Genomic DNA, 137,712 nt, shown 5'->3' with positions numbered 1-137,712 from the left:
CCGCCTCCACCACCCTCTCAGGCAGCGCATTCCAGACCGTCACTACCCTCTGGGTAAAAGAGTTTTTCCTCATATCCCCCCTAAACCTCCTGTCCCTCACCTTGAACTTTTGTCCCCTTGTGACTGACCCTTCAACTAAGGAGAACAGCTGCTCCCTATCCACCCTGTCCATGCCCCTCATAATCTTGTAAACCTCGATCAGGTCGCCCCTCAGTCTTCTCTGCTCCAACGAAAACAACCCAAATCTACCCAACCTCTCTTCATAACTTAAATGTTTCATCCCAGGTAACATCCTGGTGAATCTCCTCTGTACCCCATCCAGTGCAATCACATCCTTCCTATAATGCGGTGACCAGAACTGCACACAGTACTCCAGCTGTGGCCTCACCAAGGTTCTATACAACTCCAACATGACCTCCCTACTTTTGTAATCTATGCCTCGATTGATAAAGGCAAGTGTCCCATATGCCTTTTTCACCACCCCACTAACATGCCCCTCCGCCTTCAGAGATCTATGGACGCCAAGGTCCCTTTGTTCCTCAGAACTTCCTAGTATCATGCCGTTCATTGAATACTTCCTTGTCAAATTACTCCTTCCAAAGTGTATCACCTCATACTTTTCAGGGTTAAATTCCATCTGCCACTTATCAATGCCATTTGACCATCCCATCTATATCTTCCTGTAGCCCAAGACACTCAACCTCACTGTTAACCACCCGGCCAATCTTTGTGTCATCCGCAATGTCTGGCAACTGGAGCACAGGGTTGGACTTGGCTGTGATGCCTCCTACAGTTCAGTAACCTGTTGCTTCTCACTGTGGGTTAGCATCTGAAGAATGGTCACCTGGTTGAGGTACTAGTAGATGGAGGGACACTGAAGAACTGTACCTTAGTAAGGAGAGAAATGAGAGAGTAAGACTTCTTAAACTGAGCTTTTTTTTTGCTGAGTGGCAGGAGGAACTTTACATTTCATCGCTGGCTTCAATGCAGATCAATAGTGCATGATAGCATTGTACTCACTCGGCCTATACTTTAAGAAAAGTAACACAATTCAGAGCTTTTAGCGATGCAGCACAATCATTGTTTTCTACAGCTTTCCAGATTAGCTGGTTTTAAGTTAATTACAGCTGGGGGTCATATGTTCAGCCATGAAGGGTTTAAATAAAATCTGACACAAGACCTGCTGTGAAATTGAAAACAAAATATTCAACTTCTTGCATTTAAGAAAAAGGCAGGTTTTCAGATAACAAAAATCCGCAGGATATTGAAGCAACAAAGAAAGAAAGACTTGCATCCATTCAGTGCCTTTCAGGATATCAGAATGCCCTAAAGCATTTCACACTCAATGATGTACTTTTGAAATGTAGTCATTCTTGTAATGTAGGGGACGCGGCAGTCAAATTGTGCACAGTAGTGTCCCACAAACAACAGGGTGATAAATAACCAGACAGCCCGTTCATGATGGTATTAGTGTTGGCCAGGATACGAGGAGAACTCCCTTGCTCTTCTTCAAATGCTGTTATGGGATTGCTTACATCCACCTGAGTCGGCGGAGTTTAAGCTCCCATCTGAGTTGGCAGCTCTGTTGATGCAAAACTTCCTCATAAATGTGCAAGGGCCAAGAGGATCCTTGCAGTCTTTCCAATCAAAAATTCAAAACAATACCACTCTATTTCCTTAGTTCTGTTGAAGAGCCATTCGGACTCGAAACGTTAACTGTCTTCCTCTCCGCAGATGCTGTCAGATCTGCTGAGTTTTTCCAGGTATCTTTGTTTTTGTTTCACAATTCTATACATTATCTCTTCCTCCTCTCGAGCACTACCACGATCAAAAAACTATGCAGCTCCCTCTTAAATTTGGTGACACTCGCCACCTCCACTCTCTCTGTGCACAGTTAAGATCAATTATATGTTATCATTTTTTAAAAACCAATTTGAAAAAGCTAAAGACTTAATGTCTGATGATTACCATTCCAAATCATTCATCTTAAGACTACATACAGGGTATTACACGCACCCCTATACCTAGAAACTCAAATTGAAATAACTTCCCGGAAACATGACCATCACTCAGCCAGATCCATTCACAGGACAGAATATCCTAGATTTGCACTAAGTGCGGTAACGCGGGAAAATAGACGTTTTACCTGCCAGCTGCAATGGCGGCTTTTCACGCCGTATCATCCCAATCCCGCTTCATTAATCATACATTCCTGGGAAACATGCTGTTTTGATGGCAGGTGGGCTCTTATTTGCCCACCATGCCAGCACCTCACCACTCCCTCACACCAGGTGCCATATTTAAAGTGCAGCCGCACGCACACCTCTCAGTGCATCCAGCCCAGGACTGCTGTACAGAAGGCATGGCCCCAAAAGGCAAGAAGACTGCAACCCCTTTGATGTAGTGACAAGTCCCTGGGATGCCTTTTGGACACCATGGGGGTCCGCTGTGATGTCCTCTACCCACTCTGGCCGCAGGGGTCTAGCAATCGCACCACTCCGGCTTGGTAGGCGATGACAGTGGTGATCAGTGCCAAAACTGCACAGAAGAGGTTGGCCATCCAATGCAGATAGAGGATGAATAATCTCATCCATGCTGCCAGGGTAAGGCAACCATCTCATCACTCTAAACCCACAGACTCACAAGCCCATCACACATTCACTGGCATCTCACTCACTGCCAGCTCAAGGGACATCACCACTCACTCTCTCACACACACCCTCACATCTCCATCTGGCCTCATCTCCTCTGGAGGCTGCCTCCTCAGCTCTCACCATCTTGAGGTCACTTGCACAGATCAACTTGTGCTGCCACACACACCCTGGGATACCCTCCTTCCCCAGTACAGCCCTCACCCTGCAGCCTCTTCCCTGGCATGAAGCCACTTCTCCCCCTTCCCCAAGCAAGCCCTAGCCCTGCAGCCATTGAAAAGCCACCCCCGCCTTATGGCTGATCTGGTAGGTAGAGACCTGACCGTGAACCCCCCTAAAAGTGATGTGGTGCCGTCAGCGAAGCCTGGCGCTGAAGACTGCGAGTGCTGCCCGAAGCACGGTTGGAAAACAAACCTTGAAGTCCTGAGTGAAGTGCAGCTCGCTAGGTGCACATCACTTATGTACGGTTGTACGTCAATGTCGACATGTCGGGTGATCCAGCATGGGTGGGATGATTCCGGCGAGCTGGGCTTATAACGATATGCAGATATATCACAATGAGGTTCCCAGCGTCTGCCAGCGGGAAATGTGGCTTGCCGCTGAGAGGCAGAGCAGACAATTGCAAACTTGTTTCACGACATTGTGAAACCGATTTTTTGCCTTCTCGCCATATTGTCCGCTCACGGTGCCACCAACGGGCATGGAAAATCCTGCCCATTGTGCCTTGTCTTAAAAGTAGCTAAAGCTTCTACTGAATTTTGCTTTGCATCTTCAAGTCATTTTAAAAAAAAGCATTCATTGTCTAAATCTTGCTGAGGTTTTTATTGCTTTTAGGTTATAGAAGATATGCTTAGGTCATAGAGCACATAGGCATACAATGATAGAGACCTCATGTCCTGATTGATATCTTACTTCATTTTTGAAGCTTTCATTCTTCAAGAACCTTTGCTTCCTGCGTTTGCTGTTCCTGAAGTATAGTTTTAATCCTGGGATGTCATTATGTTAAATAACCACCCAGAATTTGCTGTCAGAATAATGCTGAAGCTAATGATGCTCACTGTTATTGTGCACCATGCTAGAGCAGCTTTAGGTGAGGGCAGATGGAAACATGGGAACATGGAAATCCAAAAGCTACTGTCTGATACGTCACTCCGCCTTCTATTAGCTTCATGCAAATAACATCTCATGGTCTGCTTCACCAGTCAATGGCATTGAGCAGCATGAAGTTGCTGCATTTGAAAGACAGCTATAAACTAAACTCACCACAGAAACTTAGAGCTGCTCTGAAGTGATGCAAGAAACCTGCTTTGGAGCCATTTAAGGCCTTTGGATACTTAATTAAACCCGTGTTAGCCGACAGAGATTCTTTTAACCAAGTACCAAATGTTATTTACTTCTAATTACTCTCCAGCACTAAAAACTTGTTCAATCTCATTCCTTCAAGTTTCCATTGTTGCAAATTTTCAAATGTCAAATTTAAAAGTGTTTTTTTCCTGTTCCTTTCTGTCTCTTCAGGAGCCGGCTATCCTGGCAAACCCATGTGCTCGGTCATCCTCATGGAAAGAGGATGAAGTCCCCTTTCTCCCTGCAGAACCCCTCAGTCACCTTCCAGACAATTCCGTGGATGGCAAACTGTGACACGTTGCTAATGTCGCCAGCTCCTACTTGGAAGGAATGAGTTGCAAAGAAGGAAATGGCGAGTGTGGTCTTCACAGCCAACGAGAGGCCAATCTGGTTTAAGGCTCCAGGTCTTCATGAAGCAGGTGACAATATTCCATCACCAGCTCTTTAATGAAGTGAAGCCACCTGAGGCACTGTTCCTGGTTAATCCCAACGTGGGAGTGCTTCTCCTGAAACACCTTGCTGGGGCTCGGGCCTTTCCTCCCTCCTCGTGGCTGTTCCCTTCCCTGCCTCCTCCTCTGCCTGTACTGCTTGTGATGCTGGGCAAGTGTTACTGCAGCAACTGCCCCTATACCTATGCGAAACATTGCAGTTCTCCCAGACTTTCTGTGGTCAACAGAAACTGTAAGAAGCCAATGAAACTTGAGATAAACCCACAATAATAGACTATTGTACAGGCAGCACCTTCCTTATTCACTCCTCAAACCACACGCACTAGCAAGTAATCTGTTCAGGGTGCTCTGGCCATGCTGTTAATGGTTTTCTGTACATTGAAATTAGGGCAGCTCCATTCCTTCAAATGATGCTTGACTTTCTTGACCAGATACAATCTCAGTTGCTGCAGCTTCTCAGTTACAGTACCTTCTCGGTGCTGGCCTTTGACCCATACCCTCTTTCCCCTTCTAAGAGCTGGTAGGTTGTGAGTCCTGTGTCTCCAGTTAAATGTACCAGCTTGGTAGGTTTCTCCCCTTTTTATATAGTTCGATCATAGTCTTCCACCATGACATTTGGTAGCAACATATAGGGAGGGAAAGGAAGTTGTGTTCTTAGCTTGTGGCCCATCAGAAGTTCACATGAGATAAACCCATTACACAATGGTGTGGAGCGATAACTAAGCAGAGCGAGCTCAAAGTTATCATTCTTCTTTAGTAGGGCCCTTAAAGTGCATACTCCTCGCTCAGCTTCTCTGTTAGACTCAGGTACTTTGGCAAAATTGTAGTATGCACAAATCCATAGAATGTTGCGAAGGATTAGAAACACTTGTTGGTGATTGTGACCCATTATCAGACATGACAATGTCCGGAATCCTGAGCGTGGAGAACATTTTTTTCAAGAAGATCATAATGGCTTCCGAGGTGAGGCCATGTAGCCTTTGAATCTCTATCCAGCAGGAATAATAGTCTACTACTATAGAAAATATTCTCCCTTTATAGTCAAACAAATCCAGGCCAAGGTGTTGCCAAGGCCTTGATGGGAAGGAGGAGGGCAGAAATGACTCGTTATGCTCCTATCTGGGCATGGCTTCAAGCTCCTGAGTGACTGGTTTCTCTTCCTGTTTGTTGACTTTGCCAACTTTTATAAACAGATTAAGAGCTATACGGGCTTTTCTACGCAACAAAGAGCATTCTTGATTCTTGATGGCATATAAGGTTTCAGAAACTTCTCTGTCTTTGTATTTTAGTGTTGTTTCAAGCTGACTTTTAACATTTAGCTTGATTCAACCTGGATCTTGGAGTTGAATAGAGGATGGTTGTAGAGTTACTTTTTTCAGCCATGAAACTCTATCAGATAATCCTGAGACACCAGCTCCTCTGTCCAGCTTGAATTCAGTAGGATGCCCATTTACATCAATGTCAGCACTCCAATACTGGCTTTTATTTTCCTTTATTTCTCCTAGGAAGGTGATTTCCTGGTTGTTAAGGTCTTGAATTTCTTGAATGGAGGTTCCTTTAACAGATTTCTCCTTCTGTTTTGTAAGCACAGATTTCTAATATCCAAGGATATACATCCTATCGAAAAGATAGGCAGGTTGGCAGAGGGGGTGGGGTTGCTTTGTTAGTAAGAAATGAAATTAAATCGATAGCAAGAAATGATGTAGAATCTGTGTGGATAGAGTTGAGGAACCGCAAAGGTGAAAAAACCATAATGGGAGTTATGTACAGGCCTCCAAACAGTAGTCAGGATGTGGGGCACAAGATACACCAGGAGATAGAAAAGACAAGTAAGAAAGGCAAGGTTACAGTGATCATGGGGGATTTCAATATGCAGGTAGACTGGGAAAATCAGGTTGGTAGTGGGTCCCAGGAAAAGGAATTTGTAGAATGTCTACGAGATGGCTTTTTGGAGCAGCTTGTGGTGGAGCCCACTAGGGAACAGGCAATTCTAGATTTAGTGATGTGTAATGAGGCAGATTTGATAAGGGAGCTTAAGGTGAAGGAACCCTTAGGAGGAAGTGACCATAACATGATAGAATTTACCCTGCAACTTGAGAGGAAAAAGCTGGAATCAGATGTAACGGTATTACAGTTGAATAAAGGCAACTACAGAGGCATGAGGGAGGAGCTGGCCAGAATTGACTGGGAGATGAGCCTAGCAGGAAAGACAATGGAACAGCAATGGCAGGAGTTTCTGGGAGTAATTTGGAAGACACAGCAAAAATTCATCCCTAGGAAGAAGAAGCATACTAAAGGGAGGACGAGGCAACCATGGCTGACAAGGGAAGTCAGGGACAGCATAAAAGCTAAAGAGAAAGCATACAATGCGGCAAAGAGCAGTGGAAAACCGGGGGATTGGGAAGCCTACAAAGACCAACAGAGGACAACTAAAAAAGAAATAAGGAGGGAGAAGATTAAATATGAGGGTAAACTAGCCAGTAATGTAAAAGAAGATTGCAAGAGTTTTTTTTAGATATATAAAGGGTAAGAGAGAGGCAAAAGTGGACATTGGGCCGCTGGTAAATGACGCAGGAGAAGTAGTAGTGGGGAACAAAGAAATGGCGGAGGAACTGAATAGGTACTTTGCATCAGTCTTCACGGTAGAAGACACAAGTAACATCCCCAAAGTTCAAGAGAGTCGGGGGGCAGAGGTGAGTATGGTGACCATTACCAAGGAGAAGGTGCTAGGAAAACTGAAAGGTCTGAAGGTGGATAAATCAGCTGGGCCAGATGGATTACACCCCAGAGTTCTGAAGGAGATAGCTGAAGAGATAGTGGAGGCGTTAGTGGTGATCTTTCAGGGATCACTGGAGTCAGGAAGGGTCCCAGAGGACTGGAAAATCACTAATGTAACCCCCCTGTTCAAGAAGGGAGTGAGGCAAAAGACAGGAAATTACAGGCCGATTAGTCTGACCTCAGTCGTTGGTAAGATTTTCGAGTCCATTATTAAGGATGAGATTTCAGAATACTTGGAAGTGCATGGTAAAATCGAGCAAAGTCAGCATGGTTTCATCAAGGGGAGGTCATGCCTGACAAATCTGTTAGAATTCTTTGAGGAGGTAATGAGTAGGTTAGACAAAGGAGAGCCAATGGATGTTATCTACGTGGACTTCCAGAAGGCCTTTGACAAGGTGCCGCACAGGAGGCTGCTCAGTAAGATAAGAGCCCATGGTGTTAGAGGCAGGGTACTAGCATGGATAGAAGATTGGCTGTCTGGCAGGAGGCAGAGAGTGGGGATAAGGGGGTCCTTCTCAGGATGGCGGCCGGTGACTAGTGGAGTTCCGCAGGCGTCAGTGTTGGGACCACAACTTTTCACTTCATACATTAATGATCTAGATGAAGGAACTGAGGGCATCCTGGCTTAGTTTGCAGATGATACAAAGATAGGTGGTGGGACAGGTAGTATTGAGGAGGCGGGGAGGCTGCAGAAAGATTTGGACAGGTTAGGAGAATGGGCAAAGAAGTGGCAGATGGAATACAACGTGGGGAAGTGTGAGGTCATGTACTTTGGTAGGAAGAATAGAGGCATAGACTATTTTCTAAATGGGGAGAGAATTCAGAAATCTGGAGTGCAAAGGGACTTGGGAGTCCTAGTCCAGGATTCTCTTAAGGTTAACTTGCAGGTTGAGTCAGTAGTTAGGAAGGCAAATGCAATGTTGGCATTTATTTCGAGAGGACTAGAATATAAAAGCAGGGATGTGCTGCTGAGGCTTTATAAGGCTCTGGTCAGACCACATTTAGAATATTGTGAGCAATTTTGGGCCCCGTATCTCAGGAAGGATGTGCTGGCCCTGGAGAGGGTCCAGAGGAGATTCACGAGAACGATCCCAGGAATGAAAGGCTTAACATATGAGGAACATTTGAGGACTCTGGGTCTATACTCGATGGAGTTTAGAAGGATGAGGGGGGATCTGATCGAAACTTACAGAATACTGAAAGGCCTGGATAGAGTGGACGTGGGGAAGATGTTTCCATTAGTAGGAGAGACTAGGACCTGAGGGCACAGCCTCAGAGTAAGGGGAAGACCTTTTAGAACAGAGATGAGGAGAAACTTCTTTAGCCAGAGAGTGGTGAATCTATGGAATTCATTGCCACAGAAGGCTGTGGAGCCCAGGTCATTGAGTGTATTTAAGACCGAGATAGATAGGTTCTTGACTGGTAAGGAGATCAAAGGTTACGGGGAGAAGGCGGGAGAATGGGGTTGAGAAACTTATCAGCCATGATTGAATGGCGGAGCAGACTCGATGGTGCCGAATGGCCTAATTTCTGCTCCTATGTCTTATGGTCTTATGGTCTAAATTTCCTGGAATGGGAGGCTACTTTAAAATGGCCTAACTTGCCATAGCCATGGCATTGGGCATTTCGGGTGGGTATTCTTCCCACCCGTGGACCTTCTTCCTACCACAAGAAAATGGCAGTTGGCACCTTTTTAGGGTGTTTGCCTAGTGGCTGCATTGCTATACTTTCAGTTTTACAACCCACAAATTGAACAACTTCATTGGGCTCTTCTTTGGGGCTTTCCCTCGCATCTCTGACAAAAACCTTATTCTGCCTCCGCTCTTTGGCCTGACTGGCCAGTTAGCCAAATCTTCCCAAGATTGTGAAAAACCAGAGTGATTTTCATTTAAAATGCTAATAACTGTTCTATCTCTGATCTTTTAGTGTTCCATACTCACAATTTTCAGCTAGGCGGTAAATTCGTTGATGAATGTACCAATTCATTCACCCTGTTTTTGACTGATTAAATTTCGCCCTCTCTATCACAATATTTTTACAAAACTGAATATGAGTCAAAGGCTCCAATGGCATCTTCATAGGAGGCTGTGTCTTCTTTTATCCCCTGACTGGACAGCACATCATCTGCTATGCTCCAAACAGCATATAACAAAGTGCTAACTTGAACTTTGTTCTCTTTAGTTGTGAGGCTGGAGGCATTGCAGTATTGGGTAAAATGTCTTCACCTACTTTGCTATTGCTCAGCCTGCCTGGGGCCCTTTATATTTTGAAATGATCCTGGAAAGAGCAAAGTAGTGGCTATTTCTCACTGCGTTTCGGGGTTGTCTCTTCCTGCACTGCTTGTCTTTGCATTCACTGGGCTGCCCTTATTATTCCATCATCTCCAGTGTGGTTGCTGGGTTGGTCTCAAAGTCCTTCATCCACTGAGCTGCACTGTTGTTTCACTTGAGGTTTTTCCTGCCATTTTTCTACTGTTTCCCTTTGGGTGTAGTCATTGCTGCTGCCATCTGTTATTGTGGGTTTGTCATGGGATTTTTTTGCTTCCTCTCTAGAAAAGATCTTGCTGGAGGCAAGGGTCTTCTGTTCAAAAACCTTTATTTACATCCTAACGATCTACAAAGGTTATATGGTATCAAGACATAGCTAGGGTTACTCTCTGAGGTGCTTCTCACTCATCTTCTCTCAGTGAGTGACATCACTGTGACATAGCTCCTTATGCACATGCTCAGTAGCTATCACTAGAGTCAATCCTTTACAAATTGTTGGCCAATTTTACTAGTTATGCATTGTGTTAGCCCTTTGATCTCATACTTAGGACCTCTTTGGCCACATGCAAGGGATGCACCTGTATCTGCCTGATGCTACATGGTCCACAGGGAAACGACCAGTGGCACCTCCCCCACTACCAAGATGGCGATATGTCTGCGCAATGCCAATAGAAATGGTGTTACACAATTGTACTTGCCGCTTGTGTACAAGGGCACTGCCTACTGCACCACCACACCATGCAGATCAGAATATTTCATGTAGATTCTTTCTCTGTGCTGAATTAGCTCATCTCAGAGAGGGCAGTTGTTGGGGTGCTACAGTTTGCCTTGGTATCCCTGGGCTAGAAAAGAGAAAGAAAATTAGCCAGGGTTTTTGCTCCTGATTCCTATCCAACCCTGCTGCATGTGCATCAGTGAGAAGAGCATTTGGATCAGTTGCTGTGGTGGAATTCACCTTTGATGCTCATTGCCTAGAGATACGCGTGAGGAATGATCAATTTTGGTATGGCATTGGAGAGCAATTAGTGTCCAGGGAATCAAATGAAGAGTCAGAACTGAAAGACAGAAAGAAGGACATGCACTCACCTAGCATCTTTATGATTCTCCGATCCTTCTAAAGTGCTTTACAATCAATAAAGTTCTTTTGAAGTACAGTCACTGTCACAATGTAGGAAATGAGGCTTGGCAATTTGAGCACAGCAATCCTCCACATACAACAATAAGATTCATGGCCAGACAATCTGTTTTACTGATGGCTGAAGGATAGATATTGGCCAGAATACCAGGGAAAACTCACCAGCTATTCAAGGTTATTTAATCTCCACCCAGGACTGCCTCAGTGAGTGGTTGAGGTTAATCATTGATTTACTTTACCAAACAAGCTTATCCATTTGGAAAATTGAAACAAGAAATAAACTATCATAAAATTAATATGTTTGATTTGTGTTCTATTTGTGAAGCAATGTTTTTTTATGAATTCTACCATGAATGAATATTGCTGCTGAATTGAATGCATTCTCTTGTATGGAAGAGTGATTGTGTTGCATACAAATTAGGCTGAGGGCTGAAACAGCCAACAGAGTCAGCAAACTAAGGGAAGGCTGATAGAAAAGAGCCCAGTTAATATTTCAAATGTCCCCAGGTCATTGTGTCCCATCTATTTCAAAATTGCTTTTTCTAAACGAGTAATATTGTTTGTCAGTAATTTTATCAGTAATCCCTCCCTGATCATAGGTGTATTAACAGGAAACTAGATGAGGGTGTATGGAGGAATAAATAGAAGGATATGCTGATAGGATTAGATGAAAAGGGATGGGAGGAGGCTCACGTTGAGCATAAATACATTGGGCAGAATTTTACGACAGCGGGATTTTACGTTCCCGCTGAAGTCAATGGGGATTATAATGTCTCGCCGCATTTTACGGCCCCATCCCTGCCGAAATGGGGCCATAAAATTCTGCCCACAATTTTCAGTTCAACAACTCTAGTATAATACCAGTTTTAATGGTTATCTTCATTTCAAAGCTGAAAGCAGTTGTTGAAATACAATTTTCCAATGAACGTCAATTTCCTCTTTTTCTCTTGATCTTCTGCTGCCAATTCATAACTAACTATCTGACCCATAAAAAGTACAAATAGTGGTTGCTTGCCAACACTTTCAATTTCCCTCCAGTTTGTAGTCACCGAGCCAGTCAATCAGTAAATATGCTCAAAACTTCCCCATACCTCTTTGACCAAGCCTTTTCATGGATGGTGTCAAATATTATTCGATAATGCTCCCTTGAAGCACCTTGGATGTTACGTTGGAGATGCCTGGGTGAGTGCAGCTCCAACAACCCTCAGGAAGCTCGACTTCATTCAGGACAAAGCAAACTGCTCGCTCTTGGCATCCCATCTACCACCTTAAACATTCACTCCCTCTGCCACCTCAGACTGCAATTCTGGCTGCAACAGGTGACAGATTTCAGTGAGCACCTCCTTGGTGAAACAGAGAAATCTGACACACTGGTCCTTGCTGAGGCTGAGGAAGGAGAGTTGCTCCTTGAAGACCCTAGCTGGATATGGCCTTCTGCAGTGAGCGCTGCTTGTCTCTTCCTCTCTCTTTGAGCAGTCTGCCCTCCTCTGTGCTGCCTCTGTTCACTCTCCCTGCCGTGCTTCAGGACAAGGGGGGATACAAACTAGCGCATCTATGTCTGGGAGCAAGAGATCAAAACAGGATCCTTGATGCCAGGACCAAGTCTTTCAACACCAGCCAAGACCGCTCCCTGTTCGGCACCTGTCACACCATACCGTGTAGACTTCAGCACCTTTAAATAATAATACAAACTAACCACTTGTACAAACTCAGCAATGGCCAGCAGCAATCAATCAGCACCTCACGTGAAAGTAGTTGATGATCCTTTTAAATAGCACTGGTGAGGGGTGTCCAATCTGTTGAACGCATGTTCAGCTGTCCAAGGTTAATAGGGCATTAGCTGGAACTTTGAACTCTGAAATCACAACACTGGCATGAAAAACAGAAAGACATCACTGGCGTCAAGATCTGCCTTCTCCACATCCATCTGGTGCATGTTTCCTGTGCCTGCATTAGCACACTACTTAAGACTGTGGCTGGTGCAGCTCGCACTAGACGTGTGTGCACGGCAGACGTCATTTTGGAACCAAAGCCACACCTGCGGTGAGAAAATATAGGTGCTGCCCATATGAATTTCATGGTCCAGGGGGAGGCTGATCTCACCAGATTTCAGTCTGTAGTCTTCTCAAAATGGGCTCGAGCCTTAGTTGAATCTGAAAATGAATAATAATAATATTGAAATGACTGCAGGCCCAATGTTCTCGTGGGAAATACACTTTGTGTTTCAAACACAGCTTTGAAAATAGCAATTGAGATCAGGTACTTTCTGAAATGAGCAAGCCTCTGCTTTCCTACAAAGTGACTACACTTCACAGTACTTCATTGGCTATATAGGACTTTGGAGCATCCTGTTGAAAGGTGCTGTATCAATGTCAGTCTTTCTTTCTTTGAAGGGAAAGCAGCTTGCATGAACCATATATGAAAAGGGTTCAAAGATTGGATTTGTGATAGCTGAATTCTTTACTGTTAGTAGCTTTTTTGGAGTTATCTTTATTTTGGAAGATTCTCAGCACCCCACCCCACCAATATTTTTGTCAGCAAAACTTCCCACTGTTGCAATCACAATTATGGAGATGGGAATTCTAATGGTCTTCCTTTCTTCTTGTGTTATTTGGAAGAGGGGAAACAAGAGGGTCAAAGGAAAGATGCAAGGTAGATCCAGTTGTACCAGGGGTGACCTATCTGCCTGCCCTGAACCCACAACCTTGCCTCCAGATCCAGACACACCTATGATGAAGTAAGCAATCACGACTGTTTTCCCAGAAGGCAGTGGCAGATTTATGTCATCTACTCGAATCTGACCTATCAGGAGCAGTCAAATTGACCCGCAACCTACAACGTTAGGAGACAGCCATGGCTCAGTGGTAGCACTCTTCCTCCCACAAACCCGCCCCAAGTCAGAAGGTTGCAAGTCCAACTCTAGAGACTTGAGCACAAAATCTAGGCCAACATTGTACGGAAGGAGTGCTGCACTGAAGGAGATATTGTCTTTCAGATGAGCAGTTAAACCAAGGCTCCATCAGCCCACTCAAGTGGATGTGAAAGGTCCATGACGCTATTTGAAAAATGGCAGAGGAGTTGTTCCCAGATGTCCTGCCCAATATTTATGCCTCAGCCAACATCTGAAAAACACAGATTATGTAATGATTATCACTTTGTTTGTAAAAGTTTGGTGTCTGCAAATTGGCTGCTGCATTCCCTACATTTCAACAGTGGTGTAAATTGTTTTGCTCCGCCTTGAAGTTGTCAATGGCATGATATAAATGCAAGTTTTTATTTTAATACCTCAAGTTTTTTTTTCAGCTACTGCAGTGTATAGATATATCAAGCAGCTCATTGAAGCACAGTTTGTAGGGCAAACAACATCATTGTTTCTTTGTGAAAATCCAAAAGAGTAATGGGGCTGGGTCATTTATTTGCACCTTGTAGCAGCTTCCAAATTCCAAGGTGTGATTGATGGCACCCATGTAGACATGTGCCAACAACCCAAAATGGGGTAAACAACAATGTTACAAATTAACAATTAAAATGAAGTGGAACAATATTAATTTCCTAGAAGTGGTTATTACACCAGAGTTTCAGCTGGAGTTGCTCTTCAAAGTGATATTTGGTTGATGTGTTCTAAATATCAATCTTCTGTTCCTTCCAGGGGATTCCTAGCAGCAGAAGTTAGGGAAATATTGACAAGTTAACTGGGCCAGCAGAACCCCATTTACCCAAGTCAAAACAGAGTGATTAACTAAGCCAAGTCCATACACAACAGGGCTATGGTGCAATAGTGAATGAAGTGTTGTTTGCCGGAACCATCTATTCTAAGTCCCCTCACATAGATGCGTATTAATTAGCAGTATTTTGTTTGGCTAGCAGTATCAATGCTAACTTGATTGATACCATAAAAAGGTTAAAGTATTGACCATAACAGCAAAAGTAATCTAATACTCTGCTTCCATGTCAGCAGAGTCAAAAAGCAGAAGGACATTTTAAGTGTATCACAATTTCACAACTTTGGTTAGATTTTCCTTACAACAGTGTAAGTTGAGGTCAATTCAGTACTAACTTAGCAAGGTTAAGATTGCAGTCTGTATTGAAAGTCTCAGTGCTAAGATCCTAGTATTAAAAGTGTCATTTGGTATTGGAACATTAAATTATACAACCTTCATTTCAACAGGCTGGTTGCTATGGTGTTGGGGGTTCTGTCTTCCTCTGGGATATGTGGACCTCATCTCTTGCAACACCTGCAGTGAATAGCCATCATTAATTATTGTCCTTTGGCAACTTTAGCTAACTTTGCACATGCTTTAACATTCTTCTGACTTTTATACTGCACTCCCTTACCAGATTTAAGCTACGAAATTAACTATTGCATTACAGTTTGTACTGTATTTGATACAAGCACCTTCAACTTTTCTCCCTCAGACCTACTCTCAACTTTCAAAGATCTTCCAAAAGCCTTCTCCAAACATTCTGCAACCCCTTCTGATTTTCATGGAGGAAGAACCAATATTGAATCACAACATTGTTTTCAGATTGCAATTGGGCCTGTAGGTGGTGCTGTGAGGTCACGTTATGCAATTAGCTAATTAAGCAAACAATAACTCACTCCAATACGAAAGGACCGAACTTTTATTCTCCAAAAGTGGGTGTCACTGGCAAGGTTGGCTGCCCATCTCTAGTTGTCCTGAGAAGGGAGCGATTCTCCTGCAGAGAATTCCAGGGTTTTGACCAAGCATTGGAACAATGCATGTCCCAGTCATCATGATGTGTGTCTTGAAGAAGAACCCAGATGGTGCTTCCATTATATTACTGCTGGCCTTTTGAGTCATAAAGGTTGCAGGATTGGGAGGTGCTATTAAAGTAAATTTGCTAAGTTGTGGCAGTATATATTTCAGTCACAGTGTGCCAGTGGAAGAGAGGAGGGATATAGAATCCAGTATCATGCACGCCAATCTGAATGCTGTTGATCTTTTTGAATATTTTTCTAGTGACTGATGAGTATTCCATCATAGTTCGACTTGAGCCTTGTAGAAAATGGTGAAGAGGTATTGAGGAGCCAGGAGGTCATCCAGTCATTGCTGAGTACCCAGCTTCTGCCCTCCTCTTACAGTACAGTATTGTTCTGGTAGGTCCAGTAAGTGGATATAGCTATTCAAGATCCTAAGGGGTATGGTCAGGGTAAAGAGTGAGAAGCTATTCCCACTCAAGAGAGCATTAAGAACTAGAGGGCACAGATTCAAAATAATTGGCAAAAGGAGTACATGTGATGTGAAGAAAAAGTTTTTCATCCAGAGAATAGGTGGAGTCTGGAATGAACTTCCTGAAAGGGTGGTGGAGGCAGGTTCGATCGAGGCGTTCAAAAGGGAATTGGATTGCTACCTGAAAAGAGAGAATGTGCAAGGTTACAGGGATAAGGCAGGGGAGTGGGACAACTTTCAAAGAGCCAGTACAGACTAAATGGGCTGAATGCCCTCCTTCTGCACTGTAAACATTCTGTGATTCTGTAATTTATAATTAATAAAGCCTACACTTCCCAATAGGTTTTGGCACTGCCAGTAAACCATCAGATGATGGGAAGTTCATTGTAATAAATCTACATATTATTATAAGCTCAGCTCGCCAGAATCATCCCCCCCCATGTCAAATTTACTCCCCACTTTGGCGGGAAAACACATCAGTGCACAACACATCTTGACAAGTGTGACATGCAAAAGTCAGGACTTACTGTCAGGGCCTTGTTTACATCATGGACATCCAAGGAGTAGAAGATGTTGGAGCCCGATAGCAAAATGGCCCTGGAGGTACGTCCATTGCATGCTGGGTGGATTCTGCTGGACACGGCTCCGCCACAAAGCAGCTCACGGAAGGTGGACAATCATGGTTGAGAGTCTGCTTTGGGTCTTCAGTGTCTTCGCCATGGTCAGTCATCATCCTGACTTGGAAATATATCCCTATTCCTTCACCATCGCTGGGTCAAAATCCTGGAACCCCCCTCTCTAACATCACTGTAGGGGCAGAATTTTCTGGATGGTGGGAGGGGCGGAACGGGAGTGGGTGCGGGCGGGCGCAGACCCGATCGCCACTCGCAATCGGGTCCGCGCTGCCATTTTACGCGGGTGACCCAATTAAGGCCCACCTGCCCAGCGTATTTCATGACTCCCGCGCATAGCGCGAGTAGGCGGGCAGCGGCAGGCGGGCAGGCTCAGCCTGCTGGGTCCAATGGCATCCCGGCAGCCTGTATAAAGGAAGGCCAGGAAAAGGAAGGCCTTGGAAAAGCTGCTTGCAATGGATGGGCGAAGGGCTGTACAGAGGGGCAATAGAGGTTATTCAAGTCCTGGATTTGGAGAGGCGCCATGTGCCCCGGTCCACCGGTGTCGGTGAGGCTGGGGTGCCACGGCCAGGTATGTTTGCCCAGCAGTGAGGTCAACATTGTTCACCCAACAGCCATAGCTGCTGAATGTTCAGTGATTTAATTTTGAAACATGGCTTGACCATTGCTTATGGAAGGATGAGCGCATAATGATCTGGGGGACAGGGATACACATTGTCATTGTCTCCACATTAACTGATCCAATGTCCTTGTTCTTCCTTTCAGCATCAGTGGAGCAGGGCTGGGAGGAGGAGCAGCAGAGGCCCCCTCTCACACCTGAGGGGTCTGAAGTCTCACCAGCGTCACACCAGCTCTGCCAGGCAGGCACCAGCACAGATACTAGCACCTCGGTGGGAATTAGAACATTGGCTAGTGTCCCAGGGCACAGCAGTGAGGGTACTTCACAGTCGCTGGAGGAGCTGGCAGAGACAGAGAGAGCCCATGGTGCCAGCAGTTGGAGGACTGCAGGGGACCAGACACATGCTCAGTTGGTGCCTAATGATGTCCCTCTGGAGTCGTCCGCGATGCAGCAAACACAGGAAATGCGGCCGGGTGTGCGGGAGTATCTGGGGGAGATACATGAGGCTATGCTTGGCTTGGTCTCCGTGGTGGGGGCGTCTACGCGGACGATTGCCGAAGCAATGAGCCACATGTCCGAGCACCATGCGTCCTCTATGGAGAGAGTGGCGACTCTCGGAGAGTCTCCTGCAGGAGACCGGTCAGGGCTTCCTGGGGATGCGCTCTGACCAGCAAGCCCTCACATCGGCATTGACCTCAGCTGGTCAGTACCAGTGTGGGAGATGGCCTGGGCACCAAGTTTCCCAGCTCGATGCCCATCCATCCACAGTGAGCAGGGAGGTCTGAAGTGACCTCACGTTGGCGCAACAGCTGCCTGTCGTCTCTGCGGGCACCTCTCAGGGCGCTCCGGATGAGGGCGGCAGCTCCTCTGCCCCTCTCCCAGTGACCATAGCATCCGGTGAGGCTGCGGCGACTGGGGAGGTGCCAGCTGTGGAACTGGCAGCTCCCTCCCAGGCGGGGTCAGCACAGGCTCCACGGGCCAGAGGACGCCCGCCAAGGTCATCGAGGCCAACAGGACAGCAAAGTCAGCAGGCTGGCTCCAATGCCACTCCCAGCGATGGGGCAGCACCAAGGCGTAGCACCCGCAAATATAAACATAAGGCACCTTAGGCACACCACGGGTTTATCACTGGTGCTTTTGTGTTGGCCCGAGATGAGGTCTTTATGATTTGCTTTGAATTGGAACACCCTTGTCATTTTGCTTCATGAAGTTTCTTTGCCTGTGATATTAAATTCAGACATGTCACCATGGCTGAGAGTGCCTCTTTTCTTCTGCATATGTATGGTTTCCAAAAATGTTAGGAGTGCTTTGTTGGACATTCAGCTTTATTAACAAGGCCCTTAGTTACAGTTCCTAACCTGGAAGATTTTGCACTTAGGTGTGGAGTATGGAGCCTACAGCCCAGGCTTGTCCTGAAGGTCCAGCTGTGGTGTGCTAGCTGAAGGTTCATTGGATTAAAGCCTCCCGGGTGTCCCTGCCTCCCTGGAGTATGCCCGGGTCAGCGTCTACCCCCTCAGCATTTCCCTGTGTGTGCTCATCCTCGGACTCACTGCTGGACTCATCGTGTGCAGCCGCAGCCACTGCATCAACGTCTTCATCGTACACTGCGTCCCCCCTTTCCAGCGCAAGATTGTGGAGAGTGCAGCAACCACTATCACCGAGACACGATCTGGGGGGCACTGGAGTGCGCCCCCCGAGCGATCCAGGCATCGGAAGCGCATATTGAGAAGTCCAATGGCTCTCTCCACCACAGCCCTTGTGGAGGCATGGCTCCTATTGTACCGCTGCTCAGCTTCTGTTCTTGGATGGCGGAGAGGCATCATGAGCCACCTTCTGAGGGGATAGGCCTTGTCACCCAGCAGCCAACCATCCAGCCGGGCTGGAGCACTGAAGAGCCTCGGCACCTGGGAGTGTCTGAGGATGTAGGCGTCGTGGGAGCTGCCTGGGTACCTTGCACAGACTTGTAGAATCAGCATCCTGTGATCACACACTATCTGCACGTTCATGGAGTGGAAGCCCTTCCTGTTGATGAAGGCACCGGGTTCACCTGCTGGTGCCTTGATGGCCACATGTGTACAGTCTATAGCACCCTGGACACGGGGGAAGCCAGCAATGGCCGTGAAGCCTCTGGTTCGCTGTGTCTGACTTGCCTGGTCCCAATGGTAGTGGATGAACATCAATGCCTGTCTGAACAGAGCGTCTGTAACCTGCTTGACACAAGTGTGGACAGCTGATTGGGAGACACCGCAAAGATCACCCACTGAGCCCTGGAAGGAGCCAGAGGCAGAGAAGTTGAGGGCAGCTGTGAACTTTACAGCCACTGGCATGGGGTGTCCACCCACACAGTTAGGGGAGATCTCAGGGCCAATCATCTGACAGATATAGTGGACTGTCTCCCTTGAGAGGCGGAGCCTCCTTCGGCACTGCACCTCAGTCATATTGAGGTAGCTGCTTCACTGCCTGTAAACCCTGGCAGCAGGATAGTGGCGTCTTCTGCGGCCCCTTCCACCTTGGACTACCTCTTGGCCCTGCGCCCCTTGTGCCTGCAACTGTCCTCCCAAAGGTGGCTCACCTGGAGGCTGAATGTACACTCCTGGCCTCCTCCCTATTCTAGTCCAGCCTTCCTCCTCAGAGGAGCTGCCTCTAGTGGAGAGTTCAGCTCCCATTCCCAGGCTATGGGTAGACTTCCTGAAACCTGCAGGCCCAGTAAAAGATTCCTGACTGCAGAGTGCTGACCTGAAGGTTGTGAGTCCAGTCCAAGCAGCTGGAATGCATTTTGAAGTACTGCAGATCACACAGGCAAATATCAGTGACTTTGAAACATCAATATTTGACAGAGCACACTCGCGACCCCACTGAACCCTCTTATCCCACCCGTGGATGAGGCTTATTCAAATGTGTCCTACCCGCCTGCCCGTTGCGCCCATGCGCTGACCCGAAGATTGCATGGGCGCCGAAAAATTGGCGTCGATGAAAATTAATATCTTTAATTCTATTATTAGCTGTGCCCTTGCAAGGATGAAGAACCTTGTCCGTCTTTTTTTTTGTAACTCAGATTTTGACAGATTTAGGATCAGATTTGTGCCATTCTTTTGTGCCATTTCCAAGGTTTGAATGTGAAAATTTCCTTTGTTCTGATTTCATTGCTTTCTGACTTTTTATGAATGAGCTTTAGGTTTAAATGATCTGTTCTGGATTGATGTACATAGCCAGGCAGTAAAATGTATTTGGAGAAAACCACTGGTCTCTGACCACGTGTAGCACTCTTTAAATCTCAAACAAAATAGTTATTTTAACTATCAACAGATGCACTTTCCTGAAATATTTGTAAATTGTGTAAGTAAATTTGATCTCCAAACTTTGTAATTAAGGAGAACAGATCACTTGGCTTCACTGACAGGTTCCTTCACATTGATGTTAGCCTCGAACCAATCAGCGTTTTTTCACTCTTGCTTTCCATATTCTGAGAGTGCAATATTGTACATGTTGATCACAGCTGCCTTGCATGTCAGTCTTTCAGTGCTGAACACATGGCCCTGACCTTCCGCTTGCCAATCAAAGAGTTGACAATATCTTGTTTTTTTTAATTTGTTCATGGGATGTGGGCGCCACTGGCTAGGCCAGCATTTATTACCCATGCCTAATTGCCCTAGTTCAGAGGGCCTTTAAGAGTCAACCACATTGCTATGGATCTGGTAACGCATTCTGCTCTTAACTTTATGCCACTATCAGCACCTTCTTTAGCCTTTACCATTACTGTTAACACTCCCTTTGACTTGCATCCATGGCATCTTTTTCAGTCTCTCCTTAGTTCCCAACTATCCCTGACCTCTTATCTTGCTCCACATCCTCTTAAACAATATAAAATCCATCACATTTCTGCTTCTCTTTAGCTCTGAAAAAGAGTCATACAGACTCAAACGTTAACTCCGTTTCTCTCTCCACAGATAGTGCCAGACCTGCTGAGCTTTTCCAGCATATTTTTATTTTAATTTCAAATTTCCAGCATCTGCAGTGATTTGCTTTCATCTTAGTGAGGTGAGAATGACTGCCCTTGACATCAAGGCAGCATTTGACCGAGTGTGGCATCAAGGAGCCCCAGCAAAACCGGAGTCAATGGGAATCATGGGGAAAAATCTCTGCTTGTTGGAATCATATCTAGTACAAAGTGAGATGTTTGTGGTTGTTGGAGGTCAATCATCTCAGTTTGAGGACATCACTGCAGGGTAGTGTCCTAAGCCCAACCATCTTCAGCTGTTTCATCAATGACCTTCTTTCCATCAGGAAAAAAGAGTGCGAGGGGAGCGGCGGAGACACAGGATAAAAGAGCACGAGGAGAGCGGCGGAGACACAGGATAAAAGAGCGCGAGGAGAGCGGCGGAGGCACAGGATAAAAGAGCGCGAGGAGAGCAGAGACACAGGATTAAAGAGTGCGAGGAGAGCGGCGGAGACACAGGGTAAAAGAGTGCGAGGAGAGCGGAGACACAGGATAAAAGAGTGCGAGGAGAGCGGCGGAGACACAGGATAAAAGAGCGAGAGGAGAGCGGCAGAGACACAGGATAAAAGAGCGCGAGGAGAGCGGAGACACAGGATAAAAGAGTGCGAGGAGAGCGGCGGAGACACAGGATAAAAGAGTGCGAGGAGAGCGGCGGAGACACAGGGTAAAAGAGTGCGAGGTGAGCGGCTGAGACACAGGATAAAAGAGCGCGAGGAGAGCAGAAACACAGGGTAAAAGAGCGCGATGAGAGCGGCAGAGACACAGGATAAAAGAGCACGAGGAGAGCGGAGACACAGGATAAAAGAGCCCCAACCGAGATTTCACACTGGCTGGAGAATTAAGAGCCAGCCAGCATGAATCGTGCACTGAAATGCTCAGTGCTGCCTGGGTGCGGGGAGAGGGCAAGCGCAGAAGTCAGTGCAAGCACACAGGGGCGCTCAGTGAAAGCCCCCTGAAGACACAGAGCTGCCTCAGGGAGCTGAAGATGTTTAACATGAAAAATAAAGAATGGAAATATAAGGAAAACATGACCCCTCTGTCACAAGAGCAGGGACATGTTAAAAGTGAGTTTTAAAAATTTGCATTTTTTTAATCACTGGTTGAAACCTCGTGGACGAGGATTCACAAAAATTGCAAAGGCCGCTTGAAAAATTCCATTTAATTAATTGATTAAGGGCCTTGATAGGCCTCTTAAATGTCAGTGGGCGTGCTGCTGTCTCTTGTGCACACCTGCCGAGCAAAATATTGCAATTGCACAACTACGTCAGGACACTCGCCCGATGTCATCGCGCACTGTTTTACTGTTCGAGTCAGGTGCGCGCCCACCCGACAAGGGAAAAAGTGCTGCCCGTAGATTCCGTTTTTGAGGCAGCAATTAGAATATCTCTGTATACATTTTATATCAAAAAATACAGGGTGAGGCCTTAGTCTCCTCACAAAGGTGTGATCCGGTCAAGGTGTTTAGAATGATAATAGGAGTTGATAGGTAGATACTTAGAAATTATTTGCTCTGGTGAGGGATTCTGCAAGAAAGGGGCATTATCTTAATAACTTGCATTTATATAGCACCTGTAACATGATCAAATATCACTATGTGCTTCACAGGAGTGTTAACGGAAATAATTTGACACCAAGCCACATAAAGAGATACTAGGCTAGATTTCAAACATCACCTTAAAGGATGAAACAGGGAGGTGGAAAGGTTTAGGCAGTGTATTTCACAGCTTAAGGCCAAACCCAAAGTATGGTCACCAATAGTGGGACGAAGGAAATTGAGATGTACAATACATCAGAATTGGAGGAGTGCAAAGACATTGGAGGTTTGTGGGACTTTAGCAGGTTACAAAGATAGTGGAGGGTGAGGCCATGGAGGGATTTGAAAACAAGGATGAGAATTTTAAAATTAGGACTAGGCCATTCCGGAGTGAAATCATGAAGCATTTCTTCACCTAGCTGAGCCATGGATATCCAGATCCCACCCTACCAAAAGGCTGTGGGTGTTAGGATAAATGGAGCTTTCAAGACTGAGAATTTTGTTGGTAAGGGCATCAAGGGGTTATGGAGAAAAGATGGACTTAATGGGTTTGAAGTACAGATCAGCCGTGATCTAATAAATGGCTTAATGGCTTAATTAACAGGCTCAAGGGGCTGAATGACCTACTGTTGTTACCTTCCTAAAATGCAAGGAGAAATGAAGGTGTTGAACTTTCAGCTGGAAGGGAATTACTGCTGTAGGATTCTCATAAGTGAATAATATTAAGAATTAATTTGGCATTCTTGCTGCAATGATCCATGTGCCACCTGTGGCTGGAGATTAATGCCCCAAATGTGCCAGCTCGGACTCATTTCTCATCCCAGTAATCAATGTCTCTGTGCTGTTGGTGTTGATGTTTAGTGCGTGTTGGCACTGTGTAATCAAATGTGTCAGCCCTTTGAGTCGCTAAGGAAAGCTGAAATCATTTACAGAAGTGTAGTGACTGTACAACACTCAAAATCACCTTCATCTGTTATCTCTTTTTCTCTCCCTCTTCACAGATAGTGCCAGACCTGCTGAGTATTTCCAGAAATTTCTATTTTTAACTCAAAATCACTTGTTCAGTTGTGTAGTGTTCAATTGTTCTGTGTTCGGTTTTGCGAGCCTACTTACAATTGACGCTCATTGTGCTTGATTATTTAAGCCTGGGTGTGGAGTCAATGCAAAGCAAACTAACTGTAGAAATAGCTGAAAGCCAGAGCTGAAGTATGGAGTAGACATTTTAAAGCACTGTGAATAAAACCTGTAACACACGTAGAAACTCGTGTCATCCCTGCATTGCTCTGAGATATACAAAATATACTAAATTCTACCAAGTGGGTGGGGTTTAAATAAAGTCCATAATCTCTGAGTATGAAATTGGCTGTTAACTCGATCTGGATCACAACAAAATTGACACTTTAAACTGTATACTGAGTGGAAGATCCCAGGTTTGATTCTGGGTTTGGGCTGAGTGAGTTTGTCACAGAAGTGGAAGTGGGGCACTATAACTGGTCAGGGCTGCCGAGCCGAGAAGAGGAAAATCAGCCATGGTTTTAACTCCTCCTTCTCGCCCAGTGACTCCCGCTGGAGGATGTGGATGCCAGATGAAGAGAAACTTAGTTGCTACGTCCTCCAAGGGTCAAATAAGCTGCTGATGCTTTTGGCCATGAGTCCTGAACATTGGCTGTTTGGAGTTAAGTCAAATCACTGCCAGTGATGGTCAGTCTGTGGCCTAACAATCATCAGTGTCCTCAGAAGAGGAGGGATGACACTGTTTGGAGAACAGTTGCAAACCTGAGAGAATGAGTCTTTGTGTGGGAAGTTCCATCAGACTCCTACCTCAACTCCGGTGGGACCCCGTGGGCAATACCAGGGACTAAGTTGTGATGTCTTCCCACCATTTTGAGTATTTTCTAAGAAGCCTTGTAATGGGCAGTATTTCTGATTCCAGTAGATGGATCCAGGGCAGAAGTGGTGAAGGGGACTCCTATATGATTAAGCTCCACTATTCCCTGGCTCAGTTGAGACCCATCAGCTACACCAATAGGGGCAATATGTCCTGCATTTAAATGGATGCAAATGACCCCCAATGGAGAGGGGGGTGCGAGGGCAGGGAAGGAGAAAGGCTTTGTTTCAGATCCAGATGACAGCCTGAACGCCTTATTACTGCAATGTTTTTAAAATAGAACCTGGACAGGCCCCCTAACTGATTCCCTGTACATAGGGACCCAAAGGGACATTAAATGGGATCAGGGACTGGGAGCTGTACAACTCCAACACGGACAATGTCAGGAGTTCTAGCTTTGTGAGACAGGTGGGCATCCTCCATTGTATGTACACTGCCACCAGCTCCCTGGAAATTAGTTTTCCTCCAACAACCCTGCAAACACCGATGGGCACAATCCCAGCATAACCATGGAAATCCCAGCCCACGGTTTTTTTGGGATCACGGACATTGTCGAGTTGACTAAATGGCTTAGTGTAGCTGGCTGAAATAAAGTGAATGTTAAAAAAGGAAGGACCACTGATCTATTCAAATGGGAAAACAAGCTTTTCACCATGACAAATAGGTGATGTTTGCAGATGGAAATTAAGTCAGCATGACATTTGTTAATAAAATGGTGGAAAAAACTGCCTAACACTTCAACTGTCTAAGTGCCCCTTTTAAAGGAAATTGATCGCAGTAGGACTGGTTTTAAAGTGCACCTTTGTTTGAACCTCGTCCATTTATGTTTTCCTTCCTACCTAGCACCTGTTGCTCTAATGGAGCTTCTTTCACTTAGGGGTCTAGTCTGTGGCCATTACCAATACTGCTCCATGGATTTGTGAGCCATGGCTAATGCACAAATCACTCATCAGTTACATTTATTTTTTGGAAGAAAACACAAGAAGAAACATTATGCAAACAATGTCCTTTGAATGAGCATCTTGACCAAGAAACAAGTCAAACCAACTTAGTCAAACTAAACTGGAATTGCTGTGTTTAAGGGTTTAGGCAGTCTGAGGATTTAAAAAGAAACTCCATTTACTGACTCTTAAGCTGTATCCTTCTACCAATATGTTGCAGATTTAACCCACCTTGCTAATTCTTCCTTCTTACTTTTCATTTTGTACAATTCATTTCCCTTTTATTAGTTCTCTAATCAATGGATTAACCTGTCTTATTTCAGCTTTTCCTGAAGGACTATTTCTGGAATTTTGAACTTTTATCTCTGACACTTCACCTTGTAACTCAGCATTGAAGCTTCACAATGCTATTTGGTATTTATTTTCTGTAAAAGGTCGGTGTGTGTGTTAAAATAAAATGAAGGAAAACGAAAGTCATTTTTTGGACCATCACTCTGTACTGCATCATTCTGTCAGGTCCTACACCTTTAAGATGTGACAGTAGGGTTGCCGAGCCTCCAGGATTGGCCTGGAGTCTCCAGGAATTGAAGATCAATCTCCTGGAGAAATATCATCGGGACATTAAAAAGCTTTTCTTATCATTTTCTTTGAACATTTCCCTTTACCACTGTTATGACGTGACAGATGATGTGAGCCAGGCAGATCAAATCCACCAGAGAAGCTTGATCGCGCTATCACAATGGTTTTGCAATTTGTATTTATTTTGAGATGCGTGCCCTGAATTCGGAAGTAATAAGTCCAGCAAGATGTCAGAGATTTTTTAGAAAACTAAATTAAACTTTTATCAACAGAAGAAAAGATTTCAAGCACATACATAGGTCTACAAATTACTACTATAATAACTCCTAAAACCCCTAATTAATCTGGCTTCCAGTTACACCCCCGTTAAGGCAACAGTAAAAAAATAGATTTGAAACAGATCCAGGCAAATCAACACAATACCCTGGACAGTAGAATTCCAAGTGGCTCTTCCCAGCTTTGATTTCTGTAGACAGCAGGCTTAATGCAAAAACACTGGAGGCTTCCCACATTTCTGTTAGATCTCACAATGCCTTCCCTGACACATAGCCTCATTCTCCTTTATACATGTTTCTCCCTTTTAATGTAAATTCCATTGTTCCCATATGTCTTTGGAACTTTACTTTTCTCATAATATAAACCTTTTCATGGTGCTAATAGTGTCAGTAACCTTTGGGAAAAATAAGCACACTGCTTGGCCTAGCTTCTCTGGCTAGGTGTAAACATCCTACCATCTCTTTGAAATTCAAACTGCCCTGATTTATCTAAAAATGCAAATTCTCATCACCCAGCTTCTTTTGATGAATCAAAGCCTCCAGACCAGCTGTCCCCAATTACACACGCAATTGGGTAATGAGTCTTTTTGCTTTCCAGTTGGCGTAGGAAGGCAGGACGTCACAAGGATGGATGTGTTGGCCAACTAATAGTTGAAGCGAGGGGGCCAGTCATGTGATGAAACCTCCAGGAATACAGTTAATCACAGTTGGCAACCCTATGTGTCAGATGCAATTGCCCTTTAATCTCAATGCCTTCTTTCTGTTGTTGACTTGCATCCGCCATTGAGCTGGATTAATGTTTCCCAAGCTCATTTAGCTCTGGACTGTTAGATGCATGGAATGATAGGAACTGAAAGCACAGAAAGAGGCCATCTGGTCCATCATGCCTCTTTGAAAGAGTAACTGTGCTGAGCTGCACACCGCCACTTTTTGTCCTTAACCTATTAGTTTTACATCCAGTTGTTTAAGAACTAAAATTGTACTTCAAATTAAAATTCAAGCAAAATTTAAGCAGCATTTCATTCAAGTAAAGCACTTTGAAATGCTAGCTTCAAAGTCTGTGCCACCAACATGTAAAGTTTTTGTTAGAAGCCTCACTTCTAAAGGCTGAAGGATTGTTGTCATTTACAAACGAAATGTTAATTGCGCATTCACATTTCCATTTAAAAGAACTCAATTTTCATTTAAGTGAGGGCACAAAATGAGGTTACAATTTGATGCATGAGAATTTTCTGGTGACTAGAGCCAGTGCAATGGTGTCATTGTATTTTCGGACCCAGTGCAAAAGATTGAAGAAATTAAGGCATAGATCATTATTTAAACCAGCAATAATTCTATGGGGCTTTTGTGCTGCTGCACCTTTTCTCTTGCTGCACCTATGAACACTTAATTATAATGGCCCAGATCTTGCATTCTTGACACGTGCCATTGGGTAGACTTTTGCTGCACCCTTCAGCTCGAATATTTCTTTCCCTATCAATTGTTGGAAGTGCAAACTTATAACAGCAGCAAAGGGCAACAGGGCATCTGGGACAATAGTGAATAACAAGACCAACAGTATAACTCCCGCTGGGGCTCCCGGCCTGCCCACCAACCTTAAGGTTGGACAGGCAGGTCCACTAATTACTTTAATTGCTCTGTCAATGGCTTCAGTTGGCCATTGATGGGTTGGCGGGCACACAGCTGATTTTGCTGTGCCCATGCCTTCCTGAAAATTTAGATGGGGCACGGTGACGTTGGGAGTTCTGCCCGACGTCACCGGGCATCATTTTACGTGTTGGTGAGCAGGCCCCGCCCCCGCTCGCCAACGGCAAAATCCAGCCCCATGGATTTCAATTTTCTTTTGAGACTCGAACTGCTGACAAATTCCATGGGGCTTCAGTCCTCACCATTAACACACAGCACCATCCAAAGAAAAACTGTGCAATCATTGCAGGGAATGATTTCTTTTTATTATTAGTGTACAGCAAACATACTAGAAAGTCAACAAATATAGGAAAAAGATAGAATGCAGAATTATCAAGGCTTGGTGCTCACAGCACATGGTATAGTTTGGTTGATTGAAATTCCTTGAACTCGCCAGTCTCTATAGGGCCCTAGAGGCCTCCAAAAACTCATGGGCCCTTGTTACTAACCTGTATAATGCCCACGTGTCACCACTTACACATTGCAGTATTTTCAATGCAACACAGATGCAACAAAGGTTTACAAACACTGAACTTTCAAATAATTTACTAAAATATTCAGCTAATCCTGCAAAGTGTTGTCAAATTACTTTATTGAAAATTACACTTGGTTCTTTTTACATTATTCACAAAGACAGATACAAAGATTGAAAGGTATTTTGAGACCAGTCATTACAATGTTTGCATACTGCAGTGATATGCAGGCGTGGGAAATACTGAACTTGAATCTCTGTCTACCCTTTGTGCCACAGTGCTTTTCAAACTTTGCTGTGTTTTGGATGCACCGCAAATATTGATTTGTTCTTGCGGACCCCATGGACATAAAAATAGAAATGTCTGTCTTTATTTAATTCAGTTTTATATGCGACCTCCAGCTAGCTGTGTTTTGAGAGATGTCTGCGTGATATTTCCTTTGCTTTCTGATACTGCTTGCACACAGGTGGGCTGTACCTGTGGTTGCCTGCATTGCAATTACTCTGTCAAATATTTCAATGAGAAAGGCTATCCTAAATGGATATGATTATTGTTTGCATCAACAACAAAATTGACTGTTTAAATGAGTTTGCTCTCATTGGCAAGTTTGTAAATTCATCTCAGTGATAGCAGTCGAAATGAAAAAGTAATTTAATCTGTTGTCAAATGTCAGAAATTGAAATCTGAACGGAGTGCTAGGCCATGGATTTATTGTTTCCAGTGATGTGAGACTGTTTCATTACAGGCAATGTTTAAAAGAGGCTACCTCTGCATCAAAGGAAAATAATTCCTTATAATTAAAGAACCCTCCTGTGAACTTCAATCTTCTAGTCAGTCAGCCTCAATATGTATATAGATCCAATAAGATAAATATTGTATGTTCACCATTAGACAATGCTTCAAAGAACCAGTTGAGAGCAACAGTTACCTTCGCTGGCTTGGTTTTAACCTTTTAAGTTTAATTATTGTACTGTTAAGATGTTGTTATTTTTCTGCATTTGTATTGGTTTATCTGTAAATAAACATCAGGCAGTGGCTGTGCATTGTACACGATTGTTTAGCAATGTGCCATTTTTACACCTTCTGAAAGTGACAGGAAAATGTGTTGGGCATCCCTCACCTTCGATAGCAAATGATTTAGGTAATTCAGCATGTTTGTTAGATCTGATAATCAATACCTGGCAGAGCAGGTTCCAGCTCACAAGAGATTTTGTCTTTTTACAGAAACTGCAGTCCAGCTGAAAATATAAGAAAGCCAATGAGGGAGAAGCATAAACTACTACATGGCTGAAGACTCTGAAAGAACAGCAGCAGAGAGCCTGTCATTCCTTGCTAGCACTAACAGAAACACTGTGACAATATGGGAACTGCAGGTTTTCAGATACAAATTCAGAATTCAGATTATGACCTAGTGGGCAGCTGGGGAGCCCATTATGACCACCCCCATCCCCCGCAAAAGGTTTCTGGATCCCAGCTTGTAAACAAAGCATAACTCCCCTAATATCTATATCGCAACAGAAAATGATGTGCTTCAGTCCATATCTTGCTTTAGTTCCTGCAAAGCTAAGTTCCAATGAAACATCATATAAAATATTTAGAATCTATGAAAATAGCAGATGATGCAACTCTCTCACAAATATTATAGATCATACAGAAACATGACAATTACAATAACATGTATTAAAATAACTTTTCCAATAATGCTGGCAATTCTTAATTAAGGTAGGCTACTTAATTTTCCACAGCCTGTTCATGGTAAATCAGAAGATTAGAAGCTAATCATGCATACACTACTAAGTTGGAACTATATTGAGGCTGGCTTGTGTCTGAGAGGACAGAAAGTTGATAGCTGTACATTAATGCCACTCAGTTTACACAGATGAATTGATTTACCAAGACACAGTGCAGCTCCTGCTCCTATTTTTTATGTTTCTAAATTGGAGTGTTCTTGCCAGTTTCAGGTTGCTGCTAAGAAACTTGCTGCTGGAAATCTGAAACAAAAACAAAAATAGCTGGAAAAACTCAGCAGGTCTGACAGCATCTGCGGAGAGGAGTACAGTTAACATTTCAAGTCCGTATGACTCTTCATCAGAACTAAAGAAAAATAGAAATGAGGTGAAATATAAGCTGATTGAGAGGGGTGGGACAGGTAGAGCTGGATTGAGGGCCAGTGATAGGTGGAGGCAAAGAAGAGTTTGCCAAAGATGTCATAGACAAAAGGACAAAGGGGTGTTGAAGGTGGTGATATTAGCTAAGGAATGTGCTAATGGTGTCATTAAGGGTAGAAAACAGGACCAGCAAGTGACAGATAGCCCTCGTGGGGTGGGGTAGGGGGAAGGGATCGAAATAGGCTAAAAGGTGGATAAAACAATGGATGGAAATACATTTAAAAATAATAGAAATAGGTGGGAAAAGAAAAATATATTAAAAATTATAAATTATTGGAAAAAGGGGGATCGGAAAGGGGGCGGGGATGGAGGAGAGAGTTCATGATCTGAAGTTGAGCTCAATATTCAGTCCAGAAGGCTGCAAAATGCCTAATCGGAAGATGAGGTGCTGTTCCTCCAGTTTGTGTTGAGCTTCACTGGAACATTGCAGCAGGCCAAGGACGGACATGTGGGCATGAGATCAGGGTGGTGTGTTGAAATGGCAAGCAACAGGGAGGTCGGGGTTATACTTGCGGACAGACCGAAGGTGTTCTGCAAAGCGGTCACCCATCTGCAATTGGTCTCTCCAATGTAGAGGAAACCACATTGGGAGCAGCGAATGCAGTAGACTAAATTGAGGGAAGTGCAAGTGAAGCGCTGCTTCACTTGAAAGGAGTGTTTGGACCTTTGGACGGTGAGGAGGGGGGAAGTAAAGGGGCAGATGTTGCACCTTCTGCAGTTGCATGGTAAGGTGCTGTGGGAGGGGATTGAGGTGTAGGGGGTGATGGAGGAGTGGACCAGGGTGTCCCGGAGGGTAGTTTTAGTTAATTAGCAAAGTATCATATTCCTAGTGTAATATTTGCATATGTTTGCATACAATTTTTTATACTTCAAATGCAGATAATGGGCCAGAGTTTATGGGCGTCCTTCCCACTTAAACTCCATGAGACTTTACACTGGAAGCTGCTGTGGGTGTGCATCAAAAGCTAGAGCAGCCCCTACAGGGCACCAGGGATCTGGGTGTACCATGCACCTGGATATATCCGTAACCAATCAGATTAAAGCCTTCTGAATTGAACAGTTCAGAGTCTGAACCAAGAAGTACAAGTTCGAAGAATGAATTTGTCAAACCAGGGGTGCAGAAAGCAAAATAAAAAGAGGGAAAGAAAGATGGAATTAAGAGAAAGAGGAAATAAAAGAGACAGAAAGAAAAAGTTAATTTAAAAAAATCTTCAACAATTAAAAGCTGAACAAATGCAACCCAACACTTGTAAAAGTTAATTTCCAGTGTTAGAGATGTTGTTTGGCTTAACTAAGGTCATCATGCTATTACAAAGGTGTTTATACTGAAATTGACAAACCCTAACTTTGTGTTAAGTTTAGTTAATATCTACAATGAATGTACCGTCTTCACATTCTTCAATGCATTGAATAGTGAGTCAGACAGTGAGGTACTTTTCCCGAAGCTAACAGCAGAGCAGTACTTCTCCGACAGCAACTTCTGGATCCAGATATACACATTAACCACCCATCTGCCCTCTCCTGAATTTGCTGTGTGATTTTGCATAAATAATTGAGAATGCCATTAACCTCACTGCTATTTTGGCAGTAAATTTTGGCCCTTTTTATATATAACTGTGAATATCAGAATTTTGGGAGCACAACTGTGAGATTGAAGCAGAGGCACAATGTTGGGAAAGCTTAGAGCAAGCTAACTTACTGTTCTATATCTAACCTGTGAATGCTTGAGAAAAGTGCTTCACTCTGTGACTCTGTCACTCTTCACCTTAATAAGGGTAAAACAAGTAAAGTTAACATTTTTGGATTATTGTAAGTATTGGTCAAATTATGTGTCAGCTCACACATGAGGATTGAGTAGCAGTTTTACTAAGTATAACTTCTTTGTCAGCACTTTCAATCCAAAATTAATACAGGTAAATTAAAATGGTCACACTCGGATGCAAATCTCAAATCCTCACTCAATGTCTAAATTGTCGCAATAGTGCCAAATGACAAACCCAGGAGTCATGACATTTCCTTGGCACTACTCTCATTGAGTATTCCTATCCACAAAACTGGACAACCTTGCCAATATTATGCGTTCCTTAATGTTGCACGTATTGAACCATGACCTCAAAATGTAGGTATCAACGGGACAAGAAAACATTTGTCATAGCAAGTACCTCTCTACTGAAGGCAAACTTGAGGATGTGTCTGTTGGAATCATATTGGTGTAATGTAACCTAGGAGGTATCTAATCTCATCTGCAAATTATTCATGCTTACATTGGAATAAAATCAAGTTGAATTCTATTATATGTAATCAATGGGTTATGTTGGAAAGAGTGTAGAACAAACCTGCCATAAAACATGATGAATGTACCAGTATTAAATGCAAATTTTTGCTGCTGAAATTCAAGATCAAATTTGGACCTTATCAATTTAAATTAAAGAAATGCTGGAAATCAAAAACAGTTTCCCCGAGCCAGATTTTAACCCACCCAAATCTGGTTCACTTGGACAAGAGTTAAAATCAGGCCCCGATCAGTTTCTGAAAGAGAAAATACATTTTAGGTGGGAATAAAACAGGATTGTCTTAACCTTTTGATTTTTAAAAAAATTCTGCTTCCTTCAGTGACTATGATCTGAGTTGCTGGCTTATCAAACTGCTGTAAAGGCATCTGCAGCATCCCTGTCAGCCAGGTTGACGCTGGTTGTGACAGCTGAATCTTTTCGAACTGGGCAGCGTGCTTGGTGTTTAGTGCAACACGGGATTTGTCCACAGAAATACATGTATATCCAGGGATTTGTACAACTGTTTAAATTCCCCAAGAGCATGAGGATTGTGAAAACGGCACCTGTGAGACAAAGAAGAGAAATGAAATGAGGGTAACTGTCACAAAAGATCATCTCAGGGCGAAGTTCTGTTGCCGCTTTGGTGTCATTAGCTAGTAGTTTTAAATGTGCACGGATAGGAATATGCCAGTGTGAGCCAGAATCATGTCTGAATCTTCAGCACACCAGCGTTGAGAAGTGTGCAAAACTTTGCTAGGGGTTGCTTTGAGTCTGTGCTGAATGTAGTTTTGCTCCAATCAAGGGCAAAGACACATTTTGGAAATGTGCTTTTCCAATGCCTTTGACATTTAGGAACAGAAGTGGGCATTGCTGTCTCTCATTACCAAGGAACACTCCGGGCTTGGAGTTCCCCACATCTCTATTAAGCTTTATTGGAGTTGACTTGGGAGTGGGTGGCAGCATTTGATAATTAGCAGCCGAACACTGATCATCTAGCTTCAAGAAATCCCAATTTCAGACCACTGAAGAAGCTGCAGCTAAAATCTTTCTGTCATATAATGTGAATCCAGACAAATAATGCTATTGTAGTGAGCTTATCTTAGCTCAATGTTTTCCATTAACTGGCAGTGCAGAAATGCTATGTTCGTGCTAAACTAATTCACCATCACTGGCCATGAGAATAAGGGATTGCTCTTTTGGATACAATTCACCAACCAGCCACCCAGGAAAGAAGCATCAATTTTTCTTGGGTCCCATTTCAATCTAGTTGCTCTCGTGTGAAGGAGTGCCACAGCGCATTGGCTTTCAGACAGCTGTTGCACCTTAACACAAGATTCTCGATTAAGACTAAATGCATCTCGAATTAAAGCAAAATACTGCAGATGATGGAAATTTGAAATAAAAACAGAAAATGTAGGAAAAACTCAGCAGGTCTGACAGCATCTGTGGAGAGAGAATCAGGGTTAACGTTTCAAGTCCTTATGACTCTTCTTCAGAGCTCTGAAGAGTCATAAGACATGAAACGTTAACTCTGTTTCTCTCCCCACAGCTGTTGCCAGACCTGCCGAGTTTTTACAGCATTTTCTGTTTTTATTGCATCTTGAATTAGCCTTGCTGGGAGAAAGAATTCCAGGGATCCCTAAGTGTTTACATCAGGGGAAGGTTTCCTATCTGCCACGTTCAATGAAATTATAAAAGGGTTTTAGGAATTGTATCCCTTTAGGTCAAGCAGCAACCTGACTTGGACATATATCACCATCTCCTGCATTGTCCCTGGTCAAAATCCTGGAACGTCATTGCCTTCACCACATGGACTGCAGCAGTTCAAGAAGAAGTTTAACCATCACCTTCTTCAGGGCAACCGGGATAGGGCAATAAACGATGGCCTTACCAGCAATGCCCAAATCTCAATAATGATTACATTAAAAACTAATGCCTGGTATGTTCGTATGATTCTCCTGGAAGTAGTTAATGAATGTAGGGAATGCATTTGCTGCCTTTCTCACATTAATACGCAAACAGTGCAATTGTCTGCAATTTTTCTTTGCCCATCCAACCTTACGGTTGGCGGACGGGCGAATCGGCCCAGCAGCCTTTACATTTTTCATCAAACCTCATCCAGAGGCGGGATGAAGTTTCTGCGATGAAATAAAATATAAATAAATTTCTGTCTGCAGCATTTTCAGTAGCTAAATTTTCAGTTGATTGATTATGATGCATGGACACTTTCTTTCACATTCTGAAACCTTTATTTTTGATTTTTTTCAGGTCTTCAGCTCACTGGGACAGCTCTCTGCCCTCAGGGAGCTTTCTCTCAGCGCTGGCCTGCACCCTCGTTGACGTCAGTGCCCGCCCTCCTCCCGCCCCCAATCTTGGCAGCACTGAGCTTCTCAGTGCACGCTTCACACTGGCTGTAATTTAATTGGCCAGCAAGCGTGAAATCGCAGTCGGGGTGGATCGCAGTTGGCGGTCTGTTTCCTGGCCTATCCCAGGCCCGTCAATCGCACCCGCTCACCAACCTAAAAATTCAGACCACAGTGATCAGAAGCATCGGTGCTGGTTCTTTCCCACAAATCAATGGAGGAGATATTTATGCATTGCTCTGCACTCAACCCCCTCTATCTACATTGTAAATTCGAAGCTTTTACTATTAATTACTCCATAGATTTTGGTTCATAATTAATTCACCTGAAGTTAATTTTAAATAGCTACCTCAGATTAAAGTGCACAGAAATGGCAGCTGACCTGTCCAAATTTTCCACGAATTAGAGATGAAAAGAACATCCCCAAGTATTAGTGCATCTGCCCAATTGACTTCATAAGTGCTGAATGCATTTCCTCTATCAGCCCCAAACACCTTTTGTGTGGCTTCATTTTTATCTTTCTGTAAATAAATATCCACATTCCTACACGATTTAAAATTAACACAGAATTTGTTATGAAACTGCAGTGTTGTTTTCCCAAACAAAACTAGAGCTTGACACTCTAGCGCAATACTGAGGGAATGCTGCACTATCGGAGGTGCTGTCTTTTGGGTAAGATGTTAAGCAGAGGCCCTATAATGTGAATATAAATGATCCTCTGACACTATTGGAACACCATCTGCCCCTGTCCTGGCCAATATTTATCCTTCAGCCAACTATACTAAAATAGATTATATGGCTATTATCACACTATTGCTTGTGAGATCTTGCTATGCACAAACTGCCCTGCTACAGCACTCCCAAAGTAATGCATACGACATAAAGTGCTTCTGGACGTCCTGAAGTCGTGAAAGGCGCTATATAAATACAATTCTTTTGCTATTTAATCATAAAGCTGTGAACCGTTTCTCACAGTTCCTACAAATTCCACAAAAGCACAGCTTGTAGCAACAATAAACTGACAACGATTGTTGGCCGTATATAATCCAGTGAACGCTCTCTCTCTCTTTCTCTCCCTCTCTCCCTCCCTCTCTCTCTCTCTCTCTCGCTATTTTGACTGAAGGGTTATGAGAAATGCTTCCCTTTTACAGTCATACAGAAGAAACTACCACTAACGCTGTACTGAGCACACTAAAGTGATAACGTTATTTTTGAGTTTGTATTGATTTATTTATCACTGGAGGGGGGACACTTTGGGAATCATTTGAAGGGGAGCACTTGGAAAATAAAACTAAGAATGATGTGTGTTGGGTGAAGTTTTTTTTTTAAAAGGGAGGTAGCTAATTGAGAAAATTATGGCACGACTTACTCTCATTGATGTCACTGGGATACCAGGCAGTGCACAGCTGGACTGTAAAATAAGGCGCCCAGCACAACACATAGACGAGCACAATGACCACTGTCATTTTCACCGTTTTGTTCATTGCCTTTGAGATGCAGTTAACATTACTGGCTCTCGAATGCACTGCCTGTGCCTCGGTCAGCTCGGAGCCCTGGTGAGTCTTGGTGTAAATGTTCAGTCGAATTATCCTGCAGATTTTGACCTGGCACATGGTCAGGACAACGGTGGGGATGAAAAAAATGACCAGGAAGATCCAGGTCACGTAAGCCTTGAGCCCCCATGGCTGGATGAACTCTGCCCAGCACTGGACCACTCCCGGGGCCACCTCTGTCTTGGAGAAGATAAAGACCTGAGGAAGGCTCAGGATCAGAGACAAGACCCAGCTGGTGCAGATGGCTGTATTCCAATATGCCTTTCTCTTCTGAAAAGTCACCATGGGGTAGCAGATTGCTTGGAACCTGTCCACCGTCATCACCACCATCATGTAGGTCGAAGCGAACATCCCCACCAGCTGCAGGTAGGCCACCGCCCTGCACAGCACATCTGGTCCCAGGAAGATCTCCGTGGTGTCCCAGATGAGCTGGGGTAGGACCTGGAAGACGGCGACCACCAGGTCGGCAATGCTGAGGTGCATCAGAAAGACATACATGCGGCTCATTCGCCTCCTCCTCTTCCACAGGACCCTGATCAGCAGGCTATTGCCCACCATGGCCACCACAAAGATAATGCCCAGCACTCCAATCTCGGCTTGTGCCAGCTGCTCGTCCCTGCCGAGGGTTTCCGAGGTACCCGTGCCATTTGGCAGGACGAGCCACCGGCTATACCCATTGAAGATAGCGCTCACATTCAAGGAGACTGACAGGTTCTTCATAGCTTCTTGGGACAACCTGTTGCCCCGGCGCATGAGGTCTAGATGTGGGTGCAGAATGCTAACCCTCGCCGCCTCCCTTCGGCTGCCCCTGTCGAAATGACCATCTGCGATATTACACCTTATTCTGCCGACCGAGCAGCTCGGGTGTTCTCGCTTGGATCTTTCTCTGCACTCGAACAAGGCGCAGGTTGCGAGCTCTGTGAGGTCCAGCCGGGATCGATGCCTGCTCTTAGTCTCTTCTTCCAGCATCTGCCTGCGACTTGCAATGATTTTTATAGCCTTCGACCGGGCTACTTAGCATCCTTTATCATAGCCAGATGTACCAATCGGCGCGCAGAATGGAACCGGTCATTTTAAACCCCAGGAACCTCACACCTCAGAGAGAGAGAGGGAGAGGGAGAGGAAAATAAAGTCATTTATTTGGCCTTAATTACTGTTTGGTTTTAATCTAACTCAGATTGTTGACTAATTTCACCAGGGGGGTGATATCCTGACAGACATTGTCCCTTGTGCCTGGCACCCACCTTTTTAAACCGCTTCTTGTGGGGTCTCTGAGGAAGCCAGAACTTTAAATACAGCAGCGGTAAACATTGACAAATATAGCTCTTTAGCTCTGGAGAAGAATCGTACGGACGCGAAACGTTAACTCTGTCTTTCTCTCCACAGATGCTGTTAGACCTGTTGAGTTTTTTTCCCCCAGCATTTTCTGTTTTTGTTCCAGATTTCCAGCATCCGCAGTATTTTGCTTTTAACATTGGCAAACATATCCACTTCGAGCCATTCATATGCAGAATGTAATTTTCACTCCATATGAGGAGAGGAGTTCTCTTCCACAAGCCCTGTTGCTAATGTCCAGCTGTTTTCTATGAAAGCTGTGCAGATAAATCAAACTCAGATAATCTCAATCAGTCTGGCTGTTTTCTTGAAAAAAAAAACCCCACTGCTTGCTTCTGAAAGCGTCGAGGAGCAGGTGAAATAATAACACAGGAGACTGTGCAGGCCAATAGGTGGATGAGTTATTCTCTGGCTCTCCAAAGCCACGATTCCTTTTATTTTTGATCGTGACTGAGCAATTCCGGACGGAAAGGACAGGAATGTGTTGAAGCGACGGCGGTCACAGTGAATTTGGACAGGGTGAGTGAGAGTGAAGGGCAAGGTGAGAGGTGGATTCAAAGGTGATCGAGGGCGAATTTGCAAAGCAAAAGCCGAGCCAAGTAGAAAAGGCGGAGAGATGAGGTGCGTGTGGATAAATGTGAGCCAAAAATGTACAGTGGATTTGATTGCAGGACAGGTTGGTGTCACTCAATGTGCTCTTCTGGGAGCATTGTTTTTAACGCTACCTCATAAAAACGTGATCTCGTTGCTTAGACATTTAAAAAAAAATTCTGACCTTGTCTGCAGCAACCAAGAAAAAACACAAAGTGAACCTTCTAGATCGACGAGACTCCACAGATTTGTACGAAAGTATTCTTGTTTTTTTTTTCCCGGTGGGTGAAACTGAGAAATTCGACACCAAGAAACTGAGAAATCCCTCAGAAGTAGATTATCGATGGAGCCACCCTTAGGGAACGGTGGTGAAGGGATGCATAGCTTGTCTAAAGTCAAGGCTGTTCCCAAGGGAATCAATTCTGGGTGCATTTTATTAAGAGGGTTCAGATCAACCGGACTAGGTCGTTTCAACCTGCCTGCAGCTTTATAAGGAAGTTTAAAAAGTACCCAGACCATCCACCTGAGCGCTCTGTCGACTTGATAGAAGCAAAATACTGCAGATGTTGGAAACCTGAAATAAAAACAAAAAAATGCTGGAAAAACTCAGCAGGTCTGAACTCAAGAGATCTGAAGAAGAGCCATACGGACTCAAACCGTTACCTGTTTCCCTCTCCACAGATGCTGCCAAACCTATTGAGCTCCGTCAACTTTTTTTATTCTTTTACAGGATGTGGAAGTGGCTAGGGAGGCCAGAATTTATTGCCCATTCCTAATTGCCCTTGAGAAGGTGGTGGTGAGCTGCCTTCTTGAACCGCTGCAGTCCACGTGGTGTAGGTACACCCACAGTGCTGTTAGGGAGGGAATTCCAGGATTTTGACCTAGCGACAGTGAAGGAATATTTCTAAGTCAGGATGGTGAGTGACTTGGAGGGGAACTTCCAGGTGGTGGTGTTCCCATGCAGCTGCTGCCCTTGTCCTTCTAGATGGTAGTGGTTGTGGGTTTGGAAGGTCCATTTGAAGGAGCCTTGGTGAATTCCTGCAGTGCATCTTGAAGATGGTACACAATGCTGCTACCCTGCGTTGGTGCTGGAGGGAGTGAATGTTGAAGGTGGTGGTGAATGGGGTGCCAATCAAGCAGGCTGCTTTGTCCTGGATGGTGTTGACCTTCTTGAATGTTGTGGGAGCTGCACTTGTCCAGGTAAGTGGAGGGTATTCCATCACACTCCTGACTTGTGCCTTGTAGATGGTGGACAGGCTTTGGGGAGTCAGGAGGTGAGTTACTCGTTGCATGATTCCTAGCCTTTGACCTGCTCTTGTACCCACAGTATTTATATAGCTAGTCCAGTTCAGTCTCTGGTCAATGGTAACCCCCAGTATGTTGATAGTGGGGATTTAGTGACGGTGATACCATTGAATGCTAAGGGGAAATCGTTGGATTCTCTCTGCTGGAGCTGGTCATTGTTTGGCACTTGTATGGCTCAAATGTTACTTGCCACTTATCAACCCAAGCCTGAATGTTGTCTAGGTCTTGCTGCATATGGACACAGACTGCTTCAGTTGTTTGACTATTGTTCTACATCCATCTTCACATGAAGCATTACTGAGGGCCTATCAATTCAAAAATGGGCAGATGCCAATTGATGTATTGTATATGCATTGATGCTTGGGGTTGTAAAACCCTCTCCAGTAGATCAAAATATCTATGCTTCCCCTTACCCCATCCACCCACCATATCTCTGAGTGTTAAAACTAAGCATTCTGTAACTCTGAGTTCTGTGCATGCATTCAATAGCAGGTGTCCAGGGCTCATTGGTTACAAAGTGGGCAATCTACATTCTCCTGTTAATTTGAAGTTGTTTTTTACTGAAAAAAATAAAATTATCCAATAGTTTGAATTAAGCAATTTCAGTAAAAGGGCACAGAGGGCTCTCTGTATGAGAAAAATTAAATTAAATGTTAATTCAAACTAATTAACTTTAAATTACTAGGAGCAAATTGCATCACTGGCTTGAAACCAATAGATATATTTAACCAAGATTTGGACATAAGTCAGCAGAGTACATGCATGCAACACAGAAGTTTGCAGCCTCTTTTTCCATGGTCAGAAAGTTATGTGGAAACTAGCACTGTAGTTTGGATATACTGGCCCAATCTTGCTTAATGTCAATGCAGATCAGGGACCAGGAGAATAATAACATTCTCAGTGCTGAAATGAAGTCAGGCCATAGTATAACATGGTGATTTGTGGTGGTGACAAACCAAATATAGGTCTTGTTTCTTTTTCATTCAATTTTAGTCTTTTCTAGCACAACTCTCATACATAGCCTGTTCCTGTTACTATATCTTCTGGTAGCTTTTCCTCACTATTTATTTCAGTGAGGCCTTCATGATCTTTTCCAGTATCTTTAACAACTCTATTCTCACTTTCTAATTTCAAACATCCACTTTCCCCAACCCTGTCATATTATTTTAAATCCTTCCCGGCTTCTCCATTTGCCCTTTCTTTGATGTTGTCTTTTTGGTATAGTCTTACCTTATTCCAGAAACCATTTCAATGCATCAAGAATGTGAACCTTTCCCTCCTGTTGTAGCCTTACATGCACAAATTAATTATTTACAGTTTCCTCTCCTTGGCCTAGTGGCACAGGAAGAAGTCTGGAGGTTACCAACTTTGAACATTTGTCTTTCAATCTGGATTGTCTAACTGCTTAAAAAACCTCTACAAGATCTCAAGTATTCTTCTATTATGGCCCTGAATTCCAAGGGCTGCGACATTTGGCTGCTTTGGCTCTCATTTCACAAAGTTTCTTTATCCAGAAAGTTGCATGATGCTCTTCACTCCAGTATCAGGGAGGCAACACATCATTTGGGACTCTCAGTCATACTTGTAAATAAGATTGTCCACACCTGACTCTAGAACTCCCTCCCCCCTCACCCTATTCTACCATTATTGTAGCCTGTCCAAAGCGCTTACTCCATGATGCCCCAATGTTTCTCAAGACCACTCTCCTCTGATTCACCATCAATTGACACTTGTCCAGCACTATGTGTCTATCAGTCATTGTCAATAACAAGGGTTCCCTGCACCTGGAACTCCTGTCCCACTCCTCTGCTCCTTTGGAGGGTAGTCTGCTCCTCTCTTTCTCTTGCTTTATCTTCTATCAGTTTTTCCCATTTTACTTGGGGTTGCCACAATGCTGGTTGACCACACTTCTCCATCTCCTCTTGTCAGACACCCATTTGTCTTCCAATTCCATTCCATTTAAGCCATTTCACCATCACATCTTTTCATCTGATCTTAGGCCTTCCTCTTCTCCTTGTTCCTAACAGTCCCACCTCCGAACATAAGAACATAAGAAATAGGAGCAGGAGTAGACCACCTGGCCTATTGAGCCTGCTTTGCCATTCAATATGATCATAGCTGAGCTTGGGCTCCTACTCTATTTCCCCCCTACCACACAACACCCCCCCCCACCCCCGCCCCCTCCACTCTCCATATCCCTGGGGCTGTCTATCCCAGTCTTAAGTGTATTCAGTGATGGGACATCCATAACCCTCTAGGATAGAGAATTCCAAAGATTCACAACCCTTTGAGTGAAGTAATTTCTCAGTCCTAAATAATTGCCCCTTATACACGGTGTGCCTCCGTGTTTTAGATTCCCCAATCAGTGGAAACAATTCCTCAGTGCCTGCCCTATCAAGCCTCTTCAAAATTTTGTAGATTTCAGTGAGATCACCTCTTATTCTTCTAAGCTCCAGAGAATGTAAGTCCAATTTACTCAGCCTCTCATCATAGGACAACCCTCCTTATCCCAGGTACCAGTTTAGTGAACCTTTGTTGTACCACCTCCAATGCATGTATATCCTTTCTTAAATGCGGAGACCAAAAATGCACACAGTTCTCACCAAAACTCTGTACAACTGTAGCAAGACTTCTTTATTCTTGTACTCCAATCCCTTGCAATAAAGACCAACATGCCATTTGCCTTCCCAATTGCTTGTTGCATCTTTCTGCATTCCTTGTACAAGCACACCCAAGTCTCTTTGAATATCAACACTTACAAGTTTCCCACCTTTTAAAAAATATTCTGTTTTTTCATTCGTACAATCAAAATGAATAACTTCACAATTCCCTACATCATACTCCATCTGCCATCTTATTGCCCATTCACCTAATCTGTCTATATCTCTTTGCAACCTCTATATGTCCTCCCCCTGCAGCTTACCTTTCCACCTAGCTTGGTATCATCACCAAACCTAGATACATTACTCCCTGTCTCTTCATCTAAGTCACTAATATAGATTGTAAATAGCTGAGGCCCCAGCACTGACCCTTATGGCACTCCACTATTCACTGCCTACCAATGTGAAAAAGCCTGTTTATGCACGCTCTCTGTTTTCTATCCATAAACCAATCCTCTATCCATGCTAATATATTACTCCCAACTCCATGAGCCCTTATCTTACCTATTAACCTTTTGTGTGGGACCTTATCAAATGCCTTTTGGATACTCAGGCATATTACATCTACTGGTTCCCCTCTTTCTACCCTACAAGTTACATCCTCCAAAAACTCTAATAAGTTTGTCAAACAGGATTTCCTTTTAGTAAAACGATGTTGATTAATTCTAATAATTCAATGCTTTTCTAAGTGCATTGTTAAGACTTCCTTAATAATAGATTCCAGCATTTTTCCAACAACTGATGTTGGACTAATTGGCCTGTAGTTCCCTGTTTTCTCTCTCCCTCCTTTCCTGAAAAGCAATGTAACATTTATCAACTTCCAGTCTAGTGGGACCATTCCCAAATCTAAGAAATTTTGGAAAATCATAGCCAGTACATTCACTAACTCTGCAGCTATCTCTTTTAGAACCCTAGGGCATAAACCATCAAGCCCCTTAAGTTTCCTCAATACTTTATGTCCGCTGATATTAATTTCCACAATTTCCTCATTCTTTTTAGCCTCTAGGTTACTGTCTATTTCTGATATGGAACTTGTGTCCTCTACTGTGAAGACAGATACAAAATATTTGTTCAATACCTCTGCCATTTTCTCATTCCTCATGATAATTTCTCCGACTTCTGCTTCTAAGCTCTTACAATCTGTCTTTATATTCCTGGCTAGCTTACTTTCATTCTATTTTTCCCTTTTTTATTAACTTTTTGGTGGCCTTTTGCTGGTTTCTAAAACACTCCCAATCATGAGACTTGCTACTGTCTTTTGTAGCATTGTAAGCCTCTTCCTTTAATCTAATACTATCCTTAACTTCCTGGGTGAGCCACACATGAACCCCTCTTGTTGAGTTTTTATTCTTCAGTGAAATGTATTTATGTTGAACATTTTGAATTGTTTCTTTAAATGTTTCCCGCTGTTCATTTACCTTCGTACCTGTTAGTCTATTTACCCAATTAAACCTAGCCAGTTCTGCCCTTTTATCAATGTAATTGACTTTGTTTAAGTTTAAGATTTTTTGCTTTCACTTTCAAACTTAACATGGAATTGAATGGTATTATGATCACTATTTCCCTCCAGCGGATCTTTTGCAATGACATTACTAATTAAGCCGGCTTCATTACACAATACTAAATCTAAGAAAGCTTTATCCTTGGTTCGTTCCAGTACATACTGCTCCGAGAAACTATCACAAAACTAGTTCTCTCTTTCTGGATTTTAAAAGATAATATTTTCAGGATGTGAGCGATGCTGGTAAGGCCACATTCTTGCCCACTCTATAGTTGTCCTGAGAGGTGATGGGACTTATTGTTGAACTGATGCAGTCTTTGCGGAGACAGAATCGGGCTATATAGGGAATTCCAAGGCATTGACCAAGCAACAATGAAGCAAGGATAATGTATGTCTGAGTTAGGATGTTAGGGTGCCAATGGCCCAAGCTCGAGGAACAGCACCTTATATTCTGATTGGGCACTTTACAGCCTTTTGGACACAACATTAAGTTCAACATATTCAGACCATGAACTCTGTCCTGAATTTTGATTTGTTTTTTTTCATGTGCCAGTTTGAATCTTGTTTTTCATGGGCAGGATTTTCCTTTCAGGCCAATTAAGGCCCGCCAGTGTGAAATGCAGCTCCGCGCAGGCCAGGAAGGGCTGAGTGGGGGCGGGGGCCTGTCGGCCGCCGGGTCCAATGGCAACCCAGCCGCTGGTTTAAAAGCGGCCCAGGCAGTTCTTGAAAGACTGCAATGGAGGACGCTCCCTGAGCCGACACTATGGACCCGAGTGCAGCTGGGCACGGTAGGCGGGGGGGGCAGGTCAGGCGGGCACTCGGTCCTCTGCTTCTCTGATGAGTGCCTTGCCATCCTCCTGGAGGAGTTGGCTGCCAGGGGGGACACCCTTGTTCCCAGGGATGGGAGGAGGAGCCACTGCACCTCACCAAGAGGGCATGGGAGGAGGTGGCAGTGCTGGTCAGCAGCTGTAACGTGGTGCGGCACTCCTGGGTGCAGTGCCGGAAAGCGCTTCAGTGACCTGCTGTGCTCAGGAAGGGTGAATACTATGTTGGCATGGGTTAGTGTGCAGATGTGTTAAGGTCTGGCTGTCTCCCCGTCCACCTCAGGGGTGCTAGAGTCTGACTGCCAACTGTCAATCACACTGGAGCTGGCCAAGGGGGTGAGCCCTGGCTGCTTGAACTGAGTACCTTGCAGCTCAAGGGCCATGACTCGGATGTGCCCTGCCAGGTGTTCCTCAGCTGGGGTTGGCCAGGCTGCAATGGTGCTGAATGTAAGAGTAGACTAATCAATGCTCCTCTGTTGTTCCAGGAGAAAATGGCCCATAACAACATAGAAAGGTCACGGACCAGCGGAGGCCCCTCTAGCCTCCTAATCCACTGGAGGTATGAACAAGATGCCCTAGAGTCCGAGAGCTGGCACGCCCCACATGCAACTGGGCATGGAGAGGTGGGGGTGCCAGATGATGATAAGACCGCAGTGCACTGAGGTGAGAATTTTGGCTTGTGCAACCATTCTAGCGTCATCTCTTCATTGATGGGAGCCTTGAACCTGGAGTCCCCATTGATCATTGGAAGACGAGGGCACCATGATGCCCATCTCCGTTGTCTTACCAGGGTGCCTGGCATGCACAGTAACAGTGTGATGACTTTAACTAATGACATGTCCTTCTTCTCCCTTTTAGGTTCGCCAGCAAGGGTTCACTCTCTGGACCCCAAAAGGACACCCTTGACACCGGAGGACCATCGGATGTCATTTGCACCTGCGTTACACCTGCTCTTTGAAGCAGGCATGACTTCAGATACCAACACTTCGATGGGCATTAGAGCAGCGGCTAGTATCTTGGTACACATTGGTGAGGGCACTTTAAAATCGCTTGAGGTGCAGGCAGAGGCAGAGAGTACCCAGGGCGCTGGCAGTCGGAGGACTGCAGCAGACCAGGACAATGCTCAGTCAAAGGCTGACGATGAGCCTCTGGAGTCATCCATTAGGTGGCAGATGCTGGATGTCCAGCGAGATGTGCGGGAGGATCTGACGGAGAACCGTGAGGGTGTGCGTGCCATGGTCTCCATGATGGAGGAGTTCATGCGGAGCGTGAGCACTGTCATGGCCGAGCGCACTGCATCCTCCATTGAGAGAGTGGCGACTCTCGAGAAGAGGCAGCTTCAGGGATGGAATGAGGGGTTCCTGGGGATGCGCTCGGACCTGCAAGCCCTCACACAGGCAGTGACCTCAGGTGGTCAGTGTCAGTCTGGGAAATGGATGAGGCACCCAGTATCCCAGCTAGATGCCCATCCATCAATGGTACGCAAGGAGGTCCAGAGCAACCTCAAGTTGGCACATGAGCTGCTTGGCATCTCTGCGGGCTCCTCTCAGGGCACTCTGGATGATGGCAGCAGCTCCTACGCCAGTGACCGTGGCATCTGATGAGGCTGTGATGACTGGGGAGATGCCAGCCATGGCACTGGCTGCTCCCTCCCAGGCGTGGCCAGCACAGGCTCTACTGGCCAGAGGACAACCACCAAGGTCATCAAAGCCAACAAGACAGCAGGGTCAGCAGGCTGCCTCCAATACTGGTGCCAGCAAGGGGGGAGCACCTAGACGTAGCACTCACAAATGTAAGTTAAAGGCACCATGAGCACGAGAGGGACAGGTCATGGGTGATTTTATGTTCATTTTTATTTACCGTATGTATACTGGTCTGATGTTGAATGCCAGAAATGTTTCTGTTAAGATTATTGAACTGTCAGAATGACATAAGTTGTGTTTTTGTCATCATGGCCTGAGCATGCTTCACCTTTTTATTTCATTGGTGCAGGGAACGCCAGTATGTAATGGACGTACGTAGCTCTGAACTTTATTGCACAGGCACTGAGCATTCTTTGGGTTCAAATGAAAGGGTCCTTTCAGACATCTGGGATGGAGGCGGCAGCCCTGGCATTTGAAGCTAATCTTTGGTAGCCTAGCTGGATCAAGGCGTCCCTGGTGTCCCTGCCTCCCTGCAGCTTACTGAGGTTTGGCTCCACGCCCTCAGCATTCTCCTCACTTTGTTCCACTTTAGACTCACTATTGGACTCATCATCTGTGGCCCCTGAAGCTGCATCAAGGTCCTCTTCTTCCAGTGGGTCCTCTTTGCCAGTGCCAGATTGTGGAGAGTGCAGCATGCAACCACGATCAGTGACACCCGGACTGGCAGGAATTGTAGTGCGCCCCCTGAAGAGCCCAGGCATCTTGAGAAGACCTATGGTCCTCTCCACCACTGCCCTTGTGGAGGCATGACTCGGAACACTTTTCTGCCTGCGTTCTTGGGCGGCCGACGGCATGATGAGCCACCTCTTCAACAGATAGCCCTTGCCTCCCCGCAGCCATCCATCCAGTCAGGTTGGAGTGCTGAAGGGCCTCAGCACCTGGGAGTGTCTCAGGATGTAAGCGTCATGGGAGCTGCCAGGGTATCTTGCACAGACTTGTAGAATCTGCATCCTGTGGTCACACACTATATGCACGTTCATGCAGTGGAAGCCCTTCCTGTTGATGAAGGCACTGGGCTCACCCACTGGCGCCTTGATGGCCACATGTGTGCAGTCGAATGCAACCCGGACACGGGGGAACCCAGCAATCGCTGCAAAGCCTCTGGCTCGCTCAGCCTGACTGGCCTCGTCCATATGGTAAATAATAAAGGTCAGTACTCACCTGAACAGAGCTTCTGTCACCAGCTTGATGTAACTGTGGACAGTTGATTGGGAGACTCCACACAGATCCCCCACTGAACCCTGGAAAGAACCAGAAGCATAGAAGTTGAGGGCCACTGTGACCTTCAGAGCAACTGGCATGGGGTGTCCACCCACACAGTTGGAGCTGATCTCAGGCCTGATCATCTGACAAATGGAGGTCATGGTCTCCCTTGAGAGGCGGAGCCTCCTTCGGCAATGTACCTCTGACATATTGAGGTAGCTGCATCGCCGCCTGTAAATCTTGGCAGCAGGATAGTCTTCTGCGGCCCCTTCTAGCTTGGACTACCTGTTGGCCCTGCGTCCCTTGTGCTTGCGTCACTCCTCCCACAGGTCCCTCGCCTGGAAGCTACATAGGGACACATGGTCTCCTCTCCCTTCTGCCCCTCTCTTCATCCTCAGAGGAGGTGCCTTCAGCAGAGACCACAATCCCCATTACCAGGGTAAGGGAAGGCTGTCTGATACCTGAAAGAGTCCACATGGTCTGAATCCTCCAGGGGCCTGGCAGACAGCAATGAGTCTTGAAATGAAGCCTGGAAAAGCTAAGAATGACGCCCCAAACAGAGATGAAGCTGCCAAGTACCAATAAGCAACCAGATGCAAACTATCTCCAAAACTCCTCACTGCTCACATTGGCAATGCTGCTGACCCTTTTTATCCTACCCCTGGATGAGGTTTGTGAAAATGTTGGCAGGCTGCCTGCCCGTTTTGCCCATGCAACAAGCAGAAAATCGCACAGGAAAGGAAAAATCACAGTCAATTGGACTGTTAAGGGCCTTAAGTGGCCGCTTAATTAATGGTGGGCATGGCTCCAGCACCCGTCCGCCAAGCGAAATATCGCACAAGTGCACAATGACGTCAGGACACTTGTCCAACGCCATCGCGCACTATTTTACTCCCGATTGGGTCAGGCACACGCCTGCCTGTGGGATGAAAAATTCTGGCCCATATTTTTGCTTTCAGACAGAGATGTTCTTTATTCTCGCATTTACACATGCTCTGGACAAATGCTTTATCTCTTTACTACAACCATTACCATTCCCTTTGCCTTTTGCTCCATTACATCTCAGTTATTTAATTTCTCCTGCCTCAATCCTATCCCAGTGGGGCAGCCAAGCAAACTGTTCTATTTTAGAAGATGCCAAGCTTCTATAGTGCGGTCTACTGACTTCAAGTTTTTAGATGGTAGGGTGGAGAAGCCACTTGTGACAGAATACTCAGCCTCTGCATTCTCATGTAGCCAGCCTGAGTGTTGGGCTGGTCTAGTTATGTTTCTAGTCAATGGTGATCTGCAAGATGTTGTTGTGACTTGGCAGCAGTATTATTGAAGGTCAGGAGGAGATGGCTAGGCCTTCTCTTATTTCAGGTCATCATAATCTGACATTTATGTCAGGCCATGCCTGGATGTGATCCAAATCTAATATAGGCTGATATAGGCTGGTTCATTAGAAGATGAGATGCCAATGAAGCTGAACACTGTGGAAAAGTCAGCAAACAGCCCCATTCCTGACTTTATGATGAAGAGAAGATCATTGATGAAACAGCTTATGATGCTTGTGCCAAGGATCTGCTGCAGCAATGTCCTCAGGCTGTGATGATTGCAGGTACTATACATTTGATGAATTGCTAACACAGGTTCCTGTCTGTTATTCAGGTGGATGTTAAAGATTCCATTGTTTGATTCAAAGAAGAACAGGACGTTCTGGACAATACTCCTCTATTAAACAATATCACCAAGAAAAGGATTAACTAGGCATTCCTTCATTGCTGTCTGTGGGATAATGTTGTTGCAGAATGGTTGCTGTGTTTGCCTATCTGATAACAATTACTGCACTCTAAAAGTGCTTTAAGATTATTTCATGTGAGGGATCATGTTCAAGCATTTTTTTCTTGTTAAGATGGCCTCTACAGTATATATTTGGTAAATAATTTGTGTTCTCAGCCCCTTGCTGTGTGGCTGTGAAACATGGATGAATTACAGCTATCAAGAAAAAAACCTCAACAATTTTCATCTTGCTGTCTGCAGCACATTGTGGTTATATCCTGGAAGGACAATATCACAAAGGCAGCAGTCCTCTGAAAGACAGAGCTCCCAAGTTTGTTAGCAGTCATCAAACAGCGGTGACTCTGTTGGTTCGGGTACGGCTGCAGGATGGAAGACGTTCACATACCCAAGGACTTTCTGCAAGGTGAGGTAGCCAGAGACAGGCGACCAGTAGGATAGGATGCCCAAAGCTCAACTTCAAAGATGCTTATAAGTGAGATATGAAGGCCCTAGACATCGATTATTGCACCTGGTAGTTACTAGTTGATGACAGAGGAAAATGGCGACACCCTGTGAGTTGGCATGCACCACCACGATGACCAGTGGCTACAGAGGCTAGCACATTGCATATGTTAATAGTTTTACAATGTACTTTTTGATACTTCCAATAATTTACTGAAACTCACTAATTCCTAAATTCTCTACCCAAAGGCAGGTCCAAGCTACAGTGACATGACCTCCACCACAGGTAGGGCAAGGAGGCAGGTCCTGAATCTGCCCCAGCCAGAAGGGGCATCAAACTCACGCACCAATCTGATCCACACCAGCTTCCAGTCAACTGAGTCAACCTGCCCTCCAAAGAGCAACCTACACTGTTACATGCATTTTGTAGCCTGGAGCTATGGATAGTGATCGTAGAGACTCCAATTTCTTTCCATAACATGGCTGACCAGGAATCTCTCCCACTCTTACCGCCTGCCATAGACATGTTGGAAGGTTTCACAAGTTGATACTCAACCTGTTTGGCCACATTGTGAACACAGCTCCCTTGGCCATCAAGTCCTGGAGCGAGGCTTGAATCCAGAGCTTCTGGCTCAGAGGGACACTATCCACTGCACCACAAGACCTCCTTGGATTCCTAAACCACCAGGGAGTAACTAAAAGCTGTTGAAGTGCTGGACTGAACTTCTTATACTAATTTCAATGAAATTTCCTTGAGTCATCTAAACTAAAGCATTACTTCAGGCCATCTAACTAATCAGTCATCACCAAAATTGAAAATCCCACCAAAACTGTACAAACATCCAGCAAAATTTCACTTCTCCAAATAGCTTTATCTCTGCAAAGTTCTTTGTTTCCATTTAACTGAAAGTTAATATATTCAGTAATCCTGTTAGCAAAGATCTATCAAGGACTTTCACACCTCTTTAATATATTGCTATATAAATTGTGTGTAGAATATCTTTCCAGTGGCAGGGAATATGAACTTTCATGTTTTGTCCACTGTCTCCAGAGGCAAAGAATGTTTGGAGTCCAATATGACTCTTCTTTGAAACTCAAGATGAAGGGTCATAATGAACTCTCCAATTAACTGTTTTCCTCTCTACAGATGTTGCTCAGCTTTTCCAGCACTTTCTAATTTTATCCCAAGCTGAAAAGCTGGGATCATTTCCCAATTGTTGACAAGCCTGTGTGTTTTTATCTTTCCCCCACCAATAAGGTTGGAAAACAAGAGGGCGTCTTTTTTTTCTTACTTTCCATGAGTGTTTTTAACTGACATCCACCCACTTTTACCTCCAGTCAGCACTGGGAAGTGTCCCCACACCCCTGACCGCCAGTAAACCCTGTGATTACGTCATAGACAGCCGCTGGGCGGGGTCAGCCTGACGACCTGTTCTCTGATTGGAGGAGGCCGGTGGTGGCCTGCCGGACACAGCCAATGGGAGGCTGCGCTGGGCGGGGGGGGGGGGGGCTGTTGGTGATTGACAGGCCCAGGCCCAGTCCCTGCAGTGTCCCTCACTCGGTGTCCGTGCGAGGGGGTCTACTTTCTCGGATGGTCGTGTCTCGGTGGCCGGACAGCTGCTACAGGCCGTCTCCGTCTGGGGCGGTCAGGATGTCCGATGCGGCTCGCGGGGCGGGTAAGCCTTTCAACTTCGGCCTTCTCAGTGGGTTAGCCCGCAGGCCCGGCCCAGGCTGTCAGTGGGGGCTCTGCTGCCCAGAGTTGGGCCTCTAGAGGACCCTCACCCTGTCAGTGCCTTTAACTCCAGCCAAACCCCCCCCAACTCCTGTATGACCCGCATCTTTGCTCCAGGCCATATCTGGAGTAGTGTGTGCTGTACTGGGCTCCTTATTTAAGGAAGGATGTAAATGCCTTGGAAGCAGTTGAGAGAAGGTTTACTAGATTAATACCTGGATTGGGCAGGTTGTCTTAGGAGGAAAGGTTGGACAGGTTAGGCTTGTATCCACTGGAATTTAGAAGAATAAGAGGTGATTGAAACATATAAGACCCTGAGGGGGTCTTGACGGGGAACTAGGGGTCACAGTTTAAAAATTATGGGTCGCCCATTTAAGACAGGGATGAGGAGAATTTTTTTCTCTCTGTGGGTTTAGAGTCTTTGGAACTGTACCTCAAAAAGTGGTGGGAGCAGAGCCTTTGGATATTTTTAAGGCAGATCTAGATAGAGCCTTGATAAACAAGGGAGTAAAAGGTTACCGAGGGTAGGTGGGAATGTGGGGTTGAGGTTACAATCAGATCAGCCTATCTTATTGAATGGCAGCAGGCTTGATGACCAAGTGGCCTCCTCCAGCTCCTAATTCATATGTTCATATGTACTGTGTACAGTTTTGGTACCCTTATTTAAGAAAGGATATAAATGTGTTATAAGCTGTTCAGAGAAGTTCACTGGACTGATACCTGGGATAGAGTGGCTGGGGTGTGGCGGGGATGGGGTGGGTGAGGGGGGCGGTTATCTCCTGAGGAAAAGTTGGACGGGCAGGACCTGTATCCATCGGAGTTTTGAAGATTGAGAGGTGATCTTATTGAAACATTTAAGATCCTGAGGGGACTTGACAGTGTGGATACTGAATGGGTGTTCCCCCTTGTGGGAGAGACTAGAACTAGGGGGCATAGTTTAATAATAAGGGATCTGCCATTTGTGAAGAAATTTTTTCTGAGGGTCGTGAGCCTTTGGAATTCTCTTCCCCAGAGAGTGGTGGAGGCAAGGTGATTGAATATTTTTAAGGCAGAGGTACTTAAAAGGCAGATTGACTCCCTTGTCAATCAAGAATCTAAGATTATCAGGGCTAGGCAGAATGTGGAGTTGAGGCCACAATCAGATCAGCCATGACCTTATTGAATGACGCAACAGGCATGAGGAGCCAAATGGTCTACTTCTCCTAATTCATATGTATGTATAAAAATTTGTGTACAAGAATTGGGCAGATATGATGCCCCCCCCCATCACACAACTGGGTTTGCTCATTCTTCACCCAGATCTGGCTGGCTGGACCAGATAAGACAAAACCTTATCCAACCTCTGACTGTTCAGCAAAAGCTTCCTACTCTTCAAGGACCATCCCCGAGAGCAAAGATAATCTCCTGGCTTCATCACTATCTGCCATCTCCTTAAAACCCAATCCTCCGCCCTGGCACCCAAAACAAGTGAGAGAGGCATGTGGACTCATTTGTTAAGGCTGAGGCAATCTATTCAGTGTCCTCTGTTGTGTCTCCTCCTTTTGAGGTGTCATCTGTGGCTCAGTTCATAGCACCCTCGCCTTTGAATCAGAGGGTTGTGGGTTCATGTCCCACTCCTGGAAAAACCAAGAACTGTGATTGTACTCGAAAGAAGTTGCAATCTGTGACTGTTGGTAACTCAAAAGAGTTTCCAACTGCCCATCTAGCCAGACCTTACAAACTACCACTCCAGCCCCAATCTTCATTTCCAAAGCATTGAGAGCTTCTGCACACTCCTTATTTAATTCTCTCCAATTGGATTTTTGCCCCTACCACAGGCTGTAAATGACTTTGATTAAATTTACAAGTTCTGTTTCTTCAGAACTGGTTAGAACTTCGTGTATTGAACTCAAAATGATAACTCTGTTTCTGTCTGCACTGAAGCTTCCAGACTGAGTTTTTCCAGCACTTTTTGTTTTTATTTCAGATTTCCAGCATCAGCAGTATTTTGCTTTTATTTTATTTCCCTGTGACTGTGATGCATTTTTCCTCTTTGTCATTGTCAATCTGTCTGCGGTCTTTTCAACAGTTTACCATAGAAGTCTGGCTTCACCTGTCTTCTCTGCATGCAGGCCTCCAGTAAGAATTGCTGGGTAGTAGCACAAGTGGGTTCCCTACTTGATTTCCCTCGCCCCACCAATCCCTGTTTGATTTGAGGGGTTCTAAGATTGATTCTTGTGTCCTAACTGCCACATTTGTCTTGTTAGTATGGTTCAGCTAACTTATTGAATAAATTTTGTAAGGATTTAGGGGAAGTATATTTTGCTTTCTATAAGGATTTGAAGTTATTTATATTTTCAGGATCATGTTTCAGAGGTGTGTTATAAATATTTCTAATAACATTGGGGAGTGAGTTAACTGAGAATAATTACAGCCTTCCATGTAAATGTATTGACATGTACGATATGTTTCACTTTTTGTTTGCATGTAACTTTATTGTTGATGTGCAGAGGATGAATCAGAAGCCCTGAATTTTATTACCCTGTTATTATCAGAGGTGGCTTCTTACTGAAGAGTACTATATTTGTGGCAAGAGCTGAAGATGATGGCGTTGGTCTTCCCCATGTTTAACTAGAGAAAATTATTTAAGATGAGATGTCTAAAATCAGAGAGGCCTTGGGTATTAAGTGAGGTGCTGGTGGTGTGGAGTTGACTGACATCAGAAGATGTGGAAGCTAATGTTGTGTCTGCAGATGATATATCGGTGGAGTTGAGTCAGAAGTAAATAATAGATCCTTGAATGATTCACAAGGTGAGATAGGGAATGTGCTTTGAGTACAACCTGATAAGGGAATTCAATGAAATCAGCCATATTGTGAATTTGTTCTGCCTACTGCAGTAACATGCCATAAAGCTTTTCAATTTATTTGACTGATACTGTAGAATAAGCAAGCATTTGCTGTTCTGAAAATTGTCTTTCATATTTAGAAAGCAGTTGATTCCCTCCTGTGAATGTCAGAATTGTTTCTATTTAAGATGACTTCCAGTTTCAATTACATTGATGATCTCAGTAGTTTTAAGATTAATCTCCTGAAATGTCAGCATTTTGGTTGGCCTTTATAAACCAACTGAGCTTTGTTCTTGTAGTTCACTGCTTACAGTTTTATGATAGCATAGCTTGTCAAGTACCATGAGATGAAACGTAGGTTTAAAATAACTCATACACTAGCCACTAGGCGATCAATAGAAGTATTACCTGGTGTGGTACTGAGCCATCCAGCACAAGGTCATAGGTTTCTTTTTATTCTTTCTTGGGATGTGGGCGTTGCTGGCCAGCATTTATTGGCTATCCCTGATTGCCCTTGAGAAGGTGGTGATGAGCTGCATTCTTAAACTGCTACAGTCCATGTGGTGTAGGTACACCCACAGTGCTATTAGGGAGGGAGTTCCAGGATTTTGACCCAGCGAAGGTGAAGGAACAGTGATATGAGTTCCAAGTTGGGATGCTGTGCGACTTGGAGGGGAACTTGCAGATGGTGGCATTCAAATGTATCTGCTGCCTTTGTCCTTCTAGGTGGTAGAGGTCTGGGTTTGGAAGGTGCTGTCTAAGGAGCCTTGGTGAGTTCTTGCAGTGCATCTTGTAGATGGCGTACACTGTTGCCACTGTGCATTGGTGGTGGAGGGAATGAATGTTTGTGGACAGGGTGCCAATCAAGTAGGCTGTTTTGTCCTGGTTAGTGTCAAGCATCTTGAGTGTTGTTGGAGCTGCACCCATTCAGGCAAGTGTAAAGTATTCCATCACACTCCTGACTTGTGCCTTGTAGATGGTGGACAGGCTTTGAGGAGTCAGGAGGTGAGTTATTTGCCACAGGATTCCTAGCCTCTGACCTGCTCTTGTAGCCACAGTATTTATATGGCTAGCCCAGTTCAGTTTCTGGTCTGATAATGGTAACCCCAAGGATGTTGATAGAGGGGAATTCAGCAATGGTAATGTCCTTGAATGTCAAGGAGAGATGGTTGGATTCTCTCTTGCTGTAGGTGGTCATTGCCTGGCACTTGTGTGGCACAAATGTAATTTGCCACTTATCAGCCTAAGCCTGAATATTGTCCAGCTCTTGCTGCATATGGGTACAGACTGCTTCAATATCTGAGGAGATGCAAATGGTGCTGAACATTGTGAAAACATCAGCGAACATCCCCACTTCTGACCTTATGGTGGGAAGGTCATTGATGAAGCAGCTGAAGATGGTTGGGCCTAGGAGACTACCCCGAGGAATTCCTGCAGCGATGTCCAGGGACTGAGATGATTGACCCCCAACAACCACAACCATCTTCCTTTGTACTAGGTATGATGCCAACCAGCCGAGAGTTTTCCCCTGGTTCCCATTGACTCCAGTTTTACTAGGGTGCATTGATGCCACACTTGGTCAAATGTGGCCTTGATGTCAAAGGCAGTCACTCTCTTCTCATCTCTTGAGTTTAACAATTTGTCCATGTTTGGACTAAGGCTAAAATGAAGTCAGGGGCTAATTAGCCCTCGCAGAACCCAAACTGAGTGTCAGTGAGCAGGCCATTGCTGAGTAAGTGCCGCTTGATTGCACTGTCGACGACACCTATCACTTTGATATCGAGAATAGAGTGATGGGGTGGCAATTGGCCAGATTGGATTTGGCCTGCTTTTTGTGGACTGGACATACTGGATAGATGCCATTGTTGTAGCTGTACAGCTTGGCTGTTGGCATGGCTAGTCCTGGAGCACAAGTCTTGAGTACTATTGCTGGAATGTTGTCAGCGCCCATAGCCTTTACAGTGTCCAGTGTCTTTAGCCGTTTCTTGATATCACATGGAGTGAACCGAATTGGCTGAAGACAGGCATCTGTGATGCTGGGGATCTCAGAAGGTGGCCAAGATGGGTCATCCATTTGGCACTTCTGGCTGAAGATTGTTGTAAATACTTTGGCTTTCTCTTTTGCACTGACATGCTGGGCTCCCCATCACTGAGGATGGGGATATTTATGGAGCCTCTTCCTCCTGGTTGAGTTAGTCAGGTAGCAGTTGAAGCACAATTAACCTCAGCTCGAAGTGGTGGAGAGGTTAGCCCGGGTTTCTATGCCTGATTGATCTCTTAGGGCACCTTTCGATGGTGTATGGTATCAGGCTTGCCTGTGATGTCCGTTGTGGTTGGGTGACTCAGTACGTCTAATCACTCATGAAGGGGTGGGTCATTGTATGGCAGTGTTTTGAGGGTGACATCTTCATGGGACCATAGCCAAGCAGCAGTCAAAAGAGGGAAAATTGGAACTGGAGGGTGGGGGAGGTGGAAAGGAAAAGCTTTTAACACTCGTCCCAACAATTTATTATTTTGTAGGCATAACTGCAGACATGTTCCCTCCAGAATTCATATTTATCATTCAAAGTCACTGTGCTAATTCCTTTATTTGAACACCATAAAATTAGTGCCTAATACCTGAGCTAAACATGATGGAAATGGTCAGTCCATATCTGAAAGACAAACATTGGTTTACATTGGGGCCTGTCATCTTTAGGAGTCCCAAATTGTACTGTTCATTGACCTGCTCTGTATTACCAGCATTTTCTGTTCTCATATTTGGATTTCTATCATTTGCAGATTTTCTTCTGTACCATGCTACTGTTGTTGTCATTCCATTTAGCAACAGGAATATGGAGAGCAAAACTCATGATCTCAGTGCAGATGGGAAAAGGCCTCAGACTGGTGTCACTAGGTTTATTTAGTGCATTAGTAGCGATATGCTTAAATCATTATGGTGCTCTTATTTTGTCACCGAGCTTCTCTCGCGATTATCCAGATCAGTGAAAAGATTTTTAGCATTTGTCTCACTCCAATTATGTCTTTCATCAGAGAGTAGACTACTCAAACTGCTATCCCTTGACAAACTAAACAGTCTTGAGTTACAAAATTTGTAATTGTGCTGCTGGATGGTATTCGGAGTTCGAGTGGAGGTATGTATAGAAATTTTGTACATCCAGCATATGTTGAAAATCTTACCGGCAGCGTTGCTTATTTACATTCTGGATTCTCTGCTATGGTACAAGATGCAGGTTGCACCTTGAACATGGAAGTCAGCCTTAGGATGTTTTTCTGTATTAATTTTGCAAGTTGCTGTTGTTAATTCATAACATAAAAGGAATATAATTTTAGCTGAGTTCTTTAAGAGTAGCTGGAGCTTTAAAACAAAGTGTGCTGGCTCTCAACCAGTGAGAAATCTGGCTCATAACCAAAAAACCTTTAGTGCATGCAAAACTGAGTGCAGTAGAAAAAGCGACTGGTGGGAATGGGCACTAAAAAAAATCTCAATTTACCATCATCAGATAGCTGGTACCCATCATAAACAGTAGTTTACCTCTCTAGTTTCTTCAGTGACCAATCATCAACTAATGTTTTGTCTCAGGAATTGTTACATTGGATTACAGTACGTTCTTCCACAAGAAAATGTTGTCACCAGTCCTCCGGCTGTAAGATATAAGTGGCTTTTGTAACGAAACCATGTCTTGAGTTTGGAGGACATTCACTGATGCTGAGAGAGAAAGCGAAGGCCATCAACTAATTTCAGTCTGACATACCAGCAAGTAGGGAAATCTCTGCTCTGTTACTGTGATTTCAGTGAAGCAGAATATTGAGTGCATAATTCTCATACTGTGTGAATGAGATCACACAGTAAAGTTACAGATATTATCTTTCCTATCTTGAGTTCTGTTTAGAGAAAATACTTGGAGTTTTAGATATATGGCACAAAGTTCAGGTATTTCTAGATACAACCATTTCCACTAGTGGCGAGACCATTTTGAGTGTCTTTACAACATGAAAATTTATTGACTTGTGTGATTTTTTTTTTCTTCTCTTCGTATTGCTGGTATAGTAATAACAATGAAATATAAACTCGCACATTGCTTTCAGGTTATGCTGTTACAGGGAATATAATAATTCATGTGATTCTTTCAGTGATTTAAATTTGCCCCAATAACAAAGAGAATTCGTACTTTGCTAAAGCTATTCTGTTGATGTCAATCCAGACTTTCAAAATAATTCTCGGTGATCTTTGTTTTCTTTTTCAGAAACTGAGAGGGAGACCAGGTGACGTACAAAGCAAGGGATCATTGCGGAGTGTGTGAAGCACTGCAGCCTCCCAGTTATGTCTGAGTTTGAGTCTTGAAAGCTACCTGTATATTACAAACAGTGCAAAACCTTTTAGCTAAGTTGTCATCCCAGAGGACTGTGCACTTAAGAATTATCACAGATAGATAATTTCACTTATTCGAGACCACTATCGAAACAGGGAACCGTCCGGTAATAAAGCCCAAGCTACCCTCATGCACATTCACTGAAAATGGACCCAAAGAGGAGTAGCACTTACTTGCTAACTTGAAAAAGCACAGACTTCTTTTGTATATCTGCATTGTGCAGCAGAGTACCTCCCCTCCAAAGGGATCAACACCCCTGAGGCATCGCATGTCGCGCATCAAGAGCACTTTAGACTCTGTGTCGAAAGCTGTCAGTAACACACACACCGAGCTCATTGGAAAACTTGTACGATTGAAGCCCAGCCTAAATATTTCAGCGAAAGTTTCAGAAACTCAGATAGAGATGCCATGTGAAAGCTCAAGGAAAGGAACCACCTCTAAGCCTGATAAAATTCAGGATGGTTCAGATCTGAACCAACTAATAGAGAATACCGTCCACTCGGTTTCCACCACGGCTGTTGGCTCAGAACCTAAAGATAAATCTAAGGAACCATCCAGTAATAGTGCAATTGATAAAGAGAGTCTTTTTCATATTAGCTGCATCACTACAAATTTTGGAGAAACATATAACTTTGTGGCAAACCATATCAACAGTTATTTTGGGAATGTAGGGCAAATGGATATCAAGAAGCATGATAAATTACCTTTGTGTGACCCAGAGGCTGGAACAGATCCTACATGGACAGCACCTTTGAACTCAAAAGTTAATGGAATAAATGAGCAAAAAATTGATGATTTAAAAACTTGCAGTGCTCATACTGCTGCACCTGGAGAATCTTCTCCAACTCCATCTACAAAAAAGAGTTTTGCTAACTTACTTTCATACCCAACAAACAGTGTCCAAGCGTTTGTTGATACCTGCTTTGGCAGTTTTGTTCCCAAGCTACGTATTGACATGAAAGAGAATGTTGAAGTCAAGAGTAAAAAGCAGAAGGGTGTAAGCGCAGGCAAAGATGTTGAGCAAACCAATGAGAAAGAAACCAAGTCAGTGGATGATAAAGCCAAGCATCTGAATCTTCAGCGAGAAAAGGTAATGCTGGGAAGTTGCTTCAATTCATCCAAGCAAAATGATCTATTTTCTCTTGGAAAAATTGATGATGAAGAGTAAAGGTTGTCCTTGTTGCCATCTGGCCTTTCTATAATTTTGGTTTCCAGTTTTCTTGGTAAACTTTTTAATGTTTATAATTTTTAACTTGAATTCTTAATTCATTCACTCACTAACATTACTTAAATTGCTTTTTCATGATTTATGAGGTAGAGTATAAAGACACCATCACTTGATGACATATTAACATTTTTGGTCAATCAAGTGCCTGAGGCATTAGACAGACACATGCTCTCTTAAAGGAAAGAGAGTAGCTAAAGTGAATGTTGGTCCCTTGGAGGATGAGACTGGGCTGTTAACAGTGGGGAACGCAGAAATGGCAGAGACGCTTAATCAATATTTTGCCTCAGTTTTCACAGTGGAGGACACTAGTACCACCCCAATAGTAACAGGTAGAGCAGAGGGTGTAGAGAAGGAGGAACTTAGAACAATCACCATCACTAGAGAAAAAGTACTGAGCAAACTATTGGGATTAAAGGGTGACAAGTCCCCAGGACCTGATGGCCTACATCCCAGGGTCTTAAAGGAAGTGGCAGCAAAGATAGTGGATGCATTGGCTATAATATTCCAAAATTCCCTGGATTCTAGAAAGGTTCCAGTGGATTGGAAAAATGCTAATATAACAACCTTATTCAAAAAGGGGGGAAGGGAGAAAGTAGGAAACTATTGAATCAGCTAGTTTAACGTCTGTCATTGGGAAATTGTTGGAATCCATTATTAAGGAAGTAGTAATGGGGCATTTGGAAAGTCAAAAGGCAATCCATCAGAGTCAGCATGGTTTTATGAAGAGTAAATCATGTTTGACTAATTTTCTAGATTTCTTTGAAGATGTGACAAGCAAAGTGGATAATGGGGATCCTGTACATGTAGTATATCTGGACTTCCAGAAGGCCTTTGATAAAGTGCCGCACAAAAGATTAATACACAAGATAAGATCACACGGAGTTAGGGGTAATGTATTAGCTTGGAAAGAGGATTGGCTAACCAGCAGAAAGCAGAGAGTCAGGATAAATGGGTCTTTTTCTGGATGGCAAGCTCGTGGGGTGCTGCAGGGTTCAGTCCTTGGGCCCCAACTATTTACAATCTATATTAATGACTTGGATTCAGGGATAGAAGGTACTATAGCTAAATTTGCAGATGACACCAAAATAGGTGGGAAAATAAGTTGTAATGAAGAAATAAGAAATTTACAAATGGATATGGACAGGTTAGGTGAATGGGCCAAAATTTGGCAGATGGGGTTTATCGTGGATAAGTGTGAGGATATCCATTTTGGTCAGAAGGATAAAAAGGCGACTTATTATTTAAATGGAGAGAAACTTCAGAATGCTTCAGTGCAAAGGGATCTGGGTGTCCTCGTGCATGAATCGCTGAAAGCTAGGTACAGCAGGTAACAAGAAAGGCACATGGAATTTTGGCATTTATTGCTAAAGGAATAGAGTATAAAAATAGGGAAGTGTTGTTGCTACTGTACAAGACATTGGTGAGACCGCACCTGGAGTACTGTGCACAGTTTTGGTCCCCTTGAGGAAGGATGTAGTTGCATTGGAGGCGGTTCAGAGGAGGTTCACTAGATTGATTCCAGGGATGTGGGGCTTGTCTCATGAGGAGAGATTGAGCAGTTTAGGCCTATACTCGCTAGAGTTTAGAAGGACGAGAGGAGATCTAATTGAGGTGTATAAGATGCTAAAGGGGATAGACAAAGTAGACGTGGAGTGGATGTTTTCCCTTGTGGGGCACTCTAGAACAAGAGGCCATAGTTTTAGGCTAAGAGGTGGTAGATATAAATCAGAGATGAGGAGGAATTGCTTTTCTCAAAGGGATGTGAATCTGTAGAATTCACTACCTCAAGAGTGCAGTGGATGTCAGGACGCTGAATAAATTTAAGGAGGAGATAGACATATTTTAATTAGTAGCAGGTTGAAAGGTTATGGGGAGAGGGCGGGAAATTGGAGTTGAGGCCGAAATGAGATAAGCCATGATTGTATTGAATGGCGGGGTAGGCTCGAGGGGCTGAATTGCCTACTCCTGCTCCTAGTTCTTATGTTCTCAAGACACACACACACACCGCCCGCCCCCATTCTCGTATTTGATTCTCCAAATCAAATTATTGAAATATCCACACAAGTCAAGTTCCTGCTTATTCAGGATGGAGTATCCAATCTTTTGTAGGTGCACTTATCTAACACCAGTGAGCTCAGACAGGCAGCCAGAAGCAAATAAGAGCCATGTTGGCTGTTCATTCATCAGTCATGCACTTGTGGACCATGTACCCATCTGGTTCACTTATTGTATTATTTAGTTCTCAACTTGCAATGCCAAACGTGTCATTTTGGAGTCACCTCAGCTCCAAAAAGAACCTGCTTTCCTGCCACTGCTCCCTCTTGTTAACCTGCACCCCATGAAGTTTAGTCATAATTGTTCTAAATTGACAAGTATGGATTAGAGCCTTGGATGGACAAAAGGCATTCGGAGCTCTGTTCAAGCCAAACAGTCAGGAGGTTGCAGGTTTGAGCTTCTTATCAAAGGCCTGAGCTTGTAATCTCCTTTATTAATCAAATATAGTGACAGCAAGCACTGTATTGTTGGAGGAGCCAACCTTCGGAAGAGAGTTTTAACTGACAATCTGTCTTTTTTCTGATGGTTCAGGTGCATATTAAAGAATCTAGGGAAGAAAAGCATCTGAAAGCATCCTGACCAAAATTATACTAGGTATCTGGGCATATGCCGCAATCGTTAATCTGCTTTCTCTTCTCGAGTTTTCATTTTCATCTTCTGCTTTCCCCACGTGGTGCATCTTATTTTTAAAGTGGATTTGAAAACTGGTATTTATTCATCATTAATGCGTACTATGATGAGCTCTTTTAGTGAGCCAGCATAGACATGATGGGATGAATGGTCTCCTTCAATGCTGTATGATTCTGTAATTCAAATGGTTACCCCTCAACCAACACTATCAAAATGGATTAATTTGTCTTTTGCCTCATTACTGTTTGTGGGACATTACTATGCACAAACTGCTGTATTTGCCTACACATGAATCATAACTGAACAATGAACACTACATATCAAAAAATACTATTCGGTTTGGTTCAGAATTTTACCAGATGGTCAGTGGACCATTTTTTTCATCTTTGGAAATAACATAAATTAAATACTTAGACAATTATCAAAACAATGATATATCTGTATTATAACTTGGTTGATAATTGGACAGTTGGACTAATTGGACTGGATAATTGGGTGTTTTCAAGACAGTTTCTTAGAGCAGCACATCTAGCACCAACCAGAAATTGGGCTATACTAAGCCCGGTAATACGCAATGAGACAGGATTAATTAATGACCTGATAGTAAAGGCACCCCTAGGTAGTAGTGATCATAATATGATTGAATTTCGCATTCAGTTTGAGGGAAAGAGGAGTGGATCTATGGGCTGGTGTTTTAAACTTAAATAAGGGCAATTATGAGGGCATGAAGGCAGAGCTGGCTAAAGTGAACTGGGAAATTAGGTTAGGGGATAGATCAGTAGATATGCTGTGGCAGAGATTTAAGGATATATTTCAGAATACTCATAAAAGATGGATTCCAGTGAGAAAGAAAGACTGTAAGGGAAGGATGCACCATCCATGGCTAACTAAGGAAGTTAAGATAGTATAAAATTGAAAGAAAGTGTATAATTCCACAAAGATGAGTGGAAGGTCAGAAGATTGGACAGAATAGAAAGAACAGCAAAGAATATCTAAAAGATTAATAGGAAGGGAGAAATTAGAGTACGAGAGAAAGCTAGCTAGAAATATAAAAGCAGTATAAAATGAGCGTTGGTCCTCTAGGGAGAGAGTATGAAGAATTAATAATGGAAAATGAGGAAATGGCAAATGAATTGAACGGATATTTTGTGTCTGCCTTCACTATAGAGGATACAAATAACACCCCAGCAACTATTATAAAACAGGAGGTGAGAAGAACTGAAAACAATTACTATCACCAGGGAAAAGGATACTGAGAAAATTATTGGAACAAAAGCTGACAAGTCCCCAGGTCCTGTTGGACTTCATCCCAGGGCCTTAAAAGAAGTGCCTGCTGAGATAATAGATGCATTGGTTTTAAATTCACAAAATTCCCTAAATTCTGGAAAGGTCCCATCAGATTTGAAAATAGTGAATGTGACTCCTCTATTCAAGAAAGGAGGGAGACAGAAAGCAGGAAATTACAGGGACTTTAGCTTAACATCTGTCTTTGGGAAAATGCTGGAATCTATTATGAAGGAAATTATAGGAGGGCACTTAGAAAATCTCAGTGCAATCAGGCAGTCTTTCAAACATGAAAGAGAAATCATGTTTGACCAATTTATTGGAGTCCTTTGAGGAAGAAACAAGAACATGGATGAAGGGGAATCTGTGGATGTGCTATACTTAGATTTCCAGAAGACACTTAAAGTGCCACGTCAAAGGTTACTACACAAAATAAAAGCTCATGGTGTAGGGGGTAACATAACATGGATAGAGAATTTGTTAGCTAACAGGCAACAGAGACTAGGTATAAATGGGTCATTTTCAGATTGGCAAGATGTGACGAGTAGAGTGCCATAGGCCTCAATGTTGGGGCCTCAACTGTCTATAATTTATATCAATGACTTGGATGAAGGGACCAAATGTATGGTTGCTAAATTTGCTGATGGCACAAAGATAGATAGGAAAGTAAGTTGTGAATAGGATACAAGGAGTCTGTAAAGGGACATAGGTTAAGTGATTGGGCAAAAATTTGGCAGATGGAGAATAATGTGGGAAAATGTGAACTTGTCCACTTTGGCAGGAAGAATTGAAAAACAGCATATTATATAAATGGAGAGAGATTGCAGGATTCTGAGGTACTGTGGGATCTGGGTGTCCTGGGACAGGAATCAGGAAAAGTTATGGAGTATTGTGTACAGGTTTGGTATCCTTATTTAAGAAAGGATATGAATATGTTAGAAGCAGTTCAGAGAAAGTTAATTCGACTGATACTTGGGATGGTGGGGTTAACTTATGAAGAAAGGTTGGACAGGCTGAGCCTGTGTCTCATTGGAGTTTAGAAGATTGAGGGTTATCTTATTGAAACATATAAGATCCTGAGTGGACTTTACATTGTGGATGCTGAAAGAATTTTCCCCTTGTGGGAGAGACTAGAACTAGGGGACACAGTTTAAAAATAAAGGGTCTGTCATTTAATGTGGAGATGAGCAGAATTTATTTTTTTCGCGGGGGCTCATGAGTCCTTGGAACTCTCTTGCCCAGAGAGCAGTAGAGGCAGGTTCATTGATTCCCTTGTTAGTCAAGAATCTATCTACCTCTGCCTTAAAAGCATTCAAGGGGTATCGGAGGTAGATGTGAATGCGGAGCTGAGGCCAAAATCAGACTGGCCATGATCTTATTGAATGCTTGAGCTTACTCGTGCTCCTAATTCGTATGTTCGTATGGACAAAATGAACCTGAGTGATATAATTTTAAAGTACAGAAATTTGAGATGGTGGAGATTCCCACATCAGTATGTTAACACCTAAAACTACCAAATGATGCAGAACTGAAAAATGAATGTATGTTTCCACCTGGTCAGCTTAATAGATCTGCAGGTTCCAAGCTGAGACGTTGTTAATGAAAAGTTTCTTTTGTACCCTTTTATGTTTCCCAAGTGAAGAATAACAATTTTGAAGTGCAGTCACCATTCTGACAAACAGGCTAACCAGTTTGCGTGCATGACAGTCCCACAAACAACATTGAGATAACTGATTAGCTAACCTGTTTGGTGTTGGTGGATGGATAAATGCTAAGAATCATAGAATCTTGCAGCACAGATATTTCTAGAGGGATAGAATTGAAAAGTAAAGAAGTTATGCTAAAACGGTATCGAACATTGGTTAGGACACCATTATGATAGCACTGCATACCGTTCTGGAGTGGTCACTATTATAAGAAGGATGTAGAGGCACTGGAGAGGGTTCAGAGAAGATTTACAAGGATGATGCCAGAAATATGTGGATATACATATCAGAAAAGGATTGACAGGCTTGGTCTCTTTTACCTTGAAAAAAGAAGACAGAGGGGTGACTGAATAGAGACCTTTAGAATTATGAAAGGTTTTGATACATTGGATACAATGGCCTGGATCTTTCCGATAGTGACAAACCGGACATGGGGAGTTGGAGGTAGGGGTGGGGGAAGGCAGGGAATGGGTGGGTGGTGATCAGAGTAGGTGGGGTGGTGTTGGGATGTCAGTGGTGCTGGAGTGACACTCCTACTGATTGAAAAGGCTGACTGCACCCCTAAATAAATCAGTGTAGATAACTGGGGTAAGCACTGGGCAAACAGCTCAAGTCTACACACTGACAGGCCCCAGCAGGACTATCAGAGTGGACTCCCAAGGGGCTATTTCTGGCAAACCGCAAGTCCCTGGCTCCAGGTAAGCTGCCTCCCTGGACTTGCAATGTCATTGTGGCCCTCAATGTGTCTCTGCATTCACCAATATTGGGATCGGAAGATCTGGGCCAATGTTTCCTCTCGTGGGGAAGAGTATAACTAGAAGCCATCAATGTAGGATAGTCACCAAGAAATCTAATAGGGAATTTAGAAGAAACTTCTTCACTTGCTCTTCTTCTGTGTTGTCATGGGATTCCTGGGTCCATCTGATAAAGATTCATAAAGCAGCCCGATGACACTAGAGATTTGTGATTGTCTTTTTGTACCCCCTGCATGGTTTTGACTTTCTTATGAGTAGTGCACTCTGTCTTTTTGGCTCAATGCTCAATTTACTTCCTGTGTCTACTAGTACCTCTAAGATTATTCATTTTCACCCTATACTATTTCATTGCAGAGTATGTTTGATGCATGTGTGCTTTATTTCATCCACTAGGCAATACCTTATACATTTCTGTATCAAGCTCCATCTGCTATTGGACAATTCACTTGCCTAACTCATTTTGTAGGACCCTAGTTGCATCTTCAGCTGTCCCTCTAGTTTGGTATTGTCTACACATTTTCTCCATTCGTGTTCATTTCTTATCCTATCTCAGGTTGTGCCTTGATTTTCCAGCCTTAACATCAACGTAATCGGGAAGAGTCAGCATGGTTTTATGAAAGAGAAATTATATTTAACCAATTTATTAGAGCTCTTTGAAGGAGTAACATGTGTGCTGGATAAAGGAGAGCCTGTAGACGTACTGTGTTTGGATTTCCAGAAGGCATTTGATAAGTTGCCACATCAAAGGTTATTGCAGAAAATGAAAGCTCATAGTGTCGGGGGTAACATATTCGCCTGAATGTAAGATTGGCTGGCTGGCTGGCAGAAAACCGAGAGTATGCATAAATGGGTCTTTGATTGGCAGGATATGACGAGCAGAGTCCTGCAGGGACTTAGATGAGGGGTGTGAAGACATGGTAGCTAAATTTGCAGATGACACAAAGATAGGTAGGAAAGTATGTTGTTAAGAAGACCATAAAGTGTTTGCAGGCGGCGACAGATAACTTGAGTGAGTGGGCAAAAATCTTGCAAATGGAGTATAATGTGGAAAAATGTGAAGTTGTTCACTTTGGCAGGAAGATTAAAAAAGCAGAGTATTACTTAAATGGAGAACAAACGCAGAATTTCGAGGTGCAGAGGGACTTGGGTGTTCTAATGCATGAGTCACAAAAAGTTAGTATGCAGGTACAGCAAGTAATTAAGAAGGCTAATGGAATGCTATCCTTTATTACGAGAGGAATTGAACATAAAAGCAAAGTTGTTATGCTTTAGTTATACAGGACGTTGGTCAGACCACACCTCAAATACTGTGTGCAGTTTTGGTCTCCTTATTTAAGAAAGGATGTAAATGCATCGGAGGCGGTTCAGAGGAGGTTTACTAGATGGATACCTGGAATGAGTGGCTTGTCATATGAAGAAAGGTTGGACAGACTGGGCTTGTTTCCACTGGAGTTTAGAAGAGTGAGGGGTGATTTGATTCAAGTATATAAGATCCAGAATGGTCTTGAAAAAGTGGACGTGGAAAGGATGTTTCCTCTTTTGAGTAAGCCCAGAACTAGGTGGGACTGTTTTAAACTTAGGGGTCACACTTTTACAACAGAGATGAGGAGAAATATTTTCTCTCTGAGGGTTGTGTGATTTTGGAGCTCTCTGCCTCAGAAGGTGGTGGAGGCAGGGTCACTGGATATTTTTAAGGCAGAGGTAGATTATTCTTGTTAGGCAAGGGAATGTGGAACTCGAAACACAAGCAGATCAGCCATGATCTTGTTGAATGGTGGAGCAGGCTCGAGGGGCCGAATGGCCTACTTCTCCTATTTTGTATGTTCGCATAGCTTGCGTAACAATGTGGAACTTGGTCAAATTGTTTTTGAAACTGTTGGTTAGTCTGCATCACAGAGCTTTCTCCAAAAAGATCGAGCCACCAGGGAGAGGCTGCACCTGTTTAAGTCCAAAAGAGTTGTAGTGACTCAATGAAAAGGTTTTATTTCTTTCATCACTGCATTGTCACTTATTTGCCTAGATCATTGCCAAGTTCAGTGTGGATAACAGGACCAGAGCTTTGGTACAGGCGTTGCACAGAGCCTCTGATGTCAGAGTGTATGTCAATCGAGTAGAAGAGCTGACTTACCACCTTCTGGAATTTCCTGAAAGCCGGGTTGTGGCCGTCAAGGTAACTGAGAGACTGACGTTCTTGTCTATTTTTTCCAAGAGTCAGTAGGTTGAAATTTGCAATGTGTTTGTAACTCGACCCCCCGCCCCCCACCGCACCACCCCCCCCCCTCCCCCCCGCAAACAAAAATTTGTACTTTGCTCCACTACATACCAGACAAGAACCAAACATGAATCCATTTGCTAGAGCTCTAAAAGGAACACTAGTTGACTTCCCATGGCATTGCACATGGGCGCGTCAAGAAAAAAATATTGCATTTCGTTCACGCTGGGTGTAGAGGGGCATTTGAATCTGGGTCAAGAGGGTTGGGTGAGATGTAAGAGTGCAGGAAAGTGGGGGTTGTTTTGGTGAGAGGGGATGGAAGAAATCCCATCTCCGGGATGTAGATATCCTTTCAGTGGTTGGAGGTTCCAGGGGCTGCCTCAACTCGTATGTGCTATCAGTGGCTTTGAGGCCTCGGTGGGGTGAGAATGGGCGTGGGAGGTTGCAGGATTTCCCATCTCCAGGGTCTGAATGTTCTATCAGCGGGTCCTTCCAAGTGATGGGGTATATGTTTAATCCCAACAGTTGCTGGTAGTGGGTCAGTGAGTTATGCCCTAGAGAGAACAAGGTGACGATTCAGTTAAAGTCAGAGGTTCCATGCAGGTAGCTCCTCTGCATGACTCAGGGAGAGAGAGAGAGAGAATTGTGTTGGTGTGGAAGCAGCATGGAGCTGTGTGAACCCACAACAAATGATGTATGCTTTATTTTACAACTGCTGTCCAAGGAATTAGCGTTGTTGTACTGTGAATGGGCCACCAGGATTTGGGGGTTGAGGGTGGTAGACTGGTGAGAAGGCCAGAATCGGTGGTAATCGGGCCATCATAATCTAAAAATATTTACATGAAAAATATTAAGTTGACGTAGGTATCATCATTAAAATGTAAAACGCACGTTACTTGAATTGAGAATAAAAATCAAATTGGTGGGAAAAATCTCAGGCTGGGATGAGAATGTGAGAGGCTGACTGGTGGCCGCACAGAAGAGTCAAGAAATTTTGGCGGGGGTGTGAAAACCTTACCCGGGGGGTTGGGGTGGGGGAGGGGGGCGTTGTTATGTAGTTAAAATATAATTTAAAAATTGACTGAAGGTTTCACCCATTTCCTTAGCTCACAAGAAATCCATTTAGGTAGTGAGATTCTGTTCTAAGAGCATAGTGCTTTACAGTGTCACCCAGTGGCCAGAATGTGAAACTACAGATCAACCTAAATCTTAGATTGTCACACCTCAGAGTAGTCCTATAAGTGACTAAAATGTAGTACCTCTGTGTTTAAAATCATTTGCCAATTATTTGCCCATTCTGCAAGCTTATTAGTTTTAGCTCAGTAGATATGTGTAATATTGCTATCTCTGTAGATTCTTGTAAAATGCATGTACGCAATCTGTCCAGACCAAAGAAGGTTGATTAATTTATTTAATGTTCCATCTCGTATGTTAATGTAATTACATTATTTCTAATCTTCTGATATCATGTCCATCTGCTCTGTCTCCCTGGTAAGTTAAGAAGGAAAGCAATTATTTAACATTTCTGCCATTTTGCTACCACTGCCTGTCTGTATCATCGTGGGCCTATTCCCAGCCTGACTTTACTTTTATTCATGAGCCATCAGGGTATTTTACTATTTGTTTTATGTTCCTTGATAAGTACTAGTGGACTAAATAAGCTGGTGAAACTGTGAATATTAATAAAAGAGCACTTAGAACATAAAGTCTACTCCTTCTAACAGAATATTGAAATTAGAAGCGTCAATCTTATGTTATAGTTCACACCTTTGAAACCTGACTGATTTAATTTGCGGGTGATCTTTCCAGGGGCTGAGGGAGTTAAATAAAAGTTAATTGACAATTTTTAATTTCAGTTCAATTGAAGAAAGGGGCAGTTTTTGTGGCCTCGTTCGAATGGACTGAACACTCCAGATCTGCATTTCTTCTGTAGTTGAATACACTGCTTCCAAGCTTTTAAAACACAAAATGTCATCACCTGAAGCGAACCCGATTTATCTTGTCTCCTTTCATTTTGAACATTAGTGAGATGCAATGTAGGTTTCAGCAGTCAACTCTCCACCTAGAGCAGTTGGGAAGTTGGCTGTCGTGATTGAAATGAGGCATGGAAGTTAAAATCACTGCTCAATCTGTCCAAAGTAGGCCTGCAGTTAAAATTGGGAACTAGTTTTAAAGCTTAGTTTAGCAAAAAAGTTACATTTAATTACAGTATACTAGGTGCTGGTATTAGATGCTGTAGAACATATTCGAGCATTTAAAAAAGACACCAGAGACTGTGGGCAGTTACAGGGCGTTGTACTAAATCTATTTCTATTGCCTTTCCACAGCATTTTTTTCATGGATGTTTCATTTCTATTTTGGCAAGAATAGCTAGCTGTATTAACCTTTTATTCCATCAAACATGCGTTATAAATCCTGTGATGAGCACTTTGAGCTTTTAAAATGACTTTGTTCTTCTTGGAAACAGGAGAAGCTAATTCCTCGTTTGCTGCACCTGAGACAAGCAAATGATGAAACCCTTCGGAATGCAGTCAGGGAGAGCCTGGCTTTGATTGGATATACAGACCCTATCAAAGGACATGGCATCAGAGTCTTGACTATTGATGGAGGAGGAACAAGGTAATTGAATTTCTGATTTTAATATATGTTTCAGGTGAGGCTTTTAATATTGCATTGAGGTAGCCCTCCATCTTCATATCTTCATCAGTCAACATTCCATCTGACCACCAAATTGAGCCAATAGTTCCCAAGGTTTCTACTGCTTTTTCCTTGGTCTCTTGGAGGCCTATCTGTGACTTTGATTTTACACTTGTCTTTTCATTTTGGAGAGATGATTGTTGCTTAGCTTTTGCTTGGTTCCTCAAAAGCAAAATGACTTTGACTTCAACCTATAGCATTGTATGATGGCATTGTCAATATATTGGGGGAGGAAGGCTTGTTAGTTGCATTGCACTTTACTGGCACCTAGATAAAAATCGAGATCTCAGCAATGGAATAATGGTTTCTTAAGGGTGCTGCATTGAAAGAGCCCGGACAACCTGAATCCACTTAACAGATCGTGTGGGTTGGTAGTCCAACGTGTCCGCAATTGACTGCAAACAGGCAGACCTTCTCAAACACCACATGGAGTGCAGCTATGGAGAGTATAAACATTCACACTGGTGCATTAGGAGTTCTGAAGTCACATTTCCTGGGAGAGAGGAAGGGATGAAGATCCACTTGTTTGGAGCAGAATTAGGGTCAGTTTCACCTAGAGTTCAGAATTTTAGTGGATGCAAAACAGGTAACACCAATCAGCATCAGCTTTTCTTAGAGCAACTGAGCAATATTTATTCACAACAATCACGAGGGTATTCCCTTCCCTTTAGAAAGAACTGAAAGACTCACTACTTACTTGGGATTAGGGAACAAGGCTTCTTTCTGATTAATGGAAATTCCCTAAGGCTTTATTCTGTGGGTCTGATCCAGCAGATGCTTGTGGGAAGATTTCACTCTCTTCAGTTTAAACTGCAACACAGTCGCAAGAGAGGGACATTTTTTTCTTCCAAACACATGAGACAAACGCGAGCTGCAAACACATATAGCCCCTGTTTTATAGCAGAAAGACTTTTCAGTCTGTCTGTGGTTGTTCCATGTGAGACATAGGGTTCTTGATACTGACTCAAGTAAAAATTGCATTTTCCAATGAGCGTACAAGTGGGAAGAGAGGCAGATGATTTGTTAAAAGTGAAGAACAAACTTGCTTTTGGCTGTATTTAAAACAATACGAACCAGTCCAAAGAAAAAGTTAAAAGCTAGAAAATTAATTCATTGCAATTGCACTCAGGTAAGCAACGGGGAGAATCTTGAGAGCAGCAGCTCCTCATGGTGTAGAATGACATTTATGAGATCTCTGTTGTCGAAGCCTCCACCAAGAATGTCCTGCGGGTCAATATTGGCTGGTTCATTGGATTTTGATGTTATGGCTACCAGAGAAAGTCAAGAAGCCAGGGATTAAGCGGTGAGTGGCTCACCTTCTGGCTCCTCAGGGGTAATCGTTTACTGAAAAGAGTTGAGGAGTCACAAACGGTTCAGTTTGAAGATTTAAAGTGATTTATTGAGAAGCAATACTTCAAATGCAATACATTATCAGAATAGATAGAGGAGACATATGACCTTTGACAGCTGAGAAGTTTTGCTGGTCCAGGATCTGATGGACAGAACAGCCTGGCCTCTGCTACCTGCCATAATGATGTCTTCCACAGCTTTAGGCTGATCAAGGTGTTCAGCCAAAGCTAGCAACCCTAAAGAATCTCCTTCCTAAGTTCATGCTTTTTTCTTCTTGACTGCCCATTTATACACATTATTTTTGGGGTCCAATGGATGGTTCATGCCAATCACTTGTTCAGTTACATCTTCTCAAATCTTCCAATTGCCAAAGGGCAGGTATCTAAAGTGAACCCCTCCTATTCCAGCCCCTAGTCTATGAGGTCACCTTTCTACTTAACTTTTGTTGGGACATCTTGTTAATTTTGCACAGGCAGTTTCTTCAGATATGGGGCATGCAATCCCATCATCAACCCCAAATGTTCTTTCATAAAGGTCTATGCCCAAAGTTATGTTCTTGTCAGAGACAAGAGGCCTATATTGTCCTTTGTCAGCTCTGGCAGGCTGCTAGAGAATATTTCTTAACAAGGGAGAGAGAGAGAGCCTTTCCTGTAATATTCAATTACTTTCTTAAGATCTTATAAGATTAATAGACATTTCTTACATCACCACCACCACCCACACGGCACAATTAGGGCTGTGACGGAATACTTTTCCACTATTACTACCTCGAAGGACAAGGGCAGCTGATGCATGGGAGCGCCACCACCTGCAAGTTCCCCTTCAAGTCACACACAATCCTGACTTGGCACCATATTTCCATTACTCCCCTGTTGCAGGGTCAAAATCAATGGGTACAAATGCAACAACATTCAAGAAGCTGCAGCCACTCTAGGATAAAGTAGTTTGCTTGATCAACACCCATTCATCAGCTTAAATGCACACTCCTTCCACCACTGCTGCAGCAAGTTTTCAAGACTTCTTTGACAGCAGCTCCCAAACCCGTAACCTCCACCACCTATAAAGGATGGGGCAGCAGGTACATGGAAATGCAATATCCTCCAAGTCACACACCACCCTGACTGTGTGCCCTTCCTACATTGTTGCTTGGTCAAAATTCAGGAACACCCTACCTAAACAGCATGGTAGGAGCACCTTCACCACATATACTGCAGTGGTTCAAGAAGAAAGCCCACCTCAAAGACAACGAGGGATGGGAAATAAATGCCAACATTGCCAGGGGCATCATATTCTAACAATTGATAGACTAAAAAATAATGCCTGTCATGCTCAATTGCAATTACTGCTTATGTACTCGTGGATTGTGAATTTCAAGCAGCCTTGCTGTGTTCTTTTTCATTTGCTTTTGAAAATGTCTGATCTGAGAATTGCTTGGATTCAGACCTGCCCCAACATTGTTGTGCCTGTTGCAAAGACAGCTCCATAGGCAAGTCCATGCCTGTAATGAGCGAAGTGGCATTATGGCTCCAGTGAAGGACTTGTAGTCCATATCTAGGCTGCTCATCTCGTTTTGTTTTTGTTATTATTATACTGAATCTGTCCTACACATAAACCTGATTTCTAAAAGGACAAAAAGCACTGTAACAATAAGTCAGCAATTCAGGCCAAAGCTAGGATCCAAAATTATTGCAGTAAATACAATTATTCGATGAAAAAAATTTATTAAATAGCAGTACAGCACTTGATTTTCTTTAAACTCTGCAGCACAATAATCCTTCTGAGATCCTTTTAAATGCCTTAACAGCATTCTTAAAGCCTATAACATGGGCAATTCTAGCTCAATGCATTTAATTCTTGCTGTAATCACTTGGATGTGTGATACACACAAGTGAATTGGAAAATAAATCTGACGCCTTTATTCCAAATTTATACCCTTTGTGGTCACAGATGGTAACTTTGAAGTAATGGTTTTCCCAGCAGGATCTTCCCTGATAGGAAATAATACAATCAAGCAGAGTTGACATGTTTTTGTGAAAGGGAAATCATGGCTCTGAGCTCCAGGACGTTGTAACTGGGGGGCTACCGCAAAGATCCCCCCCTCCCCCCAGAAGTCCCCAGGTAAGGATTGTGTGGCAATTGCCCGAGAAGTTCAAACATCTGTTGGACAATTGCCCTGCAATGGGAACCACCTGAAAGCACAATATAAACCGCAAGCTTCGGATGGTTCTGACTGTCTTACAGTAATAGTTACCCTGAAAAAGTTAGAAGAATTAAAACCACTTCTGACTTCTGGGTAGCTATAGCACTGACCACCGTGCCCCAACCACCCGCCCCCCTCTCACCAACCACCTGATCACCACCTGACCCCTCACCCCCCAACCCTACCCATTTACCTTACAAACTTACCTTCTCCTTGGCTTCTCAAAGTGCTGGACCATTAAATTTACTTGCTTTACAGCAGCTAGTGCTGTAAAAAAAAAAAAAAATGGGTTGGCTTCCTTACCTCCAACTCGGCTGCCCTTGACACACAACCTCGGGAACCCACTGCGCTACACTGTTCTCACCCGGCCTGAATCGGAACATCGGGTGAGAAAGGAGCGGCTACATTTCCAAGTAAGTAAGTAGGAGTGAAGTGGCAATTCAACTCTGCTGCTTCACGGAAGTTTCAGGCACATGTTTGCCACTCCAAGGCAAAGTGTCCTAACTTCTCCAGTCTGTCTTCATAACTGAAGTTTCTCATCCCTGGAACCATTCTCAGCAACTTCTTCTGCAATCTCTCCAATGCCTTCACATCCTTCCTAATATGCGGCACCCAGAACTGTATGCAGTACTCCAGCTGAGGCCTAACTAGCGTCTTATGAAAGTTCAACATAACCACCTTGCTCTTATACTGTATGCCCCTATTAATAAAGCCCAGGAGGTATGCTTTATTAAAAGTTCTCTCAACTTGTCCTGCCACCTTTAATGACTTACTCCCAGGTCCTGTACCTCCTTTAGAGTAGTACGCTTTATTTTATATTCTTCCTACCAGAACGTATCACCTCACATTTCTCCACATTGAACTTCATCTGTCACCTGTCTTCCCATTCCAACAACCCCACTACAAACCTTCCTCCTGCCCAAAAAACATCCATTAACTATTACTCCCTGTTTCCTGACACTGAGCCAATTCTGTAGCCATGTTGCTACTGTCCCTTTTATTACATGAGGTATAACTTTGCTCTCAAGTCTGTTGTGCGGAACCATATCAAATGCCTTTTGGAAGTCCATGTACACCACATAATGGCATTGTCTTCATCAGCCCTCTGTTACCTCTTCAGAAAACTCTATGTTGGTTAAACATGATTTTCCCTTGAGAAATCCATGCTGGCTCTACTTAATTAATCCACATTTGTCCATGTGACTATTAATTTTGTCCCAAATTATAGTTTCTATGTTAAAATGTTGGCCTTTATTGCAAAGGATAAGAGTATCAAAGTAGAGAAGTCTTGCTACAACTGTACAGGGCATAGATAAGATGGCACCTAGTTGGTCACCTTACCTGAGGAAGAGAGATACTTGCAGTTCAGAGGATGTTCACAAGGCTGATTTCTGGGATGAAGGAGTTTTCTGCAGAAAGGGTGAGCAGGTTCGGCATATATTCATTGGAGTTTAGAAGAATGAGAGGTGATCTTATTGAAACATATATGATCCTGAGGGGGCTTGACAGGGTAGATGCTGAGAGGATGTTTCCCCTCTTGGGGGGAATCAAGAATTAGAGGACACAGTTTAAAAGTAAGGGCTCACGCATTTAAGACTGAGATGAGGACGTTCTTCTCTCAAAGAGTCATTAACCTTTGGAATGCTGTACCCCAGAGCAGTGGAGGCTGAATCACTGAGTAGATTCAAGGCTGAGTTAGACAGATTATGGATCTACAAGGGAGCCTAGGACAATGGGGTCAGGCAGGAAAGAGGAGTTGAGGCTACAGTCGGATCAGCCATGATCTTAATGCATAGCAGAGCTGGCCTGAGGTGTCAAATGACCTACTTCTCCTATTTCTTAAGTCCTGAAGACAACTGTTATAGTTAGTGGCTTTGTCTCAACTTCTTCTGCATGATCTGAAGAATTAATGAAACAAATTTTTGTCTGTTTGCAAAAATTTGGTACAAATTATGGTCCATCCTTTGAAGCTGCTATGTATATTCCAAACAAGGTCTGCATTTCTCTCATTCTTACCTCCCCTGTCAATCACTATACCCCCAAAGACCCAGGAAGGTGACAGTTCTCCTCCAGAGAACAGTCAAAAGAAGCCATTTTAAATTTGTATTTCATATGTATTACCTACTGAGCATTTTGGCTAAAAGACCAAATGCAATTGACAAATAGCAGGCGTAGCTTCTATTTAGAAAAAAATCCAAAGCCTTGACCTAACAATTTAAATAAAAATTGTAACACTGATGTAGTCTATAATTTATAACCTTATGGGTTCCTTTTTCCATCCCAACTGGCTTTTCTGATCTACCCTCAAGATGTGTCATCTGTTGAGAGCCAGATTGAGGATACAGAGATGTTTGAAGTGTATTTTTTTCAGCGGAAGCAAATTAGTGTTGTGCACAGGGGGAATCAATTAGGTGATTGGACGTGAAATTCACAATCAAATAATTATCCATGGCTTCTGGATGCAGCAAGCATAATGGACTAAATTCTCTTCATGTGTTGACTTCTCTTGTGCAGTCACCTGAGTCATACCTTGTACAAATGAAGATGGCTGTGGTCTGAGTTCCAGGACATCACTGCAGGAGTTCCTCAGGGTAGTGTCCTCAGCCCAACCATCTTCAGCTGCTTCATCAATGGCCTTCCTTCCATTACAAGGTCACTGGGAATGTTCAGTGCCATTCATGACTCCTCAGACACTGAAGCAGCCCATGTCCAAATGTAGGAAGACCTGGACAATATTCAGGCTTGCGCTGCAAGTGTCAAGTAATGTTCATGCCACACAAGTGTCCGGCAATGACCATCTCCAAGAAGAGAGAGTCTAACCATCACTCCTTGACATTCAATGGCATTACCATCACTGAATCCCCCGCTAGCACCATCCTGGGGGTTACCCTTGACCAGAAACTGAACTGGACAATACTGTGGCCACAAGAGCCAAACAAGGTCTGTGCAAGTCAAGTGCATTGGTTCACTAATGTACTTTAGGGAAGGAAATCTACCACTCTTGACTGGTCTGGCCTACTCCAGACCCACCCAACCTGGTTGACTCTTAAATGCCCTCTGAACAAGGGCAATTAGGGATGGGCAATAAATGCTGGCCTAGCCAGCGATGCCCACATCTCATGAATGAATAAAATAAAAAAAGACAGGTGAGAAGCTAGGAATCCTGCGGCATGTAACCCACCACCTGACTCCCCAAAGCCTGTCCACCATCTGCAAGTCACAAGTCAGGAGCGTGATGGAATGCTCCCCACTTGCCTGGATGAATGTAGCTCTAACAACACTCCAGAAGCTTGACACCATCCAGGATAAAGCAGCCTACTTGATTGGCACCCCATCCACAAACATTCACTAGCTCCACCACCAATGCGCAGTGGCTGCAGTGTGTACCATCTACAAGATGCACTGCAGGAATTCACCAAGGCTCCTTAAACAGCACCTAGAAGGACAAGGTCAACAGATGCATGGGAACACCATCACCTGGAAGTTCCCTCTAAGCCACTCACCATCCTGACTTGGAAGTATATTGCCGTTCCTTCACTGTCGCTGGGTCAAATCCTGGAACTCACTTCCTAGCAGATCTGTGGGTGTACCTACACCACATATACTGCAGTGGTTCAATAAGGCAGCTCACCACCACCTTCTCAAGGGCAGTTAGGGGTGGGCAGTAAATGCTTGCTTAGCCAGCAATGCCCACATTCCATGAATGAATTAAGAAAAAACCTTTCTGTCTCAATTTTGCTAGGAAGATCTGCATTCCTTTGAGTTGATCTTACATAACTTTGTCAAGTGTGCTGAACCCTGAGAGCTGATGGGTAAATTTCTGAAGCCTGGCTCACTGCTGGGATACTAGACTTGTTTGAGACTAAGTAGATCCTATGTGGTCATCTGGCTCCTTAATGCATCTCCCATTATATTCACCTTGGGTGTTTTACCTCATGATGAAGCTCCCCAGGTACCACTTGTTTCAGCAATGTTGGTATTGATTTTTGTGCAAATGCTCAGTATGAAACATAACTAATTCAACATAACTTAAACCTGCTACATGCAAAAACTTTCCCAATTAGCTGCTTTGATTTATTGTGAGCCGCTATGTATTGAGCGCTTCATTCCAAGCATGACTTTAACCAATGGCAAATAATCCACCATTGTAGTCAGCTGATTTATCTAATTTATATATTATTTGAGTTGAGTTAAAAAGTAATGTTTATTTGCATTGAATAGAATGTAACATTTTGTTTGTAGCAACAATATTTGCCGCACCTCTTAATTGAGCAATTATTGATTTTTTTTAAACATTTATTGAAAAGGCATGAACTTGGATATGAAAATCGATCAAGCAGGTGTTGAGAGAAATGTTTTATTTGTCACAGGGGACTGGTTGCTCTTCAGACCCTCCGTAAACTTGAAGAACTAACAGGGAAACAAGTCTATCAACTCTTTGACTACATCTGTGGGGTGAGCACAGGTAGGTTTCCTGTGGGGGCAAGAATCTAAATAGGCCTCAATATAGATCTGAGAGCGATACAGCTCCTTGTAGTGTATTTCCAATTCAATTTATTTCCTTAAGAGCATTGTATTCTTCCTTGCATGATTTTGATTCCAAGGAATTTACTTCTACCGCTGCACCCAAATGCTCGTTGCACTGATCATTCTTTGTGGAACAAGAACTTAATTAGCATCAGAATTTGCTTTCTGACAGTTTGGACTTGTGACCCATGAGCCTAGTAATTATACTCTGATAAAGCTGCTGGATGGATTTTGGTGGCGAAGCATATTTTCTGTAGTTGAAACACTTCTGCTGTCTAGAAGATATAATACTGCTAGCTTCCAGAACTAAATAGACATACTTCCCTCACTAGTGTCAGTCTCAGCTAGATTTTTCTGTCATGTTGCATCCCAGTTGCCTTACTTTGTGTATAACCATTTCTACTTTTGAACCATAGCTCAACTCTGTAGGAATCTGTAGGTTGCCATTAATTGGTGACACCACAGTACAGCCATTGCTCGCGGATAAGAAATTAATCCTGCCAAACCGGCAACCTGTTTGTGCCAACTGAAACTTATAGTTGGCCGTTAACTTTTCTTTCAAGTTCTTGCAGCAGTGAAAGCTTTAAATGTAACTCAGAATGGGGGCTTGTTTGCAGTAGTCTAGGGGATGAGTCCATGACCAAAGTTTTTGGAAGAGCAAGGTGATGTCACCCTGCCCCTCTTTCCATTAAGAGAATATTCCTTAGAGCATCAAATTAAAGTTAATGTTCCAAAAAATAAATCAATTGATTGAAAGGTTTGATCAACATAACATAAGAAAATGGAGCAGGAGTAGGTCATTCGGCCCCTCAAGCCTGCCCCGCCATTCAATAAGGTCATGGCTGATCTGCCCCAGGCCTCAACTCCTCTTTTGTGCTAGCTCCTCATAGCCCTCAACTCCCTGATATTTCAAAAATCTATCTACCTCCTCTTTAAATACTTTCAGTGACCTAGCCTCCACAACTCTCTGGAGTAGAGAATTGCAGACATTCACTACCCTATGAGGGAAGAAATTCCTTCACATCTCAGTTTTAAATGAGTGTCCCCTTATTCTGTAACTATGTCCCCGGTTTGAGATTCCCCCACTGTGGAAACACCTTCTCAACATCTATCCTGTCACGCCCCCTCAGAATCTTGTACGTTTCAATAAGATCACCCCTCATTCTTCTAAACTTGAATGAATAAAAGCCTAACCTGTTTAGCCATTCTTAATAAGTCAACTCCTTCATCCCAGGAGTCATCCTAGTGAATCTCTTTTGAATTGCCTCCAATGCCAGTATATCTTTTCTTAAATACAGGGACCAAAACTGTACACAGTACTCCAGGTGCGGCCTCACCAACACCCTATACGGTAGTAACAAGACTTCCCTATTTTTAAATTCCAACCCCCTAGAAATACAGGCCAAAAGTCCATTTGCTTTCTTAATTACTTGTTGTAATTACTTAACTAATTACTTAATTACCTGCATGCTAACTTTTTGTGTTTCATGCACAGGAACACCCAGATCCCTCTATGCTGCACCTTTTTGGAGTCTCTCTCCAATTAAATAATAGTCTGCCTTTTTTGATTCTTCTTACCAAAGTGCACAACCTTACACTTTCCTACATTAAACTCCACCTGCCAAGTTTTTGCCCACTCACTCAAGCTATCTATATCCCCTTGCAGATTTCTTATGTCCTCATCACAACATGCCCTCTCACCTACTTTTGTATCATCAGCAAATTTGGATACATTACACTCTGCCCCCTCCTCCAAATCATTAATATAGATAGTAAATAATTGAGGCCCTAGGACTGATCCTTGTGGCAATAACCTATTATGTGGCACCTTATCGAATGCCTTCTGGAAATCCAAATACACTACATCTATCGGCATCCCTTTATCAACTCTGCTTGTTGTATCCTCAAAGAACTCTAGCAAATTTGTCAAACATGATTTCCCTTTCACGAAACCATGTTGACTCTGTTTGATTGTGCTAAGCTTTTCTAAATGTCCTGTTATTTCTTCCTTAATAATGGACTCTCCCAACAACAGATGTTCGGCTGACTGGCCTATAGTTTCCTGCTTTTTGTCTCCCCTCCCTTCTTGATGCTGCTACATGCATGTTTTTAAAACAAGTTGTTGTACCTCTTATAAATCTTAGCTAGCAACCACATTTTGCCAAAAGAATTTGAAAGAATCTGGCCCATATATCTGTTTTTCCCATGTAAACTGATAAACCTCATAGATTCGGAAATGGAAAGATAATAATTAGATCTATAAGCTTCCTAACTCGCACCAAGTCCTGTTCACATGTCACATTTGTGCTCACTGAACTACATTGGCCGATTACCCAGTTAAGCAACACCTCAATTGTAAAATTCACATCCTTGCTTTCAAATCCCTCCATTTATTTACTGGTCCCCTTTTATGTAATCTTCTGCAGCCCTACAACCCTCCGAGATCTCTGTTCTCTCTCAATTCTGACCTATTGAATATCACTGATTTTAATTGGACCGTCAATGGCAGCCATGCCTTCAGCTGCCAAGGCCCTAAGCTCTGGAATTCCCTCCACTCCTCTGCCTCTCTTTCCTCTTTTAAGACATTCCTTAAAACTCACCTCTTTTGACCAAGATTTTGGTCATCTGCTTATGTGACTCGGTGTCAAATTTTGTTGATAACGCTCCTGTTAAGTGTCTTAGGACGTTTTACTATGTAAATGCGCTATTTAAACATGAATTACAGTTGTTGTAAAAAGGGAAGTGTCTTGTACCAAATTTATACTGGGTGCTTTTCATAAACACTAGAGGGCACTGGTTGTTAACAATTCAGACCCTTCTGGAATAATGCATTCAAATGAAAGCAGTGAATCCATGCCCGATATAAGTGAAGGAGACATAATAGAAGATAGATGTGATGACTCCTGGCTGCATACTTCAAGGGGAAGAATCTTAATTCATAATTGGCAGACGCTTAGATGCACATCAGACTATCCAGGCCTTCAAGTTAGACAAGGTCTTTGGAATTTGGAAGGTAATTTATTGAGGAGATGACTATCTCCTCTGCTGCCTGCAAGAGTTCTACCTAAAATTAATTATGGCATATAACACCTTTTTTTGTTTCCAATTTTTAGAACATGAAAGTATTGGAAATAATTTACTGACCTGTTTTCTACAGTGACAAATAGCGTTTGAAAATGTATAGCAAGAAAAGGTGTTTCAGCTCCTCAAGCCTGTTCAACCCAAACCTGTGTGTGATTATTCTTTTGTGGATATTCCTTCCACATCAGCAGTTGGTTTCTTACTTTAGGGAAATTGAGTTTATTCTCCTATCTCAGCCGTTTTTTTTAAAAAAAAGAGTAAAGCAGTGCTATCAGTATCTCTTCCTTTCCCCACAGACCTCTCCATCCCACCCACCTGCCGTCACTTCCGTCAGTTATTGATCTAGCCCCACTTTAACGATATCAATCAATTCAACATCAATTGTCATGTCCCTGAGTCTTTTTCTCATATCCATTATCGAGAGGAGTGGGGAGGGCGGGGTGGGCTTGCAGGAAAGTAAGCTTATCCTGGTCTATAACACAAGCTCTAGGCTTGTGAATCTTGTACTTGCATCTGTTTATCCTCTGCTCAAAGTGCAAGTTAACATGCTTATCTCAACCTCTGAAATATTACGTTACTTTGAAAACCCAAATCATGTCTACCTTCAGTCATGTTCCAACAAATCTAAATTTTGTTGGGGAAGCCTTCTCTTGATGATTTAATTCTTTTAGCTTGCGGATATTCTGGTCACTCTTTGATGAATCCTTTCCAATCTATTTGCCATACTGCAGACCTGGTCTCAATCTCATCTATTTCAGTTCACTCCTTATCAGAAACTGTGGTGACGTTTTACAGATGAGCTTGAGGCTGATTCTGGTTCCAGATTTTCCTCATTTATTACCTGCCTCTCACTGGCCATATGACTTCTGGGTATTATTATTCCAATATATTTTTCTGTCTCTACAAATGAACATCGCGGATTGTTAAAAATGCCAACTAGATTCTTTTACAGTTCAGCTGATACTAATGAAAACCAGTTTTGCATTGAACCCTTCCACCTGACAGACAGGTAAACCTTCATCCACCCCCTACCTAGACTCAATTCACATGACATAGAAGACCAGTGTCTCTTCAAATAAGGACTTGTCAATTTTATGCACATCCACTGCTATTTTTTCCCCCACATGCGCTACCTAATATTATCCACTTGAATGGTATCCCATGCTCTCCACATAATTGGCTATCTCAAGTGTTGGAATGTACCACTCTGCTTCATGCTTCATCCTCATTATCCACCTTCAGAGTTCAGAATCATTAAAATATTCAATAGTGTGATCATTCACAAATACGGCAAATAGCAGGATCTGGCAACACGTCCCTGTGGAACTGCACTGGTTAGCATTTCCCATTATAGAACATTTTCTATCTATTAATGCTTTCTATTTTCTGTCACCAGTCAATTCTCAATTCTCACTGACAACTTGTCAAGCGTTCGATTAGTTTTTAATGTCCTTTTTAGCCTTACATGAGGAACTTTGTCAAACACCACCTTGGAAATGCAAGTAAACTCCACCTATTGAATTAACCTAGTTCACTAGCTTGCAAAAATGTTACTAATTACCTGTTTCTTCTAATACTATGCTGACTGGTCCCCATGACATCTGTCCCCAGTAGCATCCTGTGGAATGCCAGTTGTGGCTCAGTGGTAACATTATGATCTCTGAGTTAAAAGGTTCTAGATTCATGTCTCACTTCACAGACCCAAGTACATTATTTGGGCTAACTGTTCAGTGCAGTATTGAAGGAGTGCTGCACTGTCAGATATGCCATCTTTTAGGTGAGATTTTAAACTAATATCCCCTATGCCCTATGCCCTGGTGGTGAAATATCACATGGCACTATTTCATTCAGAGTAGAGAGTTCTTTCTGGTGTTCTGGCCAATAGTTATCTCTTATCCAACAGCACTCAAACAGATTATCTAGTCATTTTCACACGTCTCTTTGTGGGGCTTTGCTGTGCTTTGAGTATCCTCAGGTACTATATAAATTCAAGCAGCCTCTTCAAGAACTTTTCATGCTCTGGGGTTATGTTAACTGATCTGTAGTTACTAGGTAAATACCTCATTCCCATTTTTAACAAGAATGCCTGCTCACCATAATATGAATTCCAAGTTGTCAGTGGGTTCATTTAGCATCTTGGTGCCAGTATGTTGTGGTAGATGCTAATAAGCTGTAATATGCTAATGTACAATTTATGCTCTAATCTTGATTCCTTCAAATTACTGCCACCACCAGTTATTCTCAGCCTTGCATTGTACAGCTCAAAAGACACTCCAAATTTAACTGGATGGATAGGTCAAGGTCTGCAAATGTAGCGTCACGTAATTATAATAGTGTAAATGAGCTTAGTTGTACTGATTTGCAATTTTATTTTCAGGTGCCATACTGGCGTTCATGTTGGGGTTTTTCCAAATTGCACTGGATGATTGTGAGGAAATGTACCGGAAGCTAGGGACTGATGTATTCAAACAGAATGTGATCGTTGGAACTATGAAAATGGGATGGAGTCATGCCTTTTATGAGAGTGAGCCCTGGGAAAAGATACTGAAGTAAGGTTTTTGGGATTCCCTTTTATTCTCTTAATATAGCACCCTAAAACCAGAAGCCTCAGCAGTCAACTGTGACTAAGCACAGGTAGGCATTTAAAGTGGCACCCATGTCAGCACATGTACCAGTTTAATAGCGGAAAAGTGGCTCAAAAGGAGGCTGATTTTCTGCTACTATCAGTTGTCTTTCAAAGAAGGAGTTATGATGAAATTATATTATGCTGAAATTACATTAATTGGATAAACAGCACTAATACAGTAGCCTGGCCTGCTGAAATAATTAAGCTTCTTATACCTGGTTTATCTTTTTCAACGTTGACTGGAAACAAGTATTTTTTCTCAGGAACATTGTTTTTCTAATTGTATTTAGCCTCCTGCATTTCCGCATGTTAACTTGTTGCTTAGCACACTCTTGTAAAAGTGACAGCAGCCCTTTTAAGAGTTGCTACAACTACATTACCACTGCACCACAAGGCCTCCCTCTATGCAACTTAGCACGGGGAAAAAATTCACGTAAAACTCTTCCAGCCTGTGGTACTTGCAAAAATTCTTGTTACTTAATTTCACTAAAATATTAACTATCGTCTACTGGATCAGAGTTACTTAACCATGCTGTAGGTCATGGAGAAGTGCTGATCAAGAGACTTGTGTTGGTGGATTTTCAGGGTGCAAGTTGTAGCTTCCAACAGTAATCGTTACCTTTGGGTGATCCTCCTTTTAACAATTTTGGGGATGGGGAGAAAAGATAGCACTAGGAGGGCAGCTGGCCTCTCTCAACACTGATTTGTCCCAAGAGCTTGTACACTACAAGGAAACGGAAACAAAGGTGAAGCCATACATTCTTCAATTATGAAAATTCCCTTGGGCTTTCTATTGGCTAAGAATTGAGCTACTCTTGTGAAATATGGTGGACACTTGTTTTAAGAGCAAGGAACCCGAAATATTTTAGGAAAGATGCACCCTAGAAAGTTTACCATTTTTCCTCAATATCCTCAACAAGGTTCAACATGTTACTGATTTTGGAAAATGTGCAGCAAAGCACATGTAAAAGCTTTTAAAGTCAAAGTTATTAACTCTCTTTAGTATCGTTAGAAGCTTTAATGTTTGCAATAGTCAAAAAATTGATGTCAAAGCTTGAATTCAGAAATATTTTTCAGGACAATTCATTCTTTATAATTTTGATTTTAATAAAATGAAACTCACTGAGATGCATTTCTTTTACTCGGAGACCACTATTTGCAGAAATACACTACTTTTAGCTATTCAGTCACCTTACAATTTTATCACTCCATCCCCATGTATGGGCAAGATCTTGATGAACAAATTCATTGGGTGACAAGATCTGGGAAATGCACACCGACACAGCAACAATCAATAATCCAATTCCTTGTAGTTATTTCTTTTGTTGAGGTTTAGCTTGAAGTTCAAATCTTTCATAACTATGGCTAATAATGTTCTCAATCATAGAGAAAGAATGGGGGAAGAACTTCTAATCCAAACTGCAAGGAATCAGAAAAGTCCTAAGGTGAGTTATCTTTTGTGTTGTAAATTTCTGTACTGGTGTACAGGCTTAATATGTTATGTAATGTTATAATAATTGCTATCAGACCTTCAATGAAAAAATTGTACTGTAGTGATTTTGGCCCTGAATTTCGTTAGTATTAGATTGAAGTGTAATTATATTTTGCCTTAGCAGAGATAATTTTGCTCCCCTGAGAAAAACTTTACTTTAGCACAATTAGAGATGATCAATTTTGCTGGAGAAAATAAAGTTAGAAAATTAGCCATGATAATAGAAGCTTGGAAGCAACTCAGTTACTCCAAGTACATGAATATAATGAGGGATCATGGAATGATTGCTCATTTTCAAAATTAGTGACAGGTGAAACTAAGCAGCAAGGTGTACGGAATGCACAATTTCCAGAATCGACGAAGTTTAAATTTATGAGGTTAATCTAGAGGGTGTTCATAGAAGCAACAATGAGTGTCATTTTTGCTTCAGTACCTGAGTTGCTGTGGGTCTTTGGATAAAAATTGTAAGCAATGGAAAGATCGATATGATGATGTTCCAGGAGAGAGGGTGAGGTCCTGACTGAGGGATACAAGCAAAGGGCTGATGTATACGATTTTGGGATGGTTGGAAAAGGGGGACTACAAGAGAATTGAGGATTAGATTTTAAAGATTAATTTTTCAGCTTTGATCCCACATAGCTTGCTTTGTGCAGTAAGAGCATTGAAATTTAATCTTTCATTATTATGATTTTTATGTTATGGATATAAGTGCTATTCTGAGAGTCAGTACCATTGATATTAAATGCATTATTAAAATATTACATTGTACACATGCACACACAATCAAAAAACCATGTTCCTATTTGGAGTGCACGGAGTGCTCTTTATGCAGTTCAGATTATTTTTTTTGGGCTTTCCTTCTGGCAGATTTTCCTTCTACTGGAGTATTTTGTCTTGAGATGGTGAACATAACTGCAGTACTATACAATGAGGCAGCTTGGTTTAGATGGTAGCGCTTTCTCCTCTGGGTTCAAGGGTTTGTTATGTCATCCCGGCCATTCGCCCGGTACAGCCATCAGCTCTGCTCGCTTAAGTCCAATGGATACAGACCTGAAAGGCTGTGGCGGAGAACTGGTTTTACAATTTGCCACCAGATCTGGCTGTGCCACATAAAGCACCATCTGGTCTTGCTCTAATCTGTGAAAATGGCTTAATCAAAACTTGTAGGGGCTGCTTGGCTGAGCTCACAAAGCATCAAATAGCTCAGAGCATTAATTTTCCAGTATTCTAGTCACATGCCCACACCTGAAGGATTTGACAGATCACAAAGAATAGAACCCTATAGTACATAAAGAACAGCTATTGCCTATTGTCATGCCTAGCACAGGCGTATAATATTATGAACTTTCAGTCAATATTTTTAAAACTTGGACACAAACAAGCTGTTATGCTTGCCGCAAATCATGTGATGTTTGGCATTTGGACTACAGACAGTATCAAGTCTCTGGCAAATACCTAATTCAACATGGACATAAGTGAGGGTACTTCATAGCCGTTTGTGGAATTCACACATCTCATTGTTTAAGGATGGGTCTGGGTCAACACCTAAAGATTATGGAGTTTCCAGACTGCTTGTCTCCATGTTTCATACAGGACGAAAGGTAAGATTGAAACTCAGTGGCCACTATCAACTTTCCATTGTATCACATTGGCCTCCCCCATCCAAACCAAGCTGGGTGAGCCTCAGAAGTGTTAACCCACTGGTCATGTAATTGAAGCTGAACCCAGCAGACCAATAGAACCATCAGTCATCAGCCAGTCTGCAAGAAACCTTGCAACCCACTGTGAACTCTTTGCTTTACAAGAACCTTACTTCAATTTTAAATTGTCGAATCCATTCCAGAAACCAGAAGCCTGCCACATGGGAGACCAGAAATCATAAATCAGAAACTGAATTAACTGTAACCTATAAAAATGCACTATATTTATCTGTGTCCAATCTTTGTGTGTGTGCATGCGTGTGAGACAAAGTGTGTGATGTGTTAATTTGGGGTAAGTGTGTAAGAATAAATATCCTTCTTTATTTTAAACTCATGATAGCTTGCTGCTGAGTTATTTAATTAAAAAACACACCTTTTTCCCTTCAATACCTACTGATTACGGACCATAAGAGAGTAGATAAATTCTGTCCGTGACACCATAATAATTTTTCACTTTCAGACAACTGAGTTGTCAGTGGAACTGGTTCATTGTAGATGAGGTGAAGCTACAACTGGAAATGTCCCTAATTTTATCTGGAAGCTTCCATATGTATTCCTATTCCTAAAACTTAATGAACCTGCCCATTATCCCAGTAAGGAACAGAATTGGATCACCAAAATTATCTCTCTCCCCCCCCACCAACCTCCACCCTTTCAAGGATTGGCACTAGACTACTTCTATGCTGCTTGGTTCCTGTAATATTCCTCTTTGCCCCTGTGTGTCCAGCAAGATTAAATCTTACAGTGAGATTTAAACAAAAATGTTGTTTTGGGTTTATTTGAAAGTCTTTCTGTTTAGTCATTTTTGAAGATTTCTCAGCCTCATATTTGTTAGGGCAGAGAACCCCATAGACATTGTTTTGGCAAATTGGGTTGCAATATGCTAAACTGGCAACTAAAATTTGTGAATTGGTGCCTTGATAATTTCCTCAGGTCATGAGATTGACCAATGGGGATTAGCTACACGCACAGTTCATATTTAATTTTCATTAAAAAAAATCACCTACAACCCTATCTAGCCAAGGTAATTAAGATTAGTGCTTACCAGTAGAAAATAAATGGGTGAATATAATCAACAAAAATTCAGTGGGGAAATAATACAGTAAAAAAAGTACAGAAAAAAAGTTAACTTCTCATTGCTGAGATCAACTTTAAACGATGCTGATAATTATTTTAGGTACGTTTTATGCACCATTTTAGAACTTTTTCTTAATTTATCCCGATTATTTTTCAAAGTGGGTCCCATGATGTATTCTTAAAATTTCTTTAGTGCTGTTCCAGACCCCATTCTGTGTGGTGAAAACTATATTTATCCAATGCATTGATTTTTTTTTTAAATGGGGTTTAATCATGTACAAATATCTATTCAGCAATATAGGATACTTTCTAGAATAATAGAATAGTTTTTGCAGAGGTGACAGCTGTGTATAATCTCTGATTCATCCTTATTCTATTATTTAATAATGGATTAAGAAAGTTTTTAAATTGAAAGTGATGCAGAACATAAGAATGCAAAGAATTCTGTAACTGAAGAATTGTATTCTTGTATACTTCTGATTCTACTTCTTAACACACAACAACAGCAAAAAAAAAATTATGGGCAGGATTTTGAGTCATCAGGTGGGCAGGCCCAGGAGTGGCCGCAGTCAGGCCCCGACTGTGATTTCACCGCGGGTGGGCCATTTAAGACCCACATAGAGTGAAACGTGGCTCTGCACTGACAGGGAAGGGTCGAGCGGGGGCTGGGGCCTGTCAGCCGCTGGGCCCAATCGTGACCCGGTGGACGGTTTAAAAGCGGCCCTAGGCAGCCCTTGGAAGGCTGCCATGGAAGGACGCCTCCTGTACTTTTGCAACGGAGTCGAGTGCGGTTGGACAGGGCAGGTCATGTGGGCACTCAGCCCCCTGCTCGCCATCCTCCTGGAGGAAGTGGCTGCCTCATTGTCCTCTTGGAGGAGGTGGCTGCCAGGAGGGACATCCTTGTCCCCAGGGATGGGAGGAGGGGGCTACCACACCTCACCAAGATGGCGTGGGAGGAGGTGGCAGCAATGGCGAGTAACCATGACGTGGTGCGGTGCACCTGGGTCCAGTGTTGGAAGTGCTCGGGAAGGGTGAGTACTCTGTTGGCATGGGTCAGTGTGCAGAGCGTTAAGGTGTGTCGTCCCTGCCCCCTCCCTGCCAGATGGACTTCAGGGGTGCGAGAGTTTGAGTGCAAACTGTCAATGACGCCAGAGCTGGCCAAGGGGGCGAACCCTGGCTGTTTGGACTGAGTGCCTTGTGGCTCGAGGCCCACGAATTGGATGTGCCCTACCAGGTGCTCCTCAGCTGGGGTTGGCCAGGCTGCAGTGGTGCTGCAGGTACAGAGTGAGCTAATCAATGCTGTTGTTTCAGGAGAAGACGGCCCACAACAAAATAGAAAGTTCGCGGACTGGCAGAAGTCACGCTAGCCTCCTAATCCTCTCGAGATAAAAGCAAGACGCCCTGGAGCCGGCATGCGCCCGGTGCAATCGGGCGTGGAGAGGCAGGGGTGCCAGACAAAAGTAAGCGGTGAGACATTCGGCTTGTGCAACTATTCTAGTGTAGTCTCTTCGTTGATGTGAGCCTCGAACCTGGAGTCCCCATTGATCATCGGAAGATAAGGGCACCATGATGCAGATCTCCATGGTTTCACCAGGGTGCCTTGCATACACAGTGACGGTGTGATGAATTTAACTAATGACATGCCCTTGTTCTCCCTTTTAGGTTCGTCAGCAGGCATGCGTTCTGCAAACCCTGAAGGGCCACCCCTGACACTGGAGGACCACCGAGTTTCTGTTGCACCTGCGTCACACTGGCTCTCTAAAGCAGGCACCAGCGCAGATATGAGCACCTCGGTGGGCATTATATCGGCGGCTAGTATCTCGGAGCACATTAGTGAAGGCACTTCACACTTGCTTGAGGTGCAGGTGGAGGCAGAGAGTGCCCAGGGCGCTGGCTGTCAGAGGACTACTGGGGACCAGGACGATGCTCAGGCGAAGGCTGATGATGAGCCTCTGGAACCCATCAATGGTGAGCAGGGAGGTTCAAGGCGACCTCATGTTGGCGCACGAGCTACCTGTCGCCTCTGCGGGCTCCTCTCAGGGCGCTCTGCACGACAGCAGCAGCTCCTCTGCCCCTCTGCCAGTGACCACGGCATCTGATGAGGCTGCGGCGACTGGGGAGATGCCAGCCGTGCCATTGGCTGCTCCCTCCCAGGCGGAGCCAGCACAGGCTCCACTGGCCAGAGGGTGACCGCTAAGGTCATCAAGGCCAACAGGACACAGCAGGCTGTCTCCAATGCAGGTGCCAGTGAGGAGGAGTACCAAGGCATAGCACTCGCAAACGTAAGTTAAAGGCACCATGACCACAAGAGGGACAGGTCACAGGTGATTTTATGTTCATTTATGTTGACTTTATGTATACTTGTCTGGGGTTGAAGACAAGAAACGTTTATGTAAATATTATTGAACTGTCAGAATGAGATAAATTGTCAAACTGGTGACAGAAGCTCTGTTCAGGCAGGTCCTGACCTTCATTCTTTACCATACCATTGAGGCCAGCCTGGCAGCTCCCATTTTTGTCGTCATGGCCTAAGTATGCTTCACCTTTTTGTTTCATTGGTGTGGAAACACCAGTATGTAAATGTAACGCTGGACATAGGTGGCTCTGACTTTTATTGCACAGGCACTGAATGTCCTTTGGGTTCAAATGAAAGGGTCCTATCAGACATCCGGGATGGAGGCGGCAGCCTTTGCATGCTGTTGAAGCTGATCTTTGGTAGTCTAGCTGAAGGAGCGTTGGATCAATGCTTCCCTGGTGTCCCTGCCTCCCTACAGGTTACCAAGGTCTGACTCCATGCCCCCAGCTGTCTCCTCACCGTGCTTATCTTCAGACTCAATACTGGACTCATCATTTGTGGCCTGTGCAGCTGCATCAACATCCTCTTCCTCCAGTGGGTCCTCCCTTGCCAGTGCCAGATTGTGAAGAGTACATCAGGCAACCACTGACACCTGCTCTGGAGGGTATTGTAGTGAACCTCTGAACGGTCCAGGCATCAGAAGTGCATCTTGAGAAGACCTATGGTCCTCTCCACCACCACCCTTGTGGAGGCATGGCTCTGATTGTAACGCTTCTCTGCCTTTGTTCTTGGGTGGCGGAGAGGCGTCATGAGCCACCTCTTTAACGGATAGCTCTTGTTACTCAGCAGCCATCCATCCAGTCGGGTTGGAACACTGAAGAGCCTCGGCACCTGGGAGTGTCTCAGGATGAACACACCTTGGGAGCTGCCAGAGCATCTTGCACAGACTTGCAGAATCTGCATCCTGTGGTAACACATTATCTGCATGTTCATGGAGTAGAATCTTTTTCTGTTGACGAAGGCACCCGGCTGACCTGCTGGCTCCTTGATAGCCACATGTGTGCGGTCAATGGCACCCTGGATGCGTGGGAACCCAAAAATCACTGCAAATCCCCTGGCTCGCTCAGCCAAGCAGGCCTCGACGGTCTGGTAAAGAATGAAGGTCAGGACCTGCCTGAACAGAGCTTCTGTCACCAGTTTGACACAATTGTGGACAGCTGATTGGGAGACTCCTCACAGATCCCCCACTGATCCCTGGAAAGAGCCGGAGGCATAGAAGTTGAGGGTCACTGTGGACCGTCAGAGCCATTGGCATGCGGAGTCCACCCACACAGTTGGAGCTGATCTTGGACCCGATCATCTGGCAATCAGAGGTCACGGTCTCCCTTGAGAGGCGGAGCCTCCTTTAGCATTGCACCTCAGACATATTGAGGTAGCTGCATCGCTGCCTGTAAACCCTGGCAGCAGGATGGTGGCATCTTCTGCGGCCCCTTCTGTCTTGAACTTTCTGTTGGCCCTGCGCCCCTTGTGCCTGCACCTGTCCTCCCACAGATCCCTCCCCTGGAAGCTGCATTGCCTCCTTTCCCTTCTGCCCCTCTCTTCCTCAGAGGAGGGAGTGCTCCAGCGGAGACCACAATCCCCATTACCAGGATAACAGAAGGCTGTCTGATACCTGGAAGAGTCCACACAGTCTGAATCCTCTGGGGGGCTTTGCAGACACGAAGGAGTCCTGAAATGAAGCCTGGAAATGCTAAGAATGAAGCCCTGAACAGAGATGAGGCTGCTAAGTACCAATAAGCAACCAGCAGTAAACTATCTCAAACTCCTCACTACTCACACTGGCAATGCTGCTGACCCTTTTTATCCTGCCCATGGGTGAGGTTTTTAAAAATGTCGGCTGGCTGCCTGCCCATTCTACCCATGTGACAAGCGCGAAATGGCATGGGCAACGAAAAATCACAGCCAATTGGACTGTTAAGAGCCTTAAGTGGCCTCTTAATTAATGGTGGGCACGGCTCCAGCACCCCCACACGCCGACCAAAATATCACACGAGTGCGCGATGACGTCAAGACGCTTGCCCAACATCAACGCGCACTATTTTACGCCTGATCGAGTCGGGTGCGCTCCCGACTGCCCTATGTGTAGGTCAGTGGAAAGATTCTATATGGAAGCTGAAGTACACAAAAATAAGGTTGCTGTAAACTATTTGGAAATTTGAAGTTTGGTCCTCATTGTTTTTTTTTGTATCCCTGTACCAACTTGTAGTATTTGTATTCATGGACATCTACATTTCTTTGCCGCTCCACAGATCCTAATCTCTCCCCATTAAGAAAGCATCCTGATCTGTCATTACTGGATCCAAAGCAATTGACCTCACACAGCTTTCCCACAGGGAAGACTCATTCCTCTGATTAGATGAAACTGATTGGAGATAACATGAGGGAGCAAGGCAGAGTACAGAGAATATATATATATCTTTTATAAAAATATGCAGTGTGAGGTCTTAGTCCCATTACAGTTATTTAAAAGTGCACTCAAAACATGTATTAGAATAAGCTTATTTCCTGAAAAAATGCTAAATATTCGGAATAATTTTGTCTATGTCACTTTTTTTAACTTGTCCTATTTGCACAACTTATTGTGCCTCCTAACTTGGTGATATCTGCTTAGGTTTCACAGTGTACATTATGAAAGGTAAGAATAAAAATACCTGGAAAAACTCAGCAGGTCTGTGGTTAAGCTCCCACCACCCCCCTTAAACCAGCTTATATTTCACCTCTTTTCTATTTTTACTTAGTTCTGTTGAAGAGTCATACGAACTCGAAACGTTAACTGTGTTCCTCCCCGCAGATGCTGCCAGACCTGCTGAGTTTTTCCAGGTATTTTTGTTTTGGATTTCCAGCATCTGCAGTTTTTTGCTTTTATTTTATGAAAGGTAAGAAGTTGTGTGTGAACCATTTCCAGGCAATAAGCATATCTTATTGAATCACAGGCGGCTTAGTGTGATCACATGAATCCATTGCTGAAGTTATTTTTCATCACCCTTGAATACCTCTCCTATATAGAAAATTCCATAATTTATTTTATTAAATGAACTATCTCCTAGAAAGGATTTGTTTGTTCTTTGAAGACTTGTGTTTGATGTTTCACTGAATAAATGTACTGTGCAGTGTAGACCAAGACGAGGGCCTGAGTTCTATCTCCGACCTACATTGTTAAAACTCTACTCATATGGGGCAGTTGTGTTGGCCTTCATGCTCCCAAGCTAGAAAAGGGAAAAATGAACCAGTGCTTTTGTCCCTAACTGTTATTTTGCAACCCCTGTTACAAGCTGCATATATGTGGATTCCATTGGGCGCATAAAATAGGTGGATGAGAGCGAAGGCCTTTTTCCCCATGGTAGTATGTCCACTTTGTACTCCCATTGTTATATGCAGCTAAAGTTTGTACATTCCTAATATCTTTGGCTCCACTAATTTGCTGGGTCATTATTCCAAATATTTAGCATTTTTTCAGGAAATATGTTTCTTACAATACATGTTTTGAGTGTACTTTTAACTAATTGTAACAGGACTAAGACCTCTTACTGCACATTTTTATAAAATATATATATATATATATATTCTCTGTACTCTGCCTTGCTCCCTCATGTTGTCTCCAATCAGTTTCATCTAATCACAGCAATGACTCTTATTGGCTTTCTCTGTAGGAAGGTGTGTTTGCAGTAATAGTTTTGTTTAGCTGAAAAGTCAAATATTTAAGTGTAACCCTAGTTTAGCACTATGAATTAGTATTGTTGCAATTATGCAAGCACTGGGAGCATTGTTTTATAATATAAATTGGCTGAATTTCAAGGTTTTATTTTTAGGGAATATAAACCTATATTGTACTTCACAGTAACTGGCAAATTTCAGCCCAGCACGTCCACTCTAAATAGGAAAATCAATCTACTTAACCTTTGCCTTGTTAGGCATAAATATTAGCACAAATCATGCAAATTATGAACTAAGAAAGCTCTCCAGCATGAATAAATTAACTTTCCTTTTCCACCTTTCCACCCCCAATGTTGCCAGTATAATAGTGAGAAATACTTGGGTTTCAAGCACATTGCTTTCCCCTCAGTGGTTCGCTTGAAGACTGAGGTCAGTTATGCACCTTCACTGCTTCCATGCTAATTTATCAAAGGTCAAGAAGATTGATTCTGCAATCTTCTTCACATATAGAATCAAGCAGCACCATGATAGGACGTTTACCCTCTGAGTTACCAGTAAGAATTAAGACAGCATAATTTGGTGGGTGGGTGGACCTGATTTTTCCCTGACATTGGAGTCCTGAAGCCCATGGTAAATTTGCTGAGTTGCTTCTTCTTACTCCCTGCAACAATTTATTTTTGTGGAATGGTCAGAACTGCATATGATCAGTAGAATAATTACAACGACCAGTGTATTAGTCAGAGCAGTGGTCCAAGTACTGAGAATCCCGTGATGGAACAAGCTTCTTGTTGTACTTTTAGAGAGACACATGTTGAGACTGTTCTTTTGGTTTTACCTTCTCCAGATTGTTCTTTTGATTTTACCTCCTCCAGATTGCATGTAAGCAATCTTGTGCACAAGGGGAGGATTCAATCCTTGTAAGTTTCTGTTTTGGCTCATGTGACTTTCAAATTCTTTTTTTTCCCGATAACAATGGTGGCAGGGTGGGGGTGTATTAAAATAGTGGGGAGCCACATTGGGGTGGCTCCCTATTGCTGTCCTGCCTGTGGGAAATTTCCCATTGGTGGGGGCTGCATGTCAAATGAGCTGCCCGCTTCATGGAGGCGGGCAGAAGATTTGCATAATTAAGGGTACAATTATCAAGGACCATTACACAGGGCAGCCGGCACTTTATCAACGGCTGAGTGGGTCCCCACTATGTCGGGAGGTTGCCAGCTTCATGGCAGCTTGGGCTGGGGAGGCAAGGGAGTCATCAGAGCTGAAGGTCCCATGGCACAACAACGGAGCTGCGGGCATGAAAGGCAGTCCCTGTAGCCCCAGTGATACCCCCAGAGGGTTCTGCATTGCAATCGGTGAGCCTTCTCACTCAACCATCCTGAATTTATTATTTCTGCTTACCTTGACAAGGGCATCTTGAAGTCTCCAAACCTGTCTTGGCAGCATCCACTTTTCCCAGTGGCTAATTTTAAGGTGAGCTTGCAGGCAGCATTTAGGAGGCCTCCTGCAGTATAATCACTGAGCTGGTCTCACTGCCGGCAAGTGTGGGCTTGGGACCTGAATTTTTTCCCCCTGTTATTGGAGTCCCGAAGCCCATGGTAAATTCTGACTCGCTATGTTGGGTGCCCTAAAGTCAGTATGGGCTCCATTCACAGACCCAACTACAGAATCCACATGATCCTCTGACGTGGAAATTTTGCATGGATTACTCATGCCATAAATTTTTACAGCTGGGTCAGAAATACATATGGCCTTGGTGGAGTACAAATTGTTTGTTGAAGGAATAACAGATTTCAGAGTTCCAAGCAAAATAATTTTGTTTGTTCTTTCATGGGATGTGAGCATCACAAGCGAGGCCAACATTTGTGCCCATCTCCAGTTGCCCTTGAGAAGGTGGTGGTAAACTGCCTTCATGAACCGCTGCAGTCCATCTGGGATAGTTACGCCCATAGCGCTTAACATATTTGTAATAAGGATAAACCAAAAGAACACTTAATGCTTTGCAAAAAGTGTTTTGAGAATGGCATTGATTGAAAATGTTGCTCAGCTACTTTGTATTGTGACAATGAAGTTGAGAGTTGTCATTGTGGTATTTTATAGCTGCACCCTCTTTACCCGCCTTAATCCACTGAGTTCCCAATTTTGAAATCGCCGTTTATCTGTGGTGTAATGCCTGGTTCCTGCTTGTCACCACCATATAGGAAAGCTACAGTTAGGACAGGACAAGTGCTTTGCATCACTTAGCAGCTGTGCAAAGAATAGCACAGATGAATGGTCATGAAAATGAGCCCTCTGCCTGCTTGACTGCAGAGGGCACATGGCTCAATGAGATCTGTGCTGGAAGAGAAGCGTAAAGAATGGGGGCAAGCATCCCCCAACTCAACACTATTTGATTTTTGTTTTTTAACCAAGTAAAGTGTATTATATGCAGAATGCTTAACACTACTGTTAAAACATTTTAAACCAAGCGGTGCATAAGGATTTTTTGATTGTAACCTTTGAAAGTTATGAGCTTGAATCTGAAGGCAAAATGAAATGATGGTGGAATGGGATGATAAAAACTCAACTTGATTTGCAGGTTGATGCATTATGTACAGAGATTAGTGCTTAAGTTGGCTCATAAAAATGGAGGCAAACATTTTCTTTTTTAAATCTGCAGTTAAATATTTATAATGCTTTACTTTTCAGGTAGCAGCTGTAAGTACCATAGTAAACAAAGGGACACCACTGAAAGCATTTGTCTTCAGGAACTACAATCACCTCCCCAGTGTAAGATCGCCCTATATGGGTGGCTGTCACTTTAAACTGTGGCAGGCAATTCGAGCATCGTCAGCAGCACCTGGCTATTTCCAAGAATATGCGATTGGCAATGATCTTCATCAGGTATGACTAACTGCAATATATCACATGCATGTACCTTGATCAATACCTTAATTTACCTTTTTTTGATGAGAATTTTCAAACTTTTATTTCTATCACACCTTTCATGTCCTCGAAGTTCCAAAGCAATTTACAACCAGTTAATTACTTTTAAAATGTAGTTACTTCTGCTATGTAGGCAAATATGGTAGCCAGTTTATATAGTTCAAGGTCCCACTAACAGCAAAGAATTAGTTCATTTATTTTGGTGGAATTGACTGAAGGATAAATATTGGGCTGGCTGTGAGGTCTCCCTGATTCTTATCAAATTGTGACATAGAATCAACCGAACTTAAATCAAGAGAGAATAAAGTAACCCATTCTATTGCAAGTTGGCATGGATTCTATTGACAAATATGAATGGAATGCCATGTAAAGTATTTAAAGTGTAGCGTGAAACACAGAATTTGAAAACTGTTCATCTTGCATATTTGATAATATTTGTAAGCATTGTGTTATTTCACAATTTACTGGCAGTGTCTCAAACCTGTTCTGTGTTTGGCAGTTGTCTTTTGGTGAAGTATATTGGTGAGATATTAATAGAGTGAAGGTGGCTAAAACCTGTAATAGATGCAGTGATGAATGTACCACTCATTACATTTGAGTGAATTAAAATAGATGAAAGCAGTCAACGGAACTCTGTGTGATGGCAGAAATAACAAAATTATAACAAGTATTAGAACTATTTTTGTCCTAAATTGCCAGGGGATGGTCCCTCCATGGCCCAGTGGGCAAAGGTATTGGCTGATGCAACATGATGTTACAGATCAGAAAGTTCGAGATTCTGTCACTGGTCTGTCAGATTTGATTGATATCATTTGACGCAGAATTTGGTTTGCTGCAATGGGCATCTGTAACCCATGGTTATGTGAGAAAAGGCCAGAATTTCCAGTCCTTCCAACTGAAACAGTGAGAAACTTGTGCTGCTTTCAGTTTAGTATACAATATTCACTGCTCATGATATGGTCCTCTCCACATTGGGGATACCAAATGCAGACTGTGTGACCGCCTTGTGGAATCGGAAGTGCAAAATGTTTTAGTTGACGGGCAATATGATCGGCACAGGCTTGGAGGGCCGAAGGGCCTGTTCCTGTGCTGTACTTTTCTTTGTCCTTTGTTCTAATACCTCCATTCAGTCCTCAAGCCATGACCCTGAGCTTCCTGTCACTCGTCAATTCAATTCTCCACCTGCCTCCCATTCTGACCTTTCTGTCCTTGGTCTGATGCAGTGTTCCAATGGAGCTCCACGCAGGCTTGAGGAACAGCACTTGATCTTTTGGCACTCCACAGCCTTCTGGACTCAACACTGAGTTCAAAAATTTTAGACATAATCTCTGTCTCCATTTTGTTTTATCTTGCTGGTTCGGCTTTTCTCTGTTTAATTTGCATTCGGACAGCTGTTATCCAGTCATTCACACCTCATATGGACATATCTTTTGTACTTTACCCAATACCACAAAACTTCTGTCATTTAATCTCTCCTGCCCTCCACCCTATCACAGACCTTCCGTTTGTTCTTCCTGCCCCTCCCACTTTCACTTGCTCAAAAACAATCGCATTTCCATCTTTCCTCACTTCTAATGATGGCTCGTCATAGACCTGAAACATTAACTCTTTTTCTTTCCATAGGTGTTGCCTATCCTGTTGAGTGCTATTTCCAGTCTTGATTGCTATTTGCTCACTCTTACCGCACAATAATAAAAGGCTAGTGCTGGGCTCCCCTAGCTTTCCCTCTGTGGTCAAATAATTTGGTGACCTTTTGCCCTGGTTGTTCCCAGAATAGCATACGCCCAGTTTTCACATCATTGACTCTGCCATATTGGCTAAAAAGACTTGGAAATGATGAATTTCTTGATAGAAACGACAAAAATACCCAAGGTTGCTGCTTCAGTTCCTGATACTTGTTGCACTCTTTGAATTTAGCTTAGACTCATATTCAAATCGCTCCTTACCCTTGTCCCTTCTTACCTCTATAATCACATTCAGCTCAACAACCTCTGAAAACTCTGTTCCTGCAATTCTGACATCTTGCACTTTCCCACTTCCTTCATTCCGTCATTGTCATCCCTTGTGGAAAATCAGATTATGTAGTCATTGCATGAGAACAGTGTTTGATATAGCTTTGATGCCCACTGTGCTTACAGTCTATTAATACTTGCTGTCTAGAGTTATGAATGAAGGCTGCCAACTTGGGTGAGATACTAAACCGACATAAGTCAGCACCTGAGGAGAAAAGGGAAAATTGAGCAAAAATAAAATGATTGCGAAGGAAATGGGAAACAGTATATTACAAACCCAAATTCTCAATTTTTTCACAATGTTTTTCATAATGTTAGTCTCTCACTGTTGATGCTGTTGTATTAAAAAGAAGAGATAGCTTAAATTATGACTATCTGTTACTGTCCAGGTTATATACACTTTCACATAAAGCATTCAATAAACTGATTAAATGATCTCACACAAATGATCAAAAATATTTCAGTAGCCTTTGGTAACCTATTTGAAACTTTGAATTCACCAAATAGAGAACTGAACAAAAGCAGATTTGTTCCTATTCACAAATAACCACTGAAGATCACTGAAATCTTTTCTGTCATACTGTTTAAAGTCGTCGATACATGCTAAGTGTTTCCTCACAGCTGTTGTTGCAGAACGGTAGCTTTGGGTTCAACTGAATCACTTCCAAAGTGCTGCAATCCCCTCCAATATAATATAGTCTTCTTCTGGATTTCACAGTCTGCAGTTATGTGAAAATACCTCTGAAACTGCATATTATGAAATAAACAAAACTATCATACTAATTTTTTCAAAACTCCATAAGTGCAAAAACTGCTTTCGCTAATTGCTGTCACCACTTCAATTTTGAGGCAAAGTTACATTTTCCATTTAGTATTTCTCAGAAATGAGAATGTTTTAGCCTGTCACAGGTGGCTTGGTTTCTGTGCAGTTGGCAGGCTGAAACACCTGAAACTATCTGCATACCAGGAAGTATAACTTCTGCCTTCAAGCCGTGTGCATTCTTTGGAATTTGGGAAACCCCAGTGTGGCAGATGTACCTGCTATTTAAATATGCAACTCACTCAATAACTGCTGTTTTAATTCGGGATTCTGACTTCAACTCTGTGTGCACGGTTTTACCGGCTCCCTGGAACTTGCCAAGTAAAACAAGGCAAAGGGACAATGGATATTGATGGAGCCGAGCAATTGGCAGGCTATATATACTGAGATCTAATACCTGCTTCCTTGCCTAAGTGAAAGGCTTTTGCGAACAAAACTTGTTCTGAGATTGTGCTTTTACTTATTTGGAGATGATTTCCAATACTTTGGAGGTCATTTCTTGGAATTTCTTTTTGCCTTTGATCTGCAATTCTCAGTTGTCAATGTGCACAGCAGCATGAGCAACAATTATGCACCTCTATCTTGGAGGAAGAACAGCAGCAGACTTCTCCTGAACTGTCTGCCGCCCCGCAGGACAATGGGGATGAGCACAGAGTTCTAGCTCATAAATACCCCTAGCGCCAGGTGTACAGGCAGAGGATCAGCTTTCTAGACATGACTGAGCACCAGTGTTTCAGGAAGTTCAGACTTTCCTGTCTTCATCAAAACCTCTTCTGAAGAAGGTCAACAGCCTGAAATGTGAACTCTGTTTCTCTCTCTACAGATGCTGCCATCTGAGTATTTCTAGCATTTTCTGTCTTTATTTCAGATGTACTTGCACTTGATTTTTTTTTCATTTAATAGCTGCTGAATTCTTTAGTAAACTGCAAATTATTCGGCAATTAATGATTCAGTCAGATATGCAGAATTAATCTGCAGAGCAATTCCTAAGCAGTTGCATATCTATGAAAATATATTTCAGGCACCCAGATGCAGTGGTAAATTCTACATGACACTGTACAAGAAGAATTTCTCCCCAGCTCATAAGGTGGGGCAGAATACCAATATAATACCTTGGATGGGCAAGTAATATGATGGAACATGCTGCTTCAACTCATTTACTTGGGTCATGGACCTTGACTATTCCACGATCTTGACAACTGCATAGCAGGGTTCCAATGGGTAGGTAAACAGCTGCAAATATTTCTAATATGCCTACAAGCTCAAGGGAGGGCTTAGCCTCTCAAGCCTCAGACACCATTCATTGGAAATTCAGCTTGGGTATCATTGCTTGTAATCAAGCTTCTCAGCAAATTCCATGACTTGAAGTACTTGAGGACATAGATGAAGACCTATATACCACTTGTAAGAATGCATTTTTCAGCAACAACATTGATCAATGTAATTTTTGAGCCAGCAACATTTAAAGTTTGCCATCCAGTCATAGAAAAATTGAAGCCTCTCTTTTGCTTTCTGTTACACTGTAATGTGTGATCATAAAATTCCCATCTAATATATGTCCAGTAGAAAACTGAGATTCTGTTTAAGTGGGTCACCCAAAATGACAAAAAAGTAATGTGTTACTAAGCAGTAAATACAGGAGAAAAGATAGAAAACAGTACCCTTGAAACATACTTATGGCATGTAGTCTTCCTTGACCCTAGACAGGTGAATCTGATGACCTCCTTAATCCCTTTGAGGATTTGGTTGAACCTCTATGCTTATATGTACATGAGGAATTGAACTGGTTTTTTTAAGGTGAAGCACGCATGTTTTAAAAGTTTGTTTAAACTATGGTCAGTTCTGTCCATGGTTTGTCAGCGATATCACTTTGTGGAAGAGAGTAGAGGACCATTCTGACCAGCTTTCTTTGTGAAGCTGTCGTTGCACTGGAGACAGACTCCTGCTCACCAGTTATCTTAACTGAAAGTTGGCAGTAGTAGCTGAGAGTAAGAAAAAGCTCAAAAAGGAAAAGAGAAATAGAAGTTGAAGTTTAAATAAGAAAGCTCTAAATGGTTTATATTACTGATCAAATGTTCCCTATTTGGAAGCTGTTGCCAACTAAACAATGATTTTTCTTCCTCTCTTAGAAATGAACATTATTGCAATGCAGCTCAATTTTTGATAGATTAACTAACATGGAATGATTAATCTCCTGAATAATTTAATCTAGAAACATGTAATAAATTATCCTGTAGTTGGCAAGTTCCATTAATAAGCGCTCTCATATAGTAGGAGCTTTCAGCATCAAAGAGAAAATTAACCATTTATTTGTGATATCAAGTGCATGTTTGCATTCTGACTTTGGTAGGTTGCTTATTCTATGCATCCAGTGACAAACAGAGAGACTAGGAATAATAATACGTTGAAAACAGTAGGTTCTGTAAAACAGTGCATTTGCAAATATTTTTACAGAAGGTTTCTTGAATGAAAACAGAAATTGCATGAATTATCCAGAGGGACTGGTAGCATCTAGAATGTAAAGATAAATGTGTGGATGGAGTAGTGGCATCAGAAAATTAGATCACTTTTTTTCAGATGAAGAACCATGACTCGTTTACAGATGCATAGAAGTCATTTTTGTTTCCTTGTCTAATTTCCTGGATTTATTCTTATCTCTTTTTTCTCTGTCTGTGTTTTTTTTAACTAGAGTCTCCCTACATTGTGCATCTTCATTTTTATTTAAAATGCTTTATAGAACAAAGGGAATTGATAGTTCTGCTATCAGGATTAATACTGCAGATTTAATAGGTTTAGCATCTGAGCATGTATGATGGACAGATCATAATATGTTTATGCAGGAAGTCTCTAGATTCATCATTCTACTTTGTACACTACAAGTTAGTTATTTATAGTTTGGTTAGAAGAGATTTAAAATTTTTTGCACTTGGAGAAAGAAAGTGGTATGAGAAAATATATATATGTTGGGTTCTTTCTGTTTTTTTTTCAATATTTGTCCTATAGGTAAAGGATATGCTTTAAATTGGGTTCATTGTAAAACAATGGTTTCCATTCCTTGTGCAGTAATACTTTACACCTGATTGAAAATCATTTAGGCTTTTTCTTTGTAATTTGTCACAACTGGCATTTTTTTTGATTAGATTATATCATGCATTCTTTTTTATGTATGAATTGTAGGCTTGTGTCAGTAAGCACCAAACTCATTCTTTGGCATCATTAATCAGTCCATGTTACAGATCATTTGCTAGAGTCATGAGCACTTTATAGTCCATGTTACTTTTAAATGAAGTCCTGCTGTCATCTTTGTCACATTTTTGACCTTAACATTTCCTGTACCTTAATTAGTTTTAGGTGACAGTTAATTGGCAAGCAAACCATAAGTGTAAAAATGCATACATATAGATCTGCAGGTACCTCGGAACTATAATAAACTCGATCTACAAAATTAATAATTAATGCAACAAAGCATACATTGATTATTCATAAGGCTACTTTAATGTATTGTAAGCAGCTCTTATGGTTAAAGAAACTACTACTTGAAGTACTCGAACATATTTCTAACTACCACAATCAATGGAGTTTTGAGGTGCTTGGCAGGCTATCCAGCAACCTTTGACAATGAATTCTCAGAATGCTGGCAATATTATGCATGCACATAATAAGTTGTCACACTTTTCGCTGTAGCTTGTTTTTATTAAACCTGTACAAACTGACACCTCTAAAGAATGGACAGTTACTGACGGTCCTATATAACTTGTGTTATGATAGATACAAACCACACATGATCTGTTATTGTTGGGTCACCTTAGAAGATGTTGGGTGTCTTGCTTAGAAAAAGGATCTTTGTCTCCAGCCAGATCTCTTGGTAAAAGCGACCTTTATCTACATACTTAACTATGTACAGGATTATAAAGCACTAGGACCGAGCCACAGTTTGTCTCTCAGATTCCCCTCTATGTGATATCATTATATAGCTCCTTAGTAGTTTAGTAGCTATTGTTTGAGTAGTGTGAGTTAACCGTTTACATCTACCCCCTCCTCCACCAAGTCTTATCTCTATATGCTCTCTACACATCCTCCTACACCTCCCCATAAAGTCTCTGTTTTTACAGGGATTATCTTTGTTCTGGTTTCACCAATCTCCCTGAATGTTTATGGAGTTCTTTTTGAGATTGTTAAGGATCATTTTGCTCCAAACTCATTCTCTGAGTGTCGTTGTTTCTTGTTTCCATTGTTATTGGTTCGGTAGTTGTAGTTTTCTCCTGAGGATCAGGGTGTGTAGTTCATCCGGCTAATGCCTTCTTGTTCATCCTGTTGGTTCTGATAATACCGGTTCCTGTCTGGGCAAGATATGATCTTGGTTGTTGCAACCTCTCCCTTATGGTACCTTCTCACTGCTGTTCCCTAATTCACACCATCTCTCCCCTTTCGAGTGTGGGCAGGTCGTGAGCCCTGTGTCATTGGTTGAAAGTGGGGGCTTGGTCTGCTCTATTACCTCCTTCCTTGTGTTGGACACAGCCATGGTAATCTACTGTGGCACTTGGCATTAATGTATGAGGAAGTGAAGGAAGTTGGGTTCCCAGCCAGCAGCCCATAAAAAGCGCACATTGGGGGGCGAAACCGTTCTGCAGTGGTGTAGAACGGTAGCTAAGCAGGACTAACTTAAAATCTTAGTTTCTCCTAAGGAAGCCTTTAATGGTAGGTACCCCTGTCTTGGCCTCTCCATTGGTTTGAGGGTCAACTTGTGATGTGGACAAATCCATATGACGTTGTGAAGGATTGGAAGCACTTGTTGGCGAATTGTGGCCCATTTCAGAGATGACAATATCCGGAATGCCGTGCATGGAAAATATCCTCTTCAGAGAGGCTATAACAGTTTCGGAGGTGAGCCCATTTTGCACTTCAATCTAATGGAAATAATAATCCATAACGATGAGAAACATTTTCCCTTTGAATTCGAGTAGGTCCATACCAAAGCATTCTCATGGCCTGGATGGAAAAGAGGAGGGAAGAATTGGTTCTTTCTGTTCCGGCCTGCAAATTGCAAAGGCGACGCAGTTGGAAACCAAAACATCGAAAGAGCCTGAGATACCTAGCCATCACACGGATTGTTGCACCCTGGCCTGACACTTGGTAATACCAAGATGTCCCTGGTGAATCTTCTGGTGGACCTCCAGGCGGAGAGCTTGTGGGATCACCAACCACTCATCATAGACCAAGAGGTCGTCAATGATGCTGATGTGGCAATGTTGTTCAAAATACTGCCTCAGGATGGGGTTACTGGGAACATAACTCTGGGCATCCATCAAGGTGAAACGACACACATTCCTCATCTTACATTTGAGCCTCCTGAAATTCTTGCAACTTTCGTGCTGTTGCTAACACATATTGTGTGGCTAAGGTCGTGAAAGCCTCTATGAATTTTTTATCATCTTGTTCTGGGTAGGGGTGCTAATCTGCATCAGAGTGTCAGCAGTAGTTTGGTATTTTCCCTCTGCACACTCTGTAATAGTATTGTATTGCATCAGCCTCAATCTGAATCTCTGGATTCGGGGTAGCATCTTTGCAATTTCCTCTGTATTCAGTAAAGTTACCAGCGGTTTGTGATCAGTCTTGATCTTGAACTGTAGGCTAAGATGTTGTCATAAATTTTTCACATGCCCAAGTCACTGCAAGTGCTGCTTTCTCTATCATGGCACAGCGCTGTTCGATTTTGATTAAGGACCTCGATGCATGATAGACAGGTTGTCTTGTCCCATTATACGGAATCTGGAACAAAATTGCTCTCAATCCTGTTGCTGACACATCTGCTGCTACGTTAGTTGGAAGTTCGGGATCATAGTGAGGTATGATCTCCGAAGATATCAACATCTTTTTGATTCGTTCAAATGATTGTTGTTGTTGATGCACAGGCGACGCAGTTGGAGACCAAAACATTGAGAGCACCTGGTCCTGCCTCAGAAGATGCCTTAGAGGCTTGTTTATTTGAGCTAGGTGGGGTAGGAATTTTCTCAGTTGGTTACCTTTGGAGTTCAGTGATATTACTAGCCAGCAGATATTCTCTTAGGCTTTTGCCTTCTGTGGGTCTGCAGTGATTCCTGTTTCCTGGATAACATGGCCCAAGAATTTTATTGTGGGTGTTGAAAACTCACCTTTCTCATTCAAGTGTTAACCCAATGTCATGCAGTGTTTTTAATACTTCTCTTACTGTTATGTCATTTTCGTTCTTTGAGCCATGGATTAAATCGTTGTCCATGTGGCATTTTTTTTATTCATTCATGGGATGGAGGCGTCGCTGACTAGGCCAGCGTTTATTGCCCATCCCCAGTTGCCCTTGAGAACTGAGTGGCTTGCTAGGTCATTTCAGAGGGCAGTTGAGTCAACTGGCTGGAGTCACATGTGGGATGGCAAATTTCCTTCCCTAGAGGACATTAGTGAACCAGATCGGTTTTTATGATTATCAACAATGGTTTCATGGTCATCACTTTTAATTCCAGTTTTTTTTTGCTGAATTCAAATTTCATCACCTGCCATGGTGGAATTCAAACCCAGGTCCCCAGGGCATTATCCTGGGTCTCTGGATTACTAGTCCAGTGACAATAGCACTACACCTCCCTCCCTCCCTCCCTCAATACCTTCTAGTATGTTGGACATCATCCCTTGGAAAATCTCCAGTATGGACATGATGCCAAAAGGTAGATGGTTGAAACAGTAACCTCCAAAAGGTGTTATGAAGATCACTTTAGATTCCTGATCCAACGGTAACTGCCAGAGTCTGGTGTTTGCGTAAAGCTTAGTAAAGATTGTACTCTTTGTGGGTTTTGCAAGGTTCTCGTCTATAGATGCCATTGGGTGTATCTCTGGTTCTACCACCTTGTTTAATTTCTTCAGGTCAACACAGATTCTGATGGATCCATCTGGTTTTGGAACTGGTACCATACCAAAACACCACCTGGTTGGTTTTGTAACTGGTGAAATAACCCCTTGTTAAAGTATTGCCTCAATCTCACCTCTTAGCAATTTTAGAAGTGGTTGTGGGACCTTCCTAGGAGGAAACAGACAAATGGGTTTTGCATCTGCCTTTGGTGTGATGTGGTACACAGTGTTCAATTTTCCCAAGCCCCTGAGACTTTTCGAAATTCTCTTCTAAATTCATTTTTGTGTTCTTGGTCATTGACTTCTGCAACTTTAAGGATTAAGCTCAGACCTAAACAGGCTTTCCTGCTTAACAAGGAGCATTCCTGTTTCTGAATGACATGCCATGTCTATGAGAATTTTCTGTCTTCATACCTTAATGTTACATTAAGCTAACCTTTAACTTTTAGCTTGATTCCTCCTGGACCTTGAAGTTGGATTGGTGAAGGTTGCAGAGCAATCTTTGGCAGCCTCTTAACTCCATCAGACAGAACTGAGACTCTAGCTCCTATATTCAATTTAAATTCTGTATGATGTCCGTTGACTTCAATGTTAGCGCGCCAGTATTGGCTTTTGTTCCCTTTGATTTCACTGAGAAAAATTATTTCCTGGCTGCCTGGTTCCTGTACTACTTGTATAGAGCTTCCTTTAAAAGATTTTTCTTTTTGCTTTGCAAACAGGGGCGTTTTTGGATGAGACATTGTTTTAAAATGACTGATTTTGCTGCATTCTGCAGTTCGGGTGGGACATTGTTCGCACCTGTGGACCTTCTTCCTGTCACAGCAGGGACATTGCAAAATGGTGGTATTCTTTCACTGTGTTTCCCTGGTTGATGCTGTGATGCGCTTTTAGTTTTGCAGCCAATAAATTGGTTTTAAACAGCTTTCCCCATGCGATTTCACGCTCACCCCTCACATTCAGTTTTGCTTTAGCACTTGAGCCTGCCTAGCCTGTTTTGCTTAGCGTCAAATCTTCTAGATTGTATAAAGTCTGACAGGGTTTCTTCCAAAACACCAGCGACTATTTAGTCTCTTATTAAATAATTTTTTAACATACTGTACTCACAATTGTCAGCCAAACAACAGAGATCATTTAAGAAGGAATCAATGCCTTCACCTAGGCTTTGATTTCGACATTTGAATTTTGCCCACTCTGTGTTGTTTCAATGAAGACTAAAAACAGAGTCAAAGGCTCTGATGACATCCTCGTGGGAGGTTGCCTCCTCATTCACTCCTCTGCCTGGCCAGCGCGTCATCTGCGGTAATACTGACGGTGCATAACAAGGCACTTACCTGGTCTTTCTTAGCTGTACTCATGAGACCTGAAGCGTTTTGATAACGAGTGAAATGCTTTTTTCCAGTTTTGTCATTGCTGAGCCTTTCTGGGGCCCTTTACATTCTGGAATGATCCTGGGAGAAGTAGGGTCGAAGTTATTGCTCACCTTGGGTTGAGGTTCCCATTTCCCACCTTGCTTTCTGTGTTAGTCGCTGGGCTGTCCTTGTGGTTTCCCTCTCTAGTCTGATGACCGGGTAGCTCTTGAAGTCCTTCAACCTCTCTTCTCTGCTGCTGGGCTTCTCCCAAAGGCTGTTTCCTGCCGTTTTACACTGCTTTTCTGTGGGTCCCGTAACTACTGCCACCCACCATCTGTTATTGTTGGGTCATCTTGGATGATGTTGGTGTCTTACTCTAAGCAAGAGTTCTGGCTGGAGGCAAAGATCCTTTTTCAAAGTAACCTTTGTTTACATAACTATGTACAGGGTTGCAAAGCATTAGGACCAAGCCATTGCTCACCTCCCAGATTTTCCTTGTTCTCTTCTGTGTGACATCATTATTACATAATACATGCTCAGGAGCTAGCGTTAGAGTTAACCCTTTACATTTGAAACCAGAGACACTCGCAAGTTAGAAATGGTGTCGTGTGACCCAACATTACAAGGTCAGAATATCACACGAGCAAACTTCTAGGAATGTCTCTAACTAGAATAGGCAACGCTACTCCACCAAAACATGAAGTACAGATGAACAGCTAACAGCGCAACACCCACCTCAAACATTAGTAGCTGCAGCACATGAGGAGAGTGGGCTCTGAATTGAGATCTACAATATTTTAATCTCTCTTCCCATCAATCCCCCAACTTCCAGTTTGGCTGGGATCTGCCAGGCACCCCAGTTCTACAACAGCCATCTCGTTCTTTACAGGCTGTGTAAGTAGCAGATTCCAGAATCAGGACACCCTTCCCTCAGTGGAGAAGGACTCTGGGACAACAATGAACTGAAACCCTACCCCACTGACATGGCTCCAGAATTAAGCACAATTGCGGGTGAGGGAGGAAAAAATGGAAGGCTGCAGGAGATATAACCAATCCTTTATTATAGCCTATACTGTACCTAAAATGACCATTATGAAAGTAAGGACACCTGATCCAAGGCCCTTGGCTGTCCCTAATTTACAGGTTTTCTATAGTTTTACAGTGGATATTTTTAAATATATGATTTTTTTTTAATGACGTCTCTTGTAGAAAGTAAGTGTTTGGTTAGAATGCTAATTAAAACATTAGCTTTTCACTACTTGGAGCTGGGTTTGAATCCAACTTGGGTTAATGAGATGAAGGGAACATTTTCTTCTTTCACAGTCAAAAAGGTCCCTCGTGAATTATGTAAGTTTCAATCTAGTCGAGTGGCATAAAACCATCTGTAACTTCCCACTGTTTGGCCTCAATTGGCCTTTCTTAAAAAGGCTAGAAAAGCCAATATGGAAAATGGAAGTGTCTTACTGATGCAGCCTCAGCATGAGGCAAAAACTTAATTTGGGGGTAAAGGGAAAATAGCTTTTCCATGGGGCTACAGCTGACCTGATGTGCCGAGATGTTAATACTTGATGTAAAAAGTGATAATGGTCCTTTTCCCCCTAACTAATCATCCTCAATTTGATGAATGTTAACCACATTTATTATTAACTGTTTTCCCTTCCTCCCGAAAAAAAAGCTGAGACTATATTGAATGAAGTTTATAAGTTAGATAACATGAACCCCTGACAGTGGAGTCAGTGGACAGAATTGAATTGTTTCCAACTAGAAAAAGAGATTGAAAGATAGAAAATGCTGGAAATAGCAGGTCAGGCAGCAATGGTAGAGAGACAAGCATAAAGTTTTCAGGTCAAAATGAAGAGTTCAGATGAAGAGTTTTTGACTTGAAATTTATAACTCTGTTTCTTTCTCCACAGATGTATGCCAGAGCTGCTGAGTATTTCCAGAATTTTCCATTTTTATTTTGCATTTCCAGTATCCACAGTATTTTGCTTTTGTGTTAGATTGAAAGACAAGTTAATCTTGTCATTTACATATCTAGGATTTCATGTTTTTGACTTGTATGTGTGTTTTTAGCAACTTTTTAATTACACATTACCTTTTGAGTGACTTCCATCTTTCATTTTTTTATTTGAAAAGTTAAATTGGAAGTAAAAGAAACTAATGCTTCCTAAACTGATGCGCTTTGACAACAAAACAAAGCTACTGAATAAATATTTTTTAATAAAAAAAACAATTCCTGATATTTTTTCATCTCTGATGAAGCTGTTTGAGGTGTCTAATGGGTGGCACAAACTCTTCTGTTGAAGAGTCATGCGGACTCGAAACGTTAACTGTGCTCCTCTCCGCAGATGCTGCCAGACCTGCTGAGTTTTTCCAGGTATTTTTGTTTTTGTTTTGGATTTCCAGCATCCGCAGTTTTTTGCTTTTAGCACAAACTCTTCCTCTGTGTCACTGTTAAAGTAAGTAAATTAGCATCTTAATTTTGGATCAAATGTTAGATAGCATTTATCTGGTGCCTCCTTATCATAGTTCCAGAGTATTCCAAGTTTGTTGCAACTAGTGAATTGCTTTCTATATACAGTAACTGCTATGTAGGTAAGTTGTAAGCAACTGCTTTGAATTGGTGGTTGAGTGAACAGTAATTTCAAGGATGCGAGGAGTCTCCACTTAATATCCAATTCAAAAGACAGTCCCTATGGTGCTCTCACTCAGCACTGAAATGTAGCCCAGATAACAGTTTTGAATCCACAACCTTCTGACTCAATGCTATGCATTGAGCCAAGCTGGCAGCCTGCAAAATGTAGGCCTATTGGGCAAATTGACAGCAAATTGTTAATGGGTTTTGGCTTTTTATATCTGAAACCCTCATGCATATCTCTTCACAAACAATTATACAAAGAATTAACTGGGACCAATTTTGCTTCTCTTCCTTTCTGAGGAATGGGGTATAGAAAAGGAAAATTATGAAGAGGGAGATAATTGATTTTGACTTTTTTAAGTTAGAGCCACACTTGAAATGTGCTTTGTCAACAAAACAAAGCTACTGAATAAATATTTCTTAAAGTATCAGGAATTGACTTTGCCTGAGACTTCTGAGTTGAAATTTTAGCAGTGTTTTCTAAAACCTTCACTGGAAAGGTGAATTTAATTGTGATCATGATTATCGTTTTTTGTGGAGATCATTTCAAGAAGGAGATGAAGAAACATGATCACATACTGTATATGTGACAAACTCCTTGTACTTTTTATAAGAAAAAATAGACAAATCGAAGAATATTATGTTTTAGATATTTATGTGCTTCAGACATGATGGGGAGAGGTAAAGTGTTTCATTTTGGTCTATCCTCAACAGAGATTTATATAATTCAGTGGACCCCTTAGGGTCATTGAGCAACAATATTTTCTTTGGTTACCTGCCACAAGTTCCCCTCTCATGCATCAACCCTGGTCACTGTCTGCGGCTGAACTAAACTATTCATAACCTTGGCATTATTTTTGATCCTAAAATGACCAAGTCCACCTACTTTCATTTCCATAACATTGTCGATCTCTGCTCCTGCTTTGGCTCATCTGTTGAAACCCTCATCCATACCTTTGTTACTTCTAGACCTAAGTACTCCACTGCTCTCCTGACTGGCCTCGCATCAAGTCCTTTTCATCCATCACCCCTGTGATCACTGATCTGCATTGACTTCCAATCAGGAAACGCCTCAATTTTAAAATGGTCACCTTTGTTTACCAATCCCTTCATGGCCTTGCCCCTCCCTATCTCTAACCAACTCTGGCCCTACAACCCTCTGAGATCTCTGCGCTTCTCTAGTTCTGGCCTTGTGTATCTCCAATTTAATCCCTCCACCATTGGTTTTCAGCTGCCTGGACCCTAGGCTCTGGTATTTTCTCTTTCAGCCACTCAACCCTTTTTCCCTTCTCTCCACTTTTTAAAATGCTCCATAATAGATACCTCTCTTCACCTGCTCTAACACTTCCTTATGTGCCAAATTTTGTTTGATACTGCTCCTGTGAACTGTTTTGGATTGCTTTATTGCATTAAAGGTGCTCGGTAAATACAAGTTGTTGTTGTTTTTGTTGTATTGTCAATGTGCCTTGCATGACTACAATTCTAAAGCTTTAACTATTCTGTGCTGTATCATTCTATGATTCAACACCCTTTAGTACCAATTTTTAAAGTAAGGTTTTATTCTCCAGCCAAAAACATATTGTACCAGAAACCATTTACAAACCAAGTTTAACATCACTTTATCATTGCTGACTGACTTGTTACCTTTCTCAGTCTGGGTGTTTTGCAGTATGGGCTTTAGCCTTTCACCTTGATTTTTCAATCGGAAAAACAAGAAGGTGATTTAAGCCTGTTTCCAGTTTTTTTTTCACTTGCCAGTGTGTGTTTTAAAGAATTTTTGATAATATTTATTTGAAAATGTGACTTAATTAAAAAAGGCAACCCAAAACTGAGCCTTGGAATGACAAGTCCCATGTTTGATTTCCATTATGTTGAATCAGTTAATCCCAACAGGGCATGAGAGTGGAGGCTGTAATTGTTCTCTGGTCACTGAACAAGGTGTGGGATGAAAAGAAAGATGGAAATCAGCCAAAGTTTCCTTCTCTGTTGGCTATCTAATGATTGTCACTGAAAAGTATCCATGGAAGTGGAGTAGACAATTTGGACTTGGCTTTGATGTTCACAATCTACCAGCGCTCACTGGCAAAAAGTAGCTATTTCACCCTGTTTCACCAGTGGAATTGTAACTCTACAAAGTTTATGTCTTCAGAAAAGGAGAATTTGGTAAACATCCAGCAGAGTATTGAAGTGGTTGTCTTGTTGCCAATATAGTTAAATAATCGATTTGTTTTTCTCCCCTATAGGATGGCGGCTTGCTCATTAACAACCCCTGTGCATTGGCCATACATGAGTGCAAACGTCTATGGCCAAACACACCATTTCAGTGTGTAATCTCTCTTGGAACAGGACGCTACGAAACGCTGGGGAAAAATAATGTGACCTACACAAGCCTCAAAGCAAAGCTGACTAATGTAATTAGCAGTGCCACAGATACAGAAGGTTAGTTATCGTAAGATAACTGCAATAACAGATTTTCTTGGCCACAGCTGAGCTCCCATATTCTGAATTTGCACTGTCCTGATGTAGAATTAACATTGGTTATTGCTATGAAAGATCAGATAAAATAAAATGAATGAGTTTTGAAGCAGTTCAAAAATAAAATAATGGATTTGGCGATTGTCGGTGACAAATATTAAAAATGTAGAGCTGCTAAAATGTGCATGGTTACTGAAAAACTGTGCATTTATATGCTCAAGCTGTGAACATATTGCTATGATTAAATCCAAACTTGTGGACTTTCAAACTGCAGACTTCACTTGGACCTGTTTAGATATAACTTAGCCAGAGGTGATTAATGACAACGTTCATGATTAAATGTGATAAATATGCATTGAATACAAACTATGATGCACGCAACCATTCTTGATGAAAGGCCCACCATTAATCGCGTTTTAAGATTGGACAGGTTTTTCCCTCTTTCAGACATTTTGAAGCTTAACCTTCAATGGAATAAATTCAATAAGTTTTGAATTTTAAAAAATCCTTTCAAGTGTAGTATCCAATCCTGCTTCCTTGTGATAAGCCGTTTTGGAGCCCTGTAAATGCTGTATTATACCAGAGGCATTTATCTTTTAAAAAGAAAAGGTCTCTTTTTTTAATCCCATATAATGTACCATAAACCAAGTATTGTCCATGTGTTTGCCTTTGCAAATTACAGAGGCCTCATAAGCTATACACAAACTTTAAATAATTGTTCTAGTTAACTTGCATCTGTCAGAAGTTCCTGACAATAGGACACCTTAGTGTTCTAATTTAGGATTGATCCATCAATGAGGCAACTCTGCCAATAAGTAGCCTTTTGAAACTTCCAGTCCGCAAAAATTCAAGCAGGGAAGACGAGCCAATGAGAAAGATAAGCAGAAATAGGCATGAGGTAGGCTAGTTTGTTGGATACACCTGCCTTAAACTAATGTCATATCATGCGTGTTCTGCCTAAAGGCATGTACTTGGCTGATTATCTGCTGATGCTTCATCCTGAGTTGTTTTCTTGACAGTTTTGCGTCAGTGGTGGTTTGCCAAAGCCATCTACTGACAGTGGCAGGGTGAGGAGGCAGCCCCCAAGTTTACCTCGGCCAGAACAGGAATCGAACCCACACTTGTGCCATTACTCTGAGCAATACGCAAACCATCTAGCCAATTGAGTGAACCAGCCCCCCCTTAAACCAGTGCCTGCCTCCATTTATTTTTGGTTTTATTTTTGAGAGCTGAGTACACTTCCATATGCTACAAAAGCTTCAGCTATATCTGATGAGTTGTCTAAAACTGGTACTGTTTAAACATAAATCATCCTATAGTTTTTGGTATTAAATAGCAGCTAATTGAGACCCTGTTTGATACAATAAGTAAAGTTGGTGAGAGACAATCAAATCTTTATCACTGGAATTTACGTCTACTGAGAGTTGTTCAGTGAGCTCTGCTGAGGGATATTTTGTGATATTTTGAATTCATTTTTCCCAGGCTTCAAACAAAATACCAAATGGCACTGTAAACCACCCCTCTAATGCAACACAAATATCAATAATCACAAAGTAATAACATCGATTCAACATTAATAACTGGCTGTTGAAGTGGTAGAAATGTCAGCTGCTTGCAGGGGTGACTTTAGTTTAGAAGTTGTGCTTCAAAATGGACTGCCATTTGTACAAATGGCATTCTACTTTTTGTCCTGGTAATCACTAAAGTTTCTAATTTCCTCAGCAAGAGTGGATTTTCCAGTTGTGAACTTTCATCAGTATTTGTAGTAACGTCATCCATCAGGAACAATATAATCTAGCCTAGAATCGTAAATACAATAATAATAGTCTTTAAAATTGTTTAATGCAATTCAGTTGAGATCCATGCATTGAGTCATACTTTATCAAAGCAGAATCCTAGGGCTAGATTTCCATCAAGTTGGGATGACTTGGGGTCCCTTTAAGTATGGTGGCCAGGACCCGATTCCGGGTTTCCCGACCCCATTCCTGGAGTTCCTGATTTCTCGGGAGTGCTTTTTAAGGGTGTGGTCAAAATCCTGCACCCAGCACTCCTGAGCTGGTAGGCTCCATTGTCAGGATAGGCCTGTCCTAGCCCTCTGCAATTTTCATGGAATTGGGCCAGGTTTTCAATAAGTTGTGGTTCACTCGGAGGAGTTATGAACCATAGTCTGCATGAGGGGACATTTTAAAAGGTAAATTCAAAGGTCCTCCTCTTGTCCCCCCCATGCCAGTGTATACCCCACCAAACAATCCCTCTGGCCCCTCATGCCTCCTTTGCTAAGCTGTTGCATTTCCATGCCCAATGACCCACTATACACTATATAGAACCAATGAACCCTATAATAATGATGGGATGTATAAAACAAAAAGCTTTTTTAAAAAAAAAGTCATTCATTCACAACTTTCCACTATGCTTAAAAAAAAAGTCCTTTATACTGCAGGGCAATAAAAGTATCAATAATCAAAGCCTTTTAAAGTTTCAATAGCTAAAACTGCAAACATTTGAAATCTCTTAACCTTGTGTAAATAAAAATTGTGAAATTGACAGCAGAGATCAGAGATCCATAGCTATCAAGCAGCAATGTTTTCTCTGGGGGCTCAGCTGTTTGAGTAGTCTAATGGATGCCTGGGCTCTCAGCCAAGATTATGCAATAAAGGTTGGCTGAGAGCCCAGAAATCCATTAGTCTGTTGAAACACCTGGATGAATGAATGACTGTGGTTTTTTAAAATGCTTTAAAAAAAATTTTGGCATAAGGGCATGAGAAGCCATGGAGAGTAGGTGGAGGGACATACCTTGGAATAGGGACATGAGGTGGATAGGGGAATGGTAGTGGGTGGGTAGGTGACATGAGGTGGCATGGGGAGTGTGTGAGGGGTGAGGGCTGGAGGACCTTTCAATTTTCATTTTAACTGAGACAAAGTCCCACAGCATTGAGGCAGGCCTTTGAAGCAGTCCGCCTGGGCAGTTCCTGTTGCTGCTTCCGAATTTCTTGCTGGATCCAGCCCGCACCCGCCACACTCGCATCCCCACCCCTAAACAATGAAAACCCGCCCTTGCTGGCACTTTCTCCCTACACAGACAGGTGGAGCCGGGAATTTTTCCAACTCCCGAAAACCCAGGCTGCAATGACGTGTCCTAAGTCACGTATACCGCTCTTGATAAAATGATTCAGATGAAAAAGTATTCTTGGCAATCAACAAATACATTCTCCACAGTAATATAAACTGCAGAACATAATTTATAATTTCAGTTATCATTCGTAGGTCATAGAATCATAGAGGTCTAGAGCACAGAAAAAGGCCCTTCTGCCCATCAAGTCTGCGCCAGCCAAACAAGTGCAAAACTATTCGAATCCGATTTTCCAGCATGAAACTCATAGCCTTGTATGCCATGGCATCCAAATACTTCTTAAATGTTATGAGGGTTTCTGCCTCTACCATCCTTTCAGGCAGTGAGTTCCAGATTCCCACCACCCTCTGGGTGAAAAAATTCTTCCTCACATCCCCTCTAAACCTCCTGCCCCTCACCTTAAATCTATGCCCCCTGGTTATTGATCCCTCCACCAAGGGGAAAAGTTCCTTCCTGTCTACCCTATCTATGCTCCTCATAATTTTATACACCTCAATCATGTCACCCCTCAATCTCCTCTGCTCCAGGGAAAATAACCCCAGTCTATCCAATCTCTCCTCATAACTAAACCTCTCCAGCCCAGGCAACATCCTGGTAAATCTCCTCTGCACCCTCTCTAGTGCAATCACATCCTTCCTATAATGCGGATTCCAGAACTGCACGCAATACTCTAGCTGTGGTCTAACCAGCATTTTATACAGTTCCAGCATAGCCTCCCTGCTCTTAAATTCAGTGCCTCGGCTAATAAAGGCAAGTATCCCATATGCCTTCTTAACTACCTTATCGACCTGTCCCGTTACCTTAAGGGGCCGGTGGACATGCACACCAAGGTCCCTCTGATCCTCTGTACTTCCCAGGTTCCTACCATTCATCGTGTATTCCCATGCCTTGTTTGTCCTGCTCAAATGCATCACCTCTCACTTATCCGGATTAAATTCCATTTGCCACTGATCAGCCCATCTGACCAGCCCGTCTATATCCTCCTGTAATCTAAGGCTATCCCCTTCGCTATTTACCACCCCACCAATTTTCGTGTCATCCGCGAACTTACTGATCAACCCTCCTACATTCAAGTCTAAATCATTTATATATACCACAAACAGCAAGGGACCCAACACCGATCCCTGTGGAACTCCACTGGACACAAGCATCCAGTCACAAAACCACCCCTCGACCATCACCTTCTGCTTCCTGCCACTCAACCAATTCTGGATCCAATTTGCCAAATTGCCTTGGATCCCATGGGCTCTTACTTTCGTTATCAGTCTTCCATGCAGTACCTTATCAAAAGCCTTGCTGAGGTCCAAGTAGACCACGTCAAATGCATTGCCCCCATCTACACACCTGGTCACCTCACCGAAAAATTCAATAAAATTGGTCAGACATGACCTCCCCTTAACAAAACCATGCTGACTGTCCTTGATTAATCCCTGCCTCTTCAAGTGTAGATTAATTCTGTTTCTCAGAATTGCTTCCAATAGTTTCCCCACCACTGAGGTTAACCTGACTGGCCTGTAGTTCCCTCGTTTATCCCTTCCTCCCTTCTTGAATAACGGTACCACATTGGCTGTCCTCCAGTCCTCAGACACGTCTCCTGTGGCCAGAGAGGTATTGAAAATTATTGGCAGCGCCCCTGCTATCTCCTCCCTTGCCTTACTCAACAACCTAGGATACATTTCATCCAGGCCTGGAGATTTATCCACTTTTAAGCCTGCTGGACCACTTAGAACCTCCTCCCTTTCTGCTAATTTATTTAATTATACCACAGTCCTTCTGCCTGATTTCCATACCCACGTTGTCCATCTCACTTGTGAACACCGACACAAAGTATTCATTTAGAACCCTACCTACGTCTTCCGGCTCCACACGCACATTACTGCTATGGTCCTTAATGGGTCCTACTCTTTCCCTAGTTATCCTCTTACTCTTAATGTACTTGTAAAATAACTTTGGATTTTCCTTTATTTTATCTGCCAATGTTTTTTCATGCCTCCTTTTTGCTCTAATTTACTTTTTAAGTTCCCCCCTACATATTCTATACTCCTCTCAAGCTTCTGCTGTTTTAAGCTCTCGATATCTGCCATAAGCCTCCCTTTTTCTCTTTATCCAATCCTGTATATCCCTCGACATCCAGAGTTCCCTGGATTTATTGGTCCCATCCTTTATCTTTACTGGAATATGTTGGCCCTGTACTCTCCCTATTTCCTCCTTGAATGAATCCCACTGCTCTGATGCAGATTTACCTAAAATTAGCTGCTCCCAATCCACTCTGGCCAAATCATATCTGATCTTATTATAAGAAGAGGTTTCTTTGCCCATGTTTGACCTGATCTCATGAGACTTCATAGGGTCCAGCATCAATATTGAGGACTCCCAGCTCAACTGCCTCCTAACTGTACACCACTGTGCTGCCACCTCTTGTCATGCCAGTGGGACAGGACATGCCCAGGGATGGTGATGGTGGTGTCTGGGACATTATCTGTAAGGTATGATTCCGTGAGGAAGACTATGTCAGGCTGTTGCTTGACTAGTCTGTGAGACAGCTCTCCCAATTTTTGCACAAGACCACCCCCCCCCCCCCCCCCCCCCCCCCCCCCCCCCCCGCCCCCGGTGTTAGTAAGGAGAACTTGGTAGGGTCCACAGGGCTGAGTTGCCATTGACGTTTTCAGTGCTGGGTGGTCCATCCGGTTTCATTCCTTATCCAATTTTCCTGGAGTAGTTTGATACAACTGAGTGCTAGGCTATTTCAGAGGGCATCTAAGATTCAACCACATTGCTGTGCGTCTGGGGTCACATGTAGGCCAGACCAGGTAAGGTCAGCAGATCCCTTTCTCTGAAGGGGATGAGTGAACCAGATGGGTTTTTACGACAATCGTTTCATGGTCCTCATTCAAATTCCACCATTTGCTGTGGTGAGATTCAAATCCGGGTCCCCAGAGCTTTACCCTGGGTCTCTGCATTACTAGTCTAGTACTGGACGATGCCACCACCTCCCCAGTGTTCACCTGATGATTCAAGTTGAAACAGGAGGGTAAGTCCATTAAAATCTTTTAGGCTCATCTATTGAAGCAGTGCTGCATTGATCTGATGATGATATGAATAAGCAGCATTCTCTCTTCTTGTGAGCAAAAATAGAGTATGGCTGTAATAATGGATTTAATGCACACTGTTGCATTTTTCATTGCTCATGGTTAGTTTGGAGTCTGGAACATTGTTGGGACATTGCGCTTGTTACTTGGCCTGACCTCACTGCTCCTCGAGATCATTGCTATAAAGGGGCAATTTGAAATAAATTAGCTGCTAATAAACTGCTGGGGTCACCCAGCACAATTGTAACTGCTTGTAAATTTTAGACTTTAGGACAATGATGATCTTTCATTATTCCCCAGCTGTATCAAAAAGATACAAGATTTTCACGTATAATATTTCAAATTTTTAAATAAATAGAACGTTCCACCTGTATTATGGGTCCCTGGCGAATAATTTGAGACTTTCCAAATTGACACACGCTAATTGCACTGGCTTTCCACACTTGCCTGCCTCTCCAGCGGCACTCACCTCTTCTCTTGAAGATTAGATTGGCTGACACTGCAACATTCAATAAATCAACACATCTAGTTGCCTCATGCATTCATATGTATCCCTGACTATTGTCTCTGCCATGGACGCAAGGGTGTCAGCCGGAAACAATTTTTCTATTTCTCTTCCCTCCTCACCAACTCAAAGTCCTCAACAACAGAGACTTTTAAATAAATTGCAGCATGCACCCAACTCTAGCTGCCCTATGAGAAGTCTGAAGTACTCATTTCAACAGAGTTGCGAGCTTGAAAATCAACAGCAGGACTTGCCCATTTAAACACCATGCCCTTCGGAAGTTAGTTGTGAGTGGGATATGAACAAGACGTGGTGCCACAGTGGGTTAGAATCCTCTTCTTTTACCTCTAAAAGCTGTTTTGAATTCAACCCAGACTGGTGGAGAGAGAGGTTCTGATAAAGGTTTTACATGTAATTAGCCTTGGCAGTTTCAACCCAGTTCATGGTGGGTGTCAGTTCATAGCTCAAAATGCTGTACAACTTAGCACTAAAATCACGCTTAGATGTCATGAGAGTTGTAGGAAACAGGAATGCTGCACTTTCACAGCAAGATACTTGTGATGCTAAGGTTAGTGTGTTGTTGAAAAAGTAGCCTTTGATGTGTGCTAGGCTTGGCCTAAGAGGCATTCACGCTGAAAGTGCTTGCAGTGTAAAACATTCTTTCTTAAAACCTGACGCAAGTTCATTTAGCTCATCAAGCCCAGCCATCAAGTATGCAGGTTCTACCATCAACTTGTCTCCCTCACTTTGAATCCACAACTTGAACATTGAAAGGTGATGTATATAAGGTAATACAATGTTCACAACTGCCTTCAACTTTCCCATATATACCTCATTTATTTATATATACTTATCTGCCTCATTTATTTTTAACAATTCCTGAGCAGTTTCTTTTTCTTTTAAACATTGATTTCAGAAGTTCATACTATGCTTGATGCACTTCTGCCTCCTGACACCTACTTCAGGTTCAATCCTTTCCTGAGTGAGGATGTAGTGTTGGATGAAAACCGTAAGGAGAAGCTAAATCAGTTGCAAATGGATGGGACCCGATACCTTGAACGGAATGAACCCAAGCTCAGGAAGGCTGCTCAGATACTTAGTCAGGAGAAGGGCATGCTTCAGAAAGTGTCTGATTGGTTTAAATTAAAAGCAGATATGTATGATGGCCTTCCTCTTATTTCCAAGCTGTAAAATAAAAATGTATATTTCTCAGAATCCAGTTAGCAACCACATCAGTGTAATTCCGTCATAGTGACTAAATCAATCAGCAGTGCTTCAAAATTTGAGAAGCGATACTGAATTTGAGTTAATACTTGAACCAGGTTTTTTTTTAAAGAAATACCAATGCTGCTTATTTTCCACATTACTCATCAAGCTTATAAATTGCTGCTTCCTTTGTCTTCGACCGATACCCGAGTGATGCTCAGTATATTTCCATGGGGATAGCATGTCTATTCTTTGCTGAGTTTTGGTTTGGATTATTTATTTTGCTAGCAATCAAATATTTTCTTTGTGCTAAATGAATTTTTTATAGATATGAAAATATCAACATGGTTTTAACCACTTACACGATCATGCTATTTGAAGATGTAATGAGTCTATTTTCCCCCCTCCCTCCCCCACAAAAACTTGCCTTACACCAAACAATGCAATTTTCACTCTTGAGCACTTCAAGATATTTCAATGACCAGGATATTTTGAAAGCAGCTCAGTGTTCTTATAAAGGCACTTGAACATGCTCCATTTATACAATGAATAATGTAGAGTTTGTGTCTGTTGTTTAAGTATACACTTTATCCTGTTTCCTGATAAACTGTAACATGCTACTACATTTCCATTTTCTCTTGCATATCAATAAACTTTGTAGTTTAAAACCAGCACAATGTTTGTTTTTTCTTCATTAGTGGTTAGATTCTGCCAAATTTTTTTTCTCTCCTGCTGGTGCTGCTTCCATGTCTCCAAAGGTGCTGCACATGTTCTGATACCTCACTCAAATTTCCTCTATTTACATCTGTTAGCCTTGACAGTGTGCACAACTATTCAACTGGAGAATCTCATTATCCATATGTGCATGTTTGTGCCTGTTTTTTTTAATAAATTTGTCCTTGAGAGGTGTTAGCATTTGCCCATTTTTAATTGCCCAATTGACAATACTTAATGTCTGTTCTTAATTGCCCTTGATCAGTTGATGGAGCGCCACAGTCTTGTACCACTGCAGTCCATGTGGTAGGTACAGTTACAATGCAGATGTCTGCCAGAAAGTAATTCAAAATGGTCACTTTTTACCTTCCCTAAGCCAGAACACTATAGCCAGTTGCACTTGGAACTGCACTCAGCTAATAGCACAGATGAGAATATTCCTGGTCTGCACAGTTCAGTTGTTTATCAGAAAAACAAATAAGGAAAGTCTGTAACACAATTATTTTTATCAGTGTAAAGGCTTATATTCATTTTTTGATTTGAAAGCAGTTGTTATGATTTGAAGAACTTACTTGCCTTAGAGGGGCTGCAATGAAGGTTCACTAAACTGGTAACTGGGATGAGGGGATTGTCCCATGAGGTTGAGTAAATTAGGCCAAAATTCCCTGAAGCTTAGAAGGATGGGAGATGATCTAATTGAAACATATAACATTCTTAAGGAACTTGACAGGGTAGATTCTGAGAAAATGTTTCCCCAGTCTGTGGAATGTAGAACATAGGGCCACAGTCTCAGAATAAGGGGTCGGCCATTTAGGACTGAGATGAGGAGCAGTTTCTTCACTCAGAGGGCTGTGAGCCTTTGGAATTCTCTACTCCGAGAGCCGAGGATGCTTAATTGCTGATTATGTTCAAGATCGAGGTCAGCAGATTTATGGAGGTTAAGAGATATGAGGATATTGCGGGAAGGTGGAATTGAAGGTAAATGATCACCCGTGATCTTGTTGAGTGGTGGAGCAGGCTCAAAGGGCTAAATGGTCAATTCCAGCTCCTAATTTCTTGCGTACTTGGGTATAATTTCTTCATAAATAAAGACCAGTAATGCTGAAAATACTCAGCAGGTCTGACAGCACCTGTGGAGAGAGGAGCAGAGTTAATGTTTCAGGTCAATGACCTTTCATCTCATCTCTTCGCACCCAGGTGGTAGTCATGCTGTTAATCCACTTGCACTTCCTCCAAGATGAACAAGCCCTGCCCTTGTTGCTTCTTATCTCATCAATATCCAACAAAATCCATCTCTGATACAATTAAAATTCTGTTTAGAGACACCTAATGATCTGGCTGCACTGTGCAATTCACTACCCTGGGCTCAATGTCTGGTAATGGATCCTACTTCCAATGTCTCAGATCATCCATGTATTATATACTAAAACTGGTGACTGTCTCAAAATCCACAGTCGAGTACCCATAGATGATGCTAAGAGGACAATGCTATGTGGTTCATTGAATAAAACTAGCCCCTGCCTAACATAACCTGACAGGCTGTTGCGCTCCTTCCTGCCTCCAGATGTTTGTAAGTGACATTTAACCTGATTAAGTTCTCTAAAAGAACTGTGAAGCCCAACCTCCAGTTCAAACTTTGCCCTAGAACCAAAAAGCTTTAAAATGAGCATCAGGGACCTGATTGGGAATCGGGGCGCAGAACGCTGCACTTAGTTTTTTTTTGGAGGAAAGACAATTTTCCTCTGCCTTCCAGACCCCATAGCATTTCCGTGTGACCTGTTCGTAGGGCAGCAAGGCCTGGCGTAAAGATGCACACAAAGCCCTTCTGAGGTTGGGGGTGCCCATTGTGAAGACCACGGGAAAATTGCATTTCCTCTCGCGTGCCATTGTCTTGTGCTGTTGTGGGGTTCTGAAAGCCCTTTTCTAAAAAAAAAAAGTCAGCTTGGAGAGATTGTGACAAGGGGGGGAAGCTTGCTGAGGAGTCAGGAACAATCTGACAGGTAAGTGTAAAATGATTTGACAACTTCAAATGTCACTGTTAGATGTTGTATCGTATTGTAGATGTGTTTTTAATGCAGTGATTCATCATAAGGAGCTGTCCTGCAAAGGTAAGTTGACCCTTACATTGACCAGCCTGTGTAATTGTTGTCAAGTATTAAAGTCCTTTTCCAATTGTCAAAAGTGACATAATGAATTAAAAATGTACAAAAATGTCCTGTCAGCCTCCGCTGTCATGTTTTGTGCTGTGATTGAAATAGACTTCCAGCTCTGGCTGTTTAAAAAAAACACTTTGAAAGTTGAAAAAAATTCTCTGCACTTGCTCCCATTTCATTGATTTTTCTGTTCTGTCAGTTTCAGGCAATGTGACAAAGTTTTTGTCATGACAAGTTGTAGCTATTATGAATGTTTGGCTCCGTTTCAAAAGCTTAAAATGGCTTCAACTCAGCATATGGTCCTTGAAGATGATCCTGGGATCAAGATTAATAGACACTTTTAAGAGGCCATAATAACAGAATATTCCTTTGATGTGGTTTCTTGTTTGTTTACAAACCTAATAGACACTTAAAGGGTTACATTGTTTTTTTACACTGGAGTAATTTTTTCTTCTTTCTAGTGTCAATGATGCTGTGTTTGAATTCAGTGATTTTAAAATAACTCCTATTGTTCTTGCATGGCTCATGAGAACTGAAAATGGAAGATCTGAGGTGGCATGGGGGTGGGTGAGGGTTGAGGTTTTAGGGGGCTTTTAAACTACTTTGGGAGCTGTTATGTCAGAGAACCAAGATGGGCCTTCCAATCGGCCCACCTCTGCACCCACGCTCCTCATACGCTCCATCGTGCCTCGCAAAATGTACTGCAAACCTGATCCTGAAACAAGAAAACAGAAATCCCAGGCAAAGTCACAAATGGGTCAGACGTGTAATTCGCAAAGTGCAAAACTGAGCAGGTTGGGTTTTGTCCAGCCCACACAAATATTTGGCCCCAGCTATCCCCAAGGTTTGAAGAGATTGGATTGTGTTTGTCTCGACAGTTTGTTCAAATTGAATAGGATAGGTCGAACGTGCGTCACTCTCACCAATCGTTAAAAGTAGCAATGCATGTTGAAGTCATGTAACCCCTTCCCTAACAGTAGCGGGGCATACCTATGACACACGGACTGTAGCAGTTCAAGGAGGAGGCTCATGACCACCTTGTGGTAATTAGGGATAGGCAATTAATGCTGGCTTTCCAGCGATGCTCACAGCGCATGAACGAATAAAAAAAAAAGACAGTAAAAAATGCAAACAAAGGTTCATTTCTAGAAGACTAGACTTGAAAAACGAGCAACTGTTCTGTGTCCCTTCTTCAATACAGATATAATGTATTATCTGTCAGCCGTCTGACACACTTCGCCTTTTTCCTAATGAATTGTTAAATATGTGTAATGGTGCCTCTGCTGTTTCTTTTCTAGATTCTTTCAAAATGCACTGATGCAATCTGTCCAGACCATGGTTTTTATCCGCTTTGAGTTTGATTAGTATGCTTAATGTTTCTCCTCTGTTTATTTTAATGTAGTTATATCATTTCTAACCTCACCTTCCGATGTCATGTCTACCTGATTGTATCTCTGGTTCATTCTGATACTTAATATTTCTGCCTTTTTATTACTCCTCAATGGCCCTACTCCCAGCCTGAATTTTATTTTTTCATTTATGTGCATATAGAATACTTTACTATTTTGTTTTATGTTCTTTTGTAATTTAGTCACGTAGTTCTTTATCTTTCTAATTGTTTGTTTAACTTATCCCTTATTCTGTTCGTGTCCTCCCCATTATACTCTCCTCGGTTGCCTGTGCATTTAATATACGTCCCTTTCCTTACCCCCAATTTTTTCCTTTATGTCTTCATTCATCCATGGTGCCTCATAGAATTTAGTTTGTTCTTGTATTTTAGCTGAATATATTTTTCCTACACTCTGAATACTGCTTTAAATATTTCCCATTGCTGTTCTGCATCATTGTTTGCCACTATCGTTGTCCATTTTATTTTCCCAAACTCTACTCTCCACCCCTCAAAATCAACTTTTCTCCAAACTAATCTGGTCTTTGTTATGCTTATGCCCTTCTCCATTACTATCTTAAAGCACATTGTATTATGGCCACTCTTCCCTAGATGTCCCCCTACTTTTATTTCCCATATCTGCTCTTGTTCATTTCCCATTACTAGATCCATTTGTAGGCCCTCTCTTGTTGGACTTCTTAAATACTGAGTTAGAAAGGAGTCCTGTGCACATTGTAAAAACTCCATTCCCTTGTTTCATTTACCTATCTCTCCGACTAATTAATTCTAGGCTAGTTCAGATCCCTCAATTATTATCCTATGTTTTGTTAAGAGCTGGTTAATGACCATTAACATTTAAAAAAATAAATCTGAATACCTTGCTTTAATCAATAGGACTACGCCACAAAATTTCACTTTTTAAACAAAACAAAGTATTTAAAAGAATTAAACAAAACAAGCACTATTAACTTAACAATATAGTTTATAACTATATGTTATGCATTCAGGTTTGCTTCTTCTCCCAAGAATTCTCATAACCTTAAGATTGATATGTTTTATTTACTTATACAGGGACCACCCATAAAAATGCCACTGTTCTCTGGAGAATTTTCCTCAGCTCCAGCTATTCTCAGATAAAACTTTAATTTATCCTCTCTTGACTGTGGAGGCCTCAGATCCTTGTTCTGGTTACTTTTCAATATTTACAAGCTAATCTGCTTTATTTTGCAATAAGACACTGTCAGGCCTGCTGTTGATTCTCCCACTAGCTTCAAACTAGGCAATCTCCCAGTTTCTGGCCCTCACAAGATTGAAACTGAGATTAAGCCTGACCCACCTTCCATGTGGTCAATGATGAAGTTAGTGTTTTACTCTGCCTACATCAGGTCTGTTTAACCGGCATTTATTTTGGCTAACATCTCTCAGTGAGCTGCAAACTGCTCGAGGTCCAAACTGCAACTCAAATCCTCTCCCAGATAATTGTTAAATAGAGAGCCTTCCTAAGCTCCACCCATCTCCATGATGACGTAGCCTGCTCTGGGCTATCCTCAAACCAATCTTTAAGTTAATTATCCCTCATTTACAATTTCTTTTTTGACCTGATGAAGTAAATTGGTTTTATAACCTGTCAGGGTTCAATGAATGCTTTTAAACTAATTAGGTCTAACTCCCAAAACAAAAACATCTCTCTGAACTGTACTACTTTGCAAGCAGTATAGACACCAGGACTCCAATTCTCCAGTTAAGTAAACCCAACTGCTGTTTTGTAGTTCTATCTCTTCTATTCTGACTTCATTAAGCAAACATGGGCAACCTTTTGAACTGTCATTTTTAGGTGTTCTGGCAATCACTAAAGCCCAACACTTTAATTACCTTACCTTTACAACAATAATCTTCCCAGAACTAAATATTACCTCTAGAGTATTAACATGAACCATGAACTCGATATTTGCAACAGTTTGTTATTCACTTCCCTAATTTGTTTATATATTTCTTCCTCCTCCTCCCTTCTATCATTAGATGGCAATGCAGGACATCTCAAACGGGATGAATTGTGTGTGGCTTGTATGGGAATTTCTGAGTTGCTCTGAATGTGCACAGATTAGAGGGAACATTTTGCCAGCTCCCCTGTTTCCTATTTTATTTTTTCTTAGTGTGCTACCTGTATACCCAGCAATATTTAAATCCCAAACCTGATTTTTCTGTGGCTAAGTCCTATTAATCCCCACTATGCCTAGCTCCTTGCAGTGTATTATTACCTCCAGTTCCCTTGTGTTGCTATGGACACTGCACATTTCTGTACAGACAAGTTAGCTCATTTTCAATAGTCGTTCCTCTGACTTTATTTTTAACCATGTTTTTACCCTCCTGTTCTATAACTCTGCTTATGCCCTGGCCATTGATGTCCTCCCTTACTGTAGGCTGTCTATGCTCTCATTTTCTGTTTCATGTGTAGTTCATTTTGTTTCTTTTCTTGTAGACCCCTTCCCCCATTTTACTAGTTTAAGGTCTTTGCAGTCTCGCCATTTATCCTTTCTGCTAGTATTCTGGTCAACTCCAGTTCAGATGGAACTGAATCCCATTGGTGCATCTCCTCCCTGTCCCAGAAATGGTACCAGTGCCTCGATGGAAGGAATCCCTTTTTCTCACTCCAGCCCTATAGCCATGTGTTAACTCACTAGATCCTTTTGCCTCTCTTCTAATTTGCACTTGACTCAGGCAGTAATCCAGAGATTATCGCCCTCAAAGTCCTGCTTTTTAACTTAGGGCAGAGTTCCCTGCCAACTGGCAGCGGGCATGATAGGTGGTGGGCACGGACAATATGGTGTGATCTGGTTAACGATGGCGGGAAGGCAGGTCGCAATCGTCTGGCGGGCTGAGTTTCCTGCCTACAGTCATCGGGGAACTCATTGTAATACATCAGCATCCCAATAAAAGGCCATTCCGGCAGGCTCTGGGCCTCCCGCCGGATTGTCCGTCCATGTCAGCTGGAAAGCACATTGACGTGCTTCACCACAGCACACAGGAAACGTGCGCTTGGCGGCCTTCACTTTGGGGGAACTGAGGTGAGTGAACAGCATCGTTTTCCACAGCTCGCCAGAGTTGCCTGTTGCTTTGCAGTCTTCAGGGGTGCCTGGGAGGCCGGGGTGATGTGCTAACCTGCCTCGGAGGCGGCTGTTTTCAGGGGGGTAGTGTCTGGAGGGCAACTGCTGCCTGTACTCTGCGAATGAAATGAATGTACTCTGGGTGGGGGGGCAGCATGGTGTCGGGGGGTAGCTGCTGCCCTGGCCCCGGGGGTGACTGTACTCGGGGTGGGGGTGTCTGGGGGTAGCTGCTGCCCTGGCCCCGGGGGTGACTGTACTCGGGGTGTGCGTGTCCGGGGGTAGCTGCTGCCTGGCCCCGGGGGTGACTGTACTCAGGGTGGGGGTGTCCGGGGGTAGCTGCTGCCTGGCATTGGATCCCGTGTACAAGCAATCAAGGTGCAGGGCAGGGTAGGCAAGGGAAGTGGCCACACAGTCGAGAGACCTGTACAAACTGACCATTCTTCTGCAACTGAGAGAGTTCAGGCGCAGATACAGTGATATGACTGGGGTTGGGCTCCTAGCCTGCCCACCCATGCAAGCAATGCGGAGGCACTAATGTGCCACCAAGCCTTCCAGACCTTACTCCCACTACCCCGGCAAAGACTGTGAGTCTGCGACCACTGGACCATGCAGCAGTTGGACTGCACAAGTTGTACAATCTCCTCGCCAGCACTGGCCATGTAGCAGTCACTGCTGGAGACGCTCACAGCCCCTTGCAATCTCAGCATCCCGGTTTGGACCAGTGTCCCTCATGTCGCATGCTGGCAGAGCAGCCATGCAGCGCACTCATCTCTGGCCATTCAAGAGGTGACCAGCACTCTCCGGGAAGCATTAAGGGGCAGTCACACAGGGCCAGGATAGGATGCTAACTACACCCATCTTTCTCTATCTCTCACCTTAATGCTGCAGGAAGATCACGTCAGGATCATGGATCCTGGTGACCTAGCTTTGTGCCTGATGACCTACAGAGACCATAGAAGACGGAGGAGAGAGCAACTGAGGCACCTGGTCACGCAAAGGCAGGAGCAGCAACCTCATGAAGAAGGGGCAGCAGGGGCTCCCGCACACACTGCCCAGGAGTGACAGTGAGCCGTGGCTGGTCAGCGCCTAGCGGCACCCAGGGTCTATAGACGCCGCCTGACATTCCTGCAGATGACCGAGAACCAGTGTCGCCGACGACTGCGCATGTCTAGGGTTCTGGTTGCTCACATCTGCCACTTACTGCAGGACTTGGCACCAAGGGGACATGGAGGACATGCACTGCCATCGGCTGTGAAAGTGACCCTGGCGCTCAATTTCTATACTAGTTGCTTCTTTCAGGGCTCCACAGGTGACCTCTGTGGGATCTCACAAGCCACCACCCACAAATGCATCCCCGAGGCCACAGATGTCATCTTCTCAAGGGCACACAACTTTGTACATTTCACCCAGACCGGGACAGCCAGGATGCAAGGGTTTACCCAGATCTCGGGATTCCCACAGGTGCAGGATGCACCCATGTGGCGCTCAGGTCTCTGTCGCTACACTCGGTGGACTACATCAACCGCAAGGGCTTCCATTCACACTGAACGTGCAACTGGTATGCAACCACCAGAAACACATCCTAAAGGTGTGTGCACAGTTTCCAGAGAGTGTGCACGATGCCTACATCCTCAGTCGGTCACAGATCCCTGAAGTCTTCCAGGGCCCACAGAAGCTGCAGGGGACAAGGGCTACCCGCAGAGGCTGTGGCTGATGACCCCCGTGCGGTGGCCTCAGACTGCAGCAGAGCGACGCTATAATGAGGCTCATGCAGCAGCTCACAACTTGTTGGAGCAGACCATCGGGATGCTGAAGATGCGGTTCCTGTACCTGGTCCGGTCTGGTGGAGCCCTGCAATATAGTCCACAGAGGGTGTCACACGTCGTCATCGTCTACTGTGCTCTTTACAACCTGGCGCTCCAAGAGGGAGACGAGCTGTCTGAGGAGGAGTTGGAGGAGTTGGAGTCCTCCTCCAATGAGGAGGACGGCAGCGGGAATGAGAGTGAGGAGGTCCTCGGTGTTGACGATGATGGGGATGAGGCCCTCGCACTGGCTAGACGAGGCAGGCACGTTCGGGAGGCCCTCATAGCTGCCAGATTTGTGGAGGATGATGACGTGCAGTGAGGTGTCCCCGTAGATCCTCACATCACAGTTGTGAACGTTTGACTCCAGTCTGGCTTATGGCAGCGCCAATACCCTCTGTGAGAATGCTCCCGTCATGGAGACACAGTGGAGGCCCTAATAGTCGCTCGATTGCAGGAGGATGATGACAACATGCAGTGAGGATGCTCCATGAATCTTTACATAGCCTCTGAGGATGTCTGACTCCTGTCTGGCTAAGAGCAGCTCACTTGCGCTCCATGATCAGGGTCATATCATAGAGACGCAGCCATGAAACTTTAGAAGCATCTGATGCTGTGTCCATCTTCACCATCTGAGCCCTTAAGGAGCTGGTGCACAGCATCACTGGTCAGAGACGCTGGTGTGATGGGGGCCAGCCCCACCTTAAATGTGCTAAGAGTCCCCAAAGAGAATGCGAGAGCTATATGACATCTGCCCACTACATTCTGGCAGCAATGACCAGCACCACCAAGGAGCAGGCATCAGTAATGTTTCCGGGGAGTTTGAGGCTGGACCATCACTTTGGTCTGAAGGCTGTACAGAGCACAGGGAAGTGGCCCTGGACTGAGACACCTGCCTTTATCTTGTACAGAAAGGGTTCACATCTGAGTGACAGGAACACTGCTCATCAGAACAAGGAGCCATAGGCAGGGAGACATTCTTGGGAGTTTATTGACAATAGTGAACAGTATGTACAAGTGACCAACACCCGTGTCCAGGCTGTGCAACTAATTTTCCTTAACTTTCCTAACCCTGCCTCTACGTCTTGGTGCTCTCCGGACATTCACAGCAGAGGTGGAGGCAGCCTGCTGACTGTGACACCCTGTCTGTGATAACTTTGACGGGCACCCTCTGGAGGGCTGAGACTTGGAGGGCTCTGGCCTGCTTTTGGGGTCCTGCTGTGTGGCAGTGGCACCGTCCTCGGCCTTTGGAGTTGGAGCTGTGGAGGTCACAGGAGGAGGGGATTTGGATGGCCGGTCACTCCCAGAGTCACCTGGGTGCATGGCCCTGGAGTGTGCACCTGCTGATCCTCCTCCTTATGGGTGCCCGAGGGCCTCTGGCTCACTCCATGAGTTGAAGTGTAGCTGGAGTGAGATCGAGCTGTCCGGCACCCCTCTCACGTACACTCTGTTGGAGGCCAACCATGGCATCAGTGATGGGGTTAAGCCCACACAGCAGTGCAGGAGTGACGTCCTGGACCAAGGTCTCCATGGCGGCCGCCATCCTGCCAGTGTTGACCTCGGTGCGTTGACATGCTGGTGCTATCACCTCAGACTGAAGACGGACGAACTCCTTCATCATGCCTTGCAATCTGAGGAGTGCAGCGGACATCCCTTCCTGATATTCCCAACCTTGCCTTTGCAGCCCCAGCAACTGTGACATGACCGAGTTCTGAGGCTTGTCATCTGACTCAGACTCAGCAACATTCTGGCCTCCAGCAGTTCTCCGAATGTCGGGGATCTGGGAAGTCGCTGCCTCTGCCTGCTGTGCATCAGGCTGTGCACTGTGCTCACCAGTATGCGATCCAGTTCCTATTCTAGAGCTAGGTCTCATCAAGGTGTGTGTCTCTGTGCTGGTGGAGGGTATGGGTGAGCGCTGTGATGGAACTTCAGGAAGGGTGCCTTCAGATTACCCTTCGAAGGCTTCTTTGGGGCTTGATTGGAGGCCCTGGGTCATGGACTCTGTCGGTTGTTTGGCAGATGTACCAGCGAAAGCAAGGGGAGATAATTAGTGCATGGCAGAGGCCTGTGAAAGAGGACATCTCTCACAGCATGGTTGTCTGATGGATGTTGCACTGCTAGATTCTCACTTGGTAGAGCAGCGCCGACCTCACCATCAGCACAGGACCGGTCCCGGTCATCGCCGACCAGCTAGATGGCTGTTTTCAAAGTCCGTGAGGACCTTTATTTCGGGCATTCCACCACTGGTCTGCAACCTTTCCCTCTTGTTGTGCCAGCTTGTCCTACATGAATACAGATGGGTAAAGTGTAAGCAGGACACCTGCCAGGTCAGATGATAAGTATGCCTGTCCTGTGCAGGTGGTGAGTGGTCCCATGGACGGGATGAGGACAATGAAGGTGTGTGTGAGAGTGAATGGTGATGTCCCTTGAACTGGCAGTGAGTGAGGGCCCTGTGGGTGTGTGCTGGGATTGAGGGTGTGTGAGTTGAGAGTGATGAAACAGAGGAGATCATTCATCCTCTTGTGGCACTGGGTGGTTGTCCTCCTCTGAAGGGTGTTGGCGCTGACCACCGCCGCTACCACCTCCCAGGCCGGATTGGTCACGTTGCTGCCCATCCTGCAGCCAGAGCCGGGGTACAGGACACCCCGTCGGGCCTCCACAGCATCCAGCAGTCGCTCGAGGGACCTGTCACTAAACCAGGGGGCTGCAGTCTTTTCTCCTTTGCTGGCCATGTCTCCCGGGCAGTGGTGGTGAGCTGGTGGTGATGAGCAGTGCGCTGACAGCTGCCTTTTAAACATGGCGGCCGATGTGATGCAACAGCGGGGTGATGGCGGGAGGGTGAATGAGAGCCTGCCCGCCATGGGAATGGTGTTTCTCCTGGGAATGCATAAATAATGAGGTGAGATTAGGACAATACGGTGTGAAAACCCGCCATTGGCTACCGCACTTAGTGCAAATCTGGGAAAATTCAACCCTTAGTTCCTAACTCCTGGTACTTGCTCAGCAGAACCTCCTCCCTGTCCCTACCTTTGTTTTTTTTCCATATGAGCCGCAACAATAGGATTTACCTCTCCCATACCAAATTCCCCTCTGGCAACATCAAATATCCTTACTCTGGCAACAATTAGTAGTACACCCTTCAAGACTCTCGTTGTGGGAGCAGAGGGCACCATCCATCCTCCTAATTATAGAATCTCCTGTCATTGCCACATTTCTGTTCTGTGCTTCCCTCCATTGGACAGCCTTCTGAGCTACAGTGTCTCGCTCTGCAGTCTGTCTGCCTCTTTCCTTGTCCTCACAGGTGGAGAGTATATTGTACCTGTTCCAATACACTGGAGCAGTGTTTGTGGGACATTCCCCTCATCTCTCCTCACTTCCCTCTACCCAAATCCCTGAGAGCCTCACCCTCCTCTTTCTGAACCCATGATTTTAAAATGATTTATTCTTTCCGCCCCTTCCCTTGTGTTTCAGAATGTCTGTAATTCACAGATCAGCTCAATGACTCTGAACCGGAGAGACTGAAGGCAGGGACATCACCTGTAGATGCTGGAATCCAGGATACAGTATTCTCACTATCCAAAGCACTCTCATGACGCAGCTCCTACCCTGCCATTTCCGATCTTTTTTATTTACCTGTTTATTGATAGCCTGAATTAATATTTGGTCAATGACTTTTGTTAAATTTTTAACAACTAAATTATTTAGTTTACTCACCTGATTTACTCACTCTGAGTTCCTTCTCTGTCCTTGATGTGAGGTCACTTTTCCAGGTTCTCTCGACATTAGTTTCACTGCCCACTCTTTTTCATGATATTTTATATTAGTTATTAATTATTCTGAATATTTATTTAACACCTTATTTATATTTACGTTAAAAAGTGTGTGTATAGTAAATTAAATGCTTAAATATTCAATTTCCTTCAATCTGTCATTCCGCACTTGTGTTAATTATGGCACCTCTTTGTGATTTTCTCTCGGTTCGTTTAACTGCTGGACTGGGCTGCCACAATTAACTCTCCCCTTTAAGCTGCTCTGGTGCCTGCATTTATTCACTGATGGGCTGTGCTGCCCGGACCTCCCTTAAAAACGCCCTGTTCCCCACTGTTTTCCACTCAACCAATATCTGAAAGAGATTATCGGGTCATTTATCTCGTTGCTGTTTGTGGGAGCTTGCAGTGTGCAAATTGGTTTCCCAATACAACAACAGTGATTACACTTCAGAAATATTTCATTGGCTGCAAAGAGTTTCGGGACGTCCTCTGGTGCTCATTTAATGCAACTGCTTTCCTATATTTCCTAACTTGCAATGAGCAATACCAGCAGAATTCCGTTATTGTACAGTTCAGCCAAGTGCCTGTCACATAGCAAAATAAAAGAAGCATTTTTTAAAGAAAGCCACTAATTTCTTAATGCTTTTATCTGACCTTGGCAATTCTGGAAAGGGAGCCATGGATTTGCATGCACCCACAAATTTAAGAAGGCTTTGTCAGCAATTATTCTATGCTCAGCAGGCATTTACATAGATGCCTTTGCCTCCACCTATCCACCTATCACTGGCCTTCTATCCAGCTTCATCAGTTCCACCTCCCTTAATCAGTATATACTTCACATCTCTACCTCCCTTTAGATCTGCAGAAGAGTCATACAGACTTGAAACGTTATCTCTGTCTCTCTCCACAGATGCTGTCAGGCCTGCTGAGTTTTTCCAGCATTTTTTGTTTTTGTTTACATAGCTGTCTACATGCCACTCAAAGCAAACCCCTGAACATCAATCGTAAGGAGATAGGACAGTTTCAAATCACTCACTCTTTGTAGCGATATCGTCGCAACCATGGCTCAGACCCCGGACTCTCTCTCTGAACAAGAAGATCAGCCAGTGGTCATCAAAGTGTTTCCAATTTCCAGCATCTGCAGTTATTTTTCTCTTGTCATCAAAGTGTAGTTTTTTATGTGTCGCAGGCACACGGTGAGTGAATTTCAGAATGGCTGAATTTTCTAGTTCTCTTTACCTTTTTTTCCCATAAAATTCTAAGCATTTCCACTCAACCAGTTTTCAATTTTCTTCACTTCTTTTGGCCTTTACACACTGGTGTAGCCATGCATGTCTTTAATGAAGTGTTTGTGCCGGCAGCATCTACTTTTCAACTCGGGCACCTAACCTGTGTGCTGCAAATAAGCTACCTCACCCAGCACCAATTGCATTATACTGTTCCAAATTAATGTAGCCCTTTTTATGCCTGTTCAAACCTGCAATTTTTATATATGGGCTCCTTGTTACTGTGGAAAGGTGAGGCTTTTACTGATCCATTTATGCCTCAGTTGTTGGGACGTGGAGGAAGCTAACTTTAAAAACTTTTTTTTTTGCAAAAATATACTTTATTCAAAAAAATATCTTCAATCACATTCCAAACCATTTCAAAAACACCATTACAAAGGTACAATCAGGTTCAACTTTTACACCATGTATCACCAGGTGCATCAGTACAAACAATATTACAATCATTTGCAGACATTCATTTTGAGCTGTACAGCCCGAGGGGATTTAAACAGTTCCCAGTCCCTCGGTGCACTGTGGCAGAAAGGTCTTAGACAGCGACCCTTCCCCATTGCGCCTTTGCGGCAGCTGCCCCAAGCTTTAGTGCGTCCCTCAGCACGTAGTCCTGGACCTTGGAATGTGCCAGTCTGCAACACTCGGTCGGGGACAACTCTTTGCGCTGGAAGACCAACAAGTTTTGGGCAGACCAAAGAGCGTCTTTCACCGAGTTGATGATCCTCCAGCTGCAGTTGATGTTTGTCTCAGTGTATGACCCTGGGAACAGCCCGTAG

At 43.2% G+C, this 137,712-nt stretch overlaps 2 protein-coding genes across 2 annotated transcripts; one reads left to right on the top strand and one right to left on the bottom strand.

Moving 5' to 3' along the window:
* Positions 1 to 33,247: 33,247 nt before the first annotated feature.
* On the bottom strand, positions 33,248 to 37,766 carry LOC144696330 (vasopressin V2 receptor-like). The gene is made up of 2 exons (XM_078567545.1): positions 36,614 to 37,766; positions 33,248 to 33,444 (listed from the first exon to the last, which is right to left on the bottom strand). Exons 1-2 carry the CDS (start codon positions 37,764 to 37,766, stop codon positions 33,248 to 33,250), a joined length of 1,350 nt encoding a protein of 449 aa, XP_078423671.1.
* Positions 37,767 to 51,638: 13,872 nt separating this feature from the next.
* On the top strand, positions 51,639 to 123,397 carry pnpla8 (patatin-like phospholipase domain containing 8). The gene is made up of 10 exons (XM_078568479.1): positions 51,639 to 51,818; positions 58,949 to 60,164; positions 68,753 to 68,902; positions 71,412 to 71,563; positions 79,562 to 79,656; positions 85,177 to 85,348; positions 86,813 to 86,870; positions 98,390 to 98,584; positions 114,565 to 114,760; positions 122,437 to 123,397. Exons 2-10 carry the CDS (start codon positions 59,343 to 59,345, stop codon positions 122,709 to 122,711), a joined length of 2,115 nt encoding a protein of 704 aa, XP_078424605.1. The 5' UTR covers positions 51,639 to 51,818; positions 58,949 to 59,342; the 3' UTR covers positions 122,712 to 123,397.
* Positions 123,398 to 137,712: the final 14,315 nt, after the last annotated feature.

This window comes from Cetorhinus maximus, chromosome 22 (assembly GCF_964194155.1).
Source record: "Cetorhinus maximus chromosome 22, sCetMax3.hap1.1, whole genome shotgun sequence".
Lineage (NCBI taxonomy): Eukaryota > Metazoa > Chordata > Chondrichthyes > Lamniformes > Cetorhinidae > Cetorhinus > Cetorhinus maximus.
Note: the sequence above shows the minus strand (reverse complement) of the source record. Positions and strands in the feature narration are given on the sequence as shown.

What these genes read in the sequence shown, in the direction of transcription:
- LOC144696330 (XM_078567545.1), bottom strand. Translation starts at nt 37,766, where the DNA reads ATGCTGGAAGAAGAGACTAAGAGCAGGCATCGATCCCGGCTGGACCTC. An exon ending in TCCCAGTGACATCAATGAGA is followed by an intron (nt 33,445 to 36,613) that starts GTAAGTCGTGCC and finishes TTTGTCTCACAG; the next exon opens with GTGCCGTTTTCACAATCCTC.
- pnpla8 (XM_078568479.1), top strand. Translation starts at nt 59,343, where the DNA reads ATGTCGCGCATCAAGAGCACTTTAGACTCTGTGTCGAAAGCTGTCAGT. An exon ending in GCCGGGTTGTGGCCGTCAAG is followed by an intron (nt 68,903 to 71,411) that starts GTAACTGAGAGA and finishes TCTTGGAAACAG; the next exon opens with GAGAAGCTAATTCCTCGTTT. An exon ending in CAGTGCCACAGATACAGAAG is followed by an intron (nt 114,761 to 122,436) that starts GTTAGTTATCGT and finishes CATTGATTTCAG; the next exon opens with AAGTTCATACTATGCTTGAT.